The sequence below is a fragment of the Sinocyclocheilus grahami genome, unplaced genomic scaffold (genome assembly GCF_001515645.1).
Source record: "Sinocyclocheilus grahami isolate Dianchi unplaced genomic scaffold, SAMN03320097.WGS_v1.1 scaffold79.1, whole genome shotgun sequence".
NCBI classification, from domain to species: Eukaryota; Metazoa; Chordata; class Actinopteri; order Cypriniformes; family Cyprinidae; genus Sinocyclocheilus; species Sinocyclocheilus grahami.
This window is the reverse complement of record NW_015505258.1, coordinates 1721480-1856588: the sequence shown is the minus strand read 5'-3', so window position 1 is coordinate 1856588 and position 135109 is coordinate 1721480. Positions and strand designations below refer to the sequence as shown.

General features: G+C 37.7%; 10 protein-coding genes, 1 long non-coding RNA gene and 1 other non-coding gene across 18 annotated transcripts in view; 8 read left to right on the top strand and 4 right to left on the bottom strand.

The window, feature by feature from the left end:
- LOC107586274 (phosphatidylinositol-binding clathrin assembly protein-like) overlaps positions 1-4547 on the bottom strand; it is a 21462-nt gene extending 16915 nt beyond the window's left edge. The window contains exon 1 of the mRNA XM_016273559.1: positions 3951-4547. Coding sequence (XP_016129045.1) covers positions 3951-4080 — 130 coding nt within the window. The 5' untranslated portion in view covers positions 4081-4547. The remainder of the gene's footprint in view (positions 1-3950) is intronic.
- Positions 4548-13716: 9169 nt separating this feature from the next.
- On the top strand, positions 13717-19714 carry LOC107586294 (zona pellucida-like domain-containing protein 1). The gene is made up of 10 exons (XM_016273578.1): positions 13717-13822; positions 15049-15269; positions 16110-16291; positions 16428-16500; positions 17644-17741; positions 17929-18009; positions 18235-18406; positions 18503-18608; positions 19195-19224; positions 19551-19714. Exons 1-10 carry the CDS (start codon positions 13717-13719, stop codon positions 19712-19714), a joined length of 1233 nt encoding a protein of 410 aa, XP_016129064.1.
- Positions 19715-21763: 2049 nt separating this feature from the next.
- On the top strand, positions 21764-25809 carry LOC107586313 (zona pellucida-like domain-containing protein 1). Its single transcript, XM_016273597.1, has 10 exons — positions 21764-21952; positions 22064-22284; positions 22551-22735; positions 23369-23441; positions 23540-23637; positions 23719-23799; positions 24403-24571; positions 24676-24784; positions 24919-24939; positions 25027-25809. The coding sequence occupies exons 1-10, from the start codon at positions 21859-21861 to the stop codon at positions 25164-25166; spliced, it is 1191 nt and encodes a 396-aa protein (XP_016129083.1). The 5' UTR covers positions 21764-21858; the 3' UTR covers positions 25167-25809.
- Positions 25810-38821: 13012 nt separating this feature from the next.
- LOC107586292 (CD166 antigen homolog) lies at positions 38822-60401 on the top strand. Its single transcript, XM_016273577.1, has 18 exons — positions 38822-39052; positions 49734-49840; positions 50134-50335; positions 50940-51046; positions 51339-51540; positions 51788-51852; positions 52061-52148; positions 52755-52928; positions 53476-53600; positions 53700-53829; positions 53909-54021; positions 54122-54248; positions 54401-54519; positions 56174-56303; positions 58130-58159; positions 58683-58797; positions 58932-59045; positions 59173-60401. Exons 1-17 carry the CDS (start codon positions 38998-39000, stop codon positions 59023-59025), a joined length of 1983 nt encoding a protein of 660 aa, XP_016129063.1. The 5' UTR covers positions 38822-38997; the 3' UTR covers positions 59026-59045; positions 59173-60401.
- A 1339-nt stretch (positions 60402-61740) lies between these two features.
- LOC107586272 (uncharacterized) lies at positions 61741-64536 on the bottom strand. Its single transcript, XR_001609339.1, has 3 exons — positions 64476-64536; positions 62989-63084; positions 61741-61936 (listed from the first exon to the last, which is right to left on the bottom strand). It is a non-coding gene; the product is annotated as an uncharacterized lncRNA (long non-coding RNA).
- On the top strand, positions 63872-74197 carry LOC107586271 (dual specificity tyrosine-phosphorylation-regulated kinase 1A-like). Its single transcript, XM_016273556.1, has 11 exons — positions 63872-64614; positions 69051-69247; positions 69475-69567; positions 69807-69995; positions 70253-70400; positions 70503-70789; positions 70888-71034; positions 72254-72394; positions 72513-72816; positions 72926-73050; positions 73137-74197. Exons 2-11 carry the CDS (start codon positions 69128-69130, stop codon positions 73719-73721), a joined length of 2139 nt encoding a protein of 712 aa, XP_016129042.1. The 5' UTR covers positions 63872-64614; positions 69051-69127; the 3' UTR covers positions 73722-74197.
- Positions 74198-77118: 2921 nt separating this feature from the next.
- On the top strand, positions 77119-77190 carry trnap-cgg (transfer RNA proline (anticodon CGG)). The gene has a single exon. It is a non-coding gene; the product is annotated as a tRNA-Pro (tRNA).
- A 2363-nt stretch (positions 77191-79553) lies between these two features.
- On the top strand, positions 79554-83965 carry LOC107586270 (52 kDa repressor of the inhibitor of the protein kinase-like). Its single transcript, XM_016273555.1, has 5 exons — positions 79554-79815; positions 80558-80678; positions 80814-80921; positions 81523-81559; positions 81797-83965. The coding sequence occupies exons 1-5, from the start codon at positions 79727-79729 to the stop codon at positions 83683-83685; spliced, it is 2244 nt and encodes a 747-aa protein (XP_016129041.1). The 5' UTR covers positions 79554-79726; the 3' UTR covers positions 83686-83965.
- Positions 83966-86826: 2861 nt separating this feature from the next.
- Positions 86827-94699, top strand: map6b (microtubule-associated protein 6b). Of its 2 annotated transcripts, XM_016273554.1 has the most exons (4): positions 86827-87942; positions 89308-89524; positions 91044-91083; positions 93256-93332. In XM_016273554.1, the coding sequence occupies exons 1-3, from the start codon at positions 87221-87223 to the stop codon at positions 91077-91079; spliced, it is 975 nt and encodes a 324-aa protein (XP_016129040.1). In that variant the 5' UTR covers positions 86827-87220; the 3' UTR covers positions 91080-91083; positions 93256-93332. The 2 variants fall into 2 exon arrangements, with proteins under 2 accessions (XP_016129040.1, XP_016129039.1); XM_016273553.1 differs by lacking the exon at positions 91044-91083 and having other exon boundaries at positions 93256-94699.
- A 1503-nt stretch (positions 94700-96202) lies between these two features.
- On the top strand, positions 96203-99608 carry LOC107586312 (histone H4 transcription factor). Its single transcript, XM_071582386.1, is given in 7 exon segments — positions 96203-96567; positions 96823-96979; positions 97120-97467; positions 97539-97779; positions 97875-98013; positions 98766-98890; positions 98979-99608. Coding segments are annotated over 6 exon segments (1413 nt in total). The 5' UTR covers positions 96203-96567; positions 96823-96828; the 3' UTR covers positions 99388-99608.
- Positions 99609-99722: 114 nt separating this feature from the next.
- auts2b (activator of transcription and developmental regulator AUTS2 b) lies at positions 99723-114306 on the bottom strand. Of its 6 annotated transcripts, XM_016273548.1 has the most exons (16): positions 113801-114304; positions 113340-113380; positions 108238-108363; positions 107866-108101; positions 105256-105544; positions 104958-105172; positions 104795-104839; positions 103812-103907; positions 103340-103411; positions 103161-103190; positions 103005-103076; positions 102763-102898; positions 102205-102285; positions 102037-102120; positions 101730-101937; positions 99724-101157 (listed from the first exon to the last, which is right to left on the bottom strand). In XM_016273548.1, the coding sequence occupies exons 5-16, from the start codon at positions 105350-105352 to the stop codon at positions 100053-100055; spliced, it is 2241 nt and encodes a 746-aa protein (XP_016129034.1). In that variant the 5' UTR covers positions 105353-105544; positions 107866-108101; positions 108238-108363; positions 113340-113380; positions 113801-114304; the 3' UTR covers positions 99724-100052. The 6 variants fall into 6 exon arrangements, with proteins under 6 accessions (XP_016129036.1, XP_016129034.1, XP_016129033.1 ...); XM_016273547.1 differs by lacking the exon at positions 107866-108101; XM_016273550.1 differs by lacking the exons at positions 107866-108101; positions 108238-108363 and having other exon boundaries at positions 99723-101157; positions 104979-105172; positions 113801-114306.
- A 16700-nt stretch (positions 114307-131006) lies between these two features.
- Positions 131007-135109, bottom strand: part of LOC107586266 (mediator of RNA polymerase II transcription subunit 13-like) — a 33009-nt gene continuing 28906 nt past the window's right edge. The window contains exons 17-24 of the mRNA XM_016273545.1: positions 134990-135109; positions 134755-134897; positions 134516-134674; positions 134234-134377; positions 133983-134143; positions 133283-133447; positions 133041-133141; positions 131007-131882 (exon numbers count right to left, since the gene is read on the bottom strand). The exon at positions 134990-135109 is cut by the window's right edge and continues 104 nt beyond it. Coding sequence (XP_016129031.1) covers positions 131750-131882; positions 133041-133141; positions 133283-133447; positions 133983-134143; positions 134234-134377; positions 134516-134674; positions 134755-134897; positions 134990-135109 — 1126 coding nt within the window. The 3' untranslated portion in view covers positions 131007-131749. The remainder of the gene's footprint in view (positions 131883-133040; positions 133142-133282; positions 133448-133982; positions 134144-134233; positions 134378-134515; positions 134675-134754; positions 134898-134989) is intronic.

The following is a 135109-nucleotide window of genomic DNA, read 5'->3' as shown; positions in this document are numbered from 1 at the left end:
CATACACATATAGCCTAGCTTTATTATGTTTTTCTCCGCTCGCAGAAGCACTGCAGGTGCGTGATGTGATGTGATGACTATGTGAATCCTCATGTTCTGTTGTTTGCTGCTTTTTGCACATGCAAAATTAATCCCCGGGAAACAAATGTTAGTATTTTTAACGGGTCACAGACACTTATTCTTTCTAATTTAATTCCATTTTAATTTAAAATAATCTTGTCGGTTAGCGGTTAACAATCGGTTAATGAGCGTCGGTTGTCGGTTAGGAAAAATAATCGAAATGAACATCCCTAATGTGCTTTATTCTGGATTACGTAACAGGAATTGCACAGCCCTCTACTAACTCTGCTGGTGGACTTTCTAGATGAAATGTTTACTGCACGTCTGCTAAAATGCTTAGGGGAGTGAAACAGTTGTGGTGTAGACAGTGATGTAGTGCAGTTTCAGATGAGCTGCTACTTTCTGAATGAATAAGGTTGACTTCAGTCGTGTGGTTGGTTGGTTGGTTTGGTGTAAGACAGCTGACTCCAGAACACTGCCAACTTTGATTCATCCAGTTATGTCACTCCTACTCTGAGAAACAAAGCCCTCGCCACAAAAGATGTCAACGGAAATGTTCAGAATCAGATCTTATCTGTTCTACAGCTATAGCCATATCAGGCGAAAAGATCCATAAGTAACCATAATTTATGTGATGTACTCACCCTCACGTCGTTCCAAACCGGTAAGACCTTCATTCATCTTCAGAACACAAATTAAGATATTTTTTATGAAATCCAAGAGCTTTCTGACCCTGAGACAGCAACGCAACTGACACATTCAAAAATCTTTTGAAGATATTGCTGAACATTTATTTTACCATAGTAAAATAAAAATTCTGGCTTAAGTAAATTTTTCATCTCAGTTTTTATTATTCATTTAAAATGAGACAAATCTGCTATTATTTTAATCTCCAATCTGTTATTTATCAGTTCAGATTATTTCTTAATGCTTTGATAACTAGCAGAAGACACTAACCAGTTTTAAATTCCAGTTGCACGGATGGGGCACGTTGTAACACTGCATTACAATTAGTGGTCGACCGATATATCACCAAGGTCGATCTATCGGCCGATATCTGCCATTTTTCAAATATCGGCATTGGCCGATAAGTTTTTCTTTATGGCCGATGTGTTCGAGGTGGGACTTTTATTTTGACGGCGCATCTGACTTTTATTTTGACGACGCCGAGAAAGGCTGCGGCAGCGCCTGAGCACACAGTGCTCACATTCTCCCTCTTGTTCGCTGTTGTCATTCAATTCTGTCTAATACGGATAGAAGTATATCTAATAATCAGATAGAACTGTTAAACAAAGGAATTAAAATGTATACAAAAACTATTATAACGATTGCTTTAATATTATTAAAGGCAAACATTATAATACTTTCTCGTTTGCCGTCAGCATTCCGCAAATACGCACTTATATAATTTAAACAAATCTCTGAATGACTAATGAACATTTAATTTCCCAAACCTTGCAGACTTAGTCGAATCTAGTTGAGATCTTGTGAAGTGTGCATGTGACCTGCATGACGGTCGGTCCTATGGTCCGTGTGAATTGAATACGGACAGGAGGAGAGTTCAGCTTCATTGGATTTATTTGAAAAAATATGATTCCCAATGCACACAAACTTCCCAGAATACTGAGTGCCCTGTTGGTTACAGTGTTTACTTCCTTTTTAATTATATTTTTATTCAATATTAATTTATTTGTGAAAAATACTTAGTCTTCTAGAGAATAATATGTTTATTTTACACGTTTATTTTTTAATCCCTTTACAAATGATTTCAAATTTCTTAAATATGAATTCGGTGCACAGCATTCACTGATATCACCTGCCAGCTTGTCGCCAAACGAATATGAGAATCAAATCCAAACTAACTTCTAACAATTCAAATACACCCGATACACCTTCCTTATAATAACCCCTGCACAACCAGCCAAAGAAAAACAATAGCACAGATTTATTTCTGCCCAATGAGCATTATAAGGCATTAACATTTAACCCTTTATTTACTAGCATGGCAAAACTGAGGAGGTCTACATGAGGTCATAAACTGTATTAAAATAGATTTGGGCACTATAAAAGCATTATGGGATCAAACTTAATGACAATACCTTCATTCTTGCTTATATAAGTATCGCAGTATTGCACATGCACAGTCCAACTTCAATACAGTTGAAAGTGATGCATGTCAGTTTGTCATAAATGGCCAGTTTCAATAATATTACACAGGAGTCTGTCACGGCTTTATATCGGCCATCGGCCACCCTGCTTTCCAAGATATCGGCATCGGTATCGGCTGTCAAAAAACCCATATCGGTCGACCACTAATTACAATGTGCTATTCTATGACATTAGCGATGTAATTTACACTATTTACTTTAATTAATTTTAATGAGAAAAAACGAGAAACAGGTGAATAAAGACTGACAGTCAATGTTTCATGTTTAGAAATTATTATTTCAAGACATGTAAAGCATTTTTGCTCGTTTATGTGGGCCGTCCCAAGCATGGTTGCAATGTGTTCATTGTCAAACTCCAAAATCAGATTATTTTTCATTCTTAAAAAATGCCATTATTTTATTTTATTAACAAAATATTTTAGTTTGTCTTGTATATTTTTTTTCATTCGATCAGATAACATTTTAAGCTGTCATATGGTCATGTTACAACGTGCCCCTCAGATGTTACAATGTACCCCACCTACGGGGCATGTTGTCATATTTCACTTCCATTTTTTGAGGGTAAACAAAGAAACACGTATACACTGTCATTTTGAATCAAAGCGACATATTTGTACTAGACAAGTGTAAAATTACTGTGGATAAAAAAAAATTATATTCTGAACCCATGTGGATTTACACGCACTGAGAAAGTCAAAAAGTGTTACTCTCCCCTACTACTTTCTAGGCCTTGAACGTGGTAGTTGCATTGCAGTCTATGCACAGTCAGAAAGCTCTCGGATTTCATCAAAATATCTTAATTTGTGATCCGAAGATGAACGAAGGTCTTACATCTTTGGAACGACCTGAGGGTTAGTAATGACAGAATTTGCATATCCCTTTAAGTTTACTTGCATTGGAGTAAAATGCAATGAAATTTAATTATTATGCATGAAGGTGCAAATAATTCTAAGGATGCAGAGAACAATTTCCACATTTTCCTTTTTAAAAAATCCTAACTGCAGTCCTTCAAACATGTCATAGCTTGTCTTATAACACTGTAAGAACTAAATGAAAGAGTAGTCAGGCCTGGCTGAGACAGACGTAAATAGAGATCTTTTCTCAAGCACAGACTTACTAGACTGGCACTAGACCAGCACTTCTTAAAGAAGGTGCACAGCATTCACTGATATCACCTGCCAGCTTGTCGCCAAACGAATATGAGAATCAAATCCAAACGAACTTCTAACAATTCAAATACACCTGATACACCTTCCTTATAATAACCCCTGCACAACCAGCCAAAGAAAAACAATAGCACAGATTTATTTCTGCCCAATGAGCATTATAAGGCATTAACATTTAACCCTTTATTTACTAGCATGGCAAAACTGAGGAGGTCTACATGAGGTCATAAACTGTATTAAAATTGATTTGGGCACTATAAAAGCATTATGGGATCAAACTTAATGACAATACCTCCATTCTTGCTTATATAAATATCGCAGTATTGCACATGCACAGTCCAACTTCAATACAGTTGAAAGTGATGCATGTCAGTTTGTCATAAATGGCCAATTTCAATAATATTACACAGGAGTCTGTCTAAGCACATTAGCTTAGCACAACCAGGGCCTGCCCATTGCACAATAGCCTAAAATCGTAGCCATAACAATCAAAGCAACAGCTGTACACACGTTCATCATCCCAATTCATATGAAACACTCAGCTGGTAATACTCACAGTCCAAATGTTTCTTTTTAGGGCCCATTATTTCGTGAGTTGTTGCCTTGCACACTGTTTTGGATACTGCTGATCCAGTAACGCTATGCTGAGCAGCAGTTATCCTGTCTGTAATGCTCTGCCCAGACATCTTCAACGCTTTCCAGCGACCGACAATCAAATAATACGTATGAATATTGAAATTCACGCTGCTACTAAATAGTGTTCACAGCTCCTGGTCGACCTCCTGCCGTACGATACGAGAATACGGGGAGACAAAGATTGCTCGGACAAGAGGAGGCAGATGGGAAGCCTTGAACACAGTTATCCGCTGCGCGAGACGCTGATGAATCCACAAATGATGTTAGCGAACATCTCGCGCGGAACTGTTACATTGTTACGGGTTTCAGCCGCGCGTTGTAAAGGCTCGTGACTCATCTCTCGTGTCCCGACACTAATCCCGCCGTTCAGCCGCCGCCTGTCTTATTTCTGTGAACCCGCAGGATTGAAGAGCAGCGAAGGCTTTCAGTGAAATGGCGGGCCTGTGCTGTTCCATGAGAGCTGGAGGAATATAGGACAGTGGCCGCTGATGCTGCTGATCCTGGATCAGGCAGACGCCTTCACCATTACAAATGCGCTTGGAATAAAGGGACAATCAAGAATATATTTGGATATTCTTCCGCTTGTTGGAATAGTTAAATTTTTGATGGGATAGATTTATATTTTATTATCTTAGCATTGCATTTCTTTTTATTATAAATCTTAGTAGTGACTGAATGCCTAGATAGCAATTCAATTCAACAGTTAATATATTCCTGATTTTTCAAGGGACTGGTCCTCTGCACAGTTTTTTATCTGCATGTTTTTTAAGAAACATGACATTTTCGGAGCTGAAAGTGAAAGCTGAAAGCTTTCAGGTGTGTTTGTAATGTATAGGGTGTTAATGGGAAGTGACTACATGTAACTGAATCACGTAATTTCATTACAAAATAAATGTAATTGTAATCAGCAACAGTTTTGATTTAGAAAAATGTGTAATTAAATTACAGTTACTTATGAAAATGTTAACGATTTACAAAGGGGGTTACCTCTGATTTATTTTTCACACACACCCACAAACAGATGAATTGATTTCTTTCATAAATTTCAGTGACTGCTCTAAAATATAAGACACCAATGTTTCAGGCGTTTAGGACACATAATATTTTACTATTTAGGTTTATGCATATGCTTTATTTCTTTTTCCAAGGCATTGTTAGATGCCAGTGTTTCCTGTAATAACCATGCAAAGATTTGATTTAAAAAGCAGTATCATAGCTATAAACTATTTCTTGTTATGGTTTTAAATCCGTATTTAACCTCAGAATGATCTCAAAGTAAGTCTTATTTTGTGGTAGCTGTGCTTTAAAATTAAATGATTATAATCTTAATTCAAGTGATGAAGGGTTTTGAAAAATGACACTAATCAGTGTTGAGTACTGTAAGGTTAACCATGCCTAGTTTACACGTTTGAAAGTGATTAACAGTTGAACATTCCGGAAAGTGATCAAAAAGTAATCAAATGTAATCAGTTACATTACATTAGTAATCTGAAATCTGGTTACTAAAGGAACTGATTACTTTAGTAAAGTAATTGAAATAGTTACACTGCTTATTACATTTAGGTAGGGTAACTTGTAATCTGTAACCTATTACATTTCCAAATCATCTAGAAATAATGTATCATATCATCATATTGACAAATCAAGCCTATTCATGTCGTAACTCATAGGATGTGAAATATGAAAAAGGACTTACATATTTTTGACATACATCTGAGCTTGGTCTTTTGTCCATTCCTCGTTTTCGGCTGTCCACTGTAGGTGGTAGGTCATTTACTGTTAATGCTCCGAAATTATGGAATTCGCTACCCCTTACACTTCGTAATATACCATCTTTGTCTACATTCAAGACTCAGCTAAAAACGTATATTTTTCATATGTATTTTGGATAATATGGCTATATGTGGCCTTATGTGTTTGTATTGTGTATATGGGTGTGCAAATGTTTTGTTAGCACTATGTAAAGTGACCTTGAGCTATGGAAAGGCACTATATAAATAAAACTTCTTCTTCTTCTTCTTCTACTTTTTACACGGACGTTTGTACGAGTTTATATGGTTTATGAGGACACAATGGCTATATGTGGCCTTATGTGTTTGTATTGTGTATATGGGTGTGCAAATGTTTTGTTAGCACTATGTAAAGTGACCTTGAGCTATGGAAAGGCACTATATAAATAAAACTTCTTCTTCTTCTTCTTCTTCTACTTTTTACACGGACGTTTGTACGAGTTTACATGGTTTATGAGGACACACATGTGTATAATGACATAGGTATTACAACATGAACATGGTTTATGAGAACACTTCTCGTGTCTCGACTCTCGTGTAAACCAAATGCATAAAAAGTTAAAAAAAACAAAAAACTATATTATTTTTTTATTTATTTTGTTATTATTATTTATTTATTTTATGCAAAAAGTTTTCTGTGAAGGGTAGGGTTAGAGTAAGGGGATAGAAAATACAGTTTGTATAGTGTGTGTGTGATTTTCCTTTAAAGATACATAGACCTTCATAGCAAAGTACAATTAATGTCCATAGACCTTCAGTACACTATGGGTTATTTCACAATATGAACTGTTTTTATTTAATTTTAAAGAAATTAAAAATGTATTTTAAATAGAAGTTGTTCCTAACAAACCGGTAGGCCTATGACTTTCTTTCTTCAGTGGAACATAAAAGATATTCTAAAGAAGGGTGATTATTTTAAGGATTAGTATTTTAAAGTTAATTATTTTAAGTGAATTAATACTTGAATTCAGTGAAGATGCATTAAATTGATCAAAAGTGACAGTTACAGACATTTATAACGTTTATAACAAATAAATGCTGTTCTTTCAAACTTTCTGTTCATCAAAGAATCCTGAAGAAAAAAAAACGTATCGCAGTTCCCATAAACATATTACGCAGTACAACAGTTTTCAACATTGATAATAAGAGAAAATGTTTCTTATGCATCAAATCAGCATATTAGAATGGTTTCTGAAGGATCATGTGACACTGAAGACTGGATGCTGAACATTAAGCTTTGCCATCACTACAATGAATTACATTTTAAACAATCAGCCTATTTTAAATTGGATTAATGCTTCTCAATGTTACTGTTTTTACTGTATTTAATATTTACTTGTATATATAAAATACATGCAGCCTTGGTGAGCATAAGAGACCACTTTCAAAAACTTTAAAAAAAAAAAAAATCTTGTTTATGGTCTGTGATTTTAATAGTGAGGGATAATGTAATGTTATAAAAGCTGACACATTAAAGTGAAAAAATGATGAAAATATGAAAAAGAATGTTACAAAGAATCTTTCTTTTAAAGATTACGTTTAAAGAGGAGGGACTTCATGAAATTTGATTAACTAAATACATCTGAATCAAATATTGAAACAGTTGATCTTATGAACAATAATTCAGAACAAATCTGAACAATAGTTTAGAAATGATTTTAAAACAAATGTTATAGTGGCTTGCATGTATGGGCTGTATGTAAGAAGCAGTATGACTGTAGAAGTTAAAGGCAATGACACAAATCAAGTCATCACGCCTACGCGCCTCCTGATATGAACACTAGAGGGCGCAGTCGAAACATGCCGATGGCACGGAGATGCGCCTGTGATGCTGCGTTTCAACAACATTTTCTCTCCCTTTCATGTGGGGGATAAAACATACTTATGTTTAATGAATATTAGATTAAAGCATCTAGATCTAGTGAATGTTTTTTTTATTATTATTTAAATGACTAAACCCATTCGATTTAATCATATAGCCCAAGGAACAACAAAACAGTTTTTATTTTCTTTACCTCTGAGCATCAACTAGTGAGAGCATTTCATGAATTAATTTAAATGATTGTAATTAAATAAATCTACATTTAATTTAAATAAAATCACATTGTGATTTCTCTTCAATTTAATTTATGAAAACTGCTTAAATTTACAACCACATGCTTTTCCCCTCGTATTGAGAAATATTATGTTTTCTTTATGCAAGCAGCTTAACAAAAGACATTTCTCTTTTGCTTTAGAAAATAAAGCATAATAACAGGGGGGAAATGCAGGTAGGAGGGTCCAACATCAGTAAGCTTGTATTTGGATAACACTGTCCCCTGAAATGTTAGCTGACATTTTTGTCCTCCTTTGAAACTGTAGTCACATTTCTAAGGCTTTATTATTCAAACAAAACACGTATGCTGAAAGTCCCTTACTATCAGTTGTACGCTATATATTTTTGTCAGTAATAAAAACAAGTAATAGTAAAACAAAATAAATGAATTAGTAATCTATTTTCTTGATTTGCTAGTGGCATAGATTTAAAGGCCTTTGTGTAAAAAAATTGATAACGGTAGTAATAAGCACTGTTTTCATGCTGATTCTAATCATAAGAAATGAATTGTCATGCCATTCCATGCAATGAATCAAATTAGATGATGCTTATGTCTGTATGCGGCTGATCTGACTGTAATATAGCGTCTGATGAAAATATGGGAGTATGCTATATGCTTACATTTGATATCTGTGTAAATTTAACTCTAGAATTAAGGGTTTAACTCTGCAAATGGTAATTGCACTATAAACTGTTCCTCAATATAAATGACTCTTAAAAATAAAGGTGCTTAAAATGTTTTTTTTTACATGCGATGCCACAGAAGAACCATTTTTGGTTCCACAAAGAACCATTCAGGCAAAGGTTCTTTAAAGAACCATCTCTTTCTTACCTTTTTATAATCTGAAGAACCTTTTGCCACAAAGAACCTTTTGTGAAACGTCAGATGTTAAAGGTTATTTATGGAACCATTTAGACAAAAAAGGTTCCTCTATGGCATCGTGAAGCACCTTTATTTTTAAAAGTGTATGAGAATATACTGTCCTGACAGCTCTGACCTCAGCAGCTGCTCTCAGTACAGTGATCACTAAAAACAATTGAATGTCATGTAATCTGTCAGGATGAATCAGAGCACATGGCCACCTGACAGTACATCTGGGTCGTTTCATGGGTGGGTGTTGTGAAGTACAGTACATGGTTATGGTTTCAGGATTTATTCTGTATTCATTTCAGGAGAAGGAGGCCATTTGATCCCATTTGGTCTGAATAGTAGCCCTATCCAAAGTTCAACATATTTGATTTCAACACAGCCTAATAAGAGCAAGATTCTTCAATGGCAGAAACCATTTGATCCTAATTATGAATCATAAACAATATTGAAGTTGTTGGGATGCTAATGGTCTCAAAAAGGATCCCAACAACTTCAATATTGTTTATGATTCATAATTAGAGTATACACTACCAGTAAAAAGTTTTTGAACAGTAAGATTTTTAATGTTTTCTAAAGAAGTCTCTTCTGCTCATCAAGCCTGCATTTATTTGATACAGCAAAATCAGTAATAGTGTGAAATATTTTTACTATTTAAAATAACTGCTTTCTATTTGAATATATTTTAAAATGTAATTTATTCCTGTGATCAAAGCTACATTTTCAGCATCATTACTCCAGTCTTCAGTGTCACATGATCTTTCATAAATCCTTCTAATATGCTGAATTACTGTTTAAGAAATATTAATTATTCTTATTCTTATTATTCTTATTATTCTTATTATCAATATTTAAAACTGGACTGTTGTCTGGAGAGAGTCCTACCCCGATCCGGAACGCGACAGGACCCAGAGCCCAGCCCACCATCACCCCGTTGCGCGGAGCAAGAGCCTGAGCCCACCACTGATGGAGAGCCCGAGCCCACCGTGACCAACGAGCCATCGCCTATTGGAGCGACAGAGCTGAGGATCGCCTCGGAGCCAGAGCCTGTGACGTCAGACCAGGTGCGAGAGCCAGGTACAGTGCTCACCACGGGGGAGAGTGAGAGCGTGGAGGGAGGCTCCGCCTACTGCACCATGGCTGAGGGTGAGCTGAGCTCAGCGGACTGTGCATTACCTGCCCTTCTCCCATCATCATCTGCTTGCCCTGAACTGTCTGTCTGCCCTGAACTCTCTGTCAGTCCTGTTCTGGCCATGGAGCCCATTTTTGTCCACGGAGGTCGTTCCCCTGTCCACCGCGCTCCCAGTGTTGGGAGTCGCAATGTGGTGTGTGTGGGCAGGGCAAACACCATCCCTGAACCCTCTACCTGTCTGGATTAACCCACACACCCTCCCTCTCCTGCCTCCTCCTGTCATCCCAGTCTCTTCACCTCCGCCACCACTGTCTCTTGTCAGCCTCTCTGCTCACCCTCAGCCCACCATCTGTGTGGTGGGATTACCGCGGGTCTGCCAGTCTCCATCGACGTTGTGGCTGGAGGATCCCTTGTCTCCGCCTCCAGCCTCTGAGTCCCGGACTCTACCTCGGTCCCTCGACCCAGCGGCTCCATCATGGCTCCTAGCTCCCTCCTCTCCACTGTGGCCCATCAGTCCACCAGTTCTGCCGGGCTCCCTCATCCCTCCAGCTCTGCCTTGGTCAGTCATCGACCATCCGACCCCTTGGGACTCACTCCTCCGGCTACACCTCATCCCTCCATCCCTCTGGTTCTTTCAGGTTCCTCCTTCCCTCCGGCTCCACCTTGGTCCTCTGTCGCTCCGGCTCCACCGCGGCCTTCCGGATCCCTGCCTCGGCCATCTGCTCCGCATTGGCCCTCCGGATCCTCCCCGTCACCCTGGCTCTTGGGCTCTCCGTCTCAACTTTGGGCTCCACCACCACCTGCTCGACCGCCGTCGGTCGGCCCCCTGGAGCCATCAACCCTTCCTCCACCATGGCTCCTCCCTCTGTCGGCTCCACCGTGGGCCGCCATCCTGGCTGGGATCTGGGTCCTGCCTAGCTCCTCCTGCTCCCTCCTGTCTTCTCCCTGGCTCCTCCCTCCATCTGATCCGCCCTGGCTCCTCCTGTTTCCTCCATGGCTCCTCCCTCTGTCGGCTCCACCGTGGGCCGCCATCCTGGCTGGGATCTGGGTCCTGCCTAGCTCCTCCTGCTCCCTCCTGTCTTCTCCCTGGCTCCTCCCTCCATCTGATCCGCCCTGGCTCCTCCTGTTTCCTCCATGGCTCCTCCCTCCATCGTCTCCTCCCTGGACTCTGTCTGTCGTCCTCCTCCCGGGAGTCCGTCCTCCACCCGAACCTCCACCTGATCATCTCCCTACCTTCCTGCCAGCCCTTTGCCATCCCCTGTTACCATCCCTTCTCCACTCCGTTTGTCCTCCTAAGTCCCTCTCCATCTCTCCCTTTGTGTCTGCGGCGCGAGGTCATGCCTTCCGGGAGGGGGGCGAACTGTCACACCCCAGGACTGTTTGTTGTGTTTTCTTCCCTCATGTGCTCCGTGACCTAGTTTTCCCCCCTGAATGTGTCATTTAGTTCAAATGTGTCTTGTTAATTATCCTCGTTTGCCTGTCTATTTAGTTCTAGTCTGTCCTGTGTTCCCTTGTCCAGTGTTAAAGTTAAGTTGTGCGTGTGTTACCTGCCTGCCTTCTGTGGATACCTTCTGTGTGGATTAATTAAAGACTGTTTACGTTTATCTTCTTCTTAGTGCGCTCGTTATACACCGCACCCCTGACAAGTACTTTTTTTCAGGATTCTTTGATTAATAGAAAGATCTAAAGATCAGCATTTATCTGACATAAAAAGCTTTTGTAACATTATACACTATACATTCAAAAGTGTCAGTATAATATTTTTTGGCAAAGAAATTATAGAAATTAATACTTTTATTTAGCAAGGATGCTTTACATTGATCAAAAGTGATGATAAAGACATTTATTATGTTACAAAAGATTTCTATTTCAGATAAATGCTGTTCTTCTGAACTTTCTATTCATCAAAGAAACCTGAAAAATTCCAGCTGATTTCAACATAATGTTTTTTGAGCAGCAAATCAGAATATTAGGATGATTTCTGAAGGAGCGTGTGACTGGAGTAATGATGCTAAGAATCTGGAAAGTGCTTTATAGAGACTCGCAGCAGAGGCAGGCATCTAACCTATCCTAATGTGTGTGCGCGCCATGAGTGTAGAATACATAAACACTTTTCAATAAAACGTAAATTCTTCCCCCGTGATTTTTTGGCAAGTCAAGTCTAGTGTGTTCATAGAGGTTTCCATGGGCCAATGCAAATAAAGCTAGATTTAAATAAAAAAAAGACATGATATTGTCGGACCTGAGGTTTTATTCTTATCCAAAACAAGATGTGATATGAGTGTACATACATACACTACCAGTCAAAAATTTTTGAACAATAAGAAAGATCCAATAAAAAGATACAAAGATCAGCATTTATCTGACATAAAAAGCTTTTGTAACATTATACACTATACATTCAAAAGTGTCAGTATAATATTTTTTGGCAAAGAAATTATAGAAATTAATACTTTTATTTAGCAAGGATGCTTTACATTGATCAAAAGTGATGATAAAGACATTTATTATGTTACAAAAGATTTCTATTTCAGATAAATGCTGTTCTTCTGAACTTTCTATTCATCAAAGAAACCTGAAAAATTCCAGCTGATTTCAACATAATGTTTTTTGAGCAGCAAATCAGAATATTAGGATGATTTCTGAAGGAGCGTGTGACTGGAGTAATGATGCTAAAAATTCAGCTCTGAAATCACAGGAATAAATTACATTTTAAAATATACTGTATGACATTTTACCAACCTGTGGAATGTAAGCAATAACGCATAAAAGTTTGGGTTCAGTAAGATTTTGTTTGTTTTTCTGAAAGATATTAATGCTTTTATTCAGCAAGGATGCATTCAATTGATCAAAAGTTTACATTTATAATGTTAAAACATATTTCTGTTTAATACTGTATCATGGTTTGCGCATAAATATTAAGCAGCACAACTATTTTCAACATTGATAATATGTTTCTTGAGCACCAAATCAGCATAGTAGACTGATTCATGTTCTTGAGGCAGCATAGTAAATGTATGAAGATCAGAAGGTGCTATAAAATAGTTATTACTGCATATTAAGACATCTTATTTATGAAATATAAACTGATTAAATCAGAGTATTAAATATGGCAGCTATCATCTGCTATTATCAATTAGCTTTACTATGTCAAAAATGGGCAGTTTGTGAGCTTCATTGAGTGGATCACTGAGCGTTTCTGGTTGAGATAAACGTGAGGAACTGGGAGGCCACAGTGACAACTGCAGCACACTCACTATCAACCCTGATGGACTGAAAGAGAGAATAGGCCCTTTAGTCACTTCAGCTGCGGATGAAAACATAGTTCCTGCCTTCAGTCCCACACTGAGCTCAGACATTATTGAGCGATGACAGAGGCAGATTAAGCCATGAGGAGATGAGTGGGAAATCGTAAAAGCTGCTCATGTTTCTGGCTCCATAAAAAAGATTTGTTCAGCGCATTGAGATTGTGATGGATTTTCCCATGTTGTCCAAGACAGCTCTTTTTGTTTAAGATGTCTGATAATGGCTCATTGTTTTGGCCGCGGTAGAGGCCCGTAGTGCAGGCGGCCCTGTGGAGATGCCAGGATGCCCATTCACTCAGCGGCGGTGGGCCGAGACACATGGAGCACAGCTCACCAGCATCGGGGGACTGAGGTAGGAGACTCAATCAACACTTTATGCTATTATCCTGTTGCCATGTTGTTATGTCAAAAATGTACTGTTATGCCAGTCATTGTTTGAATTTAGATTTTTTTAAATGACAAAAATGTCTCTTCTCCTTGCTTTCCAGGTGTTGAAATGGAGTGGATATGTGTCCCTCTTGTGCTTTTCTGTGGGATTCATTTAGCTTTTACACAGTTCAATGGATTCAACTGTGATCCAAGCTACCATAGCAGATTCCCTGGTAAGAAGAGTCAAATAAACAATACAGTTCAAAAGTCAGTTAGATGTTTGTTTGTTTGTTTGTTTGTCTGTTTTGAAAGAAATTAATACTCCATTCATCAAAGACGCATTAAATTGATCAAAAGGGATAGTAAAGACACTTATAATGTTAAAACAAATTCTATTTCAAATAAATGCTGTTCTTTTCAAAAAGTAAAATGTATACGCTTAAATGTTTAATTAGTACAAATAATCAAATAATTTTTATTTTCTACAAATATTTACAAAAAAATCAGTATATTAGAAAGATTTCTGAAAGATCATGTGACACTGAAGACTGGTGTTATGATGCTGAACAAATTAAAAATTTGAAAATATATTAAAATAAATAAAAATACAAATCTGTAAAAATATATTATTTATAATTGCAATGATATTTCACGGTTTTACTTACTGTTGTTATTATTATTATTATTATTGTTGTTGTTGTAATTATTATTATTATTATTATTATCAATAATAATTGTAATGTATTTTTGATTACAAACAGCCTTCATGAGCATAAGAGACTTCTTTGAAAAACATTAAAATAAATCCTACCATTCCCAGAACAGTAGTGGGAATAAATCCATTTAAAATAATTTATCATTTATCATTTTTAAAATGCTTATTTTTCTGTAACTAACTAACTTTTAAATGTATTTTTACATATAGTATACTTTTTTAATGTATTTTTACATATAGTGGGATCCGAAAGTTTGAGTCTGCACTGGAAATTGAGGAAATCTGGAATTTACAACGTAATTTAAATGTGGAAATAACAAGAAATGTTATAATATTGAGAAATTTATAACAAATAAATATTATGAAGTAAATGAGCAAGTATTATGTCCAGCTCCAAAAGATCAAATATTCTTGCTTGTGGAGATTATGTAGCTCAAGTGCTGCTATCATTAAAGAAAAAGGGGGACAAACCGAATACTAAAACATTCTGAAATTCATAATAATATTTCAGTTCAGCTTTGTACTTACATTGCCACACTGATAATATAATTTGTAATGGAAAATGTGTAAAAAAAAAAACAATAAAAAAAAAAACAATGCTGAATTGAAGCATTTCCTTTATTTTGACTTTTGGACTCTACTGTATTTTATTATAAGCCCATGTTTAGTAAAGAATGCTGTCTCCAATTGCAACATATTATGAGGGTTTAATTTACTTATATATATATTTTTTTTTTCCTCAAGGTGAGAGAGATATCAGTGTATACTGTGGCATTCAGACAATCACACTAAAGATTAACCTCTGTCCTGTGCTGTACTCTGGATACACTGATGCTGACTTGGCACTGAACAGTCGGCATGGAGATGCCCAATGCCGAGGCTTCATAAACAACAACACTTTCCCCACAGCTGTGCTCTTCAGTATCAGCCTGAGCACACTGGAGGCCTGTGGAAACACGCTGGAGGTGAGGGATACGTTCACTTACACACAAGTACTATGGTATAGGTTTTGGACATGTATTATGGGAATACCATGGTGTGTGAATATGGTAATCATTCAGTACTATTGAATTGTCTATGTGGACTGGCACCAGCTTCACTTTTTGCACTGTTTGTGTTAAAGGAATAGTTCACCCAAAAATTACAATTTGCTGAAAATGTAATCCCAGGCTATCTAAGTTGTAGATGAGTATGCTTTTTCACTGGAACAGATGTGGAGAAATGTAGCATTACATCACTTGTTAATCAATGGATCCTCTGCAGTGAATGGGTGCCGTCAGGATGAGAGTCCAAACAACTGATAAAAGCATCACAATAATACACAAGTAATCCACACAACACTAGTCCATCAATTAATGTCTTGTGAAATGAAAAGCTGTGTGTTTGTGATAAACAAGTCCATCGTTATGACATTTTTAACTTTAACCCATTGCTTCCATGGCTAAAATAACAATCCATAATTTATAATTAGTGAAAAAGTCCATTCCCTGTTGTCCTCTAACATCAAAATCTACAGACATATTTTTGTAGATTATTGTGATGTTTTTATCAGATGTTTGGACTCTCATTCTGACGGCACCCATTCACTGCAGAGGATCCATTGGTGGTAAGTGATGTAATTCGAAATTTCTCCAAATCTGTTACGACAAGCAAACAAACTCATCTACACCTTGGATGGCCTGAGTAAATTTCCATCAAATTTTCATTTTTGGGTGAACTATTCCATTAGGTAACATAACTGATATGTAATTCTAAAGAACTAATTTGATTATATGAGTTTTAAAAAACTCTGTTTCTCTAATCAGGTTTCTACATCTCAAGGCTTTAATGCCTATGGGAACATCTCCATGATACAGATGAGTAATATATCAGGCTACATTGACACCCCAGACCCTCCAACTGTTATCAGCTACCTGCCAGGACTGGTGTATAAATTCAGCTGTAGTTATCCTCTGGAGTACCTGCTCAATAACAGCCAGCTGGCATCGTGAGTGTTTTCTGATGTAATAACCTACTTACTTCTACAACTCTGCATTTATCAGAATAATCAATCCTTTGCTTATAAGTTCTGCTGTGAATATACAGCCATAATATCTTGTTTTAATCTCATTCTTCTTTACCAGATCGTCTGCTGCAATATCAGTAAAAGACAACAACGGCACTTTCCTGAGCACTCTCAGTCTAGTGCTTTACAATGTGAGTGATCTCTGTAGTCATTCAAATAAAATGCATTTTAAAGTATGGATGTGTAGCAATACAAAATGTTTCATACATTTTCTGTACCACGTTTTTATTACAAAAGTTAGTAAATTAGGTTACACTTTATTTTTAGGTGTCATTGTTACAGTCTAACTATATATTTAAGTACGGAGTAATATTAATGAACTACTAGTACTTACTATATGGTTTGGTTAGGGTTAGGATTATGGTTTTCCTTAGGGTTACTTACATGTAATTATGCATAATTTATTGTTGGGTAACACTTTACTTGAAGGGGTGTGCATAAGACTGACATGACACCTTCATAATCATGCCATGACACATGTCATGAATATGAAGGAGGTTTTATGCATGTTTATGACAACTGTCATTAAGTGTCATTCGCTCAGTTATGTCATTTTTAATGCAAATATGACATTATTTGACCTAAACCTAACCTACCCCTAACCATAGCCCATAACAAAGACATCTCAAACAATGTCATCTTTGCATTAAAAATTACATAACTGAGCGAATGACACTTAATGACAGTTGTCATAAACATGCATAAAACCCCTTCATATTCATGACATGTGTCATGTCATGATTATGTAGGTGTCATGTCATGATTATGAAGGTGTCATGTCAGTCTTATGCACACCCCTTCAAGTAAAGTGTAACCTATTGTTGTTATTATAATAGTAAGTGCATGTAATCCGTAACAAGGACAGCTTTAAAATAAAGTGTTACCGCAAATTACATATCATTTCTTAAAATGAAAATACAAATTTATTTAAAATTTGCAACTATACATAAAAATTGATCTTTTATGAATATTGTTAATCATTTTAAAATGTTAATGGTTGTATACTTAAAATTGTATTACATTAAACTTCATCATTATTATTATTATTATTATTAGAAATTAATTAACTTAGAATTACAAATGAAATTTGATTTATGGATTATTTGGATTGTAAATAATTTATTCTTAGGATCTATTATTATCAATTTCATATTGTGGATGTGTACACAAATGTGTATGTAGTACTCAAAAATAAATTAAAATGTAAAAATGGCATGTTGCAATGAAGAATGACTTTACAGTATAGCTAATTTTCTTTGTTTTATATTTTACAGGACTCAACCTTCAGTCAGCTGATCTCTATACCAATGTCCGGCCTGTCCTTGAAAACTCGTGTGTTTGCTGCAGTTAAGGCTACAAATCTGGACAAGAGGTATATCGTACAGAGAAATATGTTTATATATATATTCTAAACTCATTATAAATTCATTACTAGTCGTGGGTAAATACTTTTTTGAGGACCTGTTAACTAAGCCCCTGTTGGTGTTTTTTTTTTTGTTTTTTTGAGATTAGAGATTTGATTCCCATTATTAGCAGAAATGACTGTGTTTTCCCCACAGGTGGAACGTTCTGATGGATCACTGTTACACCACCCCCTCTGGGAACCCTAATGATGGAATACGCTACGACCTTTTCTTTGGGTAATTTAGTATTTTCTGAAATTATGTGCACATTAACTCGGTGAGTCCTCATTACCTGCTCAACTATACAATGCACAAAGGCCTTTTAGAGGATATCATTTGTGTGTGTGTGTGTGTGTGTGTGTGTGCACGATTGCAGTTGTGTCTGACTGAAGATAATCAATTTATCTGATTTCAGCGGATTTCAAGTTTAAAGAGGCTTTGTTTTTGTGGGGGTTTAAATAGGTGCTACAAGGATCCACAGACAACTGTATTTGAGAACGGAAAAAGCCAAATGGGCCGCTTTGCATTTGAAGTTTTCCGTTTTGTGAAACATAAGAACCAAAAGATGTCCACCGTGTTTCTGCACTGTATTACAAAGCTGTGTCGAGTTGGTGACTGCGCAATACTAATGCCGGTAAACAGTCATAATGCTGAAGTATTTTTTGGTTGATAATGTATTTTATGTGCAGTAACTGAACGAGAGCACTGACTGTAATATCATTCATGGCAGATCTGTGGAAAGCGCAGGAGGAGAGACACTGTGGATGAACATGTTGTATCAGGTTCGTCCTCAGGGGATGCCGTCATAACCGCAGGGCCCATAATCACTAGGAGCGGTGAGAGCCATCCTCAGTAAATTGAATTATTAACAGTATAAAGTAAAATCTACTTAACTCTTATGACATTGTACAATATAAAACAATTACATTAAAATAAACAATAAATATTGTTCAAAAGTAACGAGGGGTCTGTAAGACTTTAATGTTTCTGAAAGAACTCTCTTATGTTAACCAAGCCTTGCATTTATTTGATCAAAAATAAATTTAAATAAATAAATCTTTTGTAACGTTACAAATGTTTTTACGGTCAGTTTTGATCAGTTTAATGCAGAAAAGTATACATTTCTTTAAAAAAGTTAAATAGTCATATTTCAAACAGCCATATAACGCACGTTTCAATTTCTGTGAAACACCAGCTTTGTAATGTTAAGTAGATTTTATATATTTGAAATTGACTTTTATTTTTGTACGATTTTTATTTTTGTACTTTTGTTCATTTGTACATACATTTGAATAGAGTACGAATGTAGAATTTGCTTAAAGCTTGAGATGCAATTGATGTAGTTCAGTGTAGAATGTATTAAACCATGAAACCATTTATCACAAAAACCTCTAAAAAATACATCTCGCTTGTTTTCTGCAGATGAATCTCCAACCAACAACTCACAACTTGGTAAAATATTTCTTTAAGTAGCCTGCTAAATGTTTTTCATTAATAGACCCCCCCCCCCCCCCCCCCCCCCCCCCCCCTCGTTGCACGCTACCCCTTTTCCCACCAAAGACCCCCCCCCCCACCCCCACCGTGTCCTTTCTGTGAGACATCAGCTCTGTTTTCACACTGAAACAATGGACACTAGTGTCAAGTTCTGCAAATGAGATCCATGACAACTGTGGTACCCATTTACAGAACATGTCTGACTTGGACCCCCATCCCACTCAACCCCATTCATCCCCACAACCTCTGCTGACCCTCATTCACCCCTCTCTGTGCCCCTGCAGCGAGTGGATCCTCCCAGCATCTGAATGCTGTAACCAGTGCCTTGATATCAGGTGTGGTTGTGCTGGGTGTGACGAGCCTGGGCCTCTTCATCCTCTCCCTCAGGCTGCTCAGGAAGCCCAGCCCTTCTAGTCTGAGAGGGGTCTGGAACCACAGCTTCAGATGACCATGACGTGCACTACGTGCAATACGTCAAACAATATTTGGTCACTGCTCTCGCATGTCACAAAATTGCCATTGGGCGGCTTTGTCAAACGAGTTTTCCCTTTTGAACTATATGAATCTAATAGTGCCTTTTAAAATACCTCAGTTTGTTAACTGTATCAGGGTCTGTGATCCTATGTCTTGAAGTGCAAAGCACAAATTAAATGTAGATTGTTCACATATAAATTGCAGATGATTTGCTTTATGAATTATTGTTGATCTTTTAAACTGTGTGTATATATATATATAAGTGCGATGATAAGAATAAGTGATGAAAAAATTAGAAGTCTTCCTAGTTAAATATTAGTTGGCAGCAACAGATTGGATACCACAGAAAATACTGCACAATTAATATTGATTTTTAGTACAGTTTTTGTTTATTTTTACAAATGGAGGGACAAATCACAGTTATTTTCTATGGTAATAAACAGCATGACACAGACGCTGTTAACCTAGACAATTTAATTTGCATGATATAGTTTAAAATATAAATATATTTTATAATATATTTTTAGATGCACATTTATAGTGTTATTAAATTGATGTGCCATTATAATATTTTTTAATTAAAATTGTAAATATGTACAATCTGATGTTTTTCCTGAACAGATTTTGTCAGCTGCACATAATGGACATTTTTAAAGTGTTTTAATATAAAAATTAATTCAAACCGATGTCTTATTTCACTACTTATTGCTCATTTGTCTGCATTTATATCAGTTTTATAGATAATTTGCAACATATACCATATTTATCTAAAATCACACTCTTTTTTATTCAGCCACAAGAAATGACATTGAAAATACAACACAGACACAAACCACTAATTTCTCACAGTGCCACTGTAGATCTTCACAATCTGCATCCTTTCTCTATATAATCCCAGATTCCTGCAGGGTTTGCAGCGAGCCAAAAGCTAGAAAGATCTGATGCAGAGAATGTTTATCTCCCTTTCATTTCTTATGCGTGTGTAACAGTCCACAGCATTGTTTTTCTAAGAGATTTAACTGAATGCGTCATGGCTAGCATCATATTATGATGAGGTCTGTAACATTTTCCATGTTTTGTGTCCTTGTCAATAGAGGAAGGCCAACACCCTATACTCTGATTTGACCCTAATTAGAAAAAGTGTCATCCTTCCCAGGTAGCTCAGCTGACAGGTTCATGTTACAATTCCATTGGTGTTTTCTGTGAAGTGGTACCTCATTTTCACAGATTTCACATCATTAGCTGTTGATAAGAAGCAAGGAAGACTCCAAAACTCTAGCATTTTCATGCAACCTTACTATTCGAAAAGCTTCAGAATTACTAAAGTGTTGTTACTCCCAAAGGGATTTACTCATCCTCATGTCATTCCAAACCTGAATGACTTTCTTTCTTCTTTGAAACAGTTTAATGTTTCAACTGTTTTTTGAAAATGTAATGAAAGTCAGTGGAGGCCAGTGTTGTTTTAGATGCCATTGCATTTGACATTTTTCAAAATACTGTATCTTTTGTGTTCCACAATGAACCACTTCAGCAAATCCCTTTGACAATCATTATCACATCAATAAAGTAGGTGTGTACAAACCGTGTGATTTCATCCAGTGACCATCAAGATTTTAAGGTAACAAACCTTCTAAAAGGCATGGAAGGTCAGAGGTCAGACCGATAAGATGTCCAAACAGAAGACGGGACCTCCCACATATTGTGTACTTCTACAATAGAGTTTGTACTTAGTTTATTCAATTACATGTTAATATGTTTCAGGATGTACAAGATGACAAAGACAGTGGTCATTGTTTATGGTCTAACTTTAAAGGTGATGTGTAAAGTTTCAAGGTTTGCCTGAAGGTAATGGTACCTTATCCACAAAAGTGAATTGTTCTTGAGAACTCAAGCAACCATACTGAATGGCAAATGACCTTGTTTTGGCCCAATCCTGCGGAAGTTCTCTAACGTCTCCTACACACACATACATATATAAATAACAGACTGAAGCATGTCAGAGTTAATCCAACAGTGACTTTGAGAAGATAAAGGCTCTTTAACAGCAAGGATTTCTCTGGGGTGCTGAGACTCATTTAACGGTCATTTCTGGACATTGGTGAAGAGCAGATAGCTGACATGGTTCTCCTCAGCCTCTTTATTTTGGGTGCGCTGGTTAAAGGCCAACTGGCTCTTACTCTTAGTGAGTGTGGGACTTCCTTCAGACGTCCAGGTAGGCCTATTGTACTGCATGGTTTTGTCTCCAATTATTAGCCTATTGTAACTGCTTTTAAAACTAAAACAATGAATCAGTTTTAAAGGAAAGCTTGTTTTTGTGTTACAGCGTACACCGACATCGCAGTGTATTGCGGGACCCAGTCTATAAATTTGGCCATCCAGGTTTGCCCGGTCATTTACACTGGATATAACGAGAGTCTGTTGGTTCTGAATCAAATCAAAAATGATCCGTTGTGTCGCGGAACGCTGGATGCGACGGCGAATCCTCCAGTCGTGCGCTTCAACTTCCCGCTGAGACAATTAGACGCCTGCGGCAGCATCTTCCGCGTGAGTATTACTGCATCTTAAACTATATTCACACTGAATAAGTATTCTCTCATTAAAAACAGCTTAAACCAAACGGATTTTGCGCTTTGGCCTGTTAAAAAGTGCCTCCAGCCAGCAAAGTAGCGAGGTTACCAACAGGGGTCAGTGTTACTCATTGACAGCATGTTGAAAAACAACAAAAAAAAGAGAATTAGTTCCCCCCATTTTCCCTGTATTTTGTAACCTCTCTTTGCAAGTCTAATTCATTTCATTGTCTTAATTTGTAGACCACCAGCGCTCCAGGGACAGGGATCTTCTCGGACTTCTCTAACATCCAGACGGTGAACATCAGTGGGGTGATCAGATCTTTTGACCCCACAATAGGAACAGTGACCTACAACGCCGAGCTGAGTTATTTTTACTCCTGTGCATATCCTCTCGAGTACCTGATCAACAATACACAAGTTGATGTGTAAGCTCTTTTAACTCTCTTAATAGATGAATTCTGCTGAAATTAAAAAAAATTAGAGTTTTAAGAAACTTTTGGACTGGCCCATATTCTGACTTACTGTTTTAAATCAACGAGGATGAATTGAATTGGTCAAAAGGGAGTGTAAAGACATACTGTTATAAAATATTTCTAATAAATACTTTTCTTTTGAACTTTCTAGTCATCAAAAAATCCTGAATGAAAAATGTATCACGATTTCCACAAAAACAGTTTTCACTGATGATGATAATAATAATAAACATTTCTTGAGCACCAAATCAGTGTATTAGAATGACTTCTGAAGGATCATGTGACACTGAAGACTGGAATAATGAAGCTTTGCCAATACAGGAATAAATAACATTTTAAAATATATTAAATTAGAAAATTATCATTTTAAATTGCTGTCATATTTCAAAATGTCACTATTTTACTGTATTTTTGATTACATAAATGCAGCTTTGGTGAGCATAAGAGACTTTTTAAATATGAACAAAACAGTAGTTTGAACACTAGTGTAGAGTGTGCAGCTTGTTGACATTCTTAACTGAGTAGTGAATAATTATTTCCATGGGCTGTGTATCTGGAATGTCTAACCTTTGCCTCCCTCTTCAGGTCATCCTCCTCCATTGCAGTGATTGACAACAATGGTAGCTTCATCAGCACTTTAAGCATGCAGCTCTTCAAAGTAAATACACAACGAGGGAAAACGTTTCCAAAATCTAAAGCTTTTTCTATGCTATGTCATACTGTGTCCAAAACGTCATATTTGAATTGTGTCTCTAGGATATAAACTACACAACTCCACTCGTTATCCCTGCTCTTGGTGTTGAGCTCAGAACCAGAATCTACGTGCAAGTCATTGCAGCAAACTTGACTTCACAGTGAGTAACATTTGCTGATGCTTCTTCTAAGATATGCCTCCATTAGTTAATGTAGAAAATGACTGATTCTGTCCTCAACAGGTATCATGTTCTGCTGGATCGATGCTATGCCTCCCTCTCAGCCTTACCCTCAAATTCAACCTTTTTCAACCTCTTTGTCCCGTAAGTCTAAAAAAAAGGGAAATGTCAGGAAAGTCATGTTAAAAATAACAATTATAATATAATATTATTTATTTAATATTTTACTTATTTCTATATTTATATTAAATTATTGTAATATAATTAATACAACTAATCTAATATAATAATATATAAGAATATATTGGAATAAGAAATTTTGTTTTTGAGTCTCTAGAAGGTTATTTTTTAAAAAGCCACAAAGCTATGAAATTCGTCATCTAATTTATTTTATATATACTGTATTTATACTAAGAATAATAAATACATAATATAACAAAATAAAACATTTTGAAGAATATTTCATCAATTGAAATAGTTGTTTTAATCTATAAAATTATTTAAATACTCACAAGTAAACCATGGAAATTAATTGGTTGCCTAATTTATTTTCTTTTTTTATTCATAATAAATAACATAAATAAAAATTCAATTAAATTCAAATAAAAATAGAATCATTTAAATAAGATGTCATCAATTAGAAATTGTTGTTTTAGAGTCTCTACAGAATTATTTTATAAACTCAACAAAGCCATGGAAAGTCATTTGGTCATACTTAAAAATTCTCCTTCTCTTCTTTTCTTAAAGGTGCTCTCAGGATCAGTTTACCACCGTGTCGGAGAACGGAAACAGTCAGAAGGCTCGCTTTAATTTCCCGGCCTTCCGCTTTATTGAGCAGCAGAACCAGACCATTTCCACCTACTACCTCCACTGCATCACCAGGCTTTGTGAAACCAGCACCTGCGCCCAGTTCAAGGTACCACACGCTTTTCAAACCGGGCCTATCAGACTACAAGAGTCGGGGTCTTAACTGAATGAGCGTGCGTTATTGTTTAACTCTCATCCGTTTTCAATGATCAGCAATGCAACAGGAGGAGGAGACGGGATATACAGACGACGACAATTAAAGATGGCCTCTCAGACACCACCCTCATCACCTCAGGACCTATTAGGACTAAAGCAGAAAACCGTATGGCTCTATCCACCTCACTATCCTTTTCATAATATATGATACTAATCGAAAAAAGCATCTTATATAGTCCAAGTTATTTCAAGACGCATAAATGTAGCTAAATAATAACTGCATATTGTTCTTTCTTTCAGCTCTCACCACTAAGGAAGAAGGTAAGCCTCCCTCATCAATGTGATTAATTTACAGAAGAATGCCAGAACATTTGGTAATAACATGCTGTCCCTTGTATTCCTGTACAGCCGTGAGCAGCGCACAGAAGGACAGTGGTAATGGGTCGTCTGTAGGACTGGGCATCGCTCTGGCCGTCCTCGTCATTGTGGGCACTATTGCTGCCCTCATGGCCGTGTCGTTTTACCGCAAACTCAAGATGCTGCGTTAACTTCCCGTGATCCCAGAGCTCTTTTTGTGTAGGTCTAATACAACAGCACTGGTGGAGGTGGGAACTGGGGATCCATATGATTAATATCTGACCTTTTAAATGAAAAAGCTTTGTCGGCATATACAACACGATTGTCATTTGAAATGCAAATATTGCAACCAAAAAAATATTTTAATATATAATAACTTATATACTTAAGGCACAAATGTTTAAATGCGCAACATTTTATTTTAAAGTGAACATGTACAGAGTGCATTTGGTGTGAGAAAGAGGATTACAAAGGGAGCAATGCTTGTGTATCGACAGTGGTTTTAAAAGCTGTGCCACATTAAAGCAAGATTTAAGGCTTTAGGATTGACAGCGTTGTGAAAGAACAGGTGAAAGAAAACATTTCATAAAGTTATTACAGCTGCATGAAGCGCCTCGCTTTGATTTAGCGAACTTGAATCTTATTAACGAGGAAGGAGGAATGTTTCATTTTGGAAAAGGGATTATAAGAATGCCTATTTTATTTCAGATGCTTCAGCGTATGCAATATATTACAAATTCAGACAGTTGTTTTGTGAAACATGTTTGTTTTTATTTTTTGTGTTTGTATTTTTATTGCATGCAATGCCATTAATAAAGTCTTGTAGGATTGTGAGAACAGTCTCGATTTCCTCTCCTGTTAAAACGCAGTCACCACTAGGGAGAGCCTCACCATTGTTTGAAAAAAAAAACACATTGGCTAGAACAGGGGTGCCCAAAATCGGTCCTGGAGGGCCGGTGTCCAGCAGAGTTTAGCTCCAACTTGCCTCAACACACCTGCCTTCAAGTTTCTATGCCTAGTAATGCCCTGTTTAATTGGGGTTGGAGCTAAACTCTTCAGGACACCGGCCCTCCAGGACCGAGTTTGGGCACCCCTGGGCTAGAATAATGTTTTAGACTTCTTGCAAAAGTGCTTCTTTATGGTTGTCTTACAGTTAATTTTACAAAGCACTGTTTTAGGAATTTTTTATAGTTTTATTGCTGCCCCACTCCAGAGTCAAAACAAAAGTGGAGTCTCAAAAGTAGCCTACATTATCTTTTACTAACACAGGGCCTACACCTTATTCAAAATTTGTATTCTTCTATTATCTTTATTTTGGATACATTATTTTGCAACGTGGAACAAGGATGCCACATTTGAAGCATTCTGCGTGAGACTCTGAATTGTTCTCACGCAGTGAAAAAAAACCAAAGAAACATAACGCGCCAATAGACAAGATGAGTCCAACCAGCCCTGTCGCGGAAGTAAGCCTTTTTCTATGAATGTGAGAGACAGTACACTATTTGCATTTCAAACTAATGATTTTATGATTACGACACTGAATTAAAATGATATGGTAAGAAATAGCAGTACAACGAAAACAACTGGAAGCGGATGACACCGGAAGCCTCGCACATTCGAAGATAAACTGGCCACGCCTGCCATAGGTAACTCCCTTTATTAAGCATATCAAAAGTAAATACAGATGAATACTTTTTTTTTACAGTCTATGGATGAATACATCTCACAAGATATGTTACCAACAACAACAATATAACGAGTAGGCCTAAACAACTATGGTAAACAACAAAACAGGAAAATAAGAAACAATGAGCCAGGGGTAGCATAACATTTACAATAAATTACACTTGAATTAAATAAAATTCATTAATTTAATTCAATTGAATAATTAAAAAATAAGTTAAGTCATTGCGGTGGAGAATTGTATTAGCCTAGGCTAACAATAGGAACAGTAGTACAAAGCTAAAAACTCTTGTAATTTATTAATTTATTATAGAATTGCATTTTGCAAATAGATACAAAATGTTAAGTGTATAGGCATAGGCTATTGCGGCGTTTAGATAAACTGTGCTAGGGTGTGCCAAAATGATTATGGTAAAGCCTCAGATTATGTGCAGGCTACTTGAGTAACAAAACTAAAATCTCGGCATCTTGTTTTCGGTTCTTATTACAAATATGACCATATTTACGCAATTGGAAAATTTCCTTTTCAGATTATTGTGTTAGCGAGGAGTATTGTTTGATAATTGATGCCTGTGTAAGCATAGCTCTTGTTTCAGATGAAAGCACTTTAGTCATATTCTAATAACTGAAGGTGCTTTCATATGTCCTGCAGTGTTGTACCAGTACACAAACTGTACCAACTCTCTATTCACTCTGAATAAACAGATAAATTAGCCTAATGTTTGTTCATACAGCATATCCCCTCAAATTAATTCACAGTTAGTACAGTGATATATATTAGAGTGATATTAAGGATGTCTTGCTGTAATGTCAGAGCCACAGCAAATTAAAAATGTACATGCTGCTAAGTAGGTCATGATAAATGCATAGAAAAAATGACTTTCATTATATGGTGATGAGGATATTAATACAATATGAGGAGGGACAGTGGGATATGAGAAGTAAATATGCCAGTCCTCCAGTGGGTAAATCTCTAATTGTGTGTGAGTGAGGTTGTCATCAGGAGCAATACCTGAGAAATGTTCTGGTCTGGTGAGATGAGGCCAGGCAGAGGATCTTCAGAGGATGCGGTCGACCTTATTAGTTAGAAAGAACGATGACTTCATTTCAATTGCAACGCAATGTGCTAATTGCAATGGCTAAAAGTAATATGTGAGTGGTGATTTATTGTGTCGTAATGGAATTATCTATGATGCAATTTCATGTAATGTTAAATTGCATGGCAGGGTTAAGCTAATTAATGGAGAAGATATATTTAAAATAGACAAGTGGTGTCATTTTGGGAGATGGAGTTTGCAAGAAATTACCAGACAGGAAAGGAATCATGAAACATTGATGCACTGTACCATATCCAGACAGATGGGCCTATCTGCCACTGTCTGTCTCTGGAGACTGTGGATAAAACATTAGCAGTGAATGAAACACTCAGTCTATTAGATACTGTGCAATATTGCTATGATGTTGGGATAAGCTTTTTTTTTGGCAAGATAATGGCAATTGTTTTGTTCTGAGTATGAGGAAATTAGAAAATCAGCTGCTGGAAAATTAACTCATATTTTTTAACCAAACAAAACATTAAGGGCCAAATCCCCAGACGAAGAGCCCTAGACTAAATAACAATGTGAATGAAGAGTCCTCTCTGAAAACAGCCTTTTATTTAAGACCAAGGTTAATCTGTTTGAGAAACCAATGTTGATGGTATCAAACGTTTACCAGTTCCCTTTCAAGGGAACTTCAAACTGCATCTTCGAGGGGTCGCTATGGGGCACGCCTTGTTGTGACCCGTGTCTGAAGCATACATTGAAAAAACACCAACAACACGTTGGCCGGCGACAGCCATGACGTCACTACCGGTGCGACTATAGTATAAATAGGCGCCGGGAGAACACATCATCCTCTTCTTCGTCTTCACTGACTGTTTTGTTTGAAGCGTGCATTTCTGTGATAAGAGCGCTCTCTATTCATATCATTATGGCGAGCACTAGCAAAGCGTTTAGAGGATGTGTGCATCCGTGTCATCGTTATTTGACATCTGATGACACACACGATCTATGCGTTGTTTGTTTGGGCAAAGAGCATGCACGTGATGTCCTCGAGGGGGCAATCAGCATCCACTGCGAGTGTTTTCCAATGAAAAAGCTCCGCTCTCTTTTGTCTCTCTTTTCGAGGAAAGAGGGGCAGCCATCAGCTTCCCACGATTCAGGACCCACTGCTGCTGAGGCACAGAGGAGAATGAGCTCGTGGGAGTTTAAAGAGGGGTTTTCCCTCTCGCGATCGTCGGCTGTGGACGAGAGTGAGCCTCTGGAGGATGATGTTATTTCGTTAACATTGTCTGATCCAGGGGCCAGTGCTCTGCTGGGATCAGTCCAGGAAGAGCAGGAAATGTCTGAGGAGGGCGAAGAAGCTGAGGCTGAGCCTTCCCAATCCTCCTGCCCTGCGTATGATGAGCTTTTGGAAGTTATGGATCACGCCACAGCGAGGCTTGACTTGCCATGGAAGCGGGCAAAGAAAGTGACGTCGCGAGGTCATTTTGATGACCGTTATCTTTCTGGCCATAACCCTCCAGCTCAGGTGAGCCTTCCTTTTTTTTCCTGATCTCCATACAGAGATCGAGAAGGAATGGAAGAGGCATATATATATATATATATATATATATATATATATATATATATATATATATATATATATATATATATATATATGTGTGTGTGTATTTAATGACTGGTGGTTGTGTGTATAATCAATCTGCTAGTTTTCTTTGCAGTGTTCTCTGTCCTTCTTCTAGGTTAGGTCCTCGGTGAGCACCCCCCTCTGTTGAATTCAGAAACCGGGTGCTCGACTTGCAGTGTTTTCTTCACTCTTCGATATGGTGTCCAGCCGGTATGACAGCCCTGGTTCCGGCTTCATGCTTCCTGGATCATGCGGCCAGGTCACAGGCTTCTGCAGGAGCCTTCTTGATCATCAGGTCCCCGGCATGGCACTGCAAAAATTTCCTGGACGTCCGGGCTGGGCTTATGCTTTCAGGCTGCCCTGTCTGGTACACCGTATCTAGGTCGCCCTGAGGGGCTTCCTGGTCACTAGGATATCCCCTCTTGCTGAGGCATCGAGTGGGAAGTATAGGTGGCATTTGTGAGAACCTTCTTGTGTATGCTGTCTCAGGCAGTGCTCCCCTCGCCTTAGAGGGTTGTATTTGAGCTTGCCTCTCCCGTTTGGCTCAGTACTTCCGGGTATCTGTGAACAGATGCTTGGGAAGCTCTTAAATCCATGCTATGGTAAGTGCACATGCTAAGCTTTGTGCTCTTTCTGAAATCCACATGGTGGTAAGTGTGCACGCTGAACACTGCACACTTTCTAAAATCCACATAGTGGTAATTGGGCACGCTGAGTACTTTGCGCACTTTCTAAAATCCACATAGTGGTAAGTGTGCACGTTATACTTTGCGCACTTTTCTGAAATCCTGTATGGTAAGGGTTACGCATTATTAGCCTCGTTCCCTTTCTCGTTGGTTTAGACCCCGGTGCCTTGGGCTCCACTCAACCAGTGTGTCTCTGTTGACACACTTTTGAAGCATCGCTTCCCTCACCATTGAGGGTTATTGTGAGCATGGTGCTTTCTTTCGAGCATTTGAATTCTCTCCCTTCTGAGGAGTTGGATTCCTCGCTCCGTGGGCTGTTCTCGTGGTAGTGTTTAGCAGTGCTCCCCTTTCATCAAAGGGCTACCTATGAGCCCGCTACTCCTTTATGAATTCGGAGTTCACCTCTCACATGAGAGTTCAGTTCTCTGTTTTCCCAGAGCATCTGAAACCAGCAGCATCAGGCGAACTAGGCCCTTCCTCCGCCTCTCGGATGCGCTGAGTTTTTTGGCTAGCTTGCAGTACGCTTACACTTCTGATTTCTAACGATCGTGCTGTTGGTCGATCCTCCTCTTGTTGAGAGCTCGGTGTTGTGCTCCCTCAGCTAAGTAAATTACTGCTAGCTGTTCCAGCATTGGAACATGCTGCAGGTCGAGCCCCCCTCTCGATTGAGAACTGGGTGTGTTGCTCCCTCAGCTAAGTAACTGCTAGCTGTTCCAGCATTGGAACATGCTGTAGGTCGAGCCCCCTCTCGATTGAGAGCTGGGTGTTTGCTCCCTCAGCTAGAGATTTACTGCTAGCCACTCCAGCATTATACCTTAGATCGAGTTGATGACTTCTCAAACGTAGTGTTTTGGGATGAACCATTTCCATCTATGGGCTGCTCTTTCAAAGTGCCACGAGGGCCCCTTAGAATGGTATTTTTAAATCCATGTTATGGTAAGTGTGCAAGTCTTTGTACACTTTCTAAAATCCACACTGTGGTAAGTTCGCACGCTAGTACTTTGCATTCTTTCTAAAATCCTGTATGGTGAGAGTTACGCGCGGCAGCTTCGTGCTCTTTCTTGAGTTGGTTAGAGCCCCGGTTCCACCTTGGGCACCACTCCACCTATGTATCCTCTGGATACCTACTTTAACAGGGTGTTGCTACTAGGGGTCTGTTGAGACAGTTCCTTCAGCATATGCAGAGCATGCGGTAGCCCCTGTATGACAGGCCAAGACTTAGACAATTCTAGGCTCTTGGTCATATTCCCTTAAAGCAGTGGTCACCAACCTTTTTAGGCCCAAGATCCCTGACCTCGGCCTTTATGAAAGACAAGATCTACCTATTGAAGAATTGATAGAAAAAGACATCCCAGTTTGTACTTCAAATTTGAGGCCTTTTACGTAGTATTTTAATTAGTGATAGGCTGATCATAGCTGATTCTGAATTCAGATTTTCTTTTCTTTCTATCTTTATTTTTTTTTTTACTAGCAAATTGGATTCTGATACTGATACTGATACTGATTTTTAAGCAAATTTATTTATTGGCTATTTGCTTTATAACAAACAAACTGGCTTTAAACAAAAATATCTAGCCATTTGAAATTAGAGGCAACCACTGCATTTTAATCACGACCTGCACGGGCAGTTGTTTTGATTTGATTTAGATTAATTTCAGGATTTAAAACAAAAACAGAATGGTCTGACTTTAGGTGTTATTTATTTATTTGCTACATAAAACATCTGCACGAAACAAAAACAGCAGGTCTGAATGAGACGCACTCTCTGACAGCAGGTGGCGCCTATGAATAGGGTTGCCAGGTTTTCACAATAAAACTAGTCCAATCGCGTTTCGAGGGGGGTTCCCCTGTAAAAATCGCATCTTAATCTTAAAATACATGTTTTTCGGCGGGGATCTTCCAGTAAAATTTCACATTTCAGGGACTAAATATCTTGTTCTTGGGGTTCAATCCGCGGACATGAACAACAACCCCGCGGTAACAGTGTTAAAGTAGCCCAATTTTTTTTGGGGGGGGGGGGTATGTAGCCTAGGCCTTTGGCCGTAGGGGATAATGTCACTGGCAGCCATCTTAACGTCCCAGGGGCAACTCCCATGGCTATGGTAGAGTTGGTACTTAGTGCTCGCCATGGTTTCTGGCATGCACTCCCCTCAGCATGGTGGCGTGGGTATACCGTTCCCCATAGTGACCCCTAGAGGATGCAGTTCGAAGTTCCCTTGAAAGGGAACGTCTCAGGTTACGTATGTAACCATAGGGAACGGGGAGTAGGGAACGAGACACTGCGTCCTCTAGGTTCCTTGCCATGCTTTGGACGCAAGCTTCAGACGAAGAAGTGGATGATGTGTTCTCCTGGTACCTATTTATACTATAGTCGCACTGGCAGTGCTGTCATGGCTGTCGCCGGCCAATGTGTTGTTGGTGTTTTTTCAATGTATGCTTCAGAGATGGGTCACGACGAGGCATTCCCCATAGCGACCCCTAGAGGACGCAGTGTCTCGTTCCCTACTCAGGGAACCATGGTTACATACATAACCCGAGACGTTCTTAAAACACTTGTAAAGTTTTTTTAACCATTTTTCTTACCAAAGACTCTTTTTCTTTGTTTTTCCAGTTAAATGCACATGCTCCTGTTGTTCTGCTCAAATGATGCATACGAGTAGCTTTTGCTTTATATTTTGAGAGAACAGCAGCTTTAAATTTGGTTGTTGTCATGACAGAGCATATATTTTATCATTTTTAATTTCACATTTCTATTCATATGTTTAAGTTCCTGAGTGCATATATATTTATAATGTCAGATTTAAAACATTAATTTTGTGACATTACTGTTCACTACTGTGGTCAGTAAGATTTTTAATGTTTTTGAAAGAAGTAAGTTTTTCTGCATTTATTTGATACAAATATTGTAATATTGTGAAATATATTTTCAATTTAATAATTTTATTTAACTGTTTATTATTTTAATGTTTTTTGAGTATTAAATACATGCCAGTCTTCTGTGTTACATGATGAATCAGAAATCATTATAATATGCTGATGTGTTGCTAATTTTTTATTATCATCAATGTTGAAAACAGTTGTGCTGCCTCATATTATTGTGGAAAGAATTATACATTTTTTTCAGAATTCTTTGATGAATGTAAAGTTTAAAAACTGCATTTATTTGAAATAAAAATATTTTGTAACATTATAAATGACTTTACTGTCACTTTTGATCTAATTAATGCATCCTTGCTGAACAAAATAATACATTTCCTTAAAAAAAATAATAATAATCTTACTGACCCCAAACTTTTGAATGGTAGTATAATTTCTGCAATTGTAATTTTTGTGTAAATGCATTTATGTGCCTCTGAGCAACATGTGTGTAAAAATGTACCTTTTCATGGAGAAAGACCTTTTACAACATTAAAAATGCACCACGTTTTTTTTCTATTTTGAAGGCTAGGTTACTAATGAAACTTCTTTTTAAAAAATTGCAATTACAATTAGGTATTGCAAAACAACTGTGAAGAAGAAACACAAAGCTGTATAAAAGAACTGGTTTTGTTCAAGGAGTTGTGTAACTCTATAGACACTCACAGGCTTGAAACATGAAATCATGTTTATCGTCAGTGTAGAAATTGGTATTTACAGTTATGAATTAGACAGGAAATGCCACCCAGACCTTTTGGCAATCAGACATTTATTTATTTTTTTTAATCTTAGATTGCTCTGATTTTGGACACCATCAGGGTGCAGTTTCACCAGGACAAACAGTACCAGTGGAATGCAGTGCCATTTACACCCTCTGACCCAGATGTACAGGAGAGTCCAGGTCAGAAGCGCCAGACCGTGCCAGCAGTAGGGGATGGGACGGTTGAGTGCATCCTATAGCAGACCCCCTGCTGAACGCAGACCAGCTCCGGACACACGTCTCCCGACCTGCTCCAGCTGTAGAGGAGCTGCTCATCTTTCATAATTCATTACAGAGACCCGAGACACAATGCAACTGCCTGCGGCCTGTGCTGTGATGTAAAAAGTGCTGCATTATGCATAGGATATGTTATGTTCTCTGCTTCAGACAGAGCGAAGGTCTGGCCTCTGAATCACTGAGTGATTGGGAAAGAGGGCAAATGTCAATTTGTATTGTGATGACCCAGATGATTTGTGAAAATGCTCCTCACACATAACACGTCAAGTCGGCATAAAACTGTCACCACGCTGAATTCTACACAAGGATGGACATGAGATTTAACCAAATGGATAAAACTAAAAAGCTCTTGTGTTGGAGAAAAAAATGTATAAATAAAAATGATGTCATTATTTACTTCATGTTGTTCTAAACTTTGACTTTAAATAAATAGGATCCATTGGTGAGCAGGTGAGTACATTTTCAGCAAATTTTCATTTTGGAGTGAACTATCCTATTCATTTTTTTTTAGACAAAAACAGGTTAGAGATGCTTCACATCTGAAATTGTATTCATTTGCAACATTTATACTGCTATTTTCTTACTGTAAAGCTGCTTTGAAACAACCTGCATTGCTATATAAATACATGTGACTTGACTTGACTTGGAATGACATGAGGAGTAAATAATGACAGACTGTTCATTTCTGAACAAATCTAGAGTAACGTGGAATTGTCTTCAGGCAAATGTGGCCTACATCCAGTTGACTCTTCTTTTTACTGGAACATCACCTTTTTTGTACATTGAATTAGTCACAATGCTCAAACAAATACTTATTTCTAAGCAGTAACTCATGCAGTCATTGTGAGTCACTCAATACAAGTCTTACCGGTTCACAAAGCAGCTTAGACATTTTTTTATTGTGAAGACTGAAGGGATCTGAGCACTTTGAGTCAAAGACAACAACTTCATTAAAGATTTATATCCTCAAGAGATGCAAAGATGTTTCAGTTCAGAATACAAACACCAGTATTGTCCAGGGTATTCAGTAAGAATATGTGCTCCATATTACTGAGTTTCTTTCAGACGCTGTAGGTTTACTCCTGTTTGTTGTTTCAAAGGTTTAGATACATATACATTCTGCAAGAGGAAATTGTCTGTCTACATGGACATATGCTATCTAATAATGATGATGTTTGTAAGGGACACTCTGAGCGGGAAAGACGGGGAGGGGTGTTTCGTGACTGACAAGTGACAATTGTGATGATGTCTGGGCAGATCTTTTTGGCTGCGCATGTGTTTGGGGTTTGGAAATTTGGAGCGGTTTGACCCCGCTTGGAATGCGACCATGTTTGAAAAGCGCAAAGTGCCGTTTTTTTGTCTGAAAATCTGCCGGAGGGCTTGTGAAATTCAGTCAATGGCATGACAGGATCTCAAACAGACTTCCATAGTTCCACAACAGAGACCTGCAAAGATTTACAAATCCAACAGGACGAAACATGCTCAGCAGAACCAACATCTGCATCTTCCTTTAATCTTTGCAACATTTTTCATGCTATGTTTCCTACCAAGTTGTATGCAGTGTTATTTATATACTCTTTTATATTTTTATTAATATTGTATATTGCATAATATTATTTCATTATAATAAAACAATATTTTGAATGAGCAGACTCTGCTCAGTTTCTGTCACTGCAATTTAAAGGGGTCATATGATGTTGCTAAAAAGAACATTATTTTATGTATTTGGTGAAATGTAATGTGTTAATGCGATTTAAGGTTCAAAAAACACATTATTTTCCACATACTGTACATTATTGTTGCTCCTCTATGCCCCACCTTTCTGAAACGTGTCGATTTTTACAAAGCTCATCGGTCTGAAAAGCGAGGTGTGCTCTGATTGGCCAGTGATCCAGTGCGTTGTGATTGGTTGAATACCTCAAGCGTGTGACGGAAATGTTACGCCCCTTACCATACTGTGATGCTGTGTCCCGGCGCAACGAGACAAAAACATTAAAACCCATTATAAATGAGGCATTTTTTGCATCCAGTGGGGACATAATTACTGGTCTTTTTACACGTTGCGTTGCATGTCGCGCCGCGTAAACATAAAACCATGTTGTGATCGGAGAAACGTCAAACAAGCGCTACTCTTCACTGCTCAAAACTCGCATTTGAATCAGTGGCAAATTCTTTTAATATGAAAACGTACTTACAGCCTGTGAGTCAGAAGTGCCAGACTGTCCTTGCAAAGTTGGAACTGCCCCACTTTATAGGAACAGCCTTTGTGTGTAGACGGCATTGTAGGCTACTTTCCCAGGTTCAGGAAACAGTCCCCCTATAAAATGCACTGCACACATCTGAATATTTGGGTTGAACTGTTCTGGAACAGTGTTGTAAATACAAATTAAACACTGATTTCTAGTTGTGTCCTCTTTTGGAAGGCCAAACAAAGTAGTTTCGCTTTAACTCCGAAACACACAGCGTCTCCACGACATGGCGGCGGCGGTGGCAGCAACAATACTACAGCGAGAATCAAAGTTATGCCTTCTTTCTTTGCATGAACATTTGGGCAGTGTTATGCAAATCTTCCCACACAGTAACATAGACATGTGGGGACGTGTTTAAACGAGGCGTTTTAGGAGGGCGTGGTCGAGTCTTAACTTTTATAAAGAATATCTCTTTGGGTTTGAGACTTTAGTCTTTGCAACTTTAGGGATCTTATCTATTCACAAACAGCTTGTAACACTCCAAAGAGAAAGGAAAACTTGAAATCGCATCATATGAAAAAGCATTAGGCGAATTCCAGTGTTATCATAAAAAGTAAAAATGTAGCCATTAAGCTCTTATCATTTTTGATAATTTTTTTACTTTGTTCTGCATCTTGCTAATTGAATGGGAGAAAACTCATAGCATTCATATTTTCTAAGAAATTCTTAAACCTCCCACCATGATTAAATCCATGCCATTAAACAGGAACAACATGCTCTTTGAAAAGTAGCTTCTTCGCTTCCTCTGTAGATGCTCATTTCATTTGTGTTATGACTAAAGCTACTTAATAATGCATTTCAGGCCTCTTTATCTTGGTTTTCATTGCTTTGCATTTATTGTGGTAAAATGCATGTTGGATAATAGGTATCACAGCCTGTCAATTAATCCTAACAGTAATAGTGTTTTCTGCTTGTTTTTATTAGCTTAGCCACACCCTGTTATCTAAGCATTGTCGTATGAGCCTCTAAATGGTTAAAAGTGGTTAAACATTTCATTACAAAGTAGTATAGCTGCTTTAGATAACTTCACCCAAGTTATGAAGCCATGTACATTCCGACCGGATTGTTCCAGTTTGAGTTTCCTACTTCCTCATTAACACGCCAAAATATTTTGTAAGAAATATGTTGAAAAATGGCACTGCTAAAAGGAGCATGTGCACATGGGAGCCACCTTGTTATTCAAAGCCTGAGGCTGAGAGTCGTTCTCGCTGGGTCTCTTTCTGAAAAACACAGAAACTGGAAGACGGCCCAAGGCTGTGGGCTCTAATCTTTGAGATTTGTGCATCACCTGGACCAGATCTTGTGCTGGATCAGTCCCTCAGGGCTCACAGCACAACAGCAAGAGATAAAAACAGTACAATTCAACAGCTTATTGCACAAGAAAGTCATTTCATAAAACTGCCTCATGAACCTGTCATTTTTACTTTCTTTGAAATAATGTGATTATTTTAAGCTCTCCAAATCTTCAAACCACATCAAAATAGGGAGAGAGAAAAAAGAACCAAAACTCCCTGCCCCAAAGAAAGATGGGTAAGTAACCTTTATTCGGACTCTTTATTTGTTTTAACATGTCTCTGCCTCAAAGGACCTGCCACTGAGATGAGTGTGTGTGGGGGATTTCAGCTAATATTGGGGCAATAAAATGCAAAAGAGGAGAAATTGTGGCTTGGTGGCTAACAGGGAGGAGGGATAATAGAGGGAGAAAGAAAGATGCAAATGATTCACGTCTCTTCATGTACCAGGTTCACTAGATTTGATCAGGCTTTAAAACGAGATTCTCTTATCTAAAGACTCTTTCATTACTAGTTTAACCTGTTTGACTGATTTTATGTTTTGCACGTGATTTGATTAATTAAATAACATGAGCATATAGCTACTATTATTAGTTCTATACTATTGCAGCCATAGGCACACAAAACTGTGAGGTGTAAAAAGCATGTCAAGACATGTAAAGCCATTGGAAATTATGTTACGCTTGCTGGTTTGTCACCTACAAAGCAATAAATAACACCTACCTAATAAGGAAGGTTCTATAAAAAGATAAAAACACCTATAAAAAGATTTTTAAAAACTTCAGAGAATATTCCGAAAGAATTGTTTTCAGAACTTAATAGGAACTTTAGCAAAACATTTCTGTTAACAGCTGGATACTGACTGTTTTAACAAAGAAAACTAATAGTAGCGATACTCAGGTATTGCTTAAAAATCCTTAGACTAGTGGTTTTCAACCAATCTAACTCCAAGGTTTCCATTGTTTGAGCCAATATTCAAATTTCTACAGTCAGTTTGAAAAATTGCTGGGTGTGGAAAGAAAATTGCAGTTGGATGGCAAACCACGTTTACATGTTTTAGGTCAACATTTTGGCCAATTATATTGCGATTTTAGTGTTTTAATTAGGTTAAATAATTCTATATAATGTTGCAGACACCTTGTAAGTTTTTCACCTTGTAAGACTTTCTGAGGAAGTCCTAAGCATTTAGTTTTTCAAGGTGAATTTCATATGAGAGCCATGTTGTCTTGAAACCGATACTGTACAGTAAAGTAGAACAGCAGAAGATCACAGATAAGATAAGGGATGTGTCATCAAATGTTTTCTAGTAGGTTAAATTAGTTTAGATACACAGCGCAGGGGAGGAGCTTGAGGACAGACCTATAACCGCCCTCCAGGGCTTCAACAGATGTAACACGTGGGGAACAACCTCAAAGTTTGAATTTATTGACGCATGCTGCGTGTGTTGCACTTTCCAGAACATTATCCAGCAAGGACGTGCTAACGCAAGGATATTATTTCTCAGACTGAAAACAGACCCAGACCGAAAGATGCACCGGCTCGCCCTTTTAACGTGTCTGCTCACCGTATCACTGATGGATCAAGGTAACAGAAAATTAATTTTCGATTACATTTTTATTTAGAATTTTAAAACGTTCGTTATTTTAGAACATCTCTTCTGACATTTACAACGAGATGGACCAATGAAAGAACTGAGCAGTGTTACTTTTATGACCGGAGAATGATCAAACATGTTAAGAAATGATATATCAAGTCGTTTAAAGAGAAAACGCGCGCCACAGTTTAATTTGGAATTCTTTCCAACGCCTTTAATTTGATGCCGTTATAATATGCTATCTTGATCAGAAACAAAATATCAATTAACGACGGGTTTTCTCCGTATAAAAGTAACATTTATTTCCAGAAATGCGCTCTTTGTCCCCGCCCCCTCTCTTTTTACTACCTTTTACTTGCACCTGTTTCGCTAAAGAAAAAAATTGTGTGATATTATGCTGTACATGTTCAACCTTGATGCTCTGGTTGTTAAAAGTAATTAATAATCGATTTGAGCCTGTATCTTCGTGCTTCTGTGTCTATATTTTGTGTGTCTCTCTGTGAGGTGATGGAAATGCTGAGGCGCTGGTTTTCATAGCGTTTTATTGTAGCTTAGTGCATCAGTAGCATATTCAGGTAAAGGACACAAAAGCCCGGCTTGTAAACATCTGTTATTGTAAGGCACCAGCCAGTCTGTCAATGCAACTTTAAAGAGACTCATTCACCTTTTGGGCTGGAAGACAAAAAGCATAATAATAGTGTGATGTGCTGAAAGATTTCAAAGATTTATTTATTTTCATTTTTAAAGATTGTTGGGTTCTGAGTAAAACTTAAACGTGTTGTGATTTGTGACTGTCTAGACTTGTCCTTAGCTGTGAGAAACACCGAGTGTAATTCTTTAAATCAGTAGTGTACAAGTTTGATTTTACTAATTAAAATTTTAAAAAAAAATATATATATATTTTAAAATATTTAAACGTTTTATTACTGTTCAATGCAACTATTTTACTATCGTTCTAATCAAATTTTAGTCAGATTTTACATATATGGTTATCCTGTGATTTGTAACATTGTTAGTAGGTCATGTTGTTTCATTTAGGCCTGTAACTGTTTGTCTTCTAGATTGGCTTGAGAGCCAAACTGAGTTTACAACTAGTAGTTTAGTGCAGCATCTGTTTTTTGTTCTCTCTCTCCACCCCTCCCCCAAAACACACCGTCTGCAATGTCACACCCAGTATTACTAGTTTAGCTGGTGGGTTTCTTTCAGTTTGCTGCTGCTGCTGCTGCAAAAAAATCATCCTTTTCCCCCTGAGAAGTCTGCGCTTCAATTGATAACCATTGTTTTGATTACAAATTTTGCTGTAAGTCTCCATGCAACTTCACTTTTTTTTTCTTTTTTTTTTTGCTTTTGTATGGCAGAAGTAATTTGCATGTTTTCATTATTGTGAAATGTGCCACTGCTTGTTCCCTCCTTTTATAGGAATATGTTTGATGGCTGAATCTGGCTTGTAATCATGATTGGCTAATGGTATTGCTCACTGAGTAAATTTAGATTATGCAATGAGAATTTTCTTCATGTTTTAGATATGAGACAATCTTTTATTCAAAGGTGAATCATCCACTTCGAGTTACCTGTCTGCCCTGTTGTACCATCCAAATCCATTTTATAGTCCCATTATAAAAGAAAGCAAATATAGCTCAACAAAAGACTGTTTGCTTAGATTAGAGGAACCGATTTCGATTCATATGACTCAGACATTTATTAATATGCTTCCCTCAGTGAAAGTACTACTGTGGAAATAGAAATACTATTGTCGTCCTCTAGCTTGTACTCTTCTCTTCTTTACCACAGAAGCACCTCTTTTTCACAGTGGCCTTCATAGGAACCAGTTTATCTGTCATCAGGCAAGACAAGAGAGCAATTGTCTGGTCTAAAGAAGGGAGATACATTGTTTTACAACAGGATAGGCGTGTGTGTGCTTAGCAGCGGCACTCTTGACTTGCAGAAATGCGTCCATTGAGATGCATGAAGTACCCCATGGCTCTCTGTAACCTCCAGTGCACTTGCTTGGATCCACCCTGCATTTTGGGACAAAAAGTCAGGTGGTTTCGCTCTTGTTATTCGGCTTCTCCAAGACCTCCTCTGGACCCCTGCTGACTATATTGTTCAGCAGGTTTTCTTTAACTAATGCATGTACGATTGCGACATCTCCCACGGACTCTTCTCCATTTGTAACTAAATTCAACTGTATACTCCCCACCGAGAAGCCGTTATCTCGCCCAACTCCTTTACAGGCCCTTCAGTTGAAAAAGACTTTGGGTTACCATATGAATTACTGCAGCGCATACTTCTGTTCCCATCATGCATTTCAAAAGCACCACTGAGACTGAAGTTTTAAATTGTATGTATTGCAAGAGATGTGCGTCAACCCCGTTGAGGTTGACGACGTGACTGCATTTGATTTGCAAATACTCCTGCCTCTATCTGCTGTTTTCAACCTGAAAACTTATGATATTTTGAGTTCGACTAATTTTGTTAGAGAACTTTTTTTTTCTTCTTTTCTTTGCAGTGCTTTGTTTTTATATTAGCAGCTGAGAGGAAGCATCTGTACTGTATATGTTCAATTGAAAGCCCTTAATCCCACACTGTTTGCGCCGGGACTCAGGAAATGAAACCGGCCATTACAATAAAGCCGCCGCCCCCCCCCTCTCTTTTTTTTTTTATCTCAGGTAAGGTGAGGCCAGAGGCAGAATTCTAAGTTTTTACTCCTGCCCCCTCACTTCTGCTTGTTTCTTCGTGTCACATTTCCTTTTAAAGAACCCCCTTTAGGCTTAACCTGAAGGATTATTGCAGTCGTATTGAGATGTTTATTTTCCATTGCACAATGCAGAAGTGCTCTGATCATCAGTGGTTTCAGCCACATTGTTTTTGGTTGCATTTCTCACCAGTGATGTTTGCGCACCGGTGCTCAATCAGTTAAATGGAACCAGATCTAAAAGCAACTATCTGCGCGGATTAATCAGTCAACCTCTTGTTTGATGCTTTGAAAGAAGTCCGATCAAGTTGTGCTACTATTGTAAAATTCCAGAAATGTTATGAAGCGCCCAGAGGAGAACAAGCACAGGTTTTCAGAGCTGCTTCAAACAAGCAGACACGGGTGCTATATTGAGCAGCAGAAGAATGCAGGTCAAAGTACGTTTTATTAAATCTTGATGTGATGTCATATACGTGACATTGTGGTTAGTCACATCGTGGGTCTCATTTGGTCTCCCTTAGCTGGATGCTTTGACAGTAGGTCTTCAGCAACAAGAATTACCTCAAAGTTCATACCTCACAACATGCAGACGTCCTGTGCATTGAGTTGTTTATTTTAGTCTATAGCTGTCTCTTTAGATTCTGTCACCAGATTTTGACATCATTTATGGAAACTAGATATTATACAAAGACTTCAAAAAACAGTTATGACAGAAGTCTTGTAGAAGCACAGTAGGGTATTTCTTTATTGCATGTTGGTGCAGTGAAAATGGAGATTGTGTGCATTGAGGTTTGCAATGCTCGCCTGGCCTTAATTTATGGCCATTGTGATCTGTGAGATTGCATTTGATCAGATTTTTATCAAGTGGACAATTTGAATGTTTTGCCATTTCCACATTATAAGTCTATTAATCCGTCAAAAAGCAGTTTGTCACTAGCAGGAGTACTTTTGTACTGTATATCAGCGTGAGCATCAATTGATGCCAGTAAGCCGTTAAGGTTTAAAACCATGTTTTAGTTTCCCGCCCAAACCCCTTTAAATCAACATGGGAAGTCAACATATTTACTTTCTTATCTACACATTCCTGGTCTTATTGTGAATGATTTGGTGCATGCCATTCCAAAGAAAAGGTCTGTTTGCATTTTATAATCTTGTATAACTAACTTGCTCTCCCTCTGAAACAACTTCATATATCTGATGATGTCATAGATGGGTGAGCTGTTGAATATATTGATCAGATTATGTGCAGGAGCAGAATCTGATTAATCCTAAATCTGAGCTAATTGTGATTAATCCTAAATCTAAGATGAATATGATAAACCTTGAATCAGAGCAGAATCTGATTAATCGTTATCTGAGCAAATTCTGATCAATCCTAAATCTGATTCCATCATATTCCAAAAGTAAAGCAGGTTGCAATTCACGCTGAATTTAAAAACAAACATCTTCCAGTTCTAAAGTCAGTTGTTTAATGACCCCCACTATAACTTGACACGGGATAACACGTGCTGATAGTAAAAAAGGCTGGTGGTTTGATTGTGTTTCTTTGGACCGCACTTCGGTCTCTTTCCCATAATCCTTTGACATCATAACTTTGAAGTTGGCTTTAGAAAAGGAGAATAAACTTATCTTTAGTTTTCTTTCTTTTGTGGGAACTTTGATGTTGTCTGCTTTGAGCTGGCAAGCCTGCACAAGTCATAGCAAACCACAACCGCACCTGTCCCAGATGTCTGTGCTCTCTGTCAACATGAGAGCCGTACCTGGTGGCTTTCCAGCATGGTTTAACTTGGAGATCAATCTCATCAGAGTTTAATTAGGGTATTGTGGCTTCCACTTCCTGAGTATGCGGGTCAGTTAAAGTTATATGTTGTGGATGTGAATGTGTATGACTTTCATCTAAAGGCGGTCTTTTCCTTGCCAGCAGCTAATAGGATCATGTCCTCTCTAATATACAAGAGAAAAAAAATACTGCTCTGGTAGTTCCATCAACAAATACCATTATTCCAAGTAATGGTTTAAAATGTCACTTTTATTAAGTTCCTTCATAGTCTGCACCATATAAATTGCATTTAAGCTCTTTTCTAGGTAGTTTTCTGCAGATGTAGGCCCCTACGCTGTAGGGATCATGAAGCAGGAGATGGTTAAGGGCCCTCGTGACCTTTTTTACAGACCTGGCCAGTCCCTGAACTACACAGGAATGTGAAACAGATCTGCTCTTTTGTATCACAGCATCACAGTGGAGAAAAAAAAGAGAGAACCGGCTCGTTAGTAGTGACATACTATCATGTCAGAGAGTTTTAAACCAAACATAATTCATGAGAGTTAATTACTCGGATAGAAAAGGCCTTGAGCTTGTACTCCCTAAGTTCCGCTGTCTATTTTTTGTTTCGCTTCCTGCAGAGGGGAGTTAACCATTGCATGGCACACACCCACCAGCCATGCTTTCTGAAATCAATATTTGCTCTGCTTTTGTTTACACAGCCAAAGGTGGTCTGTATACGGGGCCAAATTGTTATGTGCCCTCTAACAACGTGGGAGGCTGCCCTTTCAGAGTTCAGCTCGGAGAAAGAGCTTATTTAACTCAATACAAGCTCGCTGACCTCTGTGTTTTGGCACCAAATTTGAGTTGTATCTCAATCTCTTATGAACACAAGGGGCCCTGCAGGATCCTGTGGAATGCAAATGTCTGGAGCCCCGAGGCATCTGGGAGCAGGAAGACTGGTTTTGGAAGAGATAAAGGCACTGTCTCTGTCTATGCAAAAATATGAGACACCTCGCTGACTTGTAAAATGCTTTGAGAATATATGTTCAACAGAACGACTTTGATGTTAGGAATGTTGTTAATCAGGCCACACAAAGTTTCTGAGTCTTAATTGCTTGAACATAAATTGGGAAGATCTAAAGTCAAGACTTTTGACTGCCACAACATGCTCATTAGTTTAAAATTTTTAAAGTGTCTGTTAATTTTACAGCGTGTATCATGTAGGGTTGTGCGATGTCTACCAAATTGGGGGGGGGGGTTAGGGGTGTGCCCGACGCGTGAAACAACTAACACGTTATACGTAGCCACTAAAAGGTTAGCCGCTTGCTAGCGGTTGCCTGTTGCATTAGTACATGAAAGTTCACTTACTACATACACAGTAGAGTAAGGAGAAATGTCTGATAGGACAATGGCAAATGATTTGCAGATCCTGATCACCAATGACAAACATCTAATCTTGTCAAATGTGTGGTAAGTACTGCTGGTCCATAGTATAGAGTCCTTGTGATCGTGAATCTCAAAAGTAAAATGAGAGCGCACAATCGTAAGCGGTTTCAATAGCGGCTCCCTGATGCCCGCAATTTATATACAGTCGCCTATTCTTACCCAACGATATAATTGTGAGAAAAAGTATTGAAATATATTTTTTTATCCTCCCATCTCATAGGCTATTTATTCCCTTTAGGGTTTCCGTAGTACACTTAATTTCCTTTCCGAACACGGAACTGGGATGCGGCGGATTGCGGCAGGGGGGAGAGATCACGATATCATCTTAACATCGTGATGTCTGTCAGCCATCGGCGATGGGACGATGGCATCGTCTATCGGCCCAACCCTAGTATCATGCATATCTAACTACGTTTATGCCTTGGTTAACTGATAACCTGGATTAATTTAACGACTTGCTGCTACAGGTTTGACCTACATTTCGTAATTGTTACCAGGTTGTAACTCATAACATGCATTATGCAATCAAGTCAATGATGTGACACTTTCTTATACATGAATGCAGTTCAGTTATACTTAAGCATGTTTTAATATCTAAATTAAAATTAATTGAAAATTTTTGGGGGCATAAAGTTCAAATGTTTTGATGTCGTACTTTGTAGTAATTAGTAGTATAATTAAAGGAGTTGAACTTTTTTGGGAGAAAATACTAAACTGATTACTGATTAACAACTGAAAAATATTATTTAAAGTCATGTGGTCTAACCAATATGCAGAATCAAGGAGAAAAAAACAACAACATCAAATTATATCAGATAATTGACCTTTTTTATGAGAAGCTAAGGTTAATTCTTTCTGATTGTAAAATGTCATGTGGTGCAACTTCGTATAAACCCCATGATATTTATAAATTAATAATTTAATATTTTAAATAATGCATAATATAAAATAACTAATATATTTTAAAAGTTAAAAAATTTACTTAATTATGTGCCTTCACATGTATTCAAGGACTCTGGAAAATTTTTATTTTTACTTAATGGCTACACCACATGACATTTTGGAATGTTTTTTTTTGGAAAACAACAGGAATACAAAAAATACATTAAGAACTTTGCGTATGTTTTACATTTTAAAAGATTTTTCCTTTTCTTTATTTATTATGGACACTTATAGACTTACATTCTGCAGCAGAATGAACAGTCTGTCATAACCTTCAGCTAGTAAATTGATTTTGGGGTTAATGGACATCCACGGAAGCTGCTTGACTATATTTTGTTAATAGTTCTCTATTTAGTTTAATAGCTGCTCACGAATAGGGGGCTGTCTGTGAATCCTCTGGGTCAGTATTGAATCTGCTATGATCTGCTGTCAGACACAGACATTCTTTAAGGTCCCCGGGGGGGCCCCTGCAATCAAATACATAATTTAGAACTTAATGGATGTGATTTCTGAGTGCACTTATCACTTATGAGTCCAACCTGCTTGATGAGTTTTGCTTTGAGAGCAATTTCAGGCCCGTCGTAGATTTAATTTATGGCATTTTCAAGGAAGCCTAATGGCCCTTGCATGTTGGAGTGAGTAAAGGAGGACATTTGGTATAATAAGGCAGGCTCCAAATCAATTCCTGGGATGTCTCTGTTTCCGGGATATTCACCATGGTGGTGGACTGTCCTTATCGGACACAGTCACTTACCCGACTCATCCTCAGGTTAATGGTTTGTGAACATCCTCTCAGCAGGTGAGAGCCATTTTGAAGCTATTCACCCATTATACTCTTTTAAGCCTTCTGTGGTATTCAGTTTGTCTGCCAAAAAAGTAAGTTATTGTTGAAATTTGAATATTTCTTTAAGTTATAATTATAAGGTAAACCATCAGATATAATGTAAGGTCTGAAGCCACTATTAAATATGTTGCAATTTAATGATATTTTTTCCTCATATTATAAATTGTTCACATTTAGCTATATTGTTTTTTTTTTTTAATTTAATAGATTTTTCCTTAATTATATTTTCAGCAGAACAATCTCAATTTCAGATTTACATTTATTTTTGATTGGTTTAAATTAGATTTTAATTTCTCAATTGTCAGTGTGTTGGTCTCAGCCCAACAAAAGACCGTCAGCACTGTTTCATTTCAGAGCATTGCACTCAAGAGTGTGAAAACACTTGAAAGCCCTGTAGTCCATATGCTTTCAGCAAATGACCTGGTACCATGCTGCAGGCTGTAGGACATGATGTTTTCCATCAAGAGTGTTTCCAGTAGAGAGTTTTAACAACAGGTGCATGAAGAAGCTTCTGCAGCAGCACCTGTTCATGAAACAAAGAGCAGAGGCATGAGGGGGTTGGGAGGACAGTGTACTTTGTTTACTTCACCTGGTGCTGGTTTGGAAGCTCTGAGGGCTCTCTGACACTCGATCCTTTTCTCTTTTAAGTATGTCAGCCGGCGTCCGTTTGCTTTTTTTGCTGCTACTACTAATGCTCCAGTATCACCAGCAAGACAACATGTTATAAATCATGTGAAAAACGGACAGCTGCTAGACAGAAATCTTATAGGGTAGATTGTCCAGATGTATATTCTATTACATTAAGGAATAATATATAGCCAGTTGGTCACAAAATTATGACTCATCAGGCTCTAGTTATATTCTGAAGGGGTTTATGGCCACTTACCGTACATTTTCACTCAAAATATGGCTACTCGCCAAATAAACGAACATAAAAATTGACATAATTATTATTTTTTTTAGTTTAAATTTATTTTGTGAGGGGAAAAGAGTGGTACAAGTGTTACCACATACAGCGGCAATATTTTAGTGCAAAAATATTTCAAACAGATCTATCTTCTAAATGAAGGTTATTAAAGGGATAGTTCACCCAAAAATGAAAATGTTATGTTTATCTGCTTACCCCCAGGGGATCCAAGATGTAGGTGACTTTGTTTCTTCAGTAGAACACAAACGAAGATTTTTAACTCAAACCGTTGCGATCTGTGCAATGTTATTGTGAATGCTTCATCCATATCTTTGTTTATTATTATTATTATTATTTATTTAATTTTTTTGGACCTCAAATTAATCAAAATGTCCTAACTGGATCTTCCAGTGAGATGACAGACTTCTCTCTGGTGAACTCCAGTCATCTAGTCCATGTAATCCTAGCCCATATGTTTCATGATATGATTCATCATGACCGCAAGCGCAGAATGGTTCAATTGACCAATCAGAATGAAGTTTTCCCAAGAATAATGGTAATAATGATCCATGTTGTTAGCATGTATGTTAACTTCCAAAATAACAGTCACAACAGGTGATGTGAAGAGGATTAGTAGTATATCAGTTATTAGCTTTCTTTGCTCTTGTATGTTTTTATTTTTGTAAGCATGGCCAGGAACTGAATCTAGTTTTATGATGGGTCCATGCAGGTAAAGGGCTATTAGCAGGACCACGCTTCACTGAGCAATGAGACCGAAATGTATCTTAGCATAACAATGAAGCTAATACCTGTGTGGCCACAGGCTGCAGTGAGCTTTGGCTATGAGTACATTCTGTTCTCTCCCAGTGGGCTCATCTGACCCTTAATGAACCTGCACACTGAGAAGTGTTTTTTAGTATGCATTTTGTTCTTCTTGACACGAGATGGAAGATTACCTATAAAGAAACACAAGTTGCTACAGATTAATTTGGGGTTTACGAACAAACTATAAAAGAGAAATTAAATTTTTGTACTCTGCACTAATGATTAAAAATCATTTTTGTTGATTGAAATAAAGCTGATATAAGATCTGATTAGTGAAATCACTAAACTAAAACTGAAATAAAATTAAAACTAAATGGTAATAAAGAATCTAATAAAAGTTGACATGCAAATGACTACAACTTAAAATGAAAACTGAAAATATAACATCTACTTCAAAATATGATGAAATACTGTAATAGTATATTAATAGTAAAATTATCACTTTTTGGAGAATTATTTTTTACTCATACAAAATGCTAGAATAGCTCTATAATAATCATTGGTAGCAGTGCCAGCTAATTCTTTCACTGCTTATGGTATATACTTTTTTCCCCATTTAAACATGTCACAACAGCCACAGATTTCTCTGTTTTTTAAATCCGAAATAAGTTGGTTCAGTCAAGCAATACATTTTTTTTAAATATATGTTTTGGTGGAATTTTGTCAAAAGTATGTGGTTTTGTCTCAATCTTATCTTGCACTACTATTTTCAGTTGACCGTTATCAGTCCCTTTCTCAGAAGTGCAGTTGTGACACAACAACCAGTTTAACTGACTTTGGTGTTTGTCTAGAATTTTTTTTTTTCCAATTTGAATATTTAGTTTCAGGTGAAGCTCATGTCAAATTCATGTGTAAAAAAACCCCCCAATGAATCATGATTGAAATCATAAATCATTTGTACATCAATTGAGGTTTCATTTCGTAGCTTTTGCATCAAAAATGAGAATGGCACAGAAAACATGTTGACTTTCGACAAACAATGAGTACTTGAAATTTGAATATCAAATCAGCCTGCAAATCAGCCAGGAAAAATTGATGATTCAAATAATATTAAAATATTGAGGGTCAGAATAAAAAGCTACTCCAAACACCCTCTCAAGTTTCAATCAAAAAATGTAAATGCAAAAATCAAACCTATAAAAATGTTTACTTCAGGCTTTGTCTGCTTACTATGTATCTCACGTTACCTTTACAGGATGTTTTCACAAACACATTGTATTTACAGTCATGTCTTTTATTGTGCGTTTTAGTGAGTGCTTTGGAAACTGTCACCAGCAAGTATGGAGACACCATTGAAATCCCATGCAACAACGGGCGTGTCGTGGAAGCAGAAGTCACATTTGTAAAATGGAAATATGTAAGTTTGAGGTTCACTCATTTTCTGTCATTTTAAAGTTGCGGTGTGTAATTTTTCCAGATTCTTAAAAAAAATAGCAACTATTTCCGAACAGGTTTCCCTAATACTACTGCCATTTCACCCACTGCTATTGTTCAGACAAACTACTCCAATTCCTAGCTAAATTTATGCTGTTGGCTAAACAGTTTTGAAAGCACTGAAGAGCCACAGTGTTTACATCTGAACAGGAATGTCAGCATATGAATGGTGTACTTGTACCATTCTCTGTTAAACATTCTTTTTTTGCTCACTAGGACAAAGATGGCAACATACTGGTGAAACATCGGGATCAAAATGCCACTGTTTCCAACGATGTGAACTACAAGAACAGAGTCAGTATTAAAGATTTCGGCCTCGTCATCACACAAGTGGCCATGGCCGATCAGAGAACCTTCACCTGCATGGTGGTGGTAGAAGAAGACATTTTGGAGTATCCTGTTCAACTGGCCATTTACAGTGAGTATCATACACAGTAGCACTGACCAAAAATCTAGAATGTTTTAATATTTATAAAGACAATAATTCTAATAACAGTACTTAAACAGTACAGTATTTTTCCTATTTATTACTGTAAAGCTGCTTTGACACAATCTGTATTGCTAAAAGCGCTATATAAATAAAGATGACTTGACTGGACTGAAAATGATTATATTGGATGCATTTATGAACTACTGTGTCCAACAAATGATTGAAATCATAAATCATTTGTACATCAATTGAGGTTTCATTTCGTAGCTTTTGCATCAAAAATGAGAATGGCACAGAAAACATGTTGACTTTCGACAAACAATGAGTACTTGAAATTTGAATATCAAATCAGCCTGCAAATCAGCCAGGAAAAATTGATGATTCAAATAATATTAAAATATTGAGGGTCAGAATAAAAAGCTACTCCAAACACCCTCTCAAGTTTCAATCAAAAAATGTAAATGCAAAAATCAAACCTATAAAAATGTTTACTTCAGGCTTTGTCTGCTTACTATGTATCTCACGTTACCTTTACAGGATGTTTTCACAAACACATTGTATTTACAGTCATGTCTTTTATTGTGCGTTTTAGTGAGTGCTTTGGAAACTGTCACCAGCAAGTATGGAGACACCATTGAAATCCCATGCAACAACGGGCGTGTCGTGGAAGCAGAAGTCACATTTGTAAAATGGAAATATGTAAGTTTGAGGTTCACTCATTTTCTGTCATTTTAAAGTTGCGGTGTGTAATTTTTCCAGATTCTTAAAAAAATAGCAACTATTTCCGAACAGGTTTCCCTAATACTACTGCCATTTCACCCACTGCTATTGTTCAGACAAACTACTCCAATTCCTAGCTAAATTTATGCTGTTGGCTTAACAGTTTTGAAAGCACTGAAGAGCCACAGTGTTTACATCTGAACAGGAATGTCAGCATATGAATGGTGTACTTGTACCATTCTCTGTTAAACATTCTTTTTTTGCTCACTAGGACAAAGATGGCAACATACTGGTGAAACATCGGGATCAAAATGCCACTGTTTCCAACGATGTGAACTACAAGAACAGAGTCAGTATTAAAGATTTCGGCCTCGTCATCACACAAGTGGCCATGGCCGATCAGAGAACCTTCACCTGCATGGTGGTGGTAGAAGAAGACATTTTGGAGTATCCTGTTCAACTGGCCATTTACAGTGAGTATCATACACAGTAGCACTGACCAAAAATCTAGAATGTTTTAATATTTATAAAGACAATAATTCTAATAACAGTACTTAAACAGTACAGTATTTTTCCTATTTATTACTGTAAAGCTGCTTTGACACAATCTGTATTGCTAAAAGCGCTATATAAATAAAGATGACTTGACTGGACTGAAAATGATTATATTGGATGCATTTATGAACTACTGTGTCCAACAAATGTTCCTTTTGTTTTCAGAGGTTCCATCACAACCTCAGATTACAAACCTAACGACTGTGATGGCAATCGGCAAACCAACTACGGTAGGTTGTGTAATCAAGTCCACAGATTACAAAATAGTTTATGGTTTATATGTCACATACAGCATGAATATGTGTTAAAAACTCAATTAGAACTCAAATATATTAACTTCTTACAATCTGAACCATAAATGATGAATTTCCTCTTAATATTTGCATTAATATTAAATTTTCTTTCGTAACTGTATAGTGTTTTGATTTGTCTCATCAGTTGGCGCAGTGTCATTCTGAAGGTGCCAATCCAGCTGCCAACATCACGTGGTTCAAGAATAAAACTCCTCTTGTGACTGATGGAGCAGGTAGAGTGAAATATGGTGGAAATTATTTATTCACTCAAATATTTGCCAAGATTTACTCGCCCTCATTTCATTCCAAACCTGTATGGCACAAAAAGGAGAACATTTGAAGACTGTTTTCAATGCTCTTTTCCATGCAATTGCAGTAAATGGTAATGTCAAGTCAAGTCACCTTTATTTATATAGCACTTTTAACAATACAGATTGTGACAAAGCAACTGAACAGCATTAATTAGGAAAATAGTGTCAATAATGCAAAGTGACAATAGTAAACACTAATTTTTCAGTTAAAGACAGTTCATCATTGAATTCAGTGATGTCAACATCCAGCTCAGTTTAAATAATATCTTTGCAATCATGTCAACGATAACGCTGGAAATGAAGTGTAATGAAGCTTTAAAACTTAAAAAAAGATGAAAAAGCACCATATTAATATCATAAGTGGTTCAGAACTTCTGATGTTCTCCATCTGTGTTCCAATGAGAAAAGAAAGTCATATGGGTTTGCAGCATGAGAGTTATTTTCAAATGATCAAAGAGCTTTTTATTGTTTGGTACTATATTTTGTGTCTTTATTAATGTTTTTCTTTTTCTTTTTTTTTGATTACAGCCATTAAAATCATCACAAATGTGGATGTTGATGAAGAGACAGGACTGTCCACGACAACTTCTACCCTGGAGTATACAGCAGTGAAGGGAGACATTGATGCCAAGTTCACCTGTCAGGTTCAACACATCAAGTCTGCTAACATGGATTCCTCTCCTCTTGTCTTCACTGTGAACTGTAAGTTTTTCTTATGCTGCCTATACAAAATCTTTGGATAATATTCTTCCTATATGGTCCATTTTTAGCAAGTTTTTAATCTTAATGCTCCTACATTTTCTTCCATAATTCAGTTCCAAACTATTTAATTGAGCGCAAATGCATTCAAAACTGAAGTGGTTAATGGTCTAATGTTGAGCATAATTCACAGGATTATTCAGAATAACTCTCTTTCCATCTGAAGTAGCCATGAGAAAGAGGTCTTGTCAGAATCACATGGCTCGTTGAATTTCATCCAAATAAGATATGTAATTTGGCCTTGTTGGAGCAGGGCGTTTAGATGTTGAATGGGGTTTTGTCTTGCCTTGCCTCTGGCTGTTATAGTGAAGGTACTAGCCCCACTGCTATCTCTCAAAAGCATTTCTCACCACGAGAGCACTCTCAAAGCCTCAACTCTTGAGCTGAAGGGCCTCTTCTGGCTCATAAGGAGCTTTTCTGAAGTGCCCTTATCTGCATGGGCTCTGGCAGGGCTTGTCCTCCTTGCTTTACACATACCCTCTCTCCACAGACCCTACCGAGAAGGTCAATCTCCAAGTGGTGTCCCAGGGTCCTTTTAAGGAAGGAGACAACGTGACCCTCAAATGCACAGCAGACGGAAACCCTCCACCCTCTAGCTACAACTTCTTCATCAACGTAAGTCTGCTCTGCAACTCACTTGGCTCTCGGTTCCTTTAGCATAAGTCCGAAAATTGAAGGCTGCTTTTCTACTTAAACCACCTTTTGTATCTGTAGGGAGAGGAAAAGACTGTGGACTCCAGCATGTACACCTTGACCAGCGTCACCCGGGAGAACACTGGAGAATACAAATGCTCACTTGTGGACAATGAGGATATTGTGGCTTCTATACCCATCACAGTTGAATGTAAGGAAATACTTCAGATGCAGTCGGATGTTTGACCACTTTAGGATTGACTAACATCTCTCTTTTTCGTTCCTCAAAGATCTTGATGTGGTCCTTAGCAGCACTGGTAAAATTGTTAAGAAACTTGGTGAGAGCCTTGAGATGACTGTAGATGTTAAAGCTTCAGGAGCACCACAAACTTCTTGGAAGAAGGTATAAAATAGATGCCTCTCAAAAAAATGACTACTCATCCCATTAAAAATTTAACCTTTTGTTAATTTCTGGTTATTAAAATGCTGAAACTCTCTTTTAGGGCAATACCAAGCTGAATAGCCTGCCCAAGTTTCACAAATTGACGTACTCTGACTCTGGCGTATATGAATGTATTGTTTCCATGGCTGGCCTCAAGAAAACACAAACATTTGAATTAGTAGTTGAAGGTAAGTTTGCAGTGCTCTTCGCATGTGATTTATTAAAGTTTAACTGCTTTTACGGTTGAGCGCAGTCCAAAAGACCAGACCATTGTACATCAGAGAAATGCTTTAGGAATAGGTTTCGTTTTTGATAGTTAATTGAATAAGTGTTTTTGCAGGTTCTCCCGTCATTAAGAACCTGATCAAGGCGCGTGGTGAGGGCATGACCAAGGTCCTGAAATGTGCGGCTGAAGGCTTTCCAAAACCCACAGTACAGTGGAGTGTCAATGGCTCAAATGTAAGTCTGAACGATCTTGCACGTCATTCTTATGAAGATTTTTCAGTGCCTTTTTAAAGGTTTTATATGCTCATCAAGGCTGCATTTATTTGATTAAAAATACAATTAAAAATAACTTTTCTGTTTTGATTTTTTCTTAAATGTAATTTATTCCTGGGATGCAAAGCTGAATTTTAAGCAGTCATTACCCCAGTGTCATCTTTGAGAAATCACTCTAGTATGGTGATTTAGTGCTTAAGAAACTTTTCTTATCATCGTTGAAAACAGTTGTGCTGCTTCATATTTTTTTAGAAACTGATACATTTTTGTCATTGTCACTTTTGATCAAAGTAATGCATCCTTGCTGAATTAATTTTTCCCAAAAAATAAACGAATAAATACCAACCACACACTTTTGAAAACTAGTGTTTATTTTGGTTAGTTTTCAAATGATGAATTTTTAACCAGTTTTTGAAATTGTGATTTATATATTTTTGTCATTTTGGACTTCTATAGTTTTATCAAACAGAATGAAATGTTTTAGAATTAGACCGATCGCCTAATACATCACAGAATTCATCAAATCCATGCCAATGCTCATACCTAATGACTTTCTGGAGAAGGACGAGGATGATGATGTCACTAGGGAGCTGGCTTGTGTTAGTTAAATGGATATAAAGTGAAATTGAGGACACAGGAAAAACTGATTAAATTCCTATCAATGAAAATGATATTCCCAAGAACGCATGTTTTGTTTGGAAAAAATAAAGAAACACCTGGAATATTTCTTAATAAATTGCCTGTTTTCATGTTCATGAAAAAAACTACAGGCCATTTGCCAGGTGTTAATGCTTTTTCAGTGACTCTCACCAGGGGACAAGGCAAAATGGCATTATTTTTGTTAAAAATGTAGTGGAATTATGTTCTCTAGTGAATTGTAATGCTGGGATAAAAGAGAACTAATATGATTTACTTCTTAAAATTAAGTATTTTATATATATTAACCAAATGTATTACCAAAGGACCTCTTTTTTTAATGTTTTTTGTTTTTTACACTAAAACCTGAAACCGAGCCTTCCATTAAGCTTTTATTATAGCTTTTCTGAGCATCTGGGCTCTTTTTCAATTCACTTTCCAGGGTTTATTGTTGCTTTCAATAGTAAAGGAACCTGAAAGGGTAAAACTCTTATGTCGAACAAGCCAGCAGCACATTTTAGCTGATAAAGATGTTCTCACTGTGACAACATACATGTAGGATGTTAAACAAAGTAGTTATTGTACCCATATCATTAAGCACTAGGATGAGGTCACTATTCAAACACATAAGATGACTAGTGTGCCTGAGTGGGAGTGTACAGAGGAAGCTATTAAAAATGATTAGGCTTTTACATACTTCCTGTATCATGTGGTTTTGTATTGGTACAAATTGAGCTGTTAGTGTGACTCATTTATTGTCAGAAGTGCATTACCTCATTGCCCGTGTCTCTTTGTCTAAGCACATGCCTCTGTAAGATAATCTACTTGTGCACAGAGCAATAGCGCTCTCTAGTGGTGCTTATGATCCTTTACAAAAAAGCTTGTACTCAGTATATCATTGTTTTGCCACATTATAATAGCCATGAATACAGTGGTAAGTCTGATGTCATTTAATGGATGTTACATGCTGTAATTGCAGGTTGAGGGTGCTTCTGAGCATGGCAAAGTCACATACAGCCTCACTATCGTTCCAAATGGCAATCTCACTGTGTCCTGCACGGTCTCTAATGTCTTGGGCTCTGACATTAAGAGCATTAATGTGTCTGCACGTAAGTGTAACTTCTTTCCACTCTCTTAGCTGACTTCTGAACCCTTATGCATCACAGGATTTCTTTGTAAAGTTGTTGAGAAGTTCATAATAAAATCATTAAGACAAAACTGTTAAAGAACAAAATATTTGTAATTGCAAATGTGCTTAGCATCTGAAAAGACTAAATCTGTTATTTATTAAAGGGGTGGTTGATTGTGATTTCACTTTTTTAACGTTAGTTAGTGTGTAATGTTGCTGTTTGAGCATAAACAATATCTGCAAAGTTACGAAGCTGAAAGTTCAATGCAAATGGAGATGTTGTCTTTTAAAATTATGGCCGTTTAATGCCTACAAAAACGGCTGGTAAGGACTACAACAAGTTACATCCCGGGTTCGTGACTTCACAAACCAAAGGGCGCGAGGCCATGCAGCGCTGCTTTAGAGAAGAGGAAGAGAAAACTAGGGGTGCACGTAAAAATCTGTTCATATATGAATTGCGATTCTGACCATTTACAAATAACAGCGTATCTAAAAGTATGAGACAACAACAAACAAAAACACAGGCCGACCATTAAAAGCCGTGCTTGCACAGGTTCTGCATGATCCTCTTCAATAATATTCTCTGCTTCTCAATCGGGCTCAAACTGATAAGCGATATTAACAATGCCCTTGGTTACGATACAACTGGAGCACGTGCCGCTGAGGTGAGGGGCGGGACGATTAGACGCGCACTAGAGGGGGTTTAGCCAATCACAACACACTGGGCTAGCTAACCAATCAGAGCCCTTCGCCTATTTCTGAGGGCGGGGCTTCATAAAAACAGAAAAAGATCAGCCCGTTTCTCAGAGAGGGGACAGAGCGGTGTGGAATAATGGTAAATTATGTGAAAAAGAATGCGTTTTTTTATTTTTTTTATAAACGAAGCATTAACACATGTTAGACTGCGCCCCATAAACACAATCAAGTGAACCACCCCTTTAAATTCAAGTCCATCCCACAAAGATGATGTTTATTTGTTTTAAACTTTACTTTTCATCAAAGATAATAATGGTTACACTTTACAATAAGGTCCTGTTAGTTAATGCATTAACTAAAATGAACCAACAATCATTCATTTTTTTGTAACAATAGTTACTGGTCTTTATGATTGTTAATAAAAATACTGTTCATGGTTAATGTTAGCACACATTCATTAAATGTAAAATAATAATAAAAACAGATACTTTTTAATTTGAGAAATGTTAGTGATGTTAAAATTAAATGCTTTATTTTTCATTATTATTTCATGTTAACTGTTAAATGAAACCTAAATTGTTAGTATAATAACTCTAATAATACAGTAGCTTTTATGTGTTGGCCTTAAAATGTAAAATTAACATGGTTTTTAAGTAATAATTCTAAGTTTTGTCTAAGGTTGACGTTAACTTCTAAGCGTGGATAATATAACATTAGCACATAAAAACTCTTGTATCTTTATTTGAGCTCACCTTTCCTTCTCTTCTTCTGTTCTGTTTGTCGGGATGCTGGTCTGTTCTCTGACTAACACACGCTTTCACTTTACATGACACAAATCTTTCAGCTAACCCGGGACAAAAGTGTTTAATTATAAAACCAACCACAAGTGTAAGCCTCTGGATTCCTGTATTTACATGCATTGCTATTTAATTTGGGGTTATTTGAGAAAAAGCAAGAATTAACATGCAAATGTCCATTAATCCGTTTTGTTATTAGAATATATCTACACATTTATATATACAGTTTCTCCAGTTCTGTATGCAATGGGCTTTTCATTCCATGAGAATATAAAGCAAATGGAACTTAATATGATTTTATATCTGATTACAGTTGTTGAGGACGTGACAATGGACAAACAAGGTAAGACTGAGTTATCATCAACGATCAGGTCTGGTCTTTGCACAGCTTTGCATTACACAGGAAGAGAGCATATGCCAAACGTCAGTGCCTTTAGTCATCAATTTAATGAATGCTTTTTGAGTGTACTCTAAAAAAAAACAATAAAACAAAGGTGCTGAGATGCCCAGCATCCTGATAAAGGCTACGCCTTCAGCGTCTTATTTGCTTTTGTTTAGTTATTGAATGGTTTAAGTTCTCATCCAGTTGTCGTCTTGCTTTGCATTACACAGGAAGAGAGCATATGCCAAACGTCAGTGCCTTTAGTCATCAATTTAATGAATGCTTTTTGAGTGTACTCTAAAAAAAACAATAAAACAAAGGTGCTGAGATGCCCAGCATCCTGATAAAGGCTACGCCTTCAGCGTCTTATTTGCTTTTGTTTAGTTATTGAATGGTTTAAGTTCTCATCCAGTTGTCGTCTTCCCCTTGTCACCAGTTGTCCATGCCCTGTTCTGAATGTTTTATCTCTGTGTTTCTTAAGCAGATCAGAAAGATGAGTACAGTGACCAGACGATTCTGGCTGTTTGCATAGTAGTTGGCCTGATGCTGGCGGTTCTGGCGATAGGACTGGCCTACTGGCTGTATATGAAGAAGTTCAGGTACGACATGATATCCACTTCTCATTAAACAGTGAAGATGTTACCATTCATCACGTTTTGCACATTTGCACTATGCTTATGTAATCCAGATTTGCTCAAAGTGGAATATTATGTAACACTTAATCTGGATGTAGGCAAGGATCCTGGAAAACTGGAGAAAAGGAAGATGGATCTGCCGAAGAGAGTAAGAAACTGGAGGAGAATCAAAGCCAAAAAGCTGACGTGTAATGTCAAAGGAGCCATTCAGGGTGAGTCAAGATTTCTGAAACTAGCTTAATGTGAATGACTATTTTTCTTTGTAGTAGTATTATATATAAATGTTTATAGATTTAATTATCGTTATATTTATTATGTATGTATCTTGTCTTTCCTTAGGATTAATTTGAATGCAATCCCTTTTTTCCACAAGAGAAGGAGTGAAAAATTGGTGAAGTCTGTGAAAAAATGATCAGAAGCTGTATTGGAGGACCGGAGTAGCTGTGTCAGTTACATCTCCACCATCGTCTGTAATGTGTCTGTGCCTCCCCTACGCTGGGGATTTAATTAATAATGTATGTTGTAAAGTATGTGAATCTTTTGCATTGAAGATCAAGCCTGTTCAGAAACCTTTGTCTGTAAAGTGTTCATTCATAATGTTGGATTTCATGTTTGAAGCCCTACTGTGTTTTGTTTTATTTTAATGTCCCAGCTATTCAGTTCATGCAAATTTGTGTTTTTAGTTTCACATGGTTGAAACCCTGAGGCCTTTAGTATCTGTATGGGACTTTTTCCTTTCGAATTACACGTAGTACCTAATCTGTGGCATGATATGAAGCATGATATTCACGCTTATACCGAGCACTTGGCTAGTTTTCAGGTCTTAACAAGTCAGTAAGCAAAATTACATCCCGATATTATACTTGCTGGGATTTAGAAGACCATTATTTACCAATATTTAGACCTTATATGCATTTTAATAAAGACTATGACCTACAATTTGAAGTTCAAATGTCTAAACAGGACAACTGACATAATTGGTCATTTCTGAATTAAGAAGATAATGCAGGGACCAGTGCTTGTTTAATGAAAACCTTGCCCTTTGCTTGGATTGTTTACCATTTAAACCATTTAAAATTGGGTTCTCATCACATGTTGCTTTTTTTCATGAAAGTGAAAATCAGCTCTCAATAATGTATACTGACACTTTTCTCAGATTATCGCCCGTTTTGTGTGTTCTTTGATGTTTCATTGTTTCGCCGCAGAATTGTATGTGATCTGGTTTAAGCATTACTTGTAAATATGGTTAACTTCTTTTTATTGTTTTTATGTTCTATTTATATTGTTGAGGTTTAGCTAAATGCCAGTGTTTTGACATTATGTTAGCTAGTTTTAGTAAATTTTCCTGAAAATATACCTCTGTTGCTGTTGAACGGTACAGTACAATTGATGGTATTTACTTGCAGATTTTAAATTCAATGCCTAGTGGTTGCTGCATTTCCACACTTCAGTGCACATCACCTGCATTTAATCCACTGTCAAGACCAAAGAGGTTGAATTTGGCCATGCAAGTATTGTACATTCTGACCGTTGTTTTGTACTCTTAGTTCAAATAAAGTGTACATTTTAGGAAAGAGTGTTTTTTTTTTTGTTTGCTCGCTCATAGTCGTAACTGTAATTTTACAATGTTTTTTAAAAGTTGCTTATTCTCACCAAAGCTCTATTTGTTTGATAAATGCAGTAAAAATAAGAATATTGGGAAATATTTTTTAAGTTTGAAATAACTGTTTTCTATTTTATTTTAAATTATTTATTCTTGCGATGCAAAGCTGAATTTTCAGCAGCCATTACTTCAGTGTTCAGTGTCACATGATCCTTCAAAATTCATTCTAATCTGATTTGGTGCGTAAGAAACATTTCTTATCCATTTTTAACACTGTTTTTGCCGTTTCACATTTTTTGTGGAAACCACGATACAATTAATTTTTTCAGGATTTTAAGATGAAAAGAAAGTTCAAAAGAACAGCATTTATTTGAAAAAAATTTTTTTTTGTAACATTATAAATGTCTTTATTGTAACTTTTGATTCAATGTTTGTCCAGTAATTTCACAATCTCAGTTTTTACAGCATTAGGTTATGACTGCTCTGTTGTCACACATCACATCAACATTCCCCAAAGCAAGTAACTTTAAAAAGAAACTGTTGCAAACCAGGGGCCGTATATATAAAGCCGCTCAGAGTAAAATTGTAGTCTTAAGTGTGTCAAAATTCTTAGAATGACAATTTTACTCCTATTCCTAGACTTAAGAATAAGTGTGATTCATAAAGGTTCCTAAGTGTTAAGACTAGGTCTCAGCTCCTAAATGATTTAAGAGAGCTGGAGAGGTCTCCTAATTTAGTTAGGAGTAACAAGATGGCAGCCAAAGGAGGAGACACACTTTCCACCGAAGATATGACATATTGGAGTTATATGTTGATAAAATTATACAAATTTGATCGCCAAGATAGTCAATTCTTTTTGTAACTGACCAAGTAAGAAATTTAATAACTTCTTCCACTCTACAAATCAATGCTCTAACTGCAGAAATTAAAGCAGTTACATTTTTTGGCTGGAAAATTGGAAAAATGCAGCAATGCACCGGTGATGACACGGTAAGCAGGGTCTTAAATATTGTGGCACTAATCCCACCAAATACAACAGTGGCCAAAAGTGATGTGTGGAGTTTTTTTTTTTAATGACCCCACATTTCACTTAAACCATTCAAATATGAGGGAAAAAAACACTGACCAGTGTTGCCAACTGCTTTCAACTGAAAGTAGCTAAAACAGTTGCTAAATGTTGCTAGATTACTTCAGAATGGCAAGTTCACTGATCTATATAGTTATGTTTCATTGCATTATTATCACAAATAAAACAATTGACTCTGAGAAACTATGCAACATGTTTACAAAATCTTTAACACATTTTTTATTAAATAAGGGTGAAGATGTCAAATTTCATAGGCCGGACATAAATTTTGGCCACTACTATATGACAGTTCATTAACCTTCCAACTGACTGTCAAACCATGCTGCAAAAACAAGCCACTTTTATGAGGATTGTGGGCTTTCCTGGAGTTGTTGGAGCCGTTGATGGAACTCATGTTCACGTCATTGATCCAACTGTAAACGAGAAGAAATATCAATAGAATACAATTTCAAAGCATCAGTAATAATTTGTGATAATTTTGTACAATGCAAAGCATTTTTTTAAAATACATTTAAATATTAAAATATTTTAGTGTCTTAATTAAATGATTTTATTATAGTTACATTAAATGATTGGTGTTTTGCTGCTGTGACTTCACATGAGCAGGCTCACTACTGGCTGTTTCAGAGGTCGAGGGCAGCCATTTTGAGTTGACACCATTGTAGTCTTTAGTTCACTTAAGAATCAGTCTTAGACTTTACTGAAAGTTGCTTTTAGCTTCTTTATAAAGGTCTCCTACTCTTAGACAAGCCCTACTTTTTACTAAGAATTTTTTGACACTTAAGTCAAAGCTTAAGACTATTCTTAAGAGCATTTCTGAGAAGTTTTATACATACGGGCCCAGGTCTCAGACAAGGTACATTTATTTTAAAAGTTAAATGACAATAAAAATATCACTGATGGAGATGTATTTTTTAAATTTGTAAAAATTGGCCAATAGAAAATATTTCTTAAATTCTGTAAAGGTTTTTAATGTCAAAGCATTATTGTAAGCAGGATTGTATTAATCCACAAATGTAGATGTCTTTGGAAAAATTACATGTAGTGAAAGTATTAATTATATTGATATTATTTTTTTATAATAAAATATTAAATTCCATGCAAATATTTATTGTACAGTGTTACAAAATTCATAATTTCTCTGTAAAAATAAAAGAAAAAAATGTGGCTATTTGGTTGAAGTAGTAATAGAAATTGTTGGGAAGCTTGAAAGAACTGTTCCGTGCCCTCAGGAACAGACCCATCCCATAATAATGATCCCAAAAGCATTGGAGATAATCCAAATCCAAACTCATCTGAAAAGTTAAGGTACTTTGACACTGTCATAAAGATGAGTTGATGGCTCACAGTAAACAAGCTGGTAAAGGACAGCGGAATGCAAGAGATTTAGTTCACTGTAAACTATACTGTTCCTTCATCACATACACATTTAAGAATGATAGGAATGTAGTCAAATAGTCACCACCTATTAAGTCTCCTGGCTCCAACTGTTTGTATTCCTCAGTGCAGCTGTTGCTGTCCATGGTGCTGCAATGGCCAACTACAGATTCCCATACTGCAACTGTTATACAAGTTTGATAAAAACAAAATCAACACTAATATCACAATCCAGCAATTTTGTCAGACAATCAAATGGATGTAAAAAATTATAAGCCTAAAAAATGGTAAATAAGCACACAAGAAATCACATTAACCTGAGAAAGTCAGATTGTAATCCTACATAACGTATTAATACAGTTTTCATATCATAAAGCCAGATAAACCTGACAAACACAACATATCACGGTAAACTCGCAATGTCCTCTGGTGTTGACTTATCCTAAACCTCCTTATATCATTTGCTTTACATTTTTACTTAGCACATGCAGCATATTTAACAAGCGTGTTTGTACATTATTATTGTGTAAGCGTAACCTGAGAAAGTCAGATTGTAATCCTACATAACGTATTAATACACTTTTCATATCATAAAGCCAGATAAACCTGACAAACACAACATATCACGGTAAACTCGCAATGTCCTCTGGTGTTGACTTATCCTAAACCTCCTTATATCATTTGCTTTACATTTTTACTTAGCACATGCAGCATATTTGACCTAAAACAAGCGTGTTTGTACATTATTATTGTGTAAGCACAGCATTTTGCATAATATAGTTGATTGTCCACAAACTACGCGTAAGCTGTCAATAATTAGCAAAAAGCAGCCCAGTGTTGTTTGAAATAGTTCAGCGTTTTGCAAAATGCTTATATGATTGTTTGTGTAAAGTTTATTTGACAGTTTTATTTAATTGACACATGGCGTGGAGCAACCTTTACTGTTTCCCCCTTCGAATCGTCATTTGAACATCCGGGTACTCGTCTGCTTGATTGACAGTTGCCATAGCAACAGCCCAGGCTGTCGCCATTTTGTCAGTTGCTTTTTTAATCTTTCAAATGTTTTCGCTTCCCGCCGGAATAATGCAGTCACGCGCTCGTAACAGTGACAGTTTTGGAAAGGCTTCGCCAACCGCGTCGGACTGAAAACGACACCGGGACAAAGAATCGGAATGTCAGGAATATATTTATTGGGCTAGTAGTCCGTGTCTCGGGTCCGCCGGGCCGGTCCGCTGCGCAGGTTTGGAACGCGCGCCATTTTGTGAAAACTGACAGAAAAGCTTAACGGTTTTTGTTCACCTTTTCACGTAGCGCATTCTATAATATCTGCGTGTCGTTGGTTTTTTTGTGACTATTTTTGCTTTTGAAAACAATTCATTTGCGTCTCCGCCTCTACAGAAGCGAATAATCTTGAATGTGCGTTTCCGAGCGCTAGCTGGTTAGCCGCGTTTGTTAAAGTCACTGAGAAAGAGCGCTAACTAGCCGCTAACCATCACTTCACCACTTACAAACCATGATTAATGCACAAATGAGATCTGACATGGGCAAAAACGCATTGGAAAGACGCTGTTTTACCTGTCAGTCGAAATAAGGCATTTAGCCCCGTCTGGCTCAATACATTAGGGGTGTCTCATCGGAAGCAGCGTAGAGAAACTGGATCAGTCGCCTCACTTTACTGGATCTGGGACTTTAAATGAAGATCACACCATCAAAGGTGAGTATTTGAGATTTGTAGAGGTCTAAGTGAATCTTGTGGCCTTTGTAGGTTTGTTTCCAAACCGCTTGTTTGATAACGTTAGAAGCTACAGGCTAGGTTGATTTGGCCTAGATGGCTAGCCGATTAATAACTTTCCTCACGTTAACGTAGTTAGCGATCTTTGTTCATGCACCAGATAGCTCATCCGATCATCAGCGTCTGCTTTTACACTCCCCAAGCCCCAGTAGTGAGCATTTGTAAAGGTTTTAGGACAGTCTGTTAGTCGTTTAACAGGCAACCCAGTGTAGCTTCGCTAGGTCAGACTGCCGGAGCAAATGTGTGTGTATGTGGGTTTGCTCAGCCTACGATTTTATATATAACTATCCGCAGAAATCTGCCAGCTGGTGATTACAGAAGTGTATCATCACATCACTCTGATGGGAGTGTTTGGCTGGTGGAGGTGATGATGATGATGATGATGAAGCCCCATGTCTAGCGTGTTGTCAGTTAGCCATCAGGCTGGTTTCCTGTCGGGGGAGGGGGGCTGACATTAGCCAGGGATGTGATGCCTAACCATAGTTATCCAGCAAACATTGCTCAGTCATGTAGTACGGGTTTAGACTTTAGCGTGACGATGGAGACGTTAAGCGAGTCCGGTCGAGCCCGATGAATGGCTAAGCCAGCTAGAGAGAGGTAAGGTCCGCTTTACATGTCACTGTCACTCAGTTTACCTCTGGTTAGTTTGCTCAGTGTTCAAGGGTTTTTCTCAAGTTAGTTATAGTTAATGTGAAGGAATGGATGGCACGCTGCTCAGATTTGTATTTGTTAGTCTGTGTAAAGAAATGCTTTCGTCTTTTTCAGATGGATAATGGTCTCTGACCAGGTAAATACAGGACAGGTTGTCAGATTCCCCCTCAGTGTCACCTGAAGGTTCAGCGTTGGTGATGTTTTATACATAATAAAAGTACAGCTGATACAGATGAATTATGCACAGAGAAATGTCTCATCAAAAATAGGGTCGTGGTTTGTTGCTTCGGTTTGCCTCAGGTAAACTTTATTCTGGAAGTTCATAGGTAGATCTGTGTCAGATACCATCTTTTTTTTGTCCATCACTTCCTCCCACAGCAGTCTAAAGTGGTCCTATTTAACAGGGGCGTTTTGTTCTTTCCTGTGATGCAGTTTATTAGTTGTTTTGTACAAACCTTATTTCAGTCACACTAGAAGAATAAGTCTCATGCATTTAGCTGGATATGCAGGAATGGGCCTACATGCACAAAAGGACCAGGATCTGTACTGTCGCGTACACTTGTCTTTTTACACTCCATGCGCAGTCTAGTATCCCTTTTCTTTCCATCTTATTGACATTGTTTTGGCGTTTCAGTGGTGCTGAAATCCAGCTGATCTCCTGTAGTGTTATTTCAGGGCTCGTTTTTTATTAGCTGTTTAGAAATTAGTCAGAACATTTAGATTAATTATAACTTTATGTAAGCTAGGGAAATTTGAATGGGGGGAAATGTTATTTTTTCAACACTTAAGTATGTTTTGTTAAATTAGGCAAAGTTCTGTAGTAGTTGTGAACTTTGGCTTACTTGTAGAAATATGAATTCAGTGTTATCCAAGTTTTAATAAAGCGATCGGAAAATAAAGTACAAATGCATGCTTTACATGCTCAGTTTTGAGATGAGTTGTAATTTCTATAAATTGTTCCTCTTTTATTGTGATGTTTGTTCATCAATGTTTATTTGCAGCCCTTCTATTCATGTAGGACTCTAAGGAACGTTTGAAATGTGGGAAGATAAGTTAACACTTATTGCAAGTGAATCAAACATTTTACAGCTAATTAAGGTGAAATTAAATTATACTGGAAATCATACACCCAGGTTAGCTGTTTGCATCTGTTCTTGTTTTGAAGCAGAAGCTGTTGTGCAGTTATGCACGTCTTACGTTATTGATTCCTTTGGTAGTATTTGTCAAATGAAGTACTCGTCACTGTGTAAAATGATGGTTAAAGTTGTTCATTGTTTATCATGGCTGCATTTAGTGAGATGCAGCCATGAGTTTGAAGTGGGATATCTAGTGGGTAGCAAAAAACCAACAAGCTGTTTTATTTTTTTGTTGCTTAGTCATAACTTGGGTGAAGTTTGTCTCTGTTTGCTGTACCTACTTTTTTGTTCTTGTGCTCCACACCAAATAAGTGAAATAATTTCTGGGACATGTAACACATTTTAACTTTGTATTTTGAGATGTCACTGGCCATCTTAAAAGTCATAAATTACACGGAGCTGACCCACTATTACACTATAAGTAAGGAACAGTTGTGTTACAGAGCTTTATTATAAATTGGAAAATGTTTGATGGAAAGCCATAATTGTTCTTGTTGCATGTGCATTCAACATGTTTGGCGTTGCTGTGAGAAGGTCATTTAATGGTCACAGTCCCTTGCTGTACTGTAGTCAAGGGAATTTATTGCATGTTTGGTGTTTACCTGACCTGACAATAACCAGACATGCCATGAAATTAAATTAAATTAATTGAAAAGGATAAATTAAATGTCAAAAGCTAAATAAAATTTTTAAATTTATTATTATTTGGTTATTACAAAACATATATCACTAGTTTTTGCTAGTGTTATTAAAAACAAATCTTATAATTAATTTATTACACTATAAGTAAGGAACAGTTGTGTTACAGAGCTTTATTATAAATTGGAAAATGTTTGATGGAAAGCCATAATTGTTCTTGTTGCATTTAATGATCACAGTCCCTTGCTGTACTGTAGTCAAGGGAATTTATTGCATGTTTGGTGTTTACCTGACCTGACAATAACCAGACATGCCATGAAATTAAATTAAATTAAATTAATTGAAAAGGATAAATTAAATGTCAAAAGCTAAATGAAATTTTTAAATTTATTATTATTTGGTTATTACAAAACATATATCACTAGTTTTTGCTAGTGTTATTAAAAACAAATCTTATAATTAATTATTCATATGATTTTTACTTGATTTCATTCCTTGAAACAGGATAATTACTGATCAGTAAACAGAAAAAAACGAATATATCGTATTCCTTGTTATAACTCCTTTGTAGTTTAATCAGATTCAGAAATAAAATATCAATCTGAGATTGCACCTCAGAGGGTTATATTTAATGTTTATATTTGCAAAGCCTTGTTCACGTATTTTGTATTTTACCAACTTTATAATTTTTAATACAGGCCTATAAATTCGTATTTCTTCTTTGAGTTATAAAGGCTGCTTATAAATCACAAAAAACAGAACTAGATATGCAGTAAGAGCATCTTCTGTGGTGCAGAATGTAATGTTTCTGTTTGTACTGTGCCATACATCAGTTTTTCTCTTGGTGAACTGCATGCAGTCCTTGACAACATGAATCATCAAGCCCATATTGAGAAATATGCCTTAGCAAAACATAAATACAAGCATCTCTGATATTTTTCCTGTACCTTTTTAAAAATATATAATCAATTTGAAATGTTTATGTTGGTAAATTAATGTAAAAATGTGTTATTATTTCATAGGCTTTTGTCCTGAAAATCGTTTGAGGCTGTAGAAGTGTTTCCATCCTCTGATATTTTGTGGATCACATGAATTCTTTGCCCTGCCTTAGTTAGGTCAGCTGAATCATTCTCCGCTCCTACACCATGAGTGGGGTCTGAGCTGCTATTTTGCTGTCAGGCTCCAATGTGGTGGATGCTTCATCTAAGTGTGCCAAAGTTCAATTTTATTTCTTGTTTATTTCTTGTTTTCTTATTGGAAAATGGGAGCAGCTCTGCCCTGGCAACAAAAGTAGGCTATTTGCATACTCTTCTGTGATTGGCTTGAACATTGATGGGCTTGCCAAATCACACTGTATCTTCTTGGTGATAGGCTATGCTAATTAGGTGCTGTTGCTGGGATTCTGAATAGTGGTGGGATTCTGTGTGGCTGGTGCATTGTGTTGCCTGGCAAGAGATGCTGATATATGAGCAAGCTCCTTATAATTATCACAATTTACAGCTAAAAAAAAGGACAGATTTCTAACCAAAAATGTTGTACTTGACATGAAATTTGCACTGTAGTCTTTTCTTTTCTTTATTTAGAAATAGTTTTTTTTATTATTTGTTTCTGTATAGTTATATTAAATGATTGTCTTTTTTTATAGCTATGCTTTAATTGTTGTTGCCTTTATTTTTCTGACATTCCTCTTACAGGAATGTTATATTCTGATAAAGAAGATTAATAAATTCATAGATTTTTTTTGTACGTATATGTTTATATTCACTTTCTGTCCTATTGTGTTTTAGTTCTAGTGCTTCATTTTTGTTACATAAAAATCTCAGAGATGGTTTTTCTCTCCTAAAACAGAGAAAGAGGTTTGCGGTTCAAAGGATCACAGGGAGAGAGGAGAATTTTGTTCTAACACACTAATTTAGCTTAAATTTCCTCTAGGGGGAGAGACCTCAGCATGCAAACCCTCGTCTGTCCGGCTTGCACCCTCTCTTTCTTTCCATGCTGCTGGTCTTCAGATGGCTGCTCCCATGCCTCATTCGCACCAGCAGTACAGTGACTGTCACCAGCAGAGTACAGACCAGTCTGTCACTGTACTGCCATACAGTGATCAGACACAAGCACTCACTGCCAGCCAGGTACTGGATGCTCCGCTGCTGTTTATGCACTTAGTTTTTTTTGCATTGTGAATAAACATGGATGAAGCATGCTCAGTTATTGCACTTTGTGAACTGAATACTTCCTGTTACTTTTCACTTAGCCTTTGGATTATTTTACCTCTTAGTCAAAAGTATGTGAATTTGTTAAAAAAAATAAAAAATGTGTCACCTAGTAAATCCACGTGTTTCCCCTTCTTTTATTGCAGAGGCACATGCCCCAGTGCTTTCGTGACCCCACTTTAGCTCCTTTAAGGAAGCTCTCCATAGACCTGATCAAAACCTACAAACACATCAATGAGGTAAAATGTCTTCGTTTTATTGCTATTCTCATCTATATTACGTTCCTTGCCATAGTACAGCATAAAATAAAGCTAAAAATAATAGTAGTGAAGTACAAAATTAGGATACTAGATCATAAATAGTCGTACCTCTGAAAAGTCTTTTAGGAAGTTTTCACACTAAGTTATGAGTGCAACCATGCTCAAGGATTTTTGAATTGAGACTAATGCTGTGAAACTTACTTGCTCTCCTGTATTAGGTGTATTATGCAAAAAAGAAACGACGGCATCAACAAGGTCAAAGTGAGGACTCCAGCCACAAGAAAGAAAGGAAAGTCTTCAATGATGGCTACGATGATGAGAACTATGACTACATTGTCAAGAATGGGGAAAAATGGATGGACCGCTATGAAATTGACTCTTTAATTGGAAAAGGGTCATTTGGCCAGGTATAATGTCTTTAGTTTTCTTCAATTGTTTTAAGATTTATTTTTGAAAGGGAAAGAAAAATTAAAGATTTTAAATGTTAGGAAATTGGGACATTATCAGCTTTTGCCCTGATAAAATAGAGGCTAAATTATTGTTTTGGACTTAATCCATGGATGGCAAAATGATGCATGGTGTAATTGCCATTTCAAAGTAGTTTTAATATCTTATAAGGAAACACAAGTATTGTCTTATGTGAATGTAATTGGCACTTTTTTAGGTTGTAAAAGCTTATGACCGAGCTGAGCAAGAGTGGGTAGCAATTAAGATTATCAAGAACAAGAAGGCCTTTCTGAATCAAGCTCAAATTGAAGTACGGCTTCTCGAGCTCATGAACAAACATGACACAGAGATGAAATACTATATAGGTAAGCAGCCTGTTCAATTCTTTGATATAATTTCAAAATCTTTGCATAAAGTGCATTCTTTCAATTTTAAATATAAAAATCTAAATGTGTTTCTTTTCTCAGTACACTTGAAACGGCACTTCATGTTCCGGAATCATCTTTGCTTAGTATTTGAAATGTTGTCATACAACCTGTATGACTTGTTACGGAATACGAACTTCAGAGGTGTCTCTTTGAATCTGACACGGAAGTTTGCCCAGCAGTTGTGTACAGCATTACTGTTTCTCGCTACACCTGAGCTCAGCATCATCCACTGTGACCTAAAGCCAGAGAACATCCTGCTATGTAACCCCAAGAGAAGTGCCATCAAAATAGTGGACTTTGGGAGCTCCTGCCAACTGGGACAAAGGGTATTGTGAAGCGACTTATTTTTTTAATGTGAGGAAAGTGTGGAGATTGTCACAGAATGCTTAGAGTAATTGATTACGTATTCCTCCTCCTCCATCAGATATATCAGTACATTCAGAGTCGATTCTACCGCTCCCCCGAAGTGTTATTGGGAATGCCGTATGACTTGGCCATAGACATGTGGTCTCTGGGATGTATTCTGGTGGAAATGCATACAGGAGAGCCTCTATTTAGTGGAGCCAATGAGGTAATGAGCTGTATGAGTTGATATTATTAATATTATTAATGATGATTATTATTATTGTTATAACTAATGTTTCCCGTGTCCTTAAACACCATGAATAGAAAGTTTTATGATTGACAACTACATTGATATGTGGGAATAAATCCCCTAAATTATTGTTTAATGTGTGTACAGAATACAGGAGTTAAAACGGAATGTTATAGTAAAAAAACATAGATAAAACAAACGGTCACACTTTATTTTAAGGTCCAATTCTTGCTACTAACAAACCATTAACTATGACATTTCCCTCAAACTGCAAATGTTCTGCTTATTTATAGTTTGTAAGATAGTTGTTAAGTTTAGGTATTGGGTAGGATTGAGGATGTAGAATATGAACATTCAGAATATGTGCTTTATAAGTACTAGTGCTCGGCAACGATTAATCGCATCCAAAATAAAAGTTTTTGTGTACATAATATATGTGTGTGTACTGTGTATATTTATTATGTATATTTAAAGACACACATGCAGTATATATTTAGAAAATATTTACATGTATATATTTTTATTCATATAATTTATTTATTATGTATAAATATTTATTATATAAGCATAACATTTTTCTTAAATATATATGTACATGTATGTGTGTGTATTTATATATACATAATAAATACACACAGTGTACACACATATGTACACAAAAACTTTTATTTTGGATGTGATTAATCGCGATTAATTGTTGCCCAGTACTAATAAACAGCATATACTGTATATTATAAATAGGCATGCCAATAAGCAACTAGTTACATCCAAAATAAAAGTTTTTGTGTACATAATATATGTGTGTGTACTGTGTATATTTATTATGTATATTTAAAGACACACATGCAGTATATATTTAGAAAATATTTACATGTATATATTTTTATTCATATAATTTATTTATTATGTATAAATATTTATTATATAAGCATACAATTTTTCTTAAATATATATGTACATGTATGTGTGTGTATTTATATATACATAATAAATACACACAGTGTACACACATGTACACAAAAACTTTTATTTTGGATGTGATTAATCGCGATTAATTGTTGCCCAGTACTAATAAACAGCATATACTGTATATTATAAATAGGCATGCCAATAAGCAACTAGTTAATAGTGAGAATTGGTCCCTATACTAAAAGTGTTGCTTTACAAACTTATTCTTTAATTGAAACACTATCAGGTGGACCAAATAAACAAAATTGTTGAAGTACTTGGGATCCCACCCAATCACATTATGGACCTAGCACCAAAAGCCAGGAAGTTCTTTGAGAAGTTGTCAGATGGGACATGGAGTATTAAGAAGACCAAAGATGGAAAAAGGGTACATGTTACTGATATTTTGAAGTACAATCACTATTATGGGAATTTTGTTTTTATGCAGCTTTTGTGGGAATGCTTGTTATTTTTGCTAGAATGTCTTTCTGCTTTTCTGTGAGCAGTACAAACCTCCGGCATCTCGAAAGCTCCATGCCATCTTGGGAGTGGAATGTGGTGGACCAGGCGGTCGTCGGGCGGGAGAATCCGGCCACGCAGTAGCTGACTACTTGAAGTTCAAGGACCTCATTCTCAGAATGCTGGACTACGACCCCAAGACGCGAATTCAGCCCTACTATGCCCTCCAGCACAGTTTCTTTAAGAAGACGACGGATGAAGGAACCAATACAAGCAGTAGTGTGTCAACAAGTCCTGCACTTGAGCAGTCGCAGTCATCAGGGACCACTTCTAGTACATCCTCAAGCTCAGGTTCTACTACGATTTCATCTGTTCTGGTCTCTAAGCTCTTGGTTGTAACTGACTTGATAGTAGTGTGTTTCTCGGTAAAGCTTAACGCAGTTAATTTCCTCTGCTTCAGGAGGATCGTCTGGAACAAGCACCAGTGGCAGAGCAAGATCCGATCCAACTCACCACCATCGGCACAGCGGCGGGCATTTCAGCACAGCCATGCCAGCCATAGACTGTGACAACCTTTGCCCTCAGGTGAGCCCACCTGGTTGATCTTGTCAAGTAAAGCATTTCAATGTTTGGCCTTCATGACTGAACAACGTTTTTCCTTGTTTGTGCAGGCGAGACAGCCTTATCATCCACCAGTAGTATGGCCTGGAATAGTAGGACCAGAACCTGTCTCTGTAGAGACTCATCCAGTCCAGGAAACCACTTTTCATGTGCCCCCCAAGCATCCCAAGGCATTGCACCCCCATCACCACCATCATCACCACGGACAGGTCATAGCAACGCGACCACGGCCGCGACTCTACAACTCGCCCACCAACAGCGCGTCCACCCAGGATTCCATGGAGGTGGTGCACGGTCATCTGTCCATGACATCCCTGTCTTCCTCGGCATCCTCTTCCTCCACATCTTCCTCTTCCACAGGAAACCAAGGCAACCAGGCTTACCAGCTCCGCCAGCTTCCTGCCAACACCCTGGACTTTAGCCAAAACGGAAGTATGAGTATGGGTTTGGGTGCCTTCTCAAATCCTCGCCAAGAGACTGGTATGGCTGGACATCCCACGTACCCTGTTGCCACAAACACAGGAACTGGTCACTTTATAGCAGAGGGACACCTGGGCATGAGACAAGGCATTGATAGGGAAGATTCTCCGATGACTGGAGTCTGTGTTCAGCAGAGCTCGATGGCCAGCTCATGACTTTAGCTGAAATGGGTTTGTTTTTCTGTGTGAATTTTGTTTTTGTTTTTTTGTTCCGTCCCCCGTCCCCCCTCTTTTTTTATGGTGGTGTTTTCATTTTTTCCTGTTTTTTCAAAAGGTGCATAGAGAATAAAAGCTGCTCACTTCTGAGGGGAGATATCACTGAACCGCTACAAATTGAAGAGTATTTAAAAAGTATATGTATTTCCATCATTTTTATGTTGTCGATTTTCTAGATAAGTTCATAATGCAAATAACCATTGTGAAACTGAGACACCCATCTGCCGATTCACTCACCTGCATACAGAACTTATTTACCATCTGTTACACCGGAAACTAGGAGATTTGTTTTTATTTGTCCCTTTTTTCATTTAATACAGTGAGCATTTCAGAGCTGTGAGCTGTCGTACAGCTTTTTATATGTAAAGCAATGCAAAACATTTGTTTAGTTCAAACAAGTGAAACATTGGACATTATAATTTGGCTGGTCGTTCTTTTATTTACCCTTTAAATGAAACCTCTCTAAAGAGCTGTGTGTTTAAACCTGTAGCGTGTCAAGGAAGCAGTACTTGCAGTGATATTTCGTGTTGTCGGTATCGTGTAACTCTTCGAGAGGGGGCACATAAGCTGTGGAGCTCCGGTGGCAAGCGCTGGCCTAGCGGCGAGGAGGAGCTGGTGTTAGACAGGCAGGTGCAGTACTCTTCAGGCCTGGAGTCCTCCAGACTGGACGGCTTCGACTACGGTACAGCAGCTGAGGAGCGATGAGGGGGGGACGGATCCGGATCCAGGTGGATCTGGGGCTGTTGTCCAGAACCCTTTGGCCTTATGACTTTTGGACCTTGACTGAAAAGGAACTGGACTTTATCATTAAATAGAGATGATGGCTGTCCTCTATTTTTAACATTTAAAGAGTCCTTAATTGGTTAGGGAAGGTGAATGAGAATGGTTATTCAGAGGCCTTTATTTAGCAAAGATTTCTCATTTAAGGGACTCCAAATCGCAGGGTCTTGCTCAAACGTCCCTAACATGACTTCCTAAAATTGCCGAAGTGGGATTTCACATAGAAGGTATTCATTCCCATTAATTGGCTTTCTTTCTTTTTTTCCCCTCTTTATTTCCCGTCAAGCATGTGGTTCCCATTGAAAAATATCTGCATATATTTGCCTCTTTGTGTTGAACACAGAAGATATGTAATGAGATTTATGTGACTGCCTTTTTTCTCCTCTTGAATTATGCTGTGACTTTTACACCAATTACTACTTCTTCTTTATTACCGTCTTTATTTCTTTTGATATACCAAAGCAGTTGTTTTTATAGCACTAGGTGTCTGTAAGAAATAATGTAGCAGTTCACCACTTCAGCCCAAGGTTCATCAAAGTCCATTTTAGTCTGTACACTCGATCTCAAACTGGAACTTTAGCCGAACTTCATGTTTTAATGGTAACGAAAACTGAAATTGGTTTAATATATGGATAAACCGCCCTGATTTGTTACCTTTTTCATTTGTTTTTCCTGTCAAAGGGAGGGAAGGGACAGTTACTCTGCGGGCTACAGAGTAGCTGAGAGATCACAAATGATTCTGAGGAGAGAAAAGTGTTTTGTTTTGTATTTACCTGGTCTATCAGTCAGTGATGCTGCCTTTTATACCTAATTTGATGAACATGCTAATTTCTACCTTTTTAAATCTAAGTGGCTACTTAAATTTATTTATTCAGGCAGTCTACTGTAGCTACTATGACCTCTGAGTTGAGATTGTTATCAAGTGATTGGTTGGATGTTTGCCTCAGATGTGCTATTCAAAGGGAAACTAGATGTACGCGCTGCCACACAGACACTGGGCACATGCATGTTGGTCTGAAGAGGAAGTGTTTATAGTCACAATTCAGTCACTTTAAGGATAGCTGTGCTCACTCGAGGTTGCGAGCCCCCACCACCACCTAGCTTCTCACTTTAGGTCTCAATTCTTCAAAGGAACCCTGTTTGCTGCTTCTCTCGATCTAGCAGTTCTTCACAGACTGTGGGACACTACCCTGCCAGAAAGTGCGTGGTGTTCACATTTGCAGATTTTCCTTTCGCAAAGACATCACTTTCAGCCAGATTCATGTTTGGTATAACTACAAATCTCACAACGGCTAGTGGTAATCGGAAAAACAAAGGTTTACCTGAATGTTAGCTTGATTTCAAAATGTGGTTTTTCACATTTGCAGATTTTCCTTTCGCAAAGACATCACTTTCAGCCAGATTCATGTTTGGTATAACTACAAATCTCACAACGGCTAGTGGTAATCGGAAAAACAAAGGTTTACCTGAATGTTAGCTTGATTTCAAAATGTGGTTTATATATATATATATATATATATATAATATATACAAACATTCGAGTGCAGTTTGCTGACGTTGACAAACATTCCAAAAATTCAAAATCTAAAAATTTCAGAAACTTTTAAAGTGCAACTGTTTCAGCTGTCATTAAATGAGACCTGATTTAGTGCAGTTGTCATGAAATGCAGCCCCTTTTTAATAGCTGAAATAGAATTTATGTATATATTTATATTTTTTTAAATAAAGGAAGTATAGAACTCACTACATTGCTCCTGCTGGTATGTCAATTACATTGCCATGTGTTTGCTTACCATTTTATTTAGTTCCTTTTTAACCCCCTTCTTGTTTTACTTGGTCATTGGACCAAATAGCTTTTAGTAAGAGGCATTTGCCATCACCAGGACAGCATTAAAGGTAGGGCTTATAACTTGTACCGAAAGAATCTTTTCACAGGGTATGACGCATGTATGTCCACACTTTTTCTAGTGCTCATGGTTTGCTAGGTCTGTTTCTCCCTTTCTCTTAAATGCATTCTAGGTAAATGTCACTGATACACAAGATCATGGATTTTAATTCAACATTCTTCTGCCTTTTGGATTGATTTTTATGTTTCTTTTCCGATTTTCTTGACCCCTTTCATGCAACATGCACTATATAATTGAACAGCATGGGGAAAGGATAAGTGTCCACAGATTGTAAGATCGTCAAGACTTTGCTGTGTATATGAAAATGCCCTTTGTATTATATTCAAACAGTCTTATGTATGATATATAAAAAATAACCTAATTGACGCGTTCTTGGCTTTTTTTCTTCTTTTATTCCCTGGCTTGTTGCTTCAACACTACATCGGTCTAATTTAGAGGACTGTCTGTAACCAGCAACGTTAGTTCTCAAAAGAACTTTACAAACGATTATCAATCGTTTTAGCGAATTAGATGATCGCATAATACATTTAAATGAATGAAAGGTTCCCTTAAGCAAGTCTACGAGACGTTCGCTAGAAATGAGTAGTTTTTAACAGTGGTACTGTGCAGAGTAACGGTGTATGAGGCGGTATTTGCGCATGCTGCTGCGCGGCTCGTTGGTCTAGGGGTATGATTCTCGCTTCGGGTGCGAGAGGTCCCGGGTTCAAATCCCGGACGAGCCCAAGCTTTTCTTTACAGAGTTTATATGTTTAAAACTCACATCGTTCAATGTAATGGTGCGTTCACACCAGACTACTCGCTCTAGATTACTCGCGGGATGTTTTTCGTGTCACTCGCGCGAATATAAACAGCGCGATCAGCCATGCTGGAGATAACCACAATCGCTGTTTTGTACCCGTTGTCAAAAAGTCCCATTTTACTACTGTATATATACACTGATATTACTATTATTTTTATTATTGATAGCAGCATCTCTGTAGCCATGCTAATAAAATACAACTACCACTACAACTGATTTTAATTGTTTTCTATGCTCCAGACCTATATAATAACAGCCGGCTGGAATAATGCTCTCTTCTATTGTCTGATTCAACCAGACGTGCCAATAAGCTCTTCGCTGATTGGCTTGCGTGAGAACGCCTTAGGCGAATTTTCCGCTCGAGTTGAAATTTTTGAACTTGCGCGAAAGACGCGATTGAGGCGAATATCTCGCGTTCGCGGCAAACGCGTCGCCTGGCGCGAATTCGCCTCTATTGGCGTCTTTGCATTGACTTTGTATGTAATCTACTCGCGCGAATAATTAAATTCGCATTTGGTGTGAACGCACCATTAGTCTTCCATGCTGAATTCTGGACATGATATATACAAATACACACTGATTACTAGGTATACGAAAAAATGCAAGCAACGAACAGTGCTCATTTTCTATAGTTCAACTCATTTTTTTTGTGTAAAACTCAGTAATCTGTGATTTTAACATGTAATATTATATTATACTTTAACAACTCTACGCGTGTTATATAGCTGTTTGACTAGTTTTTTATTCCTAGACATTGCTAATATTTGGAACCAGGAATCGGTTCTTTCGAACAATTCGTTTCCAGGAATCGGTTCAGATTCAGTGATTCTTTACGTCATGACGTAGTAATGAAATATTTAAAGAGCCTTTTTGACAGCTCATTTTGAATAAAACTGGGGTATTTAAATTCTAACAATGATTTTAGAACTTTTTGATTACATATGCTAGATTGTTGTTTTGAAGGCCATAGCGTTGTAGGCTTCTCTAAATACAATCTTGCATATGTACGAATGTATAATTGATAACGTATAATCATATTAACGCTGTTCTCGACGAACACGCATTGCCATACCGGTAACATTATATTTCGCCAAATGTAGATCAAATGTGGGATAATTTAGGGAGAAAATAAACTTACCCGTAGACAAAAGCATCACAAATGATCTGAAACCTGCGCATAGACACCAGTTGCTACTGCCAGTGCCAACATAGCTGATGCCACAAAAACATTACAACAAACTTGAGCAGATTGCAGAACACTGAACGTTGGGATTTGAGAGGAGTTTTTTTAGGAGCTGAAAATGGTCCGGTCTCTGCTGCCATCTACAGAATTCACGGCTTTATGAGCGCAGAGAGAGAGAGAGAGAGAGAGAGAGAGAGAGAGAGAGAGAGAGACGAACCAGTTCAGTGCTAACTTTGGTTCTGGTGAAAAATAAAGCGAGTTTTAACACAGTTTACTGATTTCTTTCTGCATTTACATTAAAGGAAGCAATGGATTTTGTTTTGTTTTCTTAAATATGGAAAATGGCAACATGTAGGCCACTTGATAACATGGACCGACAAACGCCACTCAAATGAATATTTCATGTCCATATATTTATTCATTTGGTATGAGGCTGTGTAAAGCTGCATTATGTAGACTATTCGGTGAACTCCTAACGATTTAACTGTGCTTAAAGTATCGAATGAGATCACTAAATAATTATAACAAAAAAAATGGACCTAAAACTAACTATAACTGAAATGATATGTTACTGTTTACTACTGTAAAGCTGCTTTAAAGCAATTTGTATTATTTTGTATTTTTATTCTTGAACTTTGATATTGCTATAATGCAATAACAGAATGTGTAGTCATTATTTATGTGTGAAACACATTCACATCTGATTAAAAGAGTTTTAAACTGATAGACTATTCAACACATTGTAACATCAATTGTGAAAAATAAATAAAACCCCCCTGAAAATGCTTTATCCACAAAATGGTCATTGTGTGTTTCAAACAAAAGAACGACAGAACTACATACAAGAAACATTTCAAATGAATAGTTAATCGTTTATTTTTATTATTATATTTCAACTCAAAGTAAATAAAAAATCATGTAGATGCAGACCCTACAAATATTAGCACACATATATTTAATCCACAACTTCATCGTATATTGATATGCATGCATGAGCTGTTCACTCGAGAACCGTTTGGAACGAATCAGGTTTTGTGAACCGGTTCGACCGAATCATTGAAAAGATCCGACACAAAGGAAGCGAAGGAGTCGCTACTGCTTTCAGTATGGCTGGTGCATTGTGGGATCGAAACGAATTGCATTGTGGGTCGGCCCGCCATCAATACTACTGTTTCATACTTGCGCGCCTTGTTCATTTTTGCAGTGTTGCAATGATTGTATTAGTGACACCATAACTAATAGAGTGCCTAGAGAGCTTTTGAACATTAAATGCACAATGCCAAATTTTTGTGCCGCTCCGAACTGTACCAGGAAAAGCACCCAGTCCGATTTAGCTTTCTTTAGGTTTCCACGGGATCCGCAGAGGTATGCCTTTTTTTTTAAACTATTCAAAACACTATCACTGTCGTTTTGTGTTCATTAAACATGACGCCTGATATGAAAGTAATGCTTCCTGAGGAAGCCAAACCAAATGTGCTCCTGCAAATCAGTGATGATCTCTCCGACAGCTGAAGTGGAGTTAGTTAGTGCATGTTGACATAATATAACAAGGCTTCTCATATTTATACATTTGAATTACTGTGATGCTATGATGTATTTAGCTGTTTTTGGTAAAACAAGTTTTGTGCCTGTAACAGTGAAGATAGTTCACGTGCCTCTGATTTGTATATCTATTCTTCTGCTCTTTAGCTGAACCGTTTTGTATTAATATAGATCATATAAAGAAAAAAAGAGATCCTTGTGGATGTTTGTAGTAAGTATACTCAAGAATAATTTAATATCCGTGTATTTTATATTAGTAATATACTGTAGTGCTTTGTTGGAGGTGTTGGGATAATTCTAGCCACTTCTAACCTGTTAGAATTTCATTATTCCAAAATATCTTGTTAATCAAAATCCAGTGTTTAAATGGGAACGAAAAAGAGCATAATATAGCTTCTACAGTAGTTCTCATCAATAAAACATTTGTGTATGAATGTCAAACTCAGCAGTGTTCAGGGTTTTTTTTTTCATTTGTTTCTTAGGTTTCCTGCGAATAAATGTTTTCTATAAAAATGTTATGCAAGAAGTGAGTCATTGTGCATTTCTTTTAACTTTATTTGCACAGATGTAGGTTGTGGGTGGAGAACTGTCGCAGGGCAGATCTGGAGGAGAAAACCCCCGATCAGCTGAACAAGCACTACCGACTGTGTGCCAAGCACTTTGAACCAGCCATGATATGCAAAACTGTAATGCACTATAATTTGTACTTTACAGTTATTGTTTAAAAAATTACCATTACTCATAGTACTGGAACCTTAATGTTTTATCATATTATCTAAATAGCTAAAGTTGAATAGTTTTTTTGTTACTGTGTTTTTCAGAGCCCTTACAGGACAGTATTAAGGGACACTGCTATTCCCACGATTTTTGATTTGACCAGTCACCTCGGCAATCCTCACAGCAGACATCGCAAACGCATCAAAGTTCTGGTAGAATATTCTTCTTCTTTCTTTTTTTTTCTTCAGGTGTACTGCATTTGTTTTTAAACTGTATAATAACAATTTTTTTCTGCAAAGTATATTACATATTGTTAGTAATAAGTTAATAAATTTATAGTTCACCCAAAAATGAAAATTCTGTCAGTAATTAGTCATCCTCATGTCGTTCCAAACCTGTAAGACCTTCGTTCATCTTCAGAACACAAATTAAGATATTTTTTATTAAATCCGAGAGCTTTCTGAGCCTCCATATACAGCAACGCAACTGACACATTCAAGGCACAGAAAGGTAGTAAGGACATTGTTAAAATAGTCCATGTGACATCAGTGGTTCCTCATTAATTTTATGAAGCTACGAGAATACTTTTTGTCCGCAAAGAAAACAAAAATAACGACTTTATTCAATAAAGCTCCCGGATTTCATAAAAAATATCTTAATTTGTGTTCTGAAGATGAACAAAGGTCTTGTGGGTTTAGAACGGCATGAGGGCGAGTAATTAATGAATTTTCATTTTTGGGTGAACTATCCCTTTAACACTATAAATCGGGACACAATTTATATAGTGACACTTTGCATTCCTGTTTTCCTCAGACAGATGAAGAGGTTCAGAAAATCAAAGAAAGACGACGTAAGCAAGATATAGTTGATTATTACACATCTCTGTAGAATATTTGATTCTGATTGGTCAATTGCAACATTTAGCAGTCAGTTCATTTTTAATATTTGCTGTTGCCTATGGCAGCGCTGTATATCACTCTGCTCATCTGGGTAACTGATACTGATTAAACTGATTTCTTACTTAATCGATTAAAATTGTAGCACTGAATGATTGTTGCTTTTAACGTTTGTGTCTCTCTTTCTTTAGTGGAGTCTTCAATTGAACAACTGCTCTCCAATAAAGACTGCGACGCTCAGGATGACAGCGAGAACGCTGACGACATCCCTCAGCTGACACCCGAGCAAAAAGACCTGAGAGAGTTCTTAAGGTCTTCCTTTGAAGTCATGGTTTTGATAGGAAGGCAAAACTTTCCATTCAGTTGCAATGCAAGAGAAGATGAGATGCGCTCCGAGGAGGAACGGTTCTTAACTACAGGTAACTTTCGAGCTCTAATTGAGAACCGAATCAATGCGGGTGATGAATTTCTTCGGAGGAGATTCGAGACAGCGGCTGTTAATGAGGAATATTGTTCGGCCGTCCAGCAGAGGCAGCTTCTGGAGGTCTGCGAGAGATGTGTGCGTGAGGAGATCCTTCAGCAAGTCCGAGAATGCCGCTTCTTTTCCATCGTCACTGGGGAGTTAGTGGAGTTCCCAGAAGGAGAGCACCTGCCTGTATTCCTGCGCTTTGTAGACCAAGCCAACTCTCTTAGAGAGGAGTTCATAGAGTTCCTCTCGTTTGAAGGAGAAGAGGTCGCTGTTGCTGAGAGGCTGGAGACTCAGTTGACGAAAGGATGGGGCTTGAGCATGGAGCACTGCAGAGGACAAGCGCATGCGGGATCTGGTATACTTGGCACCAAGATGAAGGTCATCGCTGCCCAGCTCAAGGAGAAATATCCCATGGCGGTGATCACACCAACTTCTACCTGTGCACTTAATGTTCATCTTGCTAATGGCATGCCATTGACTGGAGTGCAAGATGTGATGTCCGTTCTGAAGAAGACGAATGCGTTTTTTAAAGCATCTCCGTTGCTGCAGAGCGAACTTGATAATGCTATCTCCATCCTGTGTCAGGGAAACATAGAAAAAGAGAGCATTCTCAAAGAGGGCTCTCGTTCAACATGGACTGATCTTCATAATGTGTTCGAGATGGCCGTAGAATTGATGGAGCCGCTTCTGCTGTGCATGGACAGCATACACGACAATGAGGATCTGAAGTGGAACGACCAAATCACCAGTGACGCTTACGCCATTTCTGAGGCCTTGGCGGACTTTGAGTTCATCGTGACGTTGGTTATTTTGAAGAACGCATTGTCTTTTACGAGAGCTTTTGGTAAGAACCTACAAGGAGAAACCATTGATGTGTTTTTTGCCGCCAACAGCCTAACAGCAGTACTGCACTCGTTGCACGAGGTATCGGACAATCTGGAAGTATACCACGAATTTTGGTTTGAAGAGGCTGTCAGTTTGGCGACTGCAATGGAAATCCCGGTGAGAGTCCCGAGGTTGTTTCTTCGGAAGCAACAGGCGGTGGAGACCATGGAAATACAGGCAGAGTCATTCTTTAAGGAGTATCTTACACTGCCGGTTATGGAGTACATCACGCAGGAGGTCAAGGAGATCTTCTCTGAGAATCATCTCAAGGCGCTCAAGTGCTTGTCTCTCGTCCCCGCGGTCATGGGACAAATGAGATTCAATACCTCCGAGGAGACCCATGCGGACATTTACAGGAGCGATCTGCCCCATCCGGACACTCTGCCTGCTGAACTACACTGTTGGAGGATAAAATGGAAACACAGAGGGAAGGAAGTCAGCTTGCCGTGCACCATTCACCAAACACTTCAGCACTCCGATGTGAAGTTCTTCCCTAATGTTAATGCGTTTTTGAAAATATTAGCCACGTTGCCGGTGCTGAAGCTTGATGGGAGTCACGGTGAAACCGCACAAAGACGTTTACAAGCTTACCTCATGGACACTGCGGTAAACCAAAGATGTAAGAATCTGGCTGTGCTGAACATCAATTATCATATAAAGACAGACCTGGAAGAAATGGTTCAGTGCTATTTAAAAACTTACCCAGAAGAATGTGAGAGTGATTAACAGGAAAAACGTAGAGACTCTCCAAGTTTCGACTGCAAAAATCTTCGAGCTGGAATTTTAATAAGTTGTGTAATTGTTTTGCATAATACAATGCCAATTGTTTATTTTCATGTGTCTTTTCCCCCTGGAGAAATGTGAAATTTGTGAGGACCGTCAAAAAAAATCACCATGTAAGTATCTGCAAGTCTTGTATTTTGATCGCTTGACTTTTTTGACTTGACAAAAATGACTTCAGCCATTAAAAAATCAGCCATTAAAGACACGTTTGCGTTTGTAAAAACTGGTCCGAAGTGTAAATTTACATTGTCATTTAGCAGACACTTTTATCCAAAATCATTACAAATGAGGACAATAAAAGCAGTCAAAACTAACAAAAGAGCAACAATATATAAGTGCAAATGACAAGTCTCGGTTAGCCTAACGCAGGACACATAGCAAGGTGTATATATATACATTATACACACACACAAACAAAGAAAAACAAGTAGATAGAATAGAAAAAATAGAAAGCTAGTGTTTGTTTTTTGTTGTAGTTTTTTTGTTAAATGAACAAAAAAATGAAAACGATAAAAATAAAGTAGAATTATAATAGAATAGAAAGTGTTAGAGTTAGAGGGTCAAATAAAGGTGACCCTCTAAATAAAATGAAAGCACATTTGATGCTGTCTTTTATAATGGTGTAATTTCTTTCTAATGTCACAGGTATACACTACAGCAGCTATTATATATTTACTTTGTAGCTATAAAAAGATCCCATTAGTTAACGTTAGATAATGCATTAAATAATAAGAAAAACAGTTGCTACAGTATTTATTCATCTTTGTTAGCGTTATTTAATAAAAATACAACTCTTCATTATTAGTTCTTGTTAGCTCAGGTCCATTGAATATAAATAGGTCCATAATATATTAACAGATGCATGTTTTAATTTTAATAATGTATTAAACATTGAAATAAGCATTAATTAAGATTAATAAATGCTTTTGAAATATTTTTATGGTAAGTTAATCTAAACTAATGTATTTATCCAGTGTCAACAAATGAAACCTTAACTGTTGCTATTTACTCCCTGGTAATGCATTTATTACTATGAAAATGAAGAACTTCATGCATCAATATTGGTGGTAATAGCAACCTGTTTAACCAGATTTGTTTTAGTCTTGCTCCAGTATATCCAACTTAACACTGTTTTGCATGAAAATACAAAAGATGCACAGCCTGATGCAGACACATTCTGCCTTCTATTGTTTTGTTTTTTTTACACAATGCGGTAAATAATTGAAGAGTTCAGATAAACTCTGTTTTTAACCATTTTCAAAACTGCATTGCATTCCAATTAATGTCAATCAAACTGTAGTTGGGTTATTTTGATTAAGTTAAAAAATAAGTAAAAAATACTGCTAACTAACACAATAAAAACATAACATAATAAAAAAAACATGATTTTTGAAAATGTAAAAAACGGAGTTATCTGTTTTTGCAAATAAACTCTTTAAATGCAACCAAAATAGTTATATTTTGTGAGCACCATGGCTTTGGCAAGATCACCATGCCAGTTTATTTCATGCATTCTTTATTAATTTTTTGTAAGTATTTGGTAAATGCAATAAAACCCTTTTGCAATGCAAATGCTTAAAATAAACTGAAAAGGGATAAACATTATAGTGCATAACATCTGTTGCTCTTTATATTTAGAGTCAATTCCTCTTTGGTCCTCAAGAGAGCAGCATTTGCAAGTATATATTTTACTATAAAAATCATGTCATTTTAAACTACTATGGTGTCTGTAGATGGGTGGGTTTAATTATAATAAAAAGATTGATTAAAGAGGGCGTACAAAACATTAATTCACCAAGGAGCTGCTGCAAATATTTCATATAGATTCAAGAAGGTTTGTATCCACATACGTGTGAATTTAAAGCACAAAAAAACAGGAAAATGTACACTTGCCATACATACTTTTCATCCCACTAAGGAAAAGGCAAAAGAGTGGAAATCTGAGGACACTGAACAGCAGGCCAAACATTGTATATCCTCTCATGCAAAAACACCATTAGAAAGGCTTGCGCTAAGGTTTCTGATATCAGTTTTTTTTTGCCACTTTGAACTCTGCTTCTGGAATTTCTGACATGATATTTTAATTGGGGTAAGGCATTACTTTCCAGTTTGGTCATGCATTGTGGATGCAATGTCAGTTAGATGCAGAGCACTGGCAGCATCACCGGATATCTGCACTGGGCTAACTGTGCCCCACCCCATGGTATGGGTTACACAATGTAACACACATGCACATGCAACACATACTGCCATCACTGCAGGCACCACTAGATGGTATGTTGTACACATGTAAGAATGAAAAGAACGAAAGAAAAGTGGGTGTAGCAATTCATTCATGCAGGCTGGGTCCGATATTCACCCCAAATTTCAAAACCATACATGCATTCACAGATGTGGAAGTGCAGTGAAACAAACTAGAGCATATATATACCACCTAATAGAAAGTTGCAAACAATAATTTTATATAGTATGTAGGACATATTTTGTATATGCAAGTGTGGGAATGATATGTCTTTGTATAAGTTTTTTTTTCTTTTTTTAAATGTGTGCCATTTAATAACTATTAATAAGAATAATTTTTAATAATTGATTCAATTCAATTTTGTAATAATCATTCAGTACTTAGTTGTAGAGCACAGCCTATTGTCCTATTGTGTTTTTCTGTCAATATGGGGGTGCTGTGTGTACATTAATGAGGAAAAAAAAACAACTTAAATGATTTTAGCAAATGGCTGCAATATAACAAAGAGTGAAAAAATTTAAGGGGGTCTGAATACTTTCCGTACCCACTGTATGTACTCATAATTTTATAAGACCGTGCGTCTCAATAATACATCAATAATAGATGTTTTAAATATGGCAGCTGTATCTGTATTATGTCATGTTTTATAGGCCTAGTTGACAACTCTGAAATACACCAACAACTCTTTTTAGACCCTTAAATGTCATAAATGTTGCCTATGTAATGAGCCGGTTTTCAGATCAACAAGTCCCAGAATCATGTAGCCTAGCGTTTGCAGGCAGAAATGGTGAAGCAGTGGGTGGATGTGGATGTGTGTCAGTCTTGAAATGGTTAAACGAGCGGCGTCTCCACCCGATGCTGCCCAGACGCTGACGGCTGCAGGTGATAGTTCACTCCGCAGACCACGAGCGTTTTCCGAGGAAACACGGGAGCCGGCGCGGTGTCTAGTCATACAGCTGCCAATGAAGGTGTCTTTTCTATAAAGAAATCTTTAATTTACATTTGCAACTGAGAGAAAACAAGCACATCGAAATTACTCTGCTGAGGGAAGTGCGCAAGCGCGTTCGCTAAGATACAGGGAATTTCAACACACTGGAAGGATTTCTTTCATCAGAAGGGACATTTAAAGGAAATAGCATCGCTGTTCTGATTTTTTAAAAATACTTTATGCGTTGTGGTCCACATTTCTGAATCGTTTCTCTTTAGATTCAAGCCTTCGCCTCGTCGTTATCAATCATGGCATGGCCCTGTATTACCAGGGCTTGCTGCATCAACCGCTTCTGGAGTGAGTTTGACAAAGGTGACATTGCAGTGCCTTTGGTTTTCACGAAGTATTCAGATGTGGCCGAGGTGCAACATCTGCACCCTCAACCCAAGCCATTAACATCACAGAAGCCGGTCGTCACAGAATCCCAGCCTGCCCATAGCGCTCACCAGGAGGCGTCGACCGGAGCGACTCACGCCGCCGCTGATGCCGCAGCATCATCATCCCAAGACGGGTCAGGCGCTTCTGTGATGCGCGAGGATTTCAAAGCCTGGAGTGTGCGTCCGGAACGAAGCTGCAAACCCAGAAACGAGTTTCAGCCATCAAAGGCCCCTTTCAGCAACGTGACTCAGTACCAGAAAGATTATAAACCGTGGCCCATTCCGAAAAAAGGAGATCATCCGTGGATTCCCAAACAACCCACTCCTGCTGCACCCTGTAAGGCCGAGAGCAAGTTCTCCAAACAGGAGCAGGCCGCTGCTGAGGTTGATACCGGTGTGGAAAAATGTGAGATTGAAGAAAAACAGCACGAAAAAGAGAGTAAAGAAAGGAGAAAGAAGGTAGACAAAGAAGAGCATGTGTCAGAGGGGATCAAAATGGAGCAAGATGCTGCAGTGGAGGGAAAGAAGAGGTCGGCTGCAGATGCTCTCAACAGGCAGATTAAGGAGGAAGTCACATCTGGAAGTTCATATAGGTAGGCTAAATATATTACACATCTGCTTCATTTTTATGCAGTTAATAACATGCCATTTTAAAGAAACATATATTAGAATGAAAATATTAATTGGACAATATCTAGCCGTTTTAAGATTATTGGGATTGGCTGATTCCCAAATAACAATTTTTGGTTCCCAGAACATCCTGGTAAACTTAGTTTATGGATATATAAAATAAAACGAATAAAATACTATATGTAGGCCTATATGTTTTCTTTAGTTTGTCACAAAAACTCCCTGCAACATTCTGGGAAGTATTATTTATTTATTTATGTATGCATGTATGTATGTATGTTGCAAAAAAAGAACCTATAGGAGCAGAGCCATATACTGTGCATTCATCAGTTAGCAGCAATGTGTAATTTTTAACATCTGCCAACAATGCCCTTGTCTATTGATTAAATAATCCCTTTTACATTAACTTTAAGTAAAAACTAAATATGATGTAAAACAGCTGTTCTTTTAATTTCAGGAGATTTGTGTGCATCATTCTTTTGCGTTCATTTAATTGCATTATGTATCTGCATTATTTTATCAGCAACTTTATTTGTAATCCTGTTTTCTACATCGCCATTTAAACAGTCAGTATATGCTCATTTCAGCTGTGTCATCATCGGTTCTTAAAACTCATAAAACCCATACATATTAGCAGACAAATATTTCCTAATTACCATGAAATTATAAAACTGAAAATTTACCCAAAATCAGCTCCCTTTTTGGGGGCTTTAATTCTGTATATTCTAGATCTGAAGGGGAACCAAACTTAGATCTGGTCATAAAAACCCTCATTGATTATCCACCAATCTGATTACTGGGTACTTTTCTATTCTGACATTAAACTATGGTTCAGTATATCAGATCACTGCAGCTAATGTAGCCTCTGAAACAAAAGATCAGTGAACCTTATCTACGCACAAGATAGAGGGAAAGATTTAGATCCAGTCTTTGAAAAATATCAAGTCACCAGTGTAATTTCCTCTCTGTGGGTGTCTACCCCAAAATATGTTGAGTCATTCTTGAGTTTGCAGATCATTTTGTGCACACTGACTCTGCATAAAGCTGTAATACAACAGATGCACCTCAATGCCCCAATTAGTTTGCCCTGATTTCTTTACAAGGCGTCTGTTTTGGTTGAGTAATTATGCTGAATATTGACTTTCCTCGATTTAAATAGGTCAGAGCCTCAACATTAGATGCCATCTAAATAAAGCATATTGCCACATGGTTCTGATTTGTTTGCCAGGTTATTGGTTTTGGTCTTTAATGAACCACAAACAATTTTTGATTATATGTATAATTATTTAAGCCTAAGATTAATTTACAAAATCTCTTTGTTTCTCTAGGACGGAGTTTAAGGCTTACAGAGATGTCAAACAAGTGAAACCCATCAAAGCGAAATCTCAGTACAAACTTCTAGCAGAGGAGAAGACCAGCCTGGAGACCAGTTACAGTGCCACCTTTAAAGGAGAGCAGGTCAAACCTCAGGCCACAGATAACAAGCTGTTGGAGCGCCGTCGGATACGAAGCCTGTACAGTGAACCAAGCAAAGACTCCAGCAAGGTAGGATGCTTTCTCAGGTCACCAGTTTATGACCGATCACACAATTTGTTGAGCTATATTGCCCTGTTTTATTACCAAAATGATTAAATGAATAATTTCAGATATGAGGGTAATCATTAGAAACTTAATTACACTGTGAGTCATGAAATTGTAATGCAAGAGTATGAATTTTTCTGGAATATTTTATTAATATAGGGCTCCAACATCTGTCGGTCTAGTGCTATCAGTTCTGAGATAGAAAAAGTCTTAAAAGGACAGTTCATTCCATGCAGTGTTATTTTTATTTGTAAACGATTATAGTTATTTTCATGTTTACAGATTTTAGTCTAAGTAATTTTGTGTGCTTGTCATTATTATTATTAGTTTTTGTGTTTTTATATATATATATATATTGGAAAAATAAAATAAAACTATAAAAATACTATAAAATAAAATTACATTCCATGCAGTGTTGTTTTAGTATTATTTGTAATCTGTTATAGTTAGTTTTCATGTTTTCAGATTTGAGTCTAATTTTATGTGCTTGTCATTTTTATTAGTAAAAAAAACATATATTTCTATATAGCTATTTTATTTTAACTTTTGTTTCAATTTTAGTTTTAGTAATTTTAGTACTTCAATCCAAACTTTTTTTTTTTTTTAGTTAGTTGCCGATGCAGAATTTCTCATTTATTTATGTTGAAATTTTTCATAGAATATTTTCCTTTTATTTAGTTAATTAATGAAAACAATTTTTAATAGTTTTACTTAATAACAATGACTGCATGACTTATTTTCTTAGAAGACATTTTGAAGAATTGTTTTGGTTGCTATTTGCCATGCAGTTTAAAAATGTAATAAAAATGTGCTAAAAATGTACTCGTCCTCAGGCCATCCAAGATGTTTGTTTCTTCATCAGAACAGATTTTAAAAATTTAGCATGACATCACTTCCTCACCAATGGATGCTGTGCAGTGAATGGGTGCCGTCAGAATGAGAGTCCACACAGCTGATAAAAACATCACAATAACCCACAAGTAATTCACACCACTCCAGTCCATCAATGTCTTGTGAAGTGAAAAGCTGTGCATTTGTAAGAAACTTAGAAATTGCTCCAGATCTGTTCCAATAAAAAAAAAAGGTTTAAATCATGGATGGCCTATGAGTGTGTACATTTTCAATTTTTGGTGAAGTGACAATTTGTTCATGGATCGGACATCAGAGGCTTTTTTACAGAAACATTCTTACTCAAAATCTTATCTCTTTAATTAGAACATTTAAAAAAATAAGTAAAGAATTAAGATTTCTAGATTAAGGTTTCTGTTCTGAATAGTACATTCTTCAGAATTTCTTTATTTGTCTTCCACAGAAGAAAGTAATACGGGTTTGGAATGACTTGAGGATGAATCAATATTAGAATTTTCATTTTTGGTCAAATCACTCCTTTCAATGTAAAAGCAAATATGTTGAAACAAGAGTTTTCTAGTGTTGATGTGCAAGTAATGTGTTGATGTAGCCCCTCCCTCTCTCACTCTCATAGGACTGTTCTGACAGTGACAGCAGCTCTGTTCTGTAGTCAGGTGTGTTCAGTGATTCTTTTGGACAGCATGGATCTAGAATATTTCACCATACAGCTGCACCATCACGGAGATCCTCAGTGGGGCCGAATCTGATTAAATCCTCTTCACAATGAGGATTTGCTGAACACTATGCTATTTTTTATTTTTTTTGCATGGAACAATAGTATCTTCACTATCAAGAGGGGCTCTATTTGGCTTCCACTGTAACTGAATACAAATGATTTCCGCAAGGTTACTGGCTTCAGAAACTTGGAGCAGAAGTGCCAAAAGATACTAATAGGGCTGCACGCCATTAGTATCAAAACTAAGCTCACATTGATCACTGCGATCATGCTTTTGTGCAAGGCATTTTCTTAAAGCATTGTTAGAATATGGAAACCTTGCAAAATAGCTTAAATCTTCCATAATTGGAAAGTAAAGTTAAAAGAGTCACATATTATATATGTTATATATAAACCTTTGTGACACATTTTGATAGCTTGCTTTAAAGGACTTGGCTTAGATCCAAGCTGTCATCGAAAACTACCTGTATCTCTTTATTTGAGTATGCAGAACAAATCACCTTTTGTTTTAAACATATCATCTGCATTTAGCACATTGAATAAGGCCCGAAAATCACATCCTAACACGTATTTCTGTCATGAGATACTAACTTGGATGCCACAATACTAATTGAAACATGATTCACATTTTCAGAATTATTTTATTGAAATCATTTTAAATGTACAGTTTGCACTGGAGGGCCAGTGATTGTGTTTCTACTGTAAATTACACACTTTTCCTGTTTATTTATTTGTTTTCTAAGTGTATGGCGCTCAGAAGGTCTGAGTGCTTACCATAAAGGTTTGTGGGTAAAAATGACAAACTACACTACACTGCTGTTCAAAAACTTGGAGTCTGTAATATTGTTTTATGTTTTTGAAGTCTCTTATGCCCACTAAGGTTGCATTTATTTGATCAAAAATACAGATAAAAACAGTAATATTGTAAAATATTATTATTATTCAAAGTAATTGATTTCTATTTAAAATGTAATTTATTCCTGTGATGCAAAGCTGAATTTTCAGCAGCCATTAGCTCCAGTCTTAGTTGTCACATGATCCTTCGGAAATCATTCTAATGATATACTTTTTCCATTATATATATTTTTTCAGGATTATTTGATGAATAGAAAGTTCAAAAGAGCAGCATTTATTCAAAATAGAATTCTTTCGTACAAGTCACTTTTGATCAATTTAATGTGTCCTTGCAGAATAAAAGTCTTTCAATAAATAAATAAATATTACTGACCCCAAATTGTAGAATTGTAGTGTATATGGTAAAATTAATAAAGCACTTTTATTTTTATGTTTATTTTTAAAAACAAACAGGAACAGTTAAATATACAATATTATATAATATATATGACAGTTAAAGGCACAATATGTAAGATTTTTTTATTAAAATATCCAAAAACCACTAGAATAGTGTTATATATTTTGCTGACTTGTGTACTTACATTATCCCAAATGTTTTGAAGAATGCTTAAACAATTTTAACTAGTGACACGGACCGTGTCTATAGTGTCATTGTGTTGCCTGCCAATGACATCATAGCCCCTCGATTTCTGGTTTTGTTTTGTAGAAAACATGGAAACACCAAACACGCTTTAATATGTTGTGCGTTTTAATAGACCGGTGACAACCGCACAGAGAAGCATTATAACAGAACTTTCAAATGTATCTAGTATGATAAAACAGCGCTGCTTTTTTCCCCACATACGCATGACCAGAAGGAGCGGAAGTGGTCGACTGTGGCATAATAAAAGCTCTGCTGCTTTCGAGCCGTGTGTCGCGCTCGTTCAATAGCCTCGTTTCGCTTCAAGGGCTTTCAGCCTCACCCTGCTTCATTCTACTACGTTAATAAATCATTAGCTCATCCATGAACATGATTTCTGCCCAAGTCCCGTCGGATTGCATCGGCTGTGGGGATGAAGACGACAACTCCCATGATTCCACACTCAGTCACAGCGTCATCAAACTACGTCTTTATCTCTTTGTTTATTTTGAATGCGCGCCCTCTAGCGGCGAAAATTACATATTGTGCCTTTAAATATATAATAGACATTTATTCATGTGTGTTGTTTTGCAGTTTGAAATAATGCACCAAATGTCCCAATTTTTGTTCCTGTAGGTGGAGAGGCATAATATATCACTTTCCAAGCCAAAAAAGACAACAAGCCATAGCAAAACAGTGAAAAAAGCAAAGGAGAAGCCAATCGCTGGGAGTCAAGCTGCCAAGAAGAAAACCTCAGAGAGCAACCAGGAGCCAAAGCCAGAGGGAGGCGTCACCAAGAAAAGCAAAGAAATGATCAACAGACTAGCCGAGGCAAAAGATTAAGTGCACTTTTGTGTTTGGGGGGGGTTGAGGAGGCTATAATACGGAATAGAGGACTCTCATCCCCTTGTTCATGACCTTACTCTAATGGCCCGACTCTGATGGTGTCGTTACCTACGTATTGTAGTGGATCAAGGCTCGTCTGCTTGATTTGTCTTGACTGTGTGGCCACTGTCCGGTCTATAATGAATCTATCTTTGCTTTTGCCCTGCTTCTGCTCCCTTTCTATATACATCAATAGCTTTCTCTGTGGCAAAGATGATTCACGAATCCTTGTTGCATGCTGCCTCTGAGCAAATGGCCATATGCCTTATTATATAAGATAAGGTTTTTGCTTTATCTTGCATTGAAGGATATTTACTGCAAACAATAATGGTCTTTTCTTTCAAGCAATCTAATGTGATATGGACTTCATTTAAAGTATATGGACCACTCTAATTAGATGCACCAATAGCATTGCTCAAACACTAAGATGTAATATTTGTCACCACACAGTTGGATTATAACAATGTTGTATTCCTCACAAACAATCAACAACGAACACATGAACGTCTTAACATCTCAAACGGCATGTTTAAAGATTGCGTGACACCTGAAATTAGCAGTTAGGAGCCTTACGAGTGCACAAGAGCATCATGTTTAACAAATGAACACAATCCAGCTTTACTTTTTGAGTATTTCATTTCTTTCGACGCCAGTGCCAGTCATTTTTAAACAAATTGAGGCATGGTCTCTCTTAAAGTGTTATTGTTACCTTGTAGTGTAGAGCAATATGCTATGGAGACCTATTTACGCTTAGCTTGCTCTTCTCTCAATAAAGCAATGTTCAAATGTGCTCTCATATGCATCATGCTATGTAATAAGAGAATTTGCTGATGTAAACCTAAAACTGCCTGCATTCCTTGCGTATGCTGTAAAATGGATGATTGACTTGGGAAGAATGCTGCTAAGCATACAGCTGAGGTCCATGTGATTGACAGACAGAAGCATGCCCTTCATAGTCATCTGTATGTTAATCATCATTCTGACCTGATCTGGTCTGGAGGGGTGAGAGCCCCCTCAGTGTAAATCTACAGCCTCTTGGTCCCGAGCTCCTCCTGGGTTGTCCTACACATGCTGTGCACACCATTCTAGGTGCTATCCTCAAGCTATGCTTTCCATAACAGTAGTGCCTGTATATTGAGTAACATAGGGCCATCAGATGTCCAAGTGGTAATTCTAAGTGTGATGTGCTTGTGTTGTGAGCTTGCATTGAATGAAACTGATTAAAATCATTAAAGCAATACACGGGTGATGTGGTTTGTTACTTTAAACTCTTGAGGTTGATCATTCTCAAGACATGTTTTTAATGGAAAATGGTCTCATGCAACACATTTTTGATAGAACAGAACAATTAAAGCATACATATCTATCTATCTATTTATCTATCTATCGAGTATGTGGTTAAGGTTCGTTTTGGGGAAAAAATGTCCCCTCAAGGATAGCAAACCCTGATATTTTTGTAAAAATGCATCAAGTTTTCAGTGAAGTTTGTGTTTGTTAGGAATAAAATATACTAAAATATAGAACATACAGTTTGTACAGTATAAAAATCATTACGTCTATGGAAAGTCCCCATCAAACATGGAAACACAGTGTGCATGTGTGCACATTTACACTGAATGATATGGCATCAAGGCTGATGTCGGCACCAAGTTCTTAATAGAAAATGAATAGAACAGGAAATATATATTAGTGTATTGTTTTAGTTATGAAAAAATTGGCATTCATATCTGAAAAAAATTTTTTTTAGATATGAATGAAGCATACTAGAGAAAAACTGACACACAAAATTTTTTTAAGGAGACAAAATAAACTCATTTATGTAATGCTATTAATAAAACTAGAAGCATCTTACACTTTAAACACAATTCAGGATGGTGGTGCTGCTGGCCTTCAATGTAAGAGAAAAAAACAAACATTGCAGATGCAGTGGACTCCCAGCGACTCAGTCGTCCTCACAAAATTCTATAAATAATTCAAGTCTCAGGCTCTGCATAGTGCTGACTATTTCAAGTTACTGCACGAATACTGTTTGGGTGTGGTATAGTGAACATGAACAATATGGGACAAGGTAGCTTTCTAGTAAAAATGTCAAAAGCATAAATGAAACTGTTCATGTATAACTCACTGAAATGTACAACAGCACAGCTCTAAAGTCAGAGAACAGCATAAACATTTCACATTCTTAAATCCAGCTACTTCTCATCATATTTGAATGAAGATTATAATGAATTCAGCCTACCTTATCATCCATTTTTTGAATATTTGAAAACATGTCCTCACGTGCCCTCCAGTGGTTATTGCGAGTGCTGCTATTTTGAGTGCATTTCCCCCCAATTGTTTTTCTATTTTGAAACACAGGCTTAAATAAAACCAATAAAAATGATAACTATTGATTATATTCATGTTAACATAATACCAATAACAAAAGTATATCATTTCATTTTATGTTTACGAGCTCCAATAATACTAGCCTAATAACTGTATAATATATGTTTCTTCTTGTTCTGCCCCATAGGCGTTAACATATATTGTTAATTCACTTCCACACAGTTGTAAAACTATATTTACTTTCGTCTTTCTGAAATTGCCCATGTCAGCAGAAAGTTTCAGCAAGGCTTTTATTTTGTCTGTAAGACGGAAATACGTCACGACCTTCTCCATCCTCCCAAACAAACAAGTTACCCGCGTTCCTGTCTGTCTCCTCATCCGCCCAACGCACATGAGCGGAAGTAAATGTTCAGACTTTGATTAAAGATTACGAAGACACACCATTTTTTTCAGCGGATTAACTTTTTTAGTTTAATTGTTCACATCATTACTAGCAATGTACGCTAGTAAAGTAAATAAAGTCCATTTTGATTTCATGCTGACTTTAAGGTAATTGAATTTCCCAAACAGCGAAGCAGCTTTACAGAACAGAGTCCAGTTGCTCAATATATTTTAAGACTATGAATTTTCCTTTACATTAATGCCTGAATGTTCGCGCGCGCTTCTGAGCCTCGACCGGTTAATAAAACGGAACTAGGAAGTGATCCTCAAAGCAGCTGACTCTTTAACATCAGAGTAAGTGAATTTAATCATTCATAACCTCTCTGGCAGTATCAGGTTATTGTTTTGAGATCTGTTAGCTTGTGTACAGTGAAGCAAACAACCAGCACTCGACCTTGTTGAGATTACGAGTTAATACACGTTTGTTTACATCGCACGAGCTGACGTCTTATAGCTGTTTTAAAAACACGTTTAGAGGGATGTCATTGCCAAATGCAATATCCTCAGTATTCAGAAGTCTCATTTGTGTAGTTGTATGCTTTCTCAAAGGTTAAGATGGCAAAAAGAAAAAATGTCTCTAAAATAGTGGTGGCATGCGAGTGGGCATCATGCACTTTCAAGAGTCAAAGCATGGAGGAGTTGAGTGAGCATATGTCTCTGCATCTGAAGGAGCATCTTGGGGAGGGAGAGGCCATGGAGGAACTGGGTAGGATATTGTAATGCATGCATAAGTAGATGAATAAGGCAGATCTTTAATGCAATGTCTGTGGCAACATTTTAATTTTATGTAAATTGTAGGCAGTTCATATATTAAGATGGTTGTGTTTGACATCATGTCTGTTATAGAGGATTATCCGTGTCTGTGGAGGGGCTGTGAGTTCCTGGCGATGGGAAGCCAAAGCGAGCTGATCGCTCATGCCCATTTCCACATCTTCCACAGCAAGCTGAAATACATTGGGACTCAGCTCCTTGAATCCCACCCTGAACTGCCTAGTTGCACTCAGGATCTTCACAGCAGCAGTCTAGTCCCAGATGTCTCTGAGGGGTTCGTCTGTCAGTGGCAGCACTGTGATGTTAGTATTGTAGCATGCTGTCTTCTGTTTTACTTTGACCCAAAAAGTGACAATTTGCTGAAAATGTACTTAGTACTTGCCCTCAGGTCATTCACGGTGCAGGTGAGTTTGTTTTTCCATAGTAAAAAAAAAAAACAATATTGCTTTATAAACCAGATCGAAAATAACAGTATTAATAGTGTCTTTATTCAGCTCAGTTTAGTTTTGTTCTCATTCAGCAGTGTCCGTGCATTCAAATTCATAATGTTACTGAATATTAAGTGTCTTTTACACCTATAAAGATATCGGAGTTTCTTCTTTCTTTTTTTGCAGTGAATCATATAAAATGTCCTCTCTGTGACATGACATGCACGTCCCTTTCCACCTTGAAGATCCATATCAAATTCCGTCACTGCGATGAGAGGCCCTTCCCGTGTGACTTCTGTGAGAGCAGGTGGCTGCCGAGAGTTTTCGCACTGTCCACATACACTCAATGAAGTACTGAAGAATATATTGCTTACATTTTATGGTTTATCTCCTTACCTTTAGCTTCAAGAACCAGCATGATCTGCGGAGACATATGGAAACTCACAATGAGGGAGCAGCATACCACTGCACAGTAGAGGGCTGTGGATACTCTTCACGCATGGCCCACACCATGAACCAGCACTATAAACGAGTACATGAGGTCAGCCAGCAGAGGGTGCAGTAACCTCAGCCATGATTCATATTTAAAGGAACGTTTTTGAGTTGAGCTGTACTCCTAGCATTTGAGTTTAAATGTTGATTATTACAGAAAATAATTCTGACACATCTATACCGAACTATCAAACTAGTGTGATAGAATTGTTTACTGATCTTGACTGTGCAAAGACTGAATCATGTTGGCAATGCACTTTTTTTTTTAATATAATTTCAAGTTTATGCGCTTGTACTGCTCAAAAACTTTTTTACTGATTAAATTCCTTTAATAATAAGCTTTGCATTTTTATTTATTTACACTTTTTCATTTATATATATTTTTTAATTATTTAAAAAATTTTTTTTTTTATTTTTTACGTTTTTCATGTTAGTGTTGATGTGATCAATTGTGTAAACTGCCTTTTACACATACAAAAATATTAGTAGTTTTATATACACATAGTAAAGGTGTTTTTTTTGTATCATGATGGAGATGCTGTTGTAGCTAGTATTTTAAGTTTTGTTTTATTTGTTTACATTTTATTTGTAAATATCTGTACTTTTTAATTTAATTTTTAATTCAGTTTTAGTTATTTTAGTACATCAAGTTAAAATAAAAATGATGCACTGACGATTAGTTGGAGTTATATAAATATATATAAAAGTTTACAGTTTATTTTGAGTAATGTTTTTTTTTTTTTTTTTAGTTAACTATTAGTAATGTCATAAAATAACATGTATGAAAACTGTCTGCAACAGGACAACATGGTTCCAAGGTATAAATGTCACCTTTGTGACAAGACCTTCTCTTGGTGTTACACACTCACCCTCCATCTTCGAAAGAAGCATCAACTCAAATGGCCATCTGGACATTCCCGTTTTAGGTATGCAATTAATAGTATCTTAAAATGTAATCAGTTGCTTCTGAGCTATTAATTTGCCTTCACGTATTAAAAATTGCTTGTTGAACAGGTACAAGAAAGACGAGGATGGGTATCTGCGGCTCAACATGGTGCGTTTTGAGACTGTAGAGGTTACGGAAGAGTTGATCAAAAACATGGCTGAAAAGCGCACCCCTCGCAAGGTCTCTGGTTCAACCAGTCACTACAAGGAACCCATGCTGCATCCTGACAGCGGCAATAGCACTCCCCAGCATTCTTCCTCACCCTCCTCTCCTTCCTCATCTTCTTCAACCTCAGAGCTCCTGGAGGGAACTGACAGCAGTGGATTAAAAGGCGATGAAACATCTGTGTATTGTGTGTTGAACACTGTGACTGAGGTCAGTGGGGATCCAGAAGAAGTGGCCCAACCTGCCGGGCCATCAGGGGCTGTTAGAGCTCTGGCTGCAGTGGCTAGAGGTCTAGGAATGGATGTGGTGTAATCTCATACCTATCAAATGCAGTTCTTATCAGAGATAACCTGTGTAAGAATACATAACCTGTTTAACCTCCATAGATTAAACATTTTCCATTAGATCAATGTTTTTATTAACTAATATGCAAAGTTTAGAGGCTGATGTTTTTTTTATTATTTTTTAGGTTTTTACATGATCTCAGGTTACACATACATATTTGTACTTTTTTTTTGGTCTCCATGTAGCACTCTGGCTGTTTTAATTTTTTTTTATTTTACATACATTTTACCTTTGATATTTTTAGCTCTGCATTTTAAAACATTGATTTTTGCTTTTATTTTATTTTTAATTACTAGGAACAATAAGATACATTTTTGAGTAGGTAACATCTAATTTATTTGTTTTGATACTTGTTGAATATTTTGCATATTGTGCAATTGTATTGTATATCATGGTTCCATTGTTGCCTTGCTATAGTTGTAAATAGTTGTGTATTTTTAAAGTCCTTTAGTTTCAAATATATTGTTAACATTCAAAATGAATAAGTATTTTTTTTTCACCTCAGAAATCATTTTAATATATATTTTTTTTGACAAAAAAAATCATTTCCACCACTGTACATTTCGGCTACACGTTATTTCACATGAAGTGCTTGATATACATAAGTCTGTCAGTTTCTGATTAAGTCCAGCTCACCGAGTCACAGTGTCTCTGTGTGGGTGCGAAACAGGTCTGTCTGTGAGAGGGGTCATCCGTCTCGGAGACCCTGGCCGTGCTGCCAGCATTGGAAAAAGCGGGTGTGGTTGGGCGTGGATATAAGCAGCAGGTAGAGACCTACTGAGCGAGGTGTAATGTGGGAGCCCTGTGCTGGGGTAAGCCGCCGCGAGGAGTCCTGGAGGTGGTAAGTGAGGATCCAGTGCAGTATAATGCATAGCCAACAGGCGGCTACGCTCGCTTTCTTCTCTCAGGAAGGCCAGACGCTGCCGTTCCTCCAGGTGACTCCTTTGCTCCAAGGCCATGGACTGCAGAAATGGCTCACGTGGGTAAGCAGGGTGCCCCATCATGGCACGTTGCAGGGGGTTGGTTCTTATTAAGAGGTCCTTGCCTAAGGAGTCCCTCCGAGGAAAATCTAAACCTCGGTAAACATTCCGCATAGACTCCCAGTGTTGAGGTGAGTAAGGCAGCCTTTCGGCTCCAGGTAGTGGACCCATTCCCAGAAAAGGTGAGACTAGCCTAGTCCTGTCAAGACCATGGTGGCCAGCTGGGATTCCTATTGGCAAAGGAAGAGTTGAAAGAGGTGAAGGGTTAATAGCAGGGGCTCTGGGATCCTGCCATGGTTTTTCCAAAACTTTCTGGTGTGTTGTAACCTCATGGTCCTGGTCATCTCTCTTCTCCTCCTTCACTCTCACCTTGCTGCTCTTGGCATGGGGTTCATATTCAACTCTAATCTTCTTCTCAGCTGGCTCCCAGGGTTGGCTATCACTGTTTGGCCGCTTGAGATCCTCTCTCTGTTGCTTGGGTGATGAACTCTCTTTTCCTGCTGGCTTGTCCTCAGTGGGCTGCTCGCTTTTGACATCCTTTTCTCTTTTGTCACTTTGGATCTCTTTGTGTGTTGGCTCCTCAGTTTCTCGAGTTTGTTGCGGAAGCTCTTGGGCTTGTGTTTTCTCTCTTGCCTGCTCCAATTCCTTGGTCTCATCAGGAGAGGAACTTTTGAAGGACTTTGTTGGTTGTTTGTTGTCCAGTGCACTATTCCTGATGGGTGACAAATGCCTTCCATTTGATTTATCTTTTGGCTCCCTGCAATGATTGAAATAAATGATTATCTATTTAAACTCTTAACCAGGAGGTCAACTCTAAGAATTCTTGATCAGGTAGGTTATCTAGGACCAGGGGTGTCCAATCCTGTTCATGGAAGGCCAGTGTCCGGCGGAGTTTATCTCCAACCTGCCCCAAACTCACCTGCCTAGAGGTTCCTTAGGTAATCCTGAAGACCTTAATTAGCTGGTTTAGGCATTTAATTAAAACTGCATAAACTCTGCAGGACAGTGGCCTTCCAGGATCAGGAATGGACACCTCTGGCTTAGGCAGTTTGCTCCTGAAACACATCACGGAGGTCTACATAACTGCAGAAAGCAATCTGATAGCATTCCCAACTGTTCAATAACAGTTGCTCGGATAGTGCAGGACTCCTTGGAAGTACCCAATTTGAAAATCTTTCCAGAACTAAGTGCCCATTTAGCAAATATGGCAGCAACCTGGTCACAAACCTTTGGGGGATGCACATGCTGACTGAGCAACTGTCATTGAAGTGAATGCTAACGGATAGGATTCTGTCAAGATCTTCGAATCGCAAAATAGTTGGTACGTACCGTTCCTCGTCATCTTTGTTGTCTAGGGAATCTCTTTTAATCGCTCTGTCTGGTATGGAGGGAGCTCTCTCAGTTTCAGAAGACCTTGGACACAGAGGCGGCGTTGGGAAGGATGAGGGTGTCTGGTGCAATCTGTTCCAGGTCTCCAGTTGTCCACTTGAAGTTGGCACCGTTTTACCATCTTTAGTCCCATGTGCTGCATTTGGTGCTGTGAATGCCCGAGAGTAATTATCGTCAGTCAGAGGAAGACTGCATTAACCTACAGCAAAAGCAGATCCTTTCACGTCAGGATAAAAGATATCCTTACTTATTGTTGGGTTTCCTAGTCCTCCAAAGGCAGATGAACTCAGTGTACTTAAGCCTCCAAAGGTGAGTGGCTTATTAAGAGACTCTACACAATAACAAGGGATACGGGAGATTAGAATTTGAGGAGTAATGTTGGTCTAATATGAATTAAATTTTGAAGTAATCTTACCATGATGGGGCATTACACTGTGGAGATTGTTTGGGGTATGCGGTAAGGGTCCATAGGGCGAAACTGAAGGGTGTGTGGGACCTAACAAGACGGATGTAGATACTGGTTAGCACAGTCCTGTTTCTGTCAGACAATCTCTAATAAAAATCACAGGACACTGCTTACTGAGATCATGGGGATTCATTAATGTTGACACTGGCAGTACCTAACCCTACACCAGTCCTGTCCAGTCCCATTTCTTAAGAGCCAACGTCCTGCAGAATATAGCTCCAACCTGCCCTAAATTACCTGGAAGTAATCCTGAAATATTTAATTAGCTAGTTCAGATGTGTTTAATTACGGTTGGAGCTGATCCTCCCTCTAGCAGGAGGACTGGACTACCCTAAAATCAATTGGAAGTACCAGGTTGATAAGAGTGCACCGTGTTAATCCATGACCCTATAATTTAATTGGTTGATGGGATGTTGTTCCAGGACCAACAACTTGGTGATCCAGGAACATCCCATTTGGCTAAATTACAGTAACTAGTGTGGATTTGATCCATGCTGTAATTTGTACCTGCATTAGAGAGGATGGTGGAGGGACGGGGTAAATCACGTGGCTGCAGTCCCATGAAGCTCGAGACAGGCGATTGATTCAGAAACTCCAGCTTAAACCCAAAGTCTAATTTATGTGGCTCAATCTGCATATGCTTCTGTAACCCCAGGAATAAAAAATGGGTACATTAATTACAGATTACTTGTTGAAAACTAGATATATTCCACATCTTAAAAAAGAACAGTTATTTCTTTTGCGCTTACCTTAATTTTTTGCTGATGATGGTAAACTTGCCATGCAATGTGGACATGCATTGCACACCACTTTCCAGGTTTCTAAAAAAACAATGAATGATGGGTAAAGAATTGTGATTTACTAGGTTAATAAAAAGGAGTTGAATAATCACATGTAAACCTTACCTTTGGTTTAGGACACATGGGGTCAATAAGCTAAAAAAAAAGACATTACATTATCCTTCTTATATTTCTTCAATGATAGACAGAACAGCTGTAAATATTTAATGAGACACATGAACATGTATGGCTCAGATTTTGACCCATTAGAGAAGCCTTGCAACTGATGCTAAATGGAAACCTACTCTGGAGTCCTTCTGTAAAAGTTGGTGTGGCACAGATCCTGGCCTTGGCACCACATCTAGTAGGTTAGAGGCCTGCAAATATAAAATTTGTGAATACTACGTCTATATTCATTTACATTGTTAACATGATCATTAATCATTCCCTGTTCTTCCACAGTACAGCACACATTCTCTTTTATATAAGTAATTATATAAGTGGCTAGCCCAGCCTTTACATTTATTATTATTCCTGGCCTTTAAAAACAGGCTTTGCAAATGTGGGTCTGAAAATAAACACTTTGCAAAATCTAATCTGAAAACTATAGAAAACCACAAGACTTTTCTTGTTTTTTATTTTCTTTCTTTGTGGGAGGTCATCTCAACTCAAGAAATATCAAGTTATTCACAGGCTTCCTTTAGCGTCGTCAAGGCCTTTTAAGAATGCTGTGTTTCAAACAAAACAGAAAGCTAAGAGACAGAGTGGCAGGCAAACCTTGGGCTGAAAAGCTCCCTGGAGAGAGCTGAATGGTCCAGCAGGTGGAACCATAGGAGGTATTCCAGTCATTATTGACGGATAGGACGGGACCAACTGTAGGGAAACAGCAGAAAAATGTCATTAATTTCAGGAAACAAAATGTGTTCATGCTGATTTGGACACAAAAGCATGTCTGATTCTGGCCTTTAAAGTGAAATCAAAATTGACCCTATTTAAGTAAAGTACATTGCTGAACTTAAGTTTACATCTCACAATTCTTTTTTTTTTTTTTTAGGTTTATTTTTGCCGTTTTCGCCCTTTATTGTGATAGGACAGATCAGAGCTGACAGGAAGTGACGTAGGAGAGAGATTGGGGGCGGGATCGGGAAAGGTCCTTGGGATTCGAACTCTGGACGCCCGTAGCGCAACAGCACTGTATGTTGACAATTCTGTTTTTTTAAGCTTCTGTCACTACATAAATAATACGAAATTGTGACTCAAAATTCTTCTTTGCTTTCAATTGCAAATTTATCTCACAATTAGATATAGTTTATTAGATATAATAATTAAAACTTGTCTTAGAATCGCAAGAAACAAAGTCAGAACTGTGAGATATAATTGCAGAATTATGAAATATAAACTTCTAATTAAGAGGAAAAAAGTCAAAATTGTGAGATATAAAGAATTCTGACTTTTTCCTCACAATTCTGAGTTCACATCCCACAATTCTGTTTTTTCTTCCTCCACATAATTAAAAATAAAAATTATTTATTTTTAAATAATTATTTATTGCAACTCTGAATTCTGACTTTTTTCTTGCAATTGCAAGTTTATATCACAATTTGGACTCATCTGCTCAGAATTGCGAAAAAAGGGTTAGAATTACGAGATAAAAAGTCACAATTACCTTTTTTTTCATTCAATGGCGGAAACAGGATGGATGAGTAAAAGAAGCATGCAACTCAAATCACTGGCCATGATGTGCACAAGATATAACTTACATTGTGTCTATGGAAGGTGTCCACTTTAGCGGGGTATTTGTCAAACTGCAAGAAAAAAAAGAGATATTTACCTTCACTTAGTGACTTTGTACATTGCTATTGGTAGAATTTCAGCTCAAAACATTGATTATTATGAGCACTGATTAAGAGTATTTCTCCTCACTTGTCTGGCAGGGGTACGCACCAGTGGTGCTGCTGGACTGGGCATGATGGAGTGGGGGAATGGAGTGAAGGTGTGCTGATGTGTGTGTTGGTGTGTGTGCTGGTGCTGGTGGAACTCTGTGCGCAGGTAGGCCGGGGGAGCTAGGGCACCTCCTCGATCGACAGTCTGGGAGGCCAGGAAGCGAGAGTTTAACTCTTGCCGCAGTAGGTCATGATCTAAGGGGCACATGGCAGAGCGAATCAGAGCACAGCTAGCAGATATGTGATTTATTTTTTCAGTCCATATGGTGCTGCTGTACCTGTGTAGGGAGCTGTTGCTGGCACGCTGGGCACTGGCAGAGCACTTCCTGTTAAGAGGGGAGGAGGAGGAGGCAGGGCTGTCGTCGGGGCAAACATGTTGAGGTGTTTAGAGAGGGGGATGATTACAATGCTCTTCTTTACTTGTGCTGATGCACTCCAAGTGCACAAAAGTGACTAAAAACAACTTGTTCCTTCAGTCTTTCTTGGGTTCTAAATGTCTCCTCCTTGTGGCATTTTGCTCGTTGTTTTCTGCTCTCGCATTTGTGGTATTAGCAACATCAGCGAGACCTGCAGGTCAATAAAAATACTGAGTCAACACATGGCATACTAGGCCAGATAATTAGAGAATCCTTCTTACCGAACAGTGATTTAGTCACTTTGAGTAAGACAAGATTACATTGCTTGCCCCGGCAAAACTCACTGTCATAATGCTACACTCTGTGCCCACTTCTGTAAAATTATGGTCCCTAAATATAAAGTCATGACACGTTGCACCAGTTTTATCATTTAAAAATTTTAATATTGTTAGCTTGATTACTTAGAAAATATTTTAGATGGGTTTAATTAAATAATATACTATACATTTGCATTTACAGCTCATGGTGGGTCTGTAAAAGTTAATAAAAATTAAATATTTATTTAAAATAAATTCCCCTGTGGAAAAAATGAATGCAATTTTAACTCCTGGAACCCCACTTTTGCGCTCAATTCCTGATTTAAATTAACTCCTCTCTTTCATTTTTCTGTTATAAATGTCACATTATGGAAAAAATGGGGTTACCGTTCACACTGATATTAATAAGCATTCTTGAACTACTATTCACACATTTATGAGCAATGATGAAACTGCATAAACTATTTGAGGTAATACTGCAGTACTAACCAAAAATCTGAAAAATTAACATACAATACCACTGAAATGTTTAGGGCCAGTAAGTTTTTTTGTAAATACTTTTTCAGTAATAGTGCCATAAACTGATCAAAAGTGACAGAAAAAAACTAACATTTATAATATTACAAGAGATTTTTCAACTAAATACTGTTCTTTTGAACTTGATGTTCATCAAAGTATTAAGTAGCAAAACGTTTAACGTTTGTAATAAGAAATCAGCATATTAGAATGATTTCTGAAGGATCATGTGATACTGAAGACTGGAGTAATGATGCTGAAAATTCAGCTTTGCCATCACAGGAATAAGAAATTAAAAAATAAATAGAATTAAAAAAATAGAAGAAAAAAAACAACAACTTACGACCCCAAAACTGTGTTAAAGCAAAGATAACAGTTCAAAATGAGGGAAGCAGATCTTGTAAAAAATATATAATAATAATTAAAAAATAAAGAGTAGGATATCTCTGTTTTTACAGCATTAGCCTTTTCACGCACTGCCATACCACTGATGACGTCGGTTTCACCGTGACATTTACTGGTCACTCCCGGGGGCTAATAGTGAATGCAAATGTGATGAAGGGGTGAAATCCCTTAGGGATTGGCCCATCTATACAACCTGCAATTACCTCCTTTTGAACAGCACTCATGCACATAAAGCAAAGCAGTAAATCTCTTTTGTGTAGAGCTGTCAATTTGGGCCTTTTCTCCAGTACTGCTGTAACTATAGTGAAAGGTCTTTTGAGAGCCCCATAATGGATTGTTAGCTTCTCCAAGGGGTAGACCTCCTTTCGCAAACACCAGGGGTCCATGGAGGAGGGAAACACAAGGAGCAACTTATTCGCCTGAGCTGAGCTCCAAATCCCTTGTGATGAGCTGTTTGTATTGAATAGGACGACATAGGTCATTCAAACGTTGGGAACAGTAAACGTGCGTGGAGAAACGAACTAAACGTGAATCCCAAGAACGCAATACTTTATTAACTTCCAGATCTGTAAGGAGATGAACGTACAAGTCTCAAGGGAGGAGAACAGACTAGTCCGTAATGAGTGGTACAGGCCACATGGCACAACTCAATAGCTGGACCGGCTACAGACTAATCGAGTAAAGCTAAATAATAAGCACACAGAGTCCTTAATAGACCCTCGTAATGGCGCTGGTGTTTAAATCTAATTTGCATCCCGTTTAATCAAAGAACAGCGTGCGCTGATGTACCCTTCCATCAGACATCGCAATAACCAAGAAATTAAAACGTCTGGCTCGTGTTTATAAGACAAGGTTTCGCTTAAACTGCTTGTTTTCAATTAGTGTCATGGCACGGTAATGCTCTATTTTAATGCAGGTCAGGAATTAAGCTAAGCCTCTTTTTGGAGCTGTCAGGCCACCAGCGAATTTGTCTTCCTGTGTCAGTTGGCAGCTGCCTTCCCCGAGCCATTTTTGTCATTCATCAAGCCCATTACTGGCCTAACCCTTCCAGGCATGCAGAAACGAATGGTCTAATCCCTTCATTCTCACAAAAACAAGATTAGCTGGAGGTTAAACACTCGTGTTCTTTAAATTTTGTCCTTGACATGGTGCCAGGGGAAAGCTCTTAATCTCGTGAAGGAGCAGTTGGAGAGAGCTTTGTGTGCATACAAAAGTAGACGAGCGCGGCTCAGGCGGAGCACAGGTAAGCCCTCCTAAAAACTCCTCATAATCTTCGAATCATGAGCATGTTTACCGTAGTCGTCCCTCTGCTGTTTGTGCTCGCAGATGGCGGGAGACGTCTCATAAATCATCCGGTGGCATCGAGGGCCGTGTACGTTATTGCTAGAGCACAGTTGGCAATGACTCAAACTGAGAAACAGTTGTTCTTGTGTGCTGACAGGTTCTCACATGGTTTTTAGCTCGCTGTGAATGAAGCCCACTCAGCTAAGGTGCATCTGTTCGCCTGCACCTCTCTGACACTTCAACAATCTAGACAAGAAGAAACCACTATGCGGTTGGATTTCATTTGTGTGGGTTTGTATCATTGAAATGTGCTAAAACAAATACTCAAACTTCTACATTCAGGATTAGTCATCAACTGAAAATGGCTAAAAAAAGCTCCTACCTCTGTTTCTGCACTCTCCACACCCCTGAATCGTGTAGGAATCCACTAGATCTGTTGGTCCAGGCTGTAATCTGGCAGGTTTAGAGAGTTGTCTCTGGTGCAGCGTTCAGCAGGCGTTCAACAGCTCTTGAATGAGACACAGGGGAACAGTATCTCTCTGTATTCTCAACTTGCCAGTCTGTCTGCAGGATCACAGTCTGTGGTGTTGGGTATCACACAGACTAAGCGAACACGAAGACTATGGAGGTGCTCTCTCTCTCTCTCTCTCTCTCTCTCACTTTTCCAGTTAATACATCAAAGCAAAAAGCCAACTGGGTGGTATGCACAGGATTTTCATGCTTACTGTGATTTTTATGGATCAAATCAGTAATACATGCAGGTCTCAGCTTCGAAAGTGGGATGCTACACAGTTTTTTGTTACAGAATTTGGTAACACTTTATTTTAAGAACCAATTCTATTAACTAGCTGCATGCATATTACTAGCACATTGGCTGTTTATTAGTTCTTATAAAGCACATATTAATGCCTTATTCTATAAAACCATTTTTTACATCCCTTAATCCTACCTCATACCTAAACTTAACAACTACTTTATGAACTAATAATAAGCAGCAAATTATGAGTTTATTGAGGGAAAACTCTTAATTAATAGTGAATATGTCTTCCCTATTCTAGCGAAACATTAAAATGGGTGCACATAAAGGTCTGGCTTTTCATGTTTTTTTGAATAATCTCACACATGTTTCATGAGTTTTAGAAGAGACCTCAACAATTTCTCAAAAGCAGTCCCCCAATTTGCCAAGATACCAAATCTTACAATCAAAACACAATTTTTTGCTTAAAGTTTTCTCATCTTATTTTATATATATATATATATATATGTCTTTTTTAGAGGTAAAATATTTATATATATAAATATAAATATTATTTTGCCTTTAAAAAGGACAGGCACATAGGGATGTTTTAAATTATGGTGAATTACTGTATTATTTATTTTTTGCCTTTTTTGTTAAATATAAATATCTTAGATATTTTTCCAATTTATTTTTCCAATTTAAAATAACTCCTGTGACGGCTAAGTTGAATTTTCAACTTTTCGTGTGTCTTAGACGTTAATTAAAAAATTAAATAAAGAAATAAAATTTCACAACAGAGTAAACTTATATACCCATATAAGTTTACTCTGTCAGAAATTGTATTTCTTCATTAAATTTTTTAATGAACGTCTAAGACACAGTTTATACTTAGATGGAATGTAACTGAGATGTCCATTACATCTCATGACCTACGAAAGAGTTTTCCTCTGGGATAACTTGAATTATACAGTATATAATAATCTCATTATCTTTGCAGTAAACATATCCACCCCCTCCTGCATGTCTCCTCAGTTTTAAAGCTTCAAATCCAAACAGCTTGAACAAAAGTGTAATTCCTCCTCCAAAACCTCATTTCATCAGCCATATACAGCATATGAAAGAATCAAGCCGTATTTGAGCAAGACATCTCTTGTTATTATAACGTAATCCCTTCCCAAAGGATGATGAGAAAGGCCAGTTCAGGACACAGGCTAAGGATGAATTGCTGTGAGCAAAATGACTGCATTCTCCCACAGCCAGTACAATAGGTGGCGGTGCTCGGCGTAAACCTGTTTCATTATTCAGCGCTCAGGTTTCGTTCAGTCTGGGATTAGTGATGGGGATGTAGGCCGGCCAAGCACACAATGTCCTTGATGCCTGTGGGATGTGTTGTACCTCCCGCTTCTGAGAAACCGAGCCCCTGGAGTGCCAGTAAAACAATCAGCGGCGTGAAGGACGCTAGAAACCCGGATCCTCAGCTACATAACAGACGACTTCACTGATGATAAAGGGCTCGTTGTGAGTCTTATCCCAGCGCTCAGTCACGGCTGTAACGTGTGTGAGAGCTGGAGGCAAAATGAGCGCTAAAGTTGGATAGTCAAAGTGTTTATTTGAGTTGTGCTGAAAGCTCCAAACAGTCAGCTGTCTCGCTGATCTCTCAACAGCGCCGATCTCGGCTATACACTATCCCACGATGCTTGGGCCCGTCTCGGCTCGGGTTACCCTGCAAACAATGCCAACTCTGTTCTGACTGCCTATCTCACAGACTTCGTTGTACTAACATGTATACCTATGTCTGCAACGGACAGGGGATGAACAGATTATACATGGCCTTGAATAGTTTCACTTCTACTTTGAAAGTGATCATGCCTGTGAAATGCATTCTGGGCCCTGGATAGCATATAATCTTAGCACAGCCTTAACAAGCATCGCAGGAACGTGAAAAACCCTCTATCCAGGCCAGTCATTGCACATCGGCCAAAACCGTGGGCTGAAGCAAAGACAGCTCTGTGAATAGCGGTTCAGTTATTCCTGGCAGAAACACGTTACGGCTGTGAGTGCTGAGGGAAGCTGTCAACTTTTGACAGCCGAGTGTTGGGCGAACAGCTCCTCGGCTAGCCTGCTCGTATTAGCATTAACAACACACAACCATAACAACAGCAGGTCAAACATAGTCTAGTGCTTATATGGGGGATCCTTCAGTGAGGGAATTGCTAGTAATCAAGAAAAAATGCTTAAAAATCAGAACATTATAATAGCTTGAAACGTTTTATTGTGCTTTTTAATTGACACTACTGTTCAGTAAGATTTTGTAATGTTTTTATTAAAAGAAGTCTCTTCTGCTCAACAATGCTGCATTAATTTGATCAAAAATACAAGTAAATATTGTGAAATATTATTACAATTTAAAGGTAACTGTTTTCTTTTCGAATGTATTTTAATATGTAATTTATTCCTGAGCTGGCAATGCTAGATTTTCAGCATCATTACTCCAGTCTTCAGTGTCACATGATCCTTCAGAAATCATTCTAATATGCTGATTTGCTGTTCAAGAAACATTTCTTATTATTATTAATGTTAACAGTTGTGCTGCTTCACATTTTTGCCATACTTCTTTTTTTTCTGTGATATTTGATGAATAGAAGTTTCAAAAGAACAGTATATTGACAATTTTAAAAAAGTTAAAAATGACAGATTTGGGATCACATCATACAGAAAGATGACAATTTGAAGATCATAAATGGCATTCAATTGTCAATAAAATGTCAATAATACTCTTCAATTATTTTTTAAGTCTCATTACCAAACCATTTAATATTTGAGAAAAAAATTCATTTAAAAATTCATTTTATTTATTTATTAAGTTAATCAACTGCTAGTTGTTGTTTTTGGGGATCACATCATACAGAAAGATGACAATTTGAAGATCATAAATGGCATTCAATTGTCAATAAAATGTCAATAATACTCTTCAATTATTTTTTAAGTCTCATTACCAAACCATTTAATATTTGAGAAAAAAATTCATTTAAAAATCATTTTATTTATTTATTAAGTTAATCAACTGCTAGTTGTTGTTTTTGTTTTTTTTTGCATTTTTACTGATTATTCAATATTTTTGGCAAAAATTTTTTTGTCATTGCTTCATTACCACAAAATGTATCATACACAATAAAAATTCACATCACACACTATACCAAATTATACCAAGTTTTTCACTGCACTCTAAAAAATGCTGGGTTGTTTCAACCCAACTCTGAGTCAAATATGGACTAACTCAACCGTTGGGTTAAATTTTTACTTTCAATTTTACTAATTTTTAACCCAAAAGTTGGGTTAGTCCAAATTTGACCCAAAGTTGGGTTGAAATAACCTAGCATTTTTTAGTGTGACCTAACTGAATAATCACCTATATTCAGACAAACAGTCTGTCTATAAATGTCATCAGAACTCTATTGCTGCCTCTAAAAATACACACTGTTAAAGGATTAGGAATATGATGTGTGTCATTCAAGGAGGTAATGTCTAATTAAAAACTCAATTCCGAGAAGCATTTGGCAGAACGCTGAGAAATAAAACAGACCCTGAAAGCTGTCTAATCCCCCTATGATTGAGACAAGCGTCCTTTAACTCAATTGCATTAAGATGGCTTAAGGTTTAATAGGCTTCTCAAAACATTGGTGCACTATGTGTTCACATCCTTCTGTTATCTTAGACAGCCAATCAGATTTGGCAAAATAAAAGTTATTTTAAAAGCAGTGATAAAACACAAAATGTTATTGCACATGAGGAGCAGTCTGACCTAAGGCCGCGACCCATCAATGCAGTGAAACTCCAGCCCAGCGCTAGAGAACAGACCATGGCCCATGCTGACAAATGAGCCAGACAGGAGCTTCCAAAGCACCCGCTCTAACTTAAAGACGTAAATTCCATTAACTATTGCTGGTGATTCTGAAAGTAATCTGGTTAAGTTCTTAAGTGCCTCTGATTTGATTTCAGCACGCTTAAGAAGCAAAAACTGCATGAAGTAAATTGTGATGAGTGATATAGGGAGAAACAATTGTGGTTTTTATGAATGCTTCATGACTTAAATGTGTAAGTGTGCCAATAAAAATAAATGCATGACTGAGAATGTGTTGTTAAATAAATCGGCAAGGCTAAAGTGTTTCTGGGCTGGCTGGCTGTGGAGTGACTGGCCCTCTATCCAATTAAGTGGAAGATTACCAGCACGCACTTGGCCTGAATGCACCCACCTCCTAAATTATCAAGATGATAATTGGCTCTAAGGATATTGTGTTTTACATCCCTGTACTCAATCCAGAGGATTTCTCATCATGCCATCTGCCCAATGCAAGTATAAAGCGTCTTGTAAATGTTTTGTTTTCGTAATTCATCATATTACAGAATGGAAATGTGATGCTTCAAATATGAAAATGTTCTTAACCTTGGAAAACAAAGTCATGAGCTGCACCGATCTAATGTCCAAAGCTGAGAATATATAACAAGCTTAATAGGCAAAGTAGACATAAAAATGCCCATTAGCGATTTAACGGTTCTTTCTCATTGGAATAGGGAGTGATGTGATGACACTATCATTGGATAATTGAGTCTATCTATCAAACCTGTCAAGAGGTGTTAGATATAATGCCTGCTCATGAATTCTCATACAGGGAGGCAAATAAACACAATACTGAAGGCATATTTATTTAGTAATGGCGATGTTATGAAGTGTGAGGTTTACCTACCTGCATTTGGAGGAGGGGATATGTCTGTTTGTCAGAGTAACCTGCAATATTAATAAGTTTCAGTAAAAATTCTGCATTAGCCATCACAAAAATGTTAACCACAAGAGGACACTGTTTCACCACTGCAAAACCTGACAAGCGGCTTCACTCTTTTATAGCCCAATGCTTTCAAAGGAAATGTACTAAAAATAATCATTTTTCCATGCTTCAAAACACGAAACAAACGCATCGATAAAATGGAAATGCATCAAAAATGTAGAAAAAAAGGTAATCAATTATTTTCAAGAAAGTTTCATTTTTCATAACCGCTAATTTCAAGAATTATTGGCGTGAACTATCCATTTCTCTCTAGGCTTGTCTCACTTTCGCAGTAGTATCTAAATGCACCACAAAAACAACGAACCCAAATCCAAAATAAAAAAAATCTTTACATTTTATTAGATTTTTTGAGAAGCACTTACCCAAAATACCAATGAAGTGATGAGGCAAGAAGACCCTTCTCAATGTAATCCAAAATACTGCCAATTTTTTTTTTATTTTCCAATGCTTTTCAGAGTACAGTCACTCCAGTATCAGAACACAAAAGTGTTAAAAAGTTGTTTCCTTACATGTATAAACATAAACCATAGGTCTATCCAAAATCTAAGAGCTCTGACAAATTGTTTGTTTTTACCCTTTGAATATCAGGGCATATATGATATTGAACATCCTGAACCAATCCTTTCCAGAGACTGAACCAGTATCCGGTCAAATCCTCCAAACACAGTAAACGTGAGGCTCTGAGCTCCTTCACCATCAACAGATTAAGCGCAAATCCACTCAAAGCAGGTTTGAGATCCTTTCTCGAGCGTGTCCGGCCGCACTCAGCTCGGCTCAAGAATGCTCCCTCAGTAGCGAACTGTGCATTCCTGTGATCCCTCCCTCAGCGGACACTCCCACACCTCCCTCCTCAGCCCTGAGAGCGGCACCCCGGCGGCAGAACAATTACAACACTCTCCTCCTCTCTGCTCAACACGTACGTATAGACAGTCTAGTGATTATGGCCATCCTCTTAATTACAGGCCCAGAATAACCAGAGGGGACAGGCGACGGGTTCAGAATGCTGATGAGACGCTTCCACCTCGCACCGAAATGAGACTTCACTCTTATTGGGTGACGTGTCGGCTCCAATTAATGCTTCTGTGCTGGTATGCCACCCCGCTTCTTTTGTAGGGTGAGAAAAGGATGATATGATTTAATGCGGTGGTTGCATTTGTACCTGTCACAGCTTATTATAAATGCATCACATAAATGTGAATGTCATGCACACCGTGTTGTGGAATTCTCGGTGAGGTCAGCCAATCGCAAAGCTCTTCTTTGGACAGAAGGGTTGTGAATGTCAGTGGGAAAAGGGCATGGCGAGATGATAAATCACAAGATGGGATATTATCACAACAGATATATCAGGTAATTTATTAGAAGCGTCAACACCCCCATGGGAGGAGGCACAAGAAAGCTCCTCATCAGCCTGATGTCTTTCGTTGCTAATGCGGTGTCCTCTCTGAACCGGAGATGGGCTCTCTTGGGGAGATAGCAGAAGACTTCAAAGTCCGTGGCCCGCCAGGATCGCAGGGAGGTCTCATTCAGCCATTGCCCCTATCGGCCCTAAAGGGAGTTTCTAATTGCATTTCACAGGCCCTGAACAAAACAAGGCCTGGTTCAAGCTGAAGTTGGTCCTCCTGCTGGGATGTAGCTGTGATTTGCGACTCCTCAGCGGGATGTGGATCTTCAGCTTGCCAGAAAAACAGTTTCATCTTCCTTCTTCTGACTGCATGCACTGGGGCGCCCATAGGCGGATGAATACGCGAGTGGCAGCGACACCTTCTTCTCCCCTCGGAGGCCGTTCGATCTGTGGGACTGGAGGCAGATGTTTGGGCTCAAGTTGAAATATTAATTCAGACCTACACGAGAGACTCCAAATCGTATGCAGGCTATCAAATTTCATCAAACAGAAGAAGATTGGGGGTTTTCTTTTCATAATTTATAAGCTCCAAATAAAAGCCAGTGTACTTTGTACTGGTTCTAGCTGAGCCAGATGTTATTGCTGTGCTTTATTATCCTGACTATAGCGATTTGATATCTAATACAAGCATAGACCTTATTTATGAGTACTTCAAAAGAAGAGCATTTTGGTTAAATTATGTGTATTAAGTGTTTGTAAATCTAAAGTCGCAAGACCCAGGATATTCAATGTTCGCATGGAAGCGGCGAGATATATTGCATCTTCGTATGTGATGTTTTGAGATATACAAGCCGCATACATTCACCGTTGTAACTACTAAAATCAGACAATATATTGTTTTGCAACTAATTCTAATTCTTGTTAGTACTTCTCAAGAAAACTTGAGGTTGAAGTTGGAACATACCCGACTGGCAACCATAACCCTTGCTGTAACTCTAACCTTATCATTATTTAATGCTATTTTTATAAGCATAATTTATTTTAACAGATAAATAGATTAATTTTGATATTCATAGATTTTTCTACATCACATTGGATTCTTGGATACGGCAGTTTATAAAGCCACTGCTTTTAACTACAACATTTCAATACTAGTCCTAATAGTTAGGACTGGTAATTTGATCCAAATCTGATCATTTAACAACTTTTAAATTTTCATGAGCAAAAAATAACATCAAAATTAATTCCCCCAAACTGAACTTTGTTCAGGATGTGGATTTAAATCACTGAATTATCTTCCGTCATAATCTCATTTATATAAAACTGAAAAGAGCAGAACGTTTTCACAGTGCCATCACAGTTTAAGCAGTTTCCAAAAAAACAATCATATATTTCCAGTGCACAGCATGTATGACTAACACAAAATAGTAAATCACTCCTAAATTGTATCATTATAATCATCAAAGGCAGAAAATCGGAGTCAGATGTGATTACTAAAAATGAGATGTGGAACGAGGGCTTTTATTAACTCGGTGCTCATTTCTTTCTAAATCATTTTGTGTAATTATGACAAAGAATCGGTTTACGATAGCGTATGTACATCTGTCCCAACGTTAGCCACATCCCAAAGCCCTATGAAACGAAGAAATCAAATGAAGAATGAGCACACGCAAGTTTTTCCGTCTGTCTTTTTTTAAACACCGAAAGATTCTTGCAGACTCGCCTCAAAGGCAAAGTCATTAGTGCCGACTTGGCCTGATTGTTTTCACTGATTTTCCCTCTGAAGGAGGAGTAAATTGATGCCTTAGCCTTTCAGCTCCAGTCTGGCTATTAATTTCAAAGAGCAGGTTTGGCCCGATGGCCCTTTGAGAGAAAACTGATTTAACTAGATCATTTTTAATGGGGATGGATTCCTCCATACTTGCCCTTTGGAAGAGCTTCTGTCCTCCATAACCACTGGTCTGTAATGGCAAGCTCCTTCTGAGACTATTACTAAGGGCCAATTGGCCTTGAAATGAAATACATAATCTTAATGTACTGGAAGATGTGCGATCCGTTCACTCGTGGAATGGAGCGACTCCACACCGCAGGAGTTTTCAGTCCATAAACAGAAATACTGCGAGAATGTCGCGCTGTCAGATCAACGTAGGCTTCGTAAGCAGGCGTACGCAAACTCGCATGACAGCCGTTGCTATTTCCAGGAAGAGATAATCAAAGGCATTTGACTTGTAAGAGCCATGGCGAAATAGCAATATTCTTGGATTTCAAAGAGTGTCTAACCACTGAATAGGGTTCCCATACGCCCTTTCATTGGGATGACACAATGTTGCATCTGCTCGGCAAGGGATAAATTAAGCATGTGAAAGTTTTAGTGAAATCCCCATTTTCCAGTTAATCAAATCTCCCCTAATCAAATTAGGAGCTGTAATTCCCCAGGATGCGTGTGACAAAAGTGCATTATTCCTGCCTTTGGAGCCGCGCGAGAGAAATCAGCGTGAGGCCATTCCCCTCTGCTTCAGTGGCCCTGAATTGAATTGCTCTTCCGACTGACCCGAGCGCAAGAGGCAGGGTCGAGGTAAACTTTGGCAGTGTTTGAGTTCCCAGCTCATTAAAGAGCTGCCTCTGAGGCCACCTCCAGAGACTGTTGAGCCATTCATTAATGAGGCACTTGTGTAATTTTCCCTGGACATCTGTGACGAACAGGCTCTCTTCCCAATGGCACACAAAAAACACCTCGGACAATGAAGCTCACGTTGATGGCTTAGGGAAACAACCAAGGCAAAACCTCTAAAATATGTCATGCGCTCGCATATAAACTCATCTTCGATCTTACAAAGCCGCAGCGATCACCTGTGAGGACTTATTTTCCACTGAATTAAAAGTCTTGAGATTTGAGCTGGCACATACAGGGAGCACAGAAAGTGCCCTTTTATACTCGTTTAGCAGGGCGGTAAATAGGCCCATGGAGCATTCGGATGCCACTTATGAAGTGCTCATAACCAATGTGTACCTCGCGGCTTTGCACAACAGCTTCCTTCCAAACCAATTCATATGGCAGCTAATGAATATGCCATTTTAGACTTCATGAATTGTTCCTTCCGTTCACTGCCCCCAGTGTTAACACCTCTTTATACGATTCTTAACACCTACTGCACTGCCTCTCAAGGTCACTCTGGCTGAACGGAGAGCTGGAGAAAGCCGCACAAAACCTGAGAGGCTCAATTCCTATTCATTTGTCACATTTGCATGCATGCCTCTATACTCAATCACACAAAGGCTACGGTAGCTTAGCCATTGCCCCCTACCAATTACAAATGAGTCCATTAAGCTGTCTGCATCGGGCCCAGCCTCTTCATGGTAATGGCTTGTGAGATTTCCATCATAATCGCCGGGCTCCCACTGCAGTCTTGAGTGCAGATGGAGGAGGAGAGTGGGTAAAGAGTTATCAAACGGGGCAAAGTGCATTCCTTCAGCTTTGTTTATGTGCAGGCGAACTCAAAAGCCAATGCTTTCTTTAGGAGTGAAGCCTTTAAAGATTATTGCAAAATTCTCATGTAATTTAGGCAGCTGCATGTGCAAAAATACGGGCTTTGATACTGATCATTATTTTATATTACAATATATAACCTATTTATGGCATATAGATATTAAAATATAGATAATTTTTTTTATCTAAATAAATCACAAACAAAAAAGTCTATTTAAGCATCACAACATTATAATGCACAGTATGAAAAATGGATATTCATTTTGAGATTTAATAAAGATTACATTAAAATTTTCATCAAATTATTAGATTTTATTATTTAGTTATATAATTGAATTATCCTTAAGTGAGATGGCAACAAAGGTAATCAAAATGTAAAAATAAATCCAATATTGGTGATATGATCAATTAAAAAATCTCTATAATGACAGATATATTGTGCATCGCTAATAAAAGTGACTAGTGCATATACAATCTCTACAATATTATCCTGAACTATTATTATTATGACTTATAATTAACTTTCATTTTCAATGTCAATATAAAACAAAACCCAATACAGATTATCCTCATTGGTCACATAATAAAATAATTCTTTATAATTTTTATATATTTTTAGATTATTTGTTCTGTCAAATCAAGACAATTGTAGAAATGTGGAGAACACTGAAGCAGATGGGATGTTTCTTGTGGTGTCAAATCATTTTCCTCCTTGGTTCCAAAATTAAATGGCAGGGGGTGATTTACGCACCTTCTCTATTAGCGAGCTTGGAAGAATAATGTGAACAGCTTTTATTACATGCTGGTTGTTACTCTGACACCTAATTTACAAAGTCTTTTAATGTCTAAAGGGAAATAACAAATCATTTAGGTCAGACAATCAATCCCATAAAACATGCATTTATCAAGCTCATTTGTGAAGCCTGACCTAGTTCTTTCATGTCATATAACAGGACAAATATATAAAGGTCTATTCAAAAGTGGAGGTAAATCACAGCTCATGAAAACCCCTGACAATTCTCAGTATATTAAAGCAATCATGACTCTCAAATATATATCATTATAGGAAAGCAAGCACACTATCCAGCTGCCTGAGAGGTTTCACTAGTCCACTAAAGGTTTTTAGATGAACAATAAGCAAGTCATGACTTACAGGTATAGTTCAAGCAAAAATTCTGTTTTGGAACCAATTGACTTTAATTGCATGGGCAGCTGAAACATTCTTCAAAATATATATATTTTTTGTTTTCCACAGAAGAAATAAGTCATACAGGGTTGGAACGACATGAGGGTGGGTAAACGATGATAGAATGCTCATTTTTGGGTGAACTATCCCTTTAAAAACCAACCGTTCCCGGATAACTGATGTTTGTCAACCTTCAAGTCTGTAGCTTGAGAACCTGCAACACTATTTACAAGATTTACAACCATTCTGCAGCAATACGACCCCTCACAACGAAGTTAAAAACCTATTGCTTCACTCGAACTATATTTCAAAGGACTGTAGACTCTCCTCAACCATTACATGGTGAGAGTGATTGTAGCAGATCACCTTGAGGACATCTAGCCCTAATGTAGTGCCCCAGTAGTGGAAGACCATGAAGAAAAATGATAGGACTTCAGAGGTATTAATCACCACGACAGTGAGAGGCTCAGCCCCCAGCCACCAAGGGCTCAGGATAAGCTCGTAAAAATTGCACGGCCCCTCCACAGGGCGCTCATGTCTTACTTGTTTATGGCAGCGAGTCCCAGAGGACGTGGCAGTGATGTGCTAGCCTCTAAACCCACACTGTCAGGAATGATGTATGGCCATCATTACCAGAAAATATCACTTCAGCCGACCCATGATCTTGCTCCGCTAAGGGTCATATTTTCCATGAAGAACAAATTACAGTCCCCTCCGCACATTTAAATTCCTAGCAAAAAAATGCTAGTGCGGAGATGGTGATATGTCATCTGTGACAATGCCCCCCAGTGTAACGCAGATAAAAACCCACCTGAGAAATCATCATCCTACAGGATGCTAAAGTTCACTTGCGCTCGCTGTCAAGCAGAAGCAAACATATAGGAAAGGTTGCGCACTTTAATTTCCCCCATTTAAGCAATTAGTATATTTACACAACAAAGACAGTCATGAAATGGAATCTTCAGATTGTGCTGTTTATTATGGAAGCCTTCTGAGCTTCTATCTTTTTTTTCTCATAATTTTCTCATTAAAAGTTTTTTTTCCCTCACAATTCTGAAATTTTTCTTGCTATTGCAAGTTTATATGTCACAATTATGACTTTTTTTTTTTTGCAATTGAGAGTTTATATTTCCCAATCCTTTTTTTTTCCTGAATTCTGAGTCTGGCAATTCTGTTTTTCTGTTTCCGCCACAGAACAATAAAGGTAATTGTGACTTTCTGTCTCACAATTCTGACTTTTTCTCAGAATTATGAGTTTATATCTAAAAATTCTGAGTTTATATCTTATCATTCTGAGTAATTGCTTAAATAGGGAAATTTTAAAGGGGTCATATGATGTTGCTAAAATGAACACGTAAATACAACTTAACCACTGATTTCTAGTCGTGTCCTCTTTTGGAAGGCCAAACAAAGTATTTTTGCTTTCGCAACGAAACACACAGCGTCTTCATAACATGGCGGCGGCGGTGGCAGCAACAAGTTATGCCTTCTTTCTTTGCGTGAACATTTGGGCGGTGTTATGCAAATCTTCCCACATCGTGACGTAGACATGTGGGGGCATGTTAAAATGAGCCGTTTTAGGGGGGCGTGGTCGAGTCTTAACTTTTATAAAGAATATCTCTTTGGGTTTGAGACTTTAGTCTTTGAAACTTTAGGGATCTTATCAATTCACGAACAGCTTGTAACAATCCAAAGAGAAAGGAAAACTTGAAATCGCATCATATGACCCCTTTAAAAATTGGATTTGCAAGATAAAAAGTTTCAATTACCTTTTTTATTTTATGTTGGAAACAGTCTTCCCTAGTTTATCACTAGTTAATTGTTATACATTATAAACAAATTTAGTGAAAATACTTTTTAAAGATTGATTAACATTGAAAAACAATATGCTAGCAATAACCAATGACGCTCTTTCTGATATTTCTGTTAACCTTTTCAGTTTTTCAATATCTTTGATGTTTGTAGCTGTAAATAATTTGTTATATTCATCAATATTCGTCGCTGTGCTCTTGGGGTAATTTTGGTCGGCTGGCCACTCCTGGGAAGGTTCTCCACTGTTCCATGTTTTTGCTTTTTGTGAATAATGGCTCTCACTGTGGTTCGCTGGAGTCCCAAAGCTTTAGAAATGGCTTTATAACCTTTTGCAGACTGATAGATCTCAATTACTTTCTTTCTCATTTGTTTCTGAATTTCTTTGGATCTCGGCATGATGTCTAGCTTTTGAGGATCTTTTGGTCTACTTCACTTTGTCAGGCAGGTCCTATTTAAGAGATTTCTTGATTGTGAACAGGTGTGGCAGTAATCACACAGTTTTAACAGGGGGGCAAACACTTCTTCACACAGGGCCATGTAGTTTTGGATTTTGTTTTCCCTTAATAATAAAAACCTTCATTTAAAAACTGCATGTTGTGTTTACTTGTGTTATCTTTGACTAATATTTAAATTTGTTTGATGATCTGGAACATTAAAGTGTGACAACCTGGAAAAAAAAAAAAAGAAATCAGGAAGGGGGCCAACACTTTTTCACACCACTGTATGTAGGAAATATATGGCCTGTTTTCACAGACAGGGCTCAGATTAAGCCAGGACTGGTTCATAGTTCAATTAGGCCATTTAAGTAGCTTTCATAGAGGTACATTAGAAAATATTATTATATAATATTTATAATATAATTATAATATTATTGGTGTGCATTTTGAGACAAAACATTGGCACTGACATATTTTAAGATAAATCAGTGGAAGTTTATTTTAGCCTTGACTGTGAAACCAGGGGAAAAATATTTGTATATGAGAATAGATTAGAAAAAAAAAAATTTTTTTCTCAAAACTTTCATACATTTTGAAAGTCACATGAAAGACCTACTGCTTTCAATGCACGTGTTTTTTTAAAGAGCCTTGGGAATTAGTTTACCATGGTCAAATTGGTCAGAAGGGGAATTACTCAGAGGCGAGTTTGCCTCTCATTAAACAATTGACCCTTATTTGTGCCTATTTTCGCAAGGCGCTGCTGTAGATGTTGGGCCAGGAATCAGCCAGGTTCATCCATCAGCTTTATGGCAGGTGTCAGGGGCTCCTTATGCTCAATGTAGTGGAAAGCAAGGCTTTATTACCTCTGGTTTCTCACTGAGAGAGATGAAGAGAAAAACAACAGTGACAGAGTATAGAATTTTCTAGGCTGATGGTCACGGTTGACGCGTCAATATAACTCCGTATGTTCTTGAAATCTGTTGTTGCACCTCAACATTTCAGCCACAGTGCAGACAAGGATGGTGTCCTTCACAAAAGAAACCCTGTCTGGTTGATTTTATCGGCTCCACAAAATGGCGTCGGCAAATTATTCATGACAGGTGAGAACTGTCACCACGTTTAACACCCTGAATATGAGCCAATGTCTTCTGACTTCCGTGGATGCAATGAAATGCACTGATGACAGCTTACTTGGCATTTACACACTCAGATTCCCGTTCTTTAATAGCTACGCTCCATCTCCCTGGGGTTTGCCAGCCAGGCCGACTGATAACAAACCTGTCAGGAGGGTTCACGAGGGATATGAATCCAGCGCTGGTGGAGAAATTATGTGTTCAGTGGAGGAATATGGAGACTGACATAAGCTGCACACCGGCTTAGTGACAGATGATTTGTTACACCGTGCGCTAAATGGAAGTCGCCACAACGGCTGATTAGGTCTTATCAGGGCCGTTTCGAGCGAGCAACTTTTTCATTTCACCTCTCTCCAAGGAGTCACCATCAAAAGAGATCACAGAGGTTTCCTCGGCGAGCCTGTCAGCTCAAGGTGAAGCCGGATGGGGGAGGATAACAGGGATGAGGAAATAAACTGCTGTCTCAGATAACATTAATGCTCAAGCTTCACGGCTGACAGTTACCTGATAAAACATTATCTCAGCCAATGAGAGACAGGACAAGACAGATGTCCCCCCACACACAGTTTTTCTAATACATTTGGCCAGATTACAGCAAACCGCTATTCATCTGTGGGTCGTATTGCGACTCTAGAGATCCTTTTTCCTTAAGGTCGCCCATCTCTCATGTTTTTTTAGCTGTAAGACTAAATGTATTATTGGACTGTGGCTCCCTAATGGGATTGGATTGGGCAATATTTCAAATGAATGTCAATTGAATACTATTATACATATAGTTATTACTATATTTTATTTTTATTGTAATATTATGCATTCAATAAACAAGACACTAACAGTTAAATAAAAACAAGATAATATAGAGTAACTTACATTTTAGAAGCAATATTGCCAGTTTAGGCCGGTTTACACTAAGAACGTTAACCACACCATTGCGCAATAACATTGGGCGAATTGTTTATCGTAAGTGTGAGCTGCAAATTTGTAATCTGATTGTTCATCAGCTGGAAGAAATCATTCTCAAAAGGCCCGTTCACACCAAGAACGATGACTATAACTATAGGTATATTTGATGGTACTAAAAATTGAAAAGTTTTGCCTTCGCATCTTTTGAAAAGTTTCACGTACATTGTCAAAATGATCCCCGTTCACCCAGATCCACGAAAATGACTAAAAACGCTGTATTATGCACAAGTGTGCCCCAAACATTTAGATCTCCATCTGTTGGGTGGCTGAAGTATAGATTATAAACCCCACCCTCTCTATGTAAACGAATGGGATGTGAGCCAAACTAAATAATCAAAATACACTTCAAATAAATTTTTCCCAAAGATGGTTTCATTATTTTAGGTAGTTCTTGTCAAGCTAATGTATATTTAACTGTTCGTTTTTTTAACAAGTTTGCTTTTAGTTAGGACTTTGATACCGCAGCGCCACCTCACGATTACTACTGTGCAGACTTGGACTCCAAATGCTATAATTTTCGCAAGATGACAGCGGCCATACTGAGTTGGCTTCACTTGGCTACACCTAATATCAAAGACTATAGAATACCCAAGACGTGTCACTCGTATAGTTTTAAATGGAGAAAAATGCAACACTCAATATGGCCACTCTATCGAATGAAGCCCCGCATTCTAAGTAAAAGAGCCAATCGCAAATCAGTAAAGTCAGCGTGTCACTACAGCTGCCATAAGAAGTCGCGGTTGCTATAGAAACAGTCAGCATTCTGAGACGTGCGCCTAGGACGGTGCATGCGCACTGGCTGATCTAATAAGCTATTTGAACAAAATAAACAACATTTACATTACATTTTACAGTTGTTGTCAGATTTCATTGGTGATTTCAAATATGAAATTTAATCATAAGCTTGGCGAACAGTTTTGGAGAATTTGATGGTTCCCCATTCAAAGAGATAGGAGCTGCACTTGCATGCCTGAGAGGCGTTTCAAAGATGGTCGCCGAGTGACATGACTTGAAGGGACTTTGGTAATATGCATGTAAATCACATCACTGTTTTCACAAATTCACGCTTTCAAAAGACGATGCTGGTATTGTTCTCAAAAGTTTGTATTTTCAGGCCCCCTTACGCCTTTATCATGTAAATGAAAGGCCAAAACTCAAACAAAGTTATATGACATTTAGTTTATTGTGCATTCTGATCGGCTGTCAATGTTTCTATCATTCATCAGTTGGAGAAAATCGTTCTGAAAGTGATTCCAATGATATTTATCCTCTGTGTTGTTATTGTTATAGCTGTGATGTGGACTTCACTATTCTAATAGAATTGAATGATTATTAAAACTTGTTGTCGTTATTAATAACCATCCTTGCTGTGAACAGGCCTTTACTTGCTCCATCAATGAAAATAGTTCAGAACCGATGCAAGTCTCTGAGTAGTAGTGTTTTTTTTCATGAAATAATCAGGTTCAGTGACTGAATGAATGATTAATTCCTGAATAAATTTGGTTTTGGATCGGTTAATTCAGTAACTTAGTCTCATGTCACTTGTTTAGTTTCTGAATTAACGAATGAATCAGTTGAATGAATGATTCAGTGACGGACTCATAAAGACTTGTTGCCACCTACTGGCATAACTATGCCACCAGCTAAAGTCATTAAAAAACACTGGAAAAAATGCTTAAAATAGCACGCAGAATCACATCAATATTTCAAATGCTGTCTCTAACTGAGAATCATCCTGAACAGGCATGAAATTCTCTCAAGAGTGAGCAGATGGTCCTTCCTATATGCAACATCATCCATGTATTGACTGACAATTCAGTTCAGATGAGACCACATTAGACCGCAAATTGACATCTATCACAAAGACTGAATCTACCTCTTAGTGGTGCAATGATCTGTATGATGGGCCCCTCACAAATCAATAGTAACAATAATGATCTTGTTTCACAAATCGAAAATCGAAAATCCATGCAAACGCAACTTTTTGGTAGCTTCTGGATCAAGTCTTACGTACACTTTATATCTTATGGACCACAAAAGTTAAACCAAGCAGTGGAAATGGGACGAATTTGCCAATCTGTTCTCATTAGGACACCTTGGCTCAGTCTACACCCTCAAAGTGTATCTGTTTACCCATGGATCTCATTTGATGAGACATAAGGCAGTAATTGGATGAGGCTTGTGATCAGATGTTCTCTTGGGGAAGCTAATTCCACTCTTTCTGACCTGCCTAATCTTTTAAGACCAAGCTGGGGTTAATGGGCTGCTCTTCCCCCACCAACTCCTGATGGATGAGTAGGATATCCAGACTGCTGTATAGAAAACGCTGTATTAGAGCACTGCAGAAGGATGTGACAGTATAAGCTGCACAACACGATCTATGATAAAGTAATTTATGCATGAGTACTGGACCGCAAGTGAATAGAAGATACATTTTCATGATTAGCCGAGCAGAGGTCATGCGTAAATGGATATCAAATAGCATCCCTTCTGACAAAAATCATTAATCTGACTGTAATAGTTCCCATTTACTGGAATGTTTTTTTCCTCTCCACTGGGAGGTAGCTTATAAAACATTATATTTTAACAGACAGAAACCACATTTCCTGCTGCCTGGGATACTGTATATGACGTTTTCTTCATATTCTCTTATTTAAGGGAAGAGACTGGAAGCGGTGGCAATTTAGGAGTGCAGTGGGTAATATTTCAGATTGAATTTAGTGTTAAATACACTCCTACAACATATATAGTTTTTATATTTAGTGTGAAATTTTGTTATAAACACAAGACAAATAGTTTAATGAACAAGAGGTTAATATGAGTAACTTACAATTTATAGTTCCAAATAAAGCAAGCACAGGATTATTGCGAGTTTCTGAGCAATCGTTTCTGAATGAATCAATGTTTATGAACAAATTGCTTGAGTGAATCATTCAGTGACTCACTCATAAAGACAGCCAGTTATTGTGAACTAATAGCGTAACGATATAGTGCAAGAATTTTCAATTCAATTTGGACAATGTGGCCATTTTTAATTATTTTTTGGGCTGTCCCCCTCAATATCTATGTTGTTTACGGCCCTGTTTCGTCTAGATGGACATCTTTTAACAGCTGCACTCATGAGGCTTTCTTTTTATTCTCTTATTTAAGAGAAGAGACGGGAAGTGTTAGCACTACCACAGCAAATTTCCTCGTTTTTATCTCAAAACTGATAGATATCTTTAAAAATTCCTCACACAATGGCTACTGTCGAGCATGTTGGCAATCCAAACGTACCACCTGCCTCCTCTCAGAGTCCCAACCCTGTAATTGTACGTTGACTTGACAGACAGCTACATTATGATCATATGAAACAGAGCTAATCATGCTTTCCTGTCTCTTTCATCTGCACCAATGAGCTCCAATGACATTTCACTTCTGCGCCACAGATGAGGAAAGGCCTTCTGTGACCCTCGTTTTTCAGGCCTGCTCACATGCAAAGCAGGTTATACAAGAGTTTTAAAAGAGCATTCAGCAGGCGACCGCAATCACAGGCCCTCAGAAATAAAAGTGATTATAAGCGTCAGCGTGTTCCTTATATTAAGCCCCGTCTGCTTTCTATCTATTCTGCCCAGAAATTTGTAGGCAATTAAATAAATTCCCATGTCCGTGCCTGGCAGTCATTAGTCTAATATCGGCTTTCAAGGGAGCACAGAGGCGGCGGTCGCAGTGCCAGGTCACATCACGAGAGACGGCGAACCTCTGCTTCCCGTTTGCCCTCTCCTCTTTATATTGCCATTCATTTTCCATCAGCAATACGATGCCAGCATTATGCTTGACTGATGTGGGGAGACAGAGCAATTTCCTGAGACACTTAACACCAGGTCACAAGGGGTTGAAATACGATAGACAGATACAGCCATTCAGAGGCTGCTACTCGAGATGATGCCAACCCAGATGTTATGTCAATGGCTCAGGGTGAGGAAAAAACTTTCTCAGTGCTTCGATTTTCAAGGACGGCAAAATTGTGCCTCGAGTGCGCTTTCAATTTGCCCAAAGGAACGAGGTGAAAGCGAGACCTCCTTCGAGTAGATATTCAAACGCATTCATTCAACTGCCTCATGGAGGAGACTAAATATGGAAATTAACTTTGACTGCCAGATGTTTCCTCTGTGTAATAGAAGTCATTACCATCACATTTAGCACTTCGTTTCCAAAGCGCCTCACATTACGCGGTGACACGTATTCCTCCGCGAGCTCGGTAACAGTGCATTATGCGCAGATAATGATGACTTTGTTATCTTGTGGTCTGTGAGGTCCATTTCCCAGCTTCCCTAACTACAAATGTCAGCCCCGACAGGCAATTACAGGAGTCCGATTACTCCTTTCTCTACTATCGCGCTCCAATCTCAGAGACCCCTGGCGTAGTGAAGAGCTAAAGGTAATTTTCCCCCGGGCCTCAAACAAGGCCATGAACTTGGCTATTAAAGGCCTAACAGGTTTTGTCCGAGCAGTCTGCTGAATGCCTGAGTGACACCCAGTCGATATTCTCCATCCTCCTGGGTCATCTCAACTGTCAGCGGTCTGAGGGTAGAAAAAGCTGCACTCAAGCCCTGATGACAAGTGAAAATCAGCCATAAAAAATGTTGAAAGACATTATTCATAAGTTTCAGAATAGGTTTACAGACGTTAAAGGTTTGCTGCATTAGCTGAAGCACTCAAAATAAAGTAAAGAAATGTACTTGAATTGCTCAGATAATCGATATGATAGCAAGCATCATATGTGGACATGTTTTTGTCCACCTGAGAGGTGGAAGTTCTTCAGCGGCTTCAGGATGTAATGAAAGCGCGACAGCTCCACCTGCTGGACACATACAACTCCACGAAACATTCCCTGCGTCCCAATGTGCATACTATCCACCCCATCTGCCCTAAATAGTATTGAAAATTCCTAATATCACATAGACTTTAGGATGGATAGTGTGCAGATTGGGACGCAGGCATTTAATTTTCAACAGAATATAGAAATTTGTTATTAATTTACACTTATTTTTACTACTGTTTTTAATAGCAAAATAATACATACTGTAATAATCTCTCATACAAAAAAAAAAAAATAACTCATTCATTCATTCATTCATTCATACAACAGTTGCATTTCGGTTCAATTCGTTTTTGTTCCGGTTGTACAACTACATACTACAGTGCAACACTGTACACGCAGGCATTTAATTTTCAACAGAATATAGAAATTTGTTATTAATTTACACTTATTTTTACTACTGTTTTTAATAGCAAAATAATACATACTGTAATAATCTCTCATACAACAGTTGCATTTCGGTTCAATTCGTTTTTGTTCCGGTTGTACAACTACATACTACAGTGCAACACTGTACATTACTCAACATGCAGCTTGAAAGTTTACCATGGCTGTCATAATGTTCACTTTCCACATAAATGTATTGAATTTATCCACTAACAATACAGAATAATATATTCAACGTGGAGGATATAGTCGTTTTTTACTAAGTTCCCCATCACGGTGTCATTTCTACTACAACTTAAAGACGTATTCTCGTTCAATCAAAAGATTAAATGAAATGACGGTTATGGAAACATTTTTCAAATTAAATGTCCGACACCTCTGCACTACTAATGCTAATGTTAAAGAGCTTTTAAATACTCACAAATAAATATTTTTTTTGAAATAACTGTCCAAATTACACTTTGACTGGAAAATGGCGGACAATAAAAAAAATGTTCCGTTAACAGGAATATTTACCTTGTTTTTTCTGTTTTCTTCATACAACACGTCCCATAACTCACCTCAAGCTCTTCACGATGTAAACTAACTTTTGAAAAGGCTTCATTGGGGCAGAATCTTTGGTTGTGGTGAAAATGACACCAGCTCTGAGGGACAGTCAAAACTGAAATAGATTTTCACACATTTTTTATTTAAATAATATATTCCCATGTTTTAAGACATAAAACTAAAATTTAAAGTAGTAAAACCTGTACACATTAAAAAGCAAAAATAAATTATGAGGCATATTAAAAAAAAAAAAAAAATTATGTAACTAATGCACGAAAATAAACCCTGTTGAAATCTGTTAGTTTTAATAAAAACTAAGCCCTGGGACATATGTGTCTTAAGAAATAATAATTTTAAAAAAATTACACAATATTTTTTTTGAAATAACTGTCCAAATTACACTTTGACTGGAAAATGGCGGACAATAAAAAAAATGTTCCGTTAACAGGAATATTTACCTTGTTTTTTCTGTTTTCTTCATACAACACGTCCCATAACTCACCTCAAGCTCTTCACGATGTAAACTAACTTTTGAAAAGGCTTCATTGGGGCAGAATCTTTGGTTGTGGTGAAAATGACACCAGCTCTGAGGGACAGTCAAAACTGAAATAGATTTTCACACATTTTTTATTTAAATAATATATTCCCATGTTTTAAGACATAAAACTAAAATTTATAGTAGTAAAACCTGTACTCATTAAAAAGCAAAAATAAATTATGAGGCATATTAAAAAAATAATAATTTTTTATGTAACTAATGCACGAAAAAAAACCCTGTTGAAATCTGTTAGTTTTAATAAAAACTAAGCCCTGGGACATATGTGTCTTAAGAAATAATAATTTTAAAAAAATTACACTATTCATATCATGCTTATAAATGTTATGCACATCTCTGTGCCTGCAGGAATTTCACATCTTTCAAATGAGCAATTTCCAAGACAGACTGCAGAACAAAATGAAAATGTTTTGACACTACAGATGAAGGTGTTTTTATCAGCAGTAGCACATGCAACTGGTACATGACTCTGAGAGAGAGAAAAAAAAGTTATAATAATTCCCCAGGAGCCATAACCATCATGCCAAAAGTAGTGAAGACAATATAGAGTGATGCGGTGCCCAAGATCTCAATGAACAGTTACAATACTATTAACACCACACATTCATAGCTCAGCCTCTGGTTCAGCTCCATCAGGAAACGAGCGCATATGCAGTCAGTCACCAACCGGCCTGATGAGAATAGCAGTGTCATTTCACAGGGATTTGAGCAGAATAAATACACAGCAATTTCTCCCTCGAGGGCTTCTCATACCTGGAGAGTATGATGAAACCTCCTGCAATATGGCGTCTCATTTTTTCCCTAGAAACCCAAGATATTTGTTGAAAATCAAGCAGAATGTGCAATGACGACCACGGGTTTCAGGTTTTACACACTTTATTCCTAAAACATTGGCTGCACCATCCATAGCGGCACACAATTGTATGTACACATTTATATACACACACACAATTCTCTAAATCTGTGATATAAAATATATAATCCGACAATGTTCCTCTTGTCCTCTTATTTGAACACATTAAATTGCTGTACAGGAATTCTGTAGCTACAGACTATCTTAAAGTCCCCACCACACAAAGGTAAGAACGCGAGCTCCTGTATACTTCGTCTGTACACTGTGACAGTAAAAATTGTGGAGAAAATATTTCTCTAAATATTCCTCTAAAAGCCACCTACAGCAAATTCACTTGTCGGTTCTGTAATTAAGACAATTACATACATGACAAACCATTTTCAATTCATTTAAGGCGGCAATATGCAGCTTCCTGCCTTTATATAATATAAAAGATTAAGAAATTACACATTTAAAAACGTACAATAAATAAGATATATGCAGGCATTTCAACTGGATAAAACCTGACCCAAACTGCACTTTCAGGCCATTATCAGGACTTTGAGTTCATTGAGATGGACTAGTTCCTTTGCCTCCAGTTGCTGTGAGATGAACACTTGGCATGAACTGGGCAGCCTGGCATCGCAGTAAGTGCGCTGTCTGATTGAAGTGGCTTTGTCCAGCCTGCGGCGGCAGTGCAGTGATGCTGTGTCTCTGCAGGGTCTGCTGTGAGAAATCATGGCAACGCTTGTGCAGAACCCCTCATTTGTTAGAGCATGTTCATTATGAAGTTGTGCATTTGGTTGAGCACAACAAAGTGCACGGGCAGACAAGAGCGGCGGTCCTGAGTCGCTGGGTCACAGGTCAGCCATGACAGGGCGTTGTACTGTTCCAGCACAAATCTGCAAAAACAACAAATGTGTAAGAAATCCTTTATTCATTTAAAAATGTGGATAGTACAATTATTTCATTAAATACACATCATCATGTCATTCCAAACACACAAGACTTGCATTTATTTTCAAAACGCACTCAAAAAATATTTAGGCCTGAATTTAAGATCTATGTATTTGAGTTGCATATAAAATTTCCATCCATTTGGATTCCAAAATTTCACCATAAACTAATAAACTTACTGTGGTGTATATTTGTCACGCACACATACATAAATGAAAGAGGTAAGATTTCTGCACTCAAAAAAACAATTCAAACTGCTTAGAATCAGCATAAATCTGTTCATTGTGAAAAAATGTTTAAAAGTATACATTTCAAATTCATCAATCTTAAATTTAGGCCTACATTTTTTTTTTAAAGACACCTGCATTGAAAGTCCATTTCATTAAAAATTCATTGTAAAAGTGCTCCATGTGAATCAAGTGGTTTAAGTCTCCTGAAGAGACGATCTCTTTCTAAACGGATTTAATTTATACTTTCGCTCAAATATTAACAATGATCAATGTATATATTTTGAGCTTCTGTTGAGCATATTTGATGAGATTTGTGATTAGAGGCCAAATTTCCAGAGGGGTCCCAATAAGTCTTAAAACTATATAAATGCAGTTATATTGATAAATCTTAGTTAAAATTCTAAAAATCATGTCTCCTCAGAAGAATTAGATTAACTACTTAATTCATATGGATTTCTTTATGTCTTTATGAACATTTTTGAAGCGTCAATGTTTTGGTGGAATTAACTTTTAATGGTGGGAATGAAATCGTAAGTTTCATTAAAAATATCTTCATCTGTGTTTTTAAGATGAATGAAAGTCCCATGGGTTTGAAACATGATGACTGCGGGGTGAACCATTCCTTTAAATAAACAGTTTTTAATGGCTTTAAAAGAAATACTTTCTGGAAAGCAATTTATTCATAAATCAAATCCAGTCTGGAATTGATCATAAATCAGTTGCTCTCCTTGTAAAGTGGATTTATGGAAGCTCCAACAAGTATGAAATAGCATCATGAGGATTACACCATGTGGAATAAATTCATAAATGTACAGAAATATATCAGAGACAAGGGAGATAGGGAAGAGTGCGTGTAAGGGGTCCAGCTGATACCTGAGCACATCTGAGGTATGGCTGGAATCCAGAGGGTGAGAGTGTTTACTGTGCAGCAACTCATCTGACTGCACTGACGAAACATTAAGGTGCAGAGAAGCCTGACAGGAAGACAGAAACATTCATTATATGACACCTCTGCAGCTCTGTTAAACAGATTAGATTGTGAAACATGATTTGGACAATAAAGCTGTAAAGTATCTCTTGAGTGAAATGATTATTACATTAACTGAACAGCTTACCTTCAGGAAGAGAGGACATTGGTTCTTTGCCTGTGGGCAGGATGACCAGAACCAGTCAGGCAGTGGGCCGGCTTTAGCCGTGGACACAAAGTAGCCCAGAGCCATGGGCTGCTGGAGGATGTTAGGAGACTCGTCGTGAGACTCCATCCTGTCTGTGCTCTGGCCCTGAGGACGGGAGAGAGAGATAGCGAGAGGGTGGATTCAGAGCTATGAGAAATTACTACAGCCACTTAAAATGGTTATGCAATAGTATGGATAAAATTCAAAATAATTTCTCATTAGCCCTAAACTTAGTTTAGATTTCTATTTCAAATAAACACTGTTCTTTTAAACTTTCTATTCATCATATAATCATCAAAAACAGTTTCCACAAAAATATTAAAGCAGCAAAACTGTTGCCAATACTGATAATAATAATAAATGTTTTTTGAGCACCAGATTAGCATATTAGAATTATTTCTGAAGAATCATGTGACACTGAAGGCTGGAGTAATGATGCTGAATCATATTAATATTTTAGAATATATATTCAAATAAACATGTAATAAAAAAATATTGTAATAATATTTCACAATATTACTCTTTTTACTGTATTTTTAACAAATAATGCAGCCTTAGTAAACATAAGAGACTTCTTTCAAAAATATTGACTGGCATTATATGCAGAAATTCTTCAAAAAGACAGAGCAAATCAGTTCACCTTGCTGCCGTCTCCTCCGTGGTGGTAATGTGAGCCTGGCGACTGTACTGGGGAGGTGGTGGGAGAGTTGGGTAAGATGTTAATGAGATCAGGATCAACCAGGTCATTCTCTGCCAGCAGGTCTAAGATCCCATCCATGCCACCCATGCCATCTGTGACATCTGCAAACACAATGAGAATGTATATTAGCCTCCTATACACACAAGCAATAAGTGGAAGTGCTTGGTGGGGTGGATGTGAAAATGTCTGACCGTTGTTGGGATTAAAAGCCTGGAGGCCAGCAGAAGTGGGGAACACGAGGATGTGAGTGCAGGAGGTGTCCTGAGGAGTGTTTAACTGCGACTGCATGTTCAGGGTCGTGCTGCGGCCAAACACGGAGCCCGTGGACACTGAGTCTATGGAGAAACAGAAAAGGGAGGGAAAATTATGAACTTTCATCAAATATGCAAAAGTTTCTAAAGGTCTGAAAGGATACAATGAACAAAGACAAAGTACAGAACAACCGCTCTGTGTGAAAGCGCCATATTAATTACCTGGCATGATGACAAAGGAAGCCTGTGGTTCCATGGCGACTAGACAGGTACTGAGGATGCTAGGACTGTCCGCGGCAGAGATGCCGCACATCCTACACATTTCCTTCAGTCGTCTGCTGAGAGACTGCAAGTTTCGCCTACTCAACATAATACTCCAATCTGATTGGAGTAAAAACAGCAGTTAGATCAATAGCAAATGGCACATGATGCCAAACACTTAGAATAATTGCAAAACCTACCACGTAACTCCCCGTGACCGATCCTTCCGAGCCGGCCAATCACAATGCGCCAAGGAAGTGAGGTCATCTGTACGAGGCCCAGGCACCATTCCCAAAGCTTCTGAAGGCCCTGTCGTCGTGCAGAGCCCTTTTTCCTCCGAGCTCTGTGTGAAAACACACAAACGCCCCAGTCACAAACAGAGGCCTGGGCTTGAGCAAAACTAAGTCAAACAAAGACCAACTCTTGAGTGCTCACCGGTTGGGTACGTCGATGCTGATGACGCAGGTTTCCAGCAGCTCTCCGTACTGGTCTGTGCATGAAGCCAGGAGCCACCTCTGGTCATGTGACAGGCAGTAGGCCACAAACAGCACGTTG

Excerpts from the sequence above, each read along its gene's own strand:
- LOC107586294 (XM_016273578.1), top strand. The coding sequence starts at position 13,717 with ATGGAGTGGATATGTGTCCCTCTTGTGCTTTTCTGTGGGATTCATTTA. Across the intron at positions 17,742-17,928 it reads GCTACAAATCTGGACAAGAG|GTGGAACGTTCTGATGGATC; the intron begins GTATATCGTACA and ends TTTTCCCCACAG. Across the intron at positions 19,225-19,550 it reads AACCAACAACTCACAACTTG|CGAGTGGATCCTCCCAGCAT; the intron begins GTAAAATATTTC and ends GTGCCCCTGCAG.
- LOC107586313 (XM_016273597.1), top strand. The coding sequence starts at position 21,859 with ATGGTTCTCCTCAGCCTCTTTATTTTGGGTGCGCTGGTTAAAGGCCAA. Across the intron at positions 22,285-22,550 it reads CCTGCGGCAGCATCTTCCGC|ACCACCAGCGCTCCAGGGAC; the intron begins GTGAGTATTACT and ends CTTAATTTGTAG. Across the intron at positions 24,785-24,918 it reads TAGGACTAAAGCAGAAAACC|CTCTCACCACTAAGGAAGAA; the intron begins GTATGGCTCTAT and ends TCTTTCTTTCAG.
- LOC107586292 (XM_016273577.1), top strand. The coding sequence starts at position 38,998 with ATGCACCGGCTCGCCCTTTTAACGTGTCTGCTCACCGTATCACTGATG. Across the intron at positions 49,841-50,133 it reads CATTTGTAAAATGGAAATAT|GACAAAGATGGCAACATACT; the intron begins GTAAGTTTGAGG and ends TTTGCTCACTAG. Across the intron at positions 50,336-50,939 it reads TGTTCAACTGGCCATTTACA|TGAGTGCTTTGGAAACTGTC; the intron begins GTGAGTATCATA and ends TGTGCGTTTTAG.
- LOC107586271 (XM_016273556.1), top strand. The coding sequence starts at position 69,128 with ATGGCTGCTCCCATGCCTCATTCGCACCAGCAGTACAGTGACTGTCAC. Across the intron at positions 69,996-70,252 it reads GAAAAGGGTCATTTGGCCAG|GTTGTAAAAGCTTATGACCG; the intron begins GTATAATGTCTT and ends GCACTTTTTTAG. Across the intron at positions 71,035-72,253 it reads TATTTAGTGGAGCCAATGAG|GTGGACCAAATAAACAAAAT; the intron begins GTAATGAGCTGT and ends AAACACTATCAG.
- LOC107586270 (XM_016273555.1), top strand. The coding sequence starts at position 79,727 with ATGCCAAATTTTTGTGCCGCTCCGAACTGTACCAGGAAAAGCACCCAG. Across the intron at positions 80,679-80,813 it reads CAGCCATGATATGCAAAACT|AGCCCTTACAGGACAGTATT; the intron begins GTAATGCACTAT and ends TGTGTTTTTCAG. Across the intron at positions 81,560-81,796 it reads GAAAATCAAAGAAAGACGAC|TGGAGTCTTCAATTGAACAA; the intron begins GTAAGCAAGATA and ends CTCTTTCTTTAG.
- map6b (XM_016273553.1), top strand. The coding sequence starts at position 87,221 with ATGGCATGGCCCTGTATTACCAGGGCTTGCTGCATCAACCGCTTCTGG. Across the intron at positions 87,943-89,307 it reads ACATCTGGAAGTTCATATAG|GACGGAGTTTAAGGCTTACA; the intron begins GTAGGCTAAATA and ends TTGTTTCTCTAG. Across the intron at positions 89,525-93,255 it reads CAAGCAAAGACTCCAGCAAG|GTGGAGAGGCATAATATATC; the intron begins GTAGGATGCTTT and ends TTGTTCCTGTAG.
- auts2b (XM_016273548.1), bottom strand. The coding sequence starts at position 105,352 with ATGTTTGCCCCGACGACAGCCCTGCCTCCTCCTCCTCCCCTCTTAACA. Across the intron at positions 103,191-103,339 it reads TTTTACAGAAGGACTCCAGA|CTTATTGACCCCATGTGTCC; the intron begins GTAGGTTTCCAT and ends CTTTTTTTTTAG. Across the intron at positions 103,077-103,160 it reads CCATGTGTCCTAAACCAAAG|AAACCTGGAAAGTGGTGTGC; the intron begins GTAAGGTTTACA and ends TTGTTTTTTTAG.